The sequence below is a fragment of the Prionailurus bengalensis genome, chromosome D2, assembly GCF_016509475.1.
Source record: "Prionailurus bengalensis isolate Pbe53 chromosome D2, Fcat_Pben_1.1_paternal_pri, whole genome shotgun sequence".
NCBI classification, from domain to species: Eukaryota; Metazoa; Chordata; class Mammalia; order Carnivora; family Felidae; genus Prionailurus; species Prionailurus bengalensis.
The window spans coordinates 78083453-78225434 of NC_057351.1; the positions used below are offsets into that span (position 1 = coordinate 78083453).

General features: G+C 50.0%; 3 protein-coding genes across 3 annotated transcripts in view; 2 read left to right on the plus strand and 1 right to left on the minus strand.

Moving 5' to 3' along the window:
* The first annotated feature begins 7885 nt into the window (after positions 1–7885).
* Positions 7886–94776, plus strand: DMBT1 (deleted in malignant brain tumors 1). Its single transcript, XM_043597771.1, has 46 exons — positions 7886–7947; positions 17220–17276; positions 19214–19243; positions 24403–24432; positions 26556–26867; positions 28127–28174; positions 29915–29953; positions 32006–32035; positions 32879–32920; positions 33648–33971; positions 34778–34807; positions 35423–35449; positions 38062–38385; positions 40905–41228; positions 42052–42081; positions 42697–42723; positions 45336–45659; positions 48179–48502; positions 49332–49361; positions 49977–50003; positions 52618–52941; positions 55461–55784; positions 56614–56643; positions 57259–57285; positions 59900–60223; positions 62743–63066; positions 63896–63925; positions 64541–64567; positions 67181–67504; positions 70026–70349; positions 71179–71208; positions 71824–71850; positions 74465–74788; positions 77309–77632; positions 78526–78552; positions 79129–79161; positions 80670–80823; positions 81106–81308; positions 81714–82034; positions 82686–82706; positions 83799–83828; positions 84041–84191; positions 85463–85671; positions 86500–86684; positions 91150–91538; positions 94154–94776. Exons 1-46 carry the CDS (start codon positions 7887–7889, stop codon positions 94449–94451), a joined length of 7224 nt encoding a protein of 2407 aa, XP_043453706.1. The 5' UTR covers position 7886; the 3' UTR covers positions 94452–94776.
* Positions 94777–108305: 13529 nt separating this feature from the next.
* On the minus strand, positions 108306–110006 carry CD2H10orf120 (chromosome D2 C10orf120 homolog). Its single transcript, XM_043597775.1, has 3 exons — positions 109734–110006; positions 109468–109543; positions 108306–109078 (listed from the first exon to the last, which is right to left on the minus strand). Exons 1-3 carry the CDS (start codon positions 109916–109918, stop codon positions 108335–108337), a joined length of 1005 nt encoding a protein of 334 aa, XP_043453710.1. The 5' UTR covers positions 109919–110006; the 3' UTR covers positions 108306–108334.
* Positions 110007–140015: 30009 nt separating this feature from the next.
* LOC122492639 (putative DMBT1-like protein) overlaps positions 140016–141982 on the plus strand; it is a 6261-nt gene continuing 4294 nt past the window's right edge. Inside the window, exons 1-2 of the mRNA XM_043596122.1 lie at positions 140016–140066; positions 140187–140490. Of these exons, the coding sequence (XP_043452057.1) occupies positions 140016–140066; positions 140187–140490 (355 nt within the window). The remainder of the gene's footprint in view (positions 140067–140186; positions 140491–141982) is intronic.

The following is a 141982-nucleotide window of genomic DNA, read 5'->3' on the forward strand; positions in this document are numbered from 1 at the left end:
CAGGAAAACAAGGCCTCTTCTCGGGAAGGACCGTCCTTGAATCTGAGCTTCTGTCACTCTTGTCTCTTTGTGGTTAAATGTCCATTAGTTTATGAAATGGTGGTGATGAAAATTGGGCTTTAAAAACATTTTCATTTGCCAATAAAAGATGGCGGCATTGTGTTAGTCCCAAAATAAAATTTGTCTGAAAATGGACGGGCCCGTTACAGCGAAGGTTTGGAAACAACAGGCCCACCTCCTGCCTAAAGCGTGGCATCCGGCAGAGTCTCTCGGTTCTTGGACCCTCTTCCCAGTGACCTTTCTTTGTTCCCCACGGCCATGCCCTGGGCCTTAGAAACTTCCAGAACCTCAGCCTGTTGCTGCCAGACCCCAGTACTGGCATAGAGCCTTCACCTTCTCCTGTCCTTAGCTCCACACAGATGTGACAGACCCAGACCTCACCTCACTGGCACCCCTGTGCCCGCCCCGCCCCCCAAGTTCATTGGCTACCCCACCCCGGCTTCACTTCTTTCCTTTCATCCCACCCATGAGCTTCACCTTCCAGACCCCTGAAACCACCGGACAGTTTTCTCCACCCTCCCCTGGGCCTGGGCCCCTCTGATTTGTGGCTCAATCTCAGCCACACTGGCTACTTGTTAGACCTTCAGTGCATCTTTCCCAGGGCCCCTCCCCCATCCCCTACAGGCTTAAATCAACTGAATGTGCAGATTAGGCTTTTGCGCAGGTGGAGATGGCCAGCAGGTAGCAAAAGACAGGGGAAGCAGGGGCCAGGTAGAGAATCAGGGTCAAAGGTGCAAAGCCATGGGTGTAGATGGAGTCCATCAGGAGGCGGGAGAGCAGGGGGCTGAGGTAGAGCCCAGAAAAGCACCCATTGTCCCCAGTGCCCCCCTTCCTCCTGAGTTCCCTGTCTCAGGCAGTGGCTCCTTTACTTGGTGGCCCATTGACTCAAAGCAGAGCCGGACATTCTGGGCTCCCCCACCTCCTTTGCCTTATTCCCCCGGCATCCAGTAGACCCTGGCTTCAGTTCCTGTTCCCCCTGAAATCTTCCCCACTGCCACTGGCCCTGCCACATTCCTGTAGGGCAGGGCCATGCTTTACTCAAATGTGTGCCCCTGGTTGGGGATGCGAGCCAGGCATGTGAGGGTGCACCTTGAGGTTTGTTTTGTGCAGCTCGCCTGTGAGCGAGCTGGAGGGCTTGCTGAAGCACGGATTACTAGGACCTGCTCTGCAGCCTAAGATGTTGCAGTTCTGACCAGTCCTCAGGTGATGCTGATGTGGGTTCAGGAACCACGCTTTGAGAACCAGTGGTTCAGTGCATCAATGTCTGGAGTGTTCAAGGTATGTCCTGATCCATCTGGAGGGAACCGGGTCCTTCGTCCTTCAGGGCCCCAAGCAGCAACTAGGATGAACCTAGATGCCTTGCTTTCAGTGGTGCCTCATTCCACTGGATTCCTACTACCTTTCCAGTCCGTTCTAACACTGCAGTTATCCTTACAGATGCCTGGTGAAAATCCCGCCATCCAGGACTGGTGCAGTTGATTTTTAGACTCAAGGACAGGTCTGATTTGCGCTGCATTTAATCATGTTTAGCTTCACCAGCTGCTCAGTCTTTTTAGATTGTTGTGCATACCGGTGGTATCTTTGGTTTCTGTTCATCCCTCTTTATATGTCTTTTCCCAGCCACGGGTAGAGGTGTTGAAGGAGACGAGGATGAGGGACTATCTTATGGTGCAGGATGCCCTCTGGGTAGACATTGACCAATCATCAGCCCCTTTGGATCCCAAGACTTCTCCTAAAATAACTAAATCTCAGCCTTTTAATTTAGCAAAACGACCACCAATGCAACTTGGATTGAACACAAATAATGGCATGAACCAAATTGGCCGTGGCCCCAGTTCTCGCATGCTCCGGCTGGAGGTGGCCTACTGAAGAGTCTCCCGTATCTCTTCCATAGCAGGGGCTGCACGTTGGGGAATTGTGGACGCACTCCTAACCACAAGCATTTAGACGTGCCCAGAATAGTTCTTTGTGCAGAAACTTCCCAAGGACAATGACAGGTTCCATTATCTTGATAAGAGTTTCTTTTGGAGACCATCCAGTTTCCTTGTTCCCATTCTTTGCTCACCAAACAAACTCTTGGTATATAATTTGGTCTTTCAAGCAGACTGGTTCTTGAGCCAAAGTATACTCCTATTGTAAATGAACGAATTGGCCCCTGGCTTACCAATTAGTGTCTGGTGAGTATAATTAGTGTTACTGGATTTACTAGAATCTGATCGCCCTGGGGCGAATTGAACTTGAAAAGGCTAACACTCCATGATGCTGCCATCCCGTGTGAGGGTGCTCCCACTGTCCCCCAGGCTCCTTCCCCCTGCTTCCCTCACTTTGTACTTGGACTTTTGCCCTCAGGGGTTCCCTGTTCAGGCATAATAACCCCCTGGAGAGGCAGTGCACTGGGCTTCCCTAACCTGTGCCTCAGTGGGAAAGAGTTGGAAATAACTCTGGGGAAGATGGTGATAGTTGGTGAAGGAGAGATGGCTCCTGGGTGTCTAAGGGGAGGGAGAGAAAGGGAAAGACAGGTAGCAGAGAGGAACTGGGAAGCCACAGGTTTGGTTTCCTTTTATTTTCCCATTTTGTTGTGAGCCGACTCTGGACAGCAGCTGCCTATGAGGCTTCCAGTTGTGTTGGTCTAGATCTCATGTTGTCCTTAAAAATATTCTCCCTTCACTCTTTTGGGGACAGGCCACTTAGTGTCTTTCATAGGACCCGTGTCAAAAAATTCTGCACCTGTCCCGAGGACCTCAGAGCTTGTTTTTTTTCTCTACCCATTCCTTTGAATGTTTCCGAATATCAAGATGTCCTTTGGTGGATAGCACTCAAACCCAAGAGCCACCATTTGGTTGGAAATACAATCTCTTAGGGGTAGGTGGGGAGGGCTTTGGGGTTTAGTGGGAAAATACCAGGCCCCGGAGTCCCACTTTTGATTCAAGCTCCGGTTCTGCCATTTTCTAGCGGTGTGATTTGAGTAAGTTACCTAACCTCTCTGAGACTCAGATTCCTCTGAAGCAGTTACCAAGCTAGTGTGATATTTTGGGCACCTCATTCAAAGTAGTTCTTCCTACCACTGATACTCTATTCTATCGCCTTTTTCATTTCCTTCATAATTCTTATCACAATCTGAAATGCTTCTTTCTACTTATTCACTTCTTGTCTATTGTCTGTGTTGCTCTAGTTTGTAAAGCCCATGAGGGCAGGGATTATGTCTCCCTGGCTTTGGACTTTAGCCCCATTACCTAGAGCAGTGCCTGGCACATCGTAAGTACTCAGGACATATTTGCTAAGTAAGCAGATGAATAAACAGCATTATCTTTTACATGTACTCAATACCCAGTTAACGTAGAAGTCACTCTGTGTGAACAGTCCTGGTCTCCTTCCTTTCGATCTGCTCATGTCCATTCAGTCAATTCCATCTGCAAATATTTCTTGATATTTCTTGATACCTACTATGTGCTAAGCATTGGTCTAGATTCTGGGGATATAGCAGACACGAATCCTTGCCTTGTAGAGCTTGTATTGTAGTGGGAGCAGATAGGCAAAACAGTAAAGACATAAAATATAAGGAGGCCAGATGGTGAGAAGCACTGTGGAGAATGGTGAGCCAGGAAGGGGTTAGGGAGGCCTAAATAGGGGTGGTTAGGAAAGGCTGCAAGGGGGAAATACGTATCAGAAAAAATCTGAAGGATGGAAGGGAGTGAACTCACAGATTTGTGGGGGGAAATCTTCCAGGCAGAGAAAACAGCAAGTGCAAAGGCCCTGAGGCTGGACTATCACTGGAGTGTGCTGAGAGGAGAGGCTATGGGGGCTGGCTCTGTGGGGCTTATAAACCATGCCAGGGCTTGCAGCATTATTTTGAGAAACATGAGAGTAAGATGATCAGACTTCTATTTTTCAAGGGTCATTCGAGTGTTTCTTTCTGGAAGATTCTGCAGTTGGATTGTGTCCTGATGGACAGCAAGCTGTATCAATCCTCCTACGCTCCATTCTTCTGATGGGAGGCCATTTCTGTTGGGAGCTGTCCTGGACACCGGCCTGGCTCTGTGTGTCACTTCCCGTCTCTGGATCACAGAGTCCCCAGCTCGAGGCCGCATGTTGGTGACCCTGGAAAACAGGAGCGGGGACTGCTCTTGATAACCCACCTTCAACAGCCAATGCCTGCTGAGCACCTGCTGTGCTTGAGGCACCGTGATTACAGAGGAGCAGCAGGAAACCCTGAGGCAGCTTGCTCTTCAGATCGTGGTGGGGCTGGATGGGGCGGGGGGTCCCTTGTAGCCTGGTCAGGAAGACGGGCTTTCTGAGATCAAAGCTGACTGGTACCGTATGCATCATACACATTGTGCACGAAGGGTTATTACAACGGTAACAATGGCTAGCCGTTCTGCTGTGTTACTTAGCAAGGGCAAAATCAGATTTTGGAGGTCAGCCTGACACCCGAAGGTGAGCCGTGGTCACACAGACTTCTGGGACCCAGTGGCCAGAAACAAACAGCAATATCCGAAGACGCCCACCCCTTCCCACCCAGGCTCCCCAGCCTCCTGCTTGCACCCTTAGCTCAGCGACCCTGGTCCGTCCCAGTCACAGGGCCCCTGGGCTCAGAGATCAGACACCCTGCAGAGGCGATGGGAACCTGTGTTGCTTCCAGCCCCCCAGAGGGGCAGGCAGGGCACTTGCCTATGGGTGGAGCCAATCCTTGAAGAAAGCGTGGCTTAGGCCACGTAAGCTGAGGGCAGTTGCCTGCCCTGGGGAATCTGCCTGGAACCCCAGCTCAGCATCGGGGCACTGCCTCTGGCAATGCCCGGAGCCTCACTGGGCCTCTAGTTCTCCGTCCCGTAAAAGGAAGGGTAGAGCTCCCTCAAGGGATTCCCAGCTCTGCCCCAGGCTGCCTGAAGGAGGAAAGGGTGGTGGTGGGGGTGGTAAGCTGGAGGACGGTGAGCACAGGAAGGAGGAGGAGCTGTCTGAACTGGCACGGACCCCTCCTCCTCCGTTTTACATTTGGGGGCTTCCCACGAATTTCAATTTAGGAAAGGTTTCTAGTGCTGAAAAAAGTAAAAGCCATGTGCACGCCTCCAGGGTTCCAGTGAGGGCCATCCCTCTGGGACGGAGGTGGGGAGCTTGGTTCCACCTCCGGAGTCTGCAGGCAGGTGGCCATCAGTATGGGTTGCCTGGGGAAGGCCCTTCCCACGTGGGGCCTGCGTGCCGAGCCTCGGAGCTTTGATGAGCTGCTCTGTCCTGTTTTTCTTTTTTCAATTATTTATTTAGAGAGCGAGCGAGGAAGGGACAGAGAGACAGGGAGAGAGGATCCCAGGCAGGCTCCGCACTGATGTCACAGAGCCCGATGCATGAACTGGGCTCTACCCATGAACTGTGAGATGATGAGCCAAAATCAAGAGTTGGCTTAACCCCCCGAGCCAGCCAGGCGCCCCTGTTCTGTTGTTCTTAATGGCAGCTCCGTAGCTCCAGTCTTCCATCCGGATGTGCTGTTCACGCAGGTGCTTCTAAGCCAGTGGGCAGGGGAAAGGGAGAGGGAGCAGATGCTGCTGGAGGGCCGGGTTCCCCCAGAGCCCTCCTCTACACACAGGAAGGCCTCTCTGAACAGGGTCTTATAACCAACAAAGGGCCTCGGGACAAGGTGGGTTTCTGGTGATGAAGGACCTACCTGGTGGTGCCCTCAACCCCATTGTGTCCATCCCGCACGTTAGGGACGTCCACCTTCTTCCTGCTCCACTGACATTAGCCATTTTCCCACCTGGGACACATCCCCCAGTGGCTTTGAAATGACAGGTAGGTCCCCTCCACTTCCCTCTCCCTGGAGTCTTCTGGAAAAAAAAAAAAGCACACACGCCCTTGTTTTTTTTTGGCTCTTTACTACTGATCAAAGAGGAAGAAGAACAGAGTCACCAAAATAACGAAAATGGGGATACTGTGCCATTGGGAAAATCACACTAAGCTCTCGAGAAGGATGCTCCCGGTCTGGGCAGAGCCATCGATGAAGCTTGCTTCCCAGGCTCCTGGCAGGATACCCTCCTGCTTCCCTTCTCACACAGTCCAGAAAGTCATGCCTTGTTCTTCGCTGGGTCTTCCCACTGCTGGTCACTGGATGACCCTTGTTTATACTTCGGCGCTACGTTTAGGTGTCCCCTTTTCTGAGAAACTGCCTCTGCCATCTGGTTTAGATACATTTTCTGTATGTTCCCATCACAACTTGTATTAATACTTACTGCCCCCTGTTGTAATTGTCAGCATGTGCATCTGTCTCTACGACCAAGCAGTGTGCTTTGTTCGGTGAGGGAAAGATACATTTACCCTCTTTCTCCCTCACAGATATTTCTTACTCCGACCACCACTATTCTCTGCTGTGCTCAAGGCAGACATCACTAAGCTGTAAGAGCTCCCCTGTTTTGATGATCCCAGACCTGGCTTCATGACCATCCTCGGCCCAGCCCACCAGGATCCAAACTAGCATAACCCCTGGCAGAGGAATCCGATGTGCTGTCTGGTCTTAGGCATCCCTAGGAGATGTGTATCCCTGCCCTCTAGTCCCCTGAGACCTACCAATTCTTGGACTGACAGCAGGAGAATGAAAATCAATGAGGCTATCCTGCAGAAACGTGCCTACTTTCATCAAGAGGAGAAGCAGAACTTGGGAAGAGCTGTAGGCTTAAAAACAAAATCCCCGGGGTGAACGTATTTCTATCTGAATGAAGCGAAGTGTAGACGCCCAGCCTTGAATCCTGACTGGCGTGAGTTCATGGTATCCTTCTAGAATGACACACCAGGAGACCACAGGTTATCGGCTCATGGCAAGGAAACCAAGGTGTCATCTGATAGCCTCGGTGTCTCAGCTGAGAGGCAGGGCACTGCTCCTCCAGGTCAGCATGACAGGCAAGTCCTGCAAATGCTTCTACCAAGGGTTACCAACCACCAAGAGCACTTTGATCAAAATACGAGACAGGCAACCTTGGGGAGAGTGGGGGGTTTACCAAAGTCTGGTGATAAACACTGGGGGTCCCAAAGGGAAAAGTGATACCTCCATGACAAACCCAAGGAGAGGGACTGTTTGTAAGGTAGGAGGAGGTCAGGGGCAGGCTTTGTGGGGTTGCCAAGCTCCCAGAGTTACACAACGTGAACGTCAAGGGCCAAGAAATCAGAGCCTGTGAGATGGTCGGAGGGGGTTTGGTCTCAGGTTTGGTTTCTCAGCTCCCGTGCTATGGGATTAGTGTGAGAGCCAGAAGATGGTGGAAGCTAGGTCGAGCCCACAGAATCTATGAACTCACCCCTGGTACCTTCTACTTTCCAATCATGTTGTTCTCCAAAGCAAGGGGCCAACAAGGGCATGCACTGCCAGAACAAATCATCCCAAAGAGATGATTTCCCCTTGGCACCACGCTCTGTGTTTGCCCAGCAGCCCACATCCTGCTATGCCCCACTCTTGGGGCTGACTTCCCCAAAGTTTATTCAAATTCTCCAAGATGAAACTTAAGCCTGTATTCAGAGAGCACCTGAGAGTCTTACAGGTTCACCTAAAAGGAAGTTGGGAATTGTATCACTGTCAGTGTGTCTGCAGTTGGAGAATGGCCAGATCGTTCACAGAGCAATCAATCTAACACACCTAAGTTGTTCCCACAGATTAACCATCAACTGTTAGCAAAAGTCCTCACTTCCTTTACACTGATTTATGGCAATCGCTTCTCGGCCTTTTGGCTAAGATCAAGTGTACACTGATTTATGGCAGCAGTAGAAATATACCACCCTAGTGGGCACGCCTCCTTTCAGCTGGGAACCTATAAATGTCAAGGAATTTTTCTTCCAGTTGAGAAGAACCCAGCAAAATGGGGATCTCCACGGTCATCTTCCAAATATGTCTTTTACTGGGTCCAGTTCTATCTACAGGTATTATATCTAATTATTATATTCATTAATTTCGCTCCTGCAAATCCAAATCATAGCAAATTGTATCTACTTATTCTCTGGTGTTAGAATTTCCATCTCGAGGGGAGTTTTGTATCAAGGAGGAGGCAAGTCTTTGCTGATAATTGTCATTGCGAGTACTTAGAAGGAATGGCTCTTTTCTCCCCCCTTTTGTTGCTGGCTGAGAAATACAATAGTTGTACTTAGAAAAAGTCGATCATTATGTCAGTGTTTTCAGCGAGTAGCTCAACTAAGGAAATGATTGATTGGCCTTAGAAAAATCCCTGGTGTTACGGAAAAGTGTGTGTGTATTATTAAGAGGCCCGAAAATTTTGATCGTTGGTTGAGGACATGGTTTGTGTACTATAAAAACGGGCAGTAAGACTGCCCCTGGAAATGCTCATTACGTGACTTATTTCTGCAGGTATATCTGGCTTGGTAATATTTACAGGCCAAAGAGCTGAGCACAGACAAGATCATTAAGACTCGAAATTTGTGTCTGTCACTCACCGCTTTAGAAGCTCAACAACTCATGAATATCTTTGTGTTCTTAGAGTGTCAGGTGGTCAAACGGACACAAAAGAGCCACAGGCAAATCAGTGTGACTGTGGAATCTCGGTGTCCATGTATGAGATAGTACGTGAACAGGCCGGTTAGCCGGTCTGCCTGTTAGAGATCTCTCCATCTCTCTCCCTTTTCCCATTGTCTCTGTCTCTCCCTCAGTTCCTCCCTTCCGTTTTCCCTTGCTTCCCTTTCCTCCTTCCTTCCCTCCCTCCCTCCCTTCGTTTCTTCCTTCCTTTTTCTCGTCTATCTCCCTCCCCCTTTCTTTGGTGTCACCTTTTTGCTCCATTCGTGTATTTCAGAAGACGGGGCCCAAGAACCCTAATTCCCAGAGAACTTCTAGAACTCTCACGCCTACCCCCAGGCTTGGTAGGGGAAGCTCCCAAGCTAGAGGTTCATTTGGGAAACGGCCTTCGTGAAAGCAGCACCCCCGTGGTGAGGCGCTCGCCGCGCTGGTGATGGGGGGCGGGCCAGTTCTACGTCAACGGGGTGCTGACTACATGGTGACCGAGGGCGCCCACCTTCTTTTCTTGTCAGGAGGACGTCAGTGGCTACTGGCTCCGGGCAGTGGCTACTGGCTCTGGGCAGTCGGGGGGCTGGAAACTTCGTCTCCATCAAAATACTTGCAAATGGGGGGGGGGGGTGTTGTTAGCTCTGACTTTTATCTAGAGGACATTAATCCCTGGACTTGGACTGGCTGAGCAGGGACACGAGATCCGCGTCAGCCCCTGAGGGACAGGGTGCGAGTTCTCCCGTTGTTACCTGCACAGGGGCTTACGGCCGTAGGGATCTCAGATTGCGGTAACTCGTGGTTTTACCAGCGGGTGTTACAGGCATGCGCATGCGCAAACGCGTGTGCGCGCACGCACGCGCGCGCGCCGGTGCTTGCTGTTTAGACGTGGGGGATGACCCTCTGCAACGTGATCCCTCTGTACCAGGTGCTCGGGTGGAGAGTGTGCCTGTGTTTTCCGATCTAAACCTGCCAACAGCCCCACAGTTAAGCATCACCACTGCCGCACTGCAGACGAGGAAACTGAGGTTCAGAAAGGTTACGCGGTTTGGGCCGGGTCAGCAGCGGGTGAGCGGCTGGGCCGGGGTTTGAACCCTGGAGGCGGTCCGCTGGCATTCAGGGAGCCGTCTTGGCCCGACGACTCTTGCTGCTTCTCAAAAAGAGCCCAGGAGGGGCGCCTGGGTGGCGCAGTCGGTTAAGCGTCCGACTTCGGCCAGGTCACGATCTCGTGGTCCGGGAGTTCGAGCCCCGCGTCGGGCTCTGGGCTGATGGCTCGGAGCCTGGAGCCTGTTTCCGATTCTGTGTCTCCCTCTCTCTCTGCTCCTCCCCTGTTCATGCTCTGTCTCTCTCTGTCCCAAAAATAAATAAAAAAAAAAGTTGAAGAAAAAAAAAAAGAGGCCAGGAGACTAACTTCGGCATTTGGCTCGGGGCTGGAGCCCCCGTGGGGGAGCTGGGTGCCCGCCGGCCATGGCAGCGGGCACCGTCCTCAGCTTTGGTCCTCGCACAAACTCCTGAGAAAAATTCAGTGCCCCCAGGTTTGTGCGGGGCTGGAGGGGCCGTGGAACCCCTGCCTTTCCTAGCCACGTCTTTGGCGCTGCCGTTTGCCAGCTCTGGGGCCTCTGCAAGCCTCCCTTTACTGGTTTGTGATATGCGACCGTGTTCCAACCTCCTAGGGTCACATCGACGGGAAGTCACCGCCCAGTGTCCGGCCCATAGAGGGCACCTTGGAACTGCTCACTTTTAAGCCTCTAGACGCTGTCCTAACGTTTTATCCAAACCTAACTACCAAAGGGCCAGTGGTGTCTTGGATTGGATCCTGGGAGAGAAAAAGCAAAAGCAAGTGACATCCAAATAAACCCTGGAGTTTAGTGAGTGGGAACGTACCAGCACTGATTTGGTAGTCAGGACAAATGCACGCCAGTAGTTGTGGGTAGCATCAGAGGAGTTGGGTCAGGGTGTGTGGGATCTCCGTATTAGCCCTGCAGCTTTTTCTAGAACCCTACAGTTATTGCAAGAACATTTTTTTTTAATTTTTTTAAATGTTTTTATTTATTTTTGAGACAGAGAGAGACAGAGCATGAGCGGGGGAGGGGCAGAGAGAGAGGGAGACCCAGAATCTGAAGCAGGCTCCAGGTTCTGAGCTGTCAGCACAGAGCCCGAAGCGGGGCTGGAACTCACAGACCGTGAGATCATGACCTGAGCTGAAGTCGGATGCTTAACCAACTGAGCCACGCAGGTGCCCCTGCAAGAAAATTTTTAATGTAACTTCCTTTGGTCCCATTTCTTGAAGGCCAACGTTTTGCAAAACGAGGAAGTAATAACTGCTTACAAATGAATTCCAGCAGGTTGCTGAGCCTGTGTGTACCCTTTCCACAGCTTCGCAGGGGTTTTAGCAATGACTGATGCCTGAAATAAGGAGAAAACGAATGAAGGGGTTTTCAGACATTGTGAGAAGGTGTTTAATGTGGGTGACATCTGGACAGGGGGCGGGGCGGGGGGGGGGGTTGTGGGACACGGGGAGGCACTCCTGAATCACCATCCTGAGCAGTTCTCCTTTCTTCAGAGCACGATTGTTGCACAAACTCACCAGTGAAAGTTATGTGACTCAGTCTGGTTGAGGTGCCGAATGTTCTGGAACAAGGAGAAAGTCCGTGGCCACACTCCAGTAATGCTGTTTCTGCCATGTTGACAACACTCATGCTGTTCCCTTTATCTGGTTACAGTCTTCTTCCCCCTCTCCCTTGCCTTCACCTGGCTAAATCTAGCTGCTATTCTTATTTTATTTAAAAAAATTTCTTTTTAAATTTTTTTAATATTTATTTATTTTTGAAAGAGAGAGACACACACTGCGAGTAGGGGAGGGGCAGAGAGAGAGGGAGACACAGAATCGGAAGCAGGCTCCAGGCTCCGAGCTGTCAGCACAGAGCCCGACGCGGGGCTCAAACTCATGAACCGCGAGATCATGACCTGAGCCGAAGTCGGACACTGAACCGACTGAGCCACCCAGGCGCCCTGTGTTGAAAGTTTTTAATTCAAAATTCAATTTACTCAGTAGATACAGGACTGTTCACATTTTCTCTTTCTTCTGTCAGTTTTGGTAAATTACTTTTTCAAGTAATTTGTCCATTTCATCTCAATTTTATTTTATTTATTTATTTTTTAATGTTTATTCGTTTTTGAGAGAGAGAGAGAGAGAGACAGAGCATGAGCAGGGAAGGGGAGAAAGAGAGGGAGACACAGAACTCAAAGCAAGCTCCAGGCTCAGAGCTGTCAGCACAGAGCCCAAGGCGGGGCTCGAACTTGCAAACCCAAGATTGTGACCTGGGCTGAAGTCAGATGCTTAACCGACTGACCACCCAGGCACCCTTAGCTGCTATTTTTCAATACCGCAGACATACCTGTCCTGTCCAGGAATCTTTCCCTGACATATACTCTTAACACAAACACACACACACACACATACACACACACACACACACACACACACTCACAAACAGGCACGTATACAGATACACAGAGTGTATCATCCTTATGGTTATCACTCTTATTTTTCCATGGCATCTTGCACCAAATTATCTGTGGATTTTTCTAGGGATCCTGCTATGCTGGGAGGCACTGGAGGGCAGCGTCTTGCTCATTTAGGACCTGGCTCCACATCTTGCATTTCCAAGAGCCTGACAGAGTGCCTGGCTCATGCTGAACATAGTGATGCAGCCTGAATGCTCCAGTGCGGGGCCAGCTGGGCCAGAGCCATTGTGCCTGTGAGCCGTCCCCAAAGGCACGACCTCATGCCAGGTCCTGAGCAGGATTTCTGTTTCCTTGTATATATAGTTTCTGGGACGCTAAATTAAAAATGGATGAAAAGACCTAAATGCGAGATGGGAAGCCATCAAAATCATAGAGGAGAACACAGGCAGCAACCTTTTTGATATCGGCCTTGGCATTTTCTCACGAGACCCGCCCCCGGGCCAGAAGTGTGATAAGGAAACAACAGTATACGTTTGTTAAGATTTATGGGGTTTATTTCTTTTTATGTCTTATACATTCTTTCCTATGCAAAGGGTAAAAAACAGGATGGATACAGAAATGTGGATGCCATCAGCCCGACTGATGTTTGAAGGTGTGAGAATGTGTGAACCAGTGAAAGTGTCAGCTGAAATTTAAATCTCACAAATAAGCAGAAAATATAATTTCTGGCAGACTATATATATACATATATATATGTGTATACATATATATGTGTATACATATACACATATATATGTGTATATGTATGTATATATATATGTATATATACATATATATATACATACATATACATACATATATATACATACATATATATATACATATATGGTGTTCTTTGAACAGTATTGTTTAAGAATAAAATACTTTGCGGGGCGCCTGCGTGGTTCAGTCCGTTGAGCGTCTGACTCTTGATTTCAGCTCAGGCTGTGATCTCACGGTTCGTGAGTTGAAGCCCCACATCAGGCTCTGTGCTGAGAGCGCCGAGCCTTCTTGGGATTCTCTGTCTCCCTCTCTCTCAGCCCTTTTTACACCCCCCCTCAAAAATACACAAATAAACATTAAAAGGAAAGAATAAAATACTCTGCAATTTCTGTAAGTTGAAATTGATGGTATGAGGCAAGGAAGGGGAGCTATTAGCTGTGTGACTTTGGTAAATGACTTAACATCTCTGAACCTCGGTTTCCTAATCTATAAAATGAGGACGTGTATTTTGGAAATGGGAACTCAGAGAAAAGTCATTTTTTTCTTGTCCAACCCCAGGGTTTCTCCACCTCAGCAGTACTTACATTTCAGATCAGGTTGAAGTGTTGTTGTGGGGCTCTGGCCTGTGTATTTTAAGACGTTTAATAGCGTTTAAGATGTTTAACAGCGTATCTGGTCTCTAACGAGTTTCTTATTTTTGTGTGTTTAAATATCTAGTTCTTTCATTCTGAAAATTATGTTGCTTTCTGGTGCAAAGTCAGTATTTTATTTTAGAATAAGGGTTTTTTCCCCCTATATATTTAATTCGTATAGCTATATTTTGAATATAGCTAATATAGCTAATATTTTGAATATTTCAAAGCTAATTTTTTGAATGCCAGCTACATGACAGACACTATTTTAAACACTTGGTGTATTTTTTTTTTCTGGTTTTGTCTTCACAATAACCTAATGAAGGAGTTCGTGTAATTATCCTCATACAGATAAGGAGACGGAGAGTGAGGTTAATGATTGCTCACGTTTAGAGGGCAAAGGAGCAGCAGCACTAGAATTTAAACCTATGTTCCTGTGTCCCCCAAGCTCCTGGGTGTACAGGTCCCACTCTCAGCACCCCCACTTTGCCCCATCAGGATCTTTCCTTTTCAAGAACTTAGTTTTAGGCTGTTAATGTTTCCTAATGAACTTCAGAACCCTTTTTTATTTTTTTTTTATTTTTTTTCAACGTTTATTTTATTTTTGGGACAGAGAGAGACAGAGCATGAACGGGGGAGGGGCAGAGAGAGAGGGAGACACAGAATCGGAAACAGGCTCCAGGCTCCGAGCCATCAGCCCAGAGCCCGACGCGGGGCTCGAACTCACGGACCGCGAGATCGTGACCTGGCTGAAGTCGGACGCTTCACCGACTGCGCCCCCCAGGTGCCCCCAGAACCCTTTTTTGAAAGAACCTCTCAAAGAAGAATCTTTGGATGGGAATGACAGTAAACCCAAATTGGTCTACAGTGAATGACATTTCTGTATTCAGTCCTTCCATCCAGAAACCTAATTCGTCTATCTCTCCCTCTGCAGGAGACGGCCAAGAAGCTTTGCATAGAGCTTGTATTTTTTGTGTTGTTTTTTTTTTAATGTTTACTTATTCTATTTTTGAGAGAGAGAGAGAGAGAGAGAGAGAGAGAGAGAGTATGTGTGTGTAAGTGGGGGAGGGGCAGAAAGAGAGGGAGACAGAGAATCCCAAGCAGGCTCCACAGCTGTCAGCCCAGAGCCCAACGTGGGACTTGAACCCACGAACCGTGAGATCACGACCTGGGCCGAAACCAAGAGTTGGATGCTTAACCAACTGAGCCACCAAGGTGCCCCGAGAGTTTGTATTTTATTCTTATAAATACTGTTTTTTATTCTTATTCTTATAAGACTGTTTCGAAGGAGCCCTTTAGTTAGTGTAGAAGTAGTGTCCCTACCTCCTCAGAGCCCGTTTTGCCCCACGTCTTCCCCTCTGCCTGGCTCACCTCTGTTTGTACTTCCTGGAATTGTGCCGGGGAATCACATATGATCTCCGCTAGACTCCTGGACATCCCTCAGCTGGAGCCCTTAGTTTCCTGTTCACCAGTTGCTTACCTGGACGCCTCACCTGCTAGAGCAAATTTACAAAGGACAGTGGAGGCATCACGCAATGTCAATACATCCCCTGCCTGAGGGGTCCAGCGTCCTACAGGGGCTGCGTAAGTGGTTGTCTAAGGAAGTGTATCTCACCATACGGTTGAACTCGCTGTTACGTTTCCTTTACATATGCTGTTGCACAGTGGTTTTCCAATGTGTCAGAGTCACCTGGAGTGCTTAGTAAACACACATATTTGGGCACCACTTCCAGAACTCCTGATGCGTAGTTCTGGGGGAGCCCTAAGAATTTGCATTTTTAAAAAATTTTTTTTCCACGTTTTTTATTTATTTTTGGGACAGAGAGAGACAGAGCATGAACGGGGAGGGGCAGAGAGAGAGGGAGACACAGAATCGGAAACAGGCTCCAGGCTCCAAGCCATCAGCCCAGAGCCCGACGCGGGGCTCGAACTCACGGACCGTGAGATCGTGACCTGGCTGAAGTCAGACGCTTAACCGACTGCGCCACCCAGGCGCCCCGAATTTGCATTTTTAACACATTCCGGGTGCTGGCTGCTGCTGCTGACTCGTGGCCCCTGCTTGAAGAACCGTTGCTCCAAAAGAACTTGTTCTTATGGAGCTGGAACAGGGAGTTTGTTGATTACTCAAAAATGTTGTTTAAAATGGGGAACCATAAGCTAGGATACATATTTTAAGTGTTTCGCTTTAACTTAAGACACATAAATACACTTTGATTCACCAATTTGCTGCCTTAGGACTTTCTCCCAGTAGGGATCTTCGGTGGTTCTCCAATGTCTTTCTTGCATAAACCATACCAATTTTGCATATCTGTAATTTCTAGCCTTTTCTCTAAAGGGAAGTGTGAAATGAAAGACACTTGCAAAGCGGTATGAACACAGACATTCTCATGTGGTTGTACGTCTTTCCTGTGGTTGTACGTCTTTCGTATATTCTTCAGTGTCTCTCTCCCCTGGTTTCTTTTTAGTAACTTGATTTTATTTCCAAAGCATTCAGCCTCATTTTTATAGAAAGCCATTGTTTTTTTTTTTTACCCACATTTCATCGATGTACTTGATATTTAATTGAATTTAATCCAAGGACGACTGGCATAATCAAGGTTGAGGCTCATACCTGCCTCTAGCTGATTGTACAACTAAGCTGGTTAGGACGGAAGTTGCCAGGATGCTAGGAAACAGTGTACCAGCCCTAGTGATCGGTAGGTTTACAGGGAGGATGGAGGGCATCAGTTCACCTGGCGAGGGGGTTAAATGAAGGTCAGTGAAGGGGCGCCTGGGTGGGTCAGTCGGTTGAGCGGCCAACTTCAGCTCAGGTCATGATCTCGCGGTTTGTGAGTTCATGCCCCGTGTCGGGCTCTGTGCTGACGGCTCGGAGCCTGGAGCCTGCTTCGGATTCTGTGTCTCCTTCTCTTCCTGCCCATCCCCTGCTTGTGCTTGGTCTCTCTCTGTCTTGCAAAAATAAATAAATGTAAAAAATAAAAAAAATTAAAAAAAAAAAAAGGTCAGTGAAGAGAATGTGTTTACTGCCACCTACAGGATGCCTTTCCACCAGGGTATTCAGATACTGCAAATAAAAATACAATGCACCTAGTTAAATTTGAACTTCAGATTTATAAAAAAATATTTTTGGTTTGTGTGTGTGTGTGTGTGTGTGTGCGCGCGTGTGTGTCCCATGCAAATTTATTTGGGACATACTTACACTAAAGAAGTACCCATTGTTTATCTGAAATTCAAATAAAACTTTTTTTAAGATAATTTTTTGGTATAGTATGTCCCATACAGTGTTTGGGATATACTTGCATTGCGAAATATGCTTGTTTGTTTGAAATCCCAACTTAACTGGGACTCCTGTAATTTTTGTCTGGCAATCCTACTTCTGCTCCATATTTTCTTGACATTTGTTGCCTTTTTTTCAAGTCTAGATGAAATATCTGCTCCTCTCTGGAATTTTCCTGCCCTCCTTCTAAGCCCATAAATCGTTCACTTTGAGATTCCCACCCTGTGCTCTGTTTGCCTCTCAAGGGTAAGACTGGATTACTGGCTACCGAGACTGGATGCTGAGTCGTCTCTAAGCTCCAGAGAATGGAGTCTTGTCCTCTGTGATGGAGTCCTCCCTTCTCCCCGACTTTCAGTGCAGTGCCTCATGGGCAGTGAGAGATCAGTCCATGTTTGCTGAGTGAATTAATTAATGAGTGAGGCCCAGCTAACCCTCCAAAGTAAAGTGTGATGCCGCCCCCTCCTCTGCGTGAATTAGCAGGGAGGTGAGATTTAACGCTGGTTTTCAGAAGAGTTCTCATTTGGCATTTTTTCTTTGTATTTTTCAGAAAGATTAGTGACAGAATCAACCATAGAAGCCACTTCTGAAGAGACACAGACACCAGGTGGTAACTGAACTCTGGGATTGGGTGGTTGTGGGGCCCAACGCCACCCCCAAGGACTCAGGAGGGCCTGCTATGGAGATTCTTGCTGGGTTTTAGATGTAGGGCGAGGAAGGGCCTCTTCTGATGGGGTCTACCAGGGCCCGGGCCTCTTCCTCGTAAGGTTCCACACTGACCAGAAGATAGGTCCTGAGTCTTCATGCTGGCCTCTGCCCAGTGACACCCCTTTCCTAAGATCTCTCCCCCTCAGGGTGTTCCCTGGGGGTTGCAGCCACTCAGAGAGGCAGCAGAGGCAGGTGTGAACAGGAGGATCTAACTAAGACTCTGGATATACTCAGTTATGATTTCTCTTCTTTTCTAGAATTTTTATCAAGTGTTGGGAAAACAGTGAATACCTCTGCCTTGGTTGATGCTTTAAATAGTAACTTCTTCTGCTGTTTCTTTATCTTCTTCTAGCCCTGTGTGTGCATGGGTGTGCCTGCCTGTGCAAAAGTGCAGATCTTATGATTTGGGTCACATAGTTCAATGTTAAATATATAGATGCCAAGAGGCAAAACTGTGCCATGGGTAAGAGCAACTGGCCTGAGTACAAGTCCTGCCCTTTATTGCCTACCAGCCAGTTGGTCTTGGGTCACCTTCCAGAGCCTCCGTTTTTCCATGGGTTGTTTTGAGGACTAACCAGGATGATACATGGAAAGCTCTTGAATAGCATCTGAGCAACTGCGTGGTTTGGTCAGGGCTCAGCACAGGTTGTCCTGGACGATGTGTGCTGCTCAGGAAACAGATCCTACCTGTGGCACTGCCCCCACAACGCACATGACTGTGGCCATGGGGAAGACATGGGCCATCTGCTCAGGGGGGCCTCCAAGAGATAATGCATATTACATAGCTCAGGGCAGAATCATGATAGCAATGACCTCTCTTCCTCTCCAAACTGATTTGTCCATCAGGAAAGTGGAAACAATGGAGTGCTTTGACCAACTTATTTTACTGCTAAGTCAACTTCAGTTTACTTCTCTCTAAGAGGAGGAAATCCTACCATTATGGGTTGCCATGAGGGCCAAATGAGACAATGTGGGTGACGTACTTAAAGACAGTGAGTGTTGGAAATTGTAGAATTATCGTCATCATTGTAATTCTTCTTGCAACGGTGGCTGACATCCGTTGTGTGCCGACAACACGCCAGCCAGTCTGATACACATTCGATCTACGTCTCTCGTTTAATTCTCCCGATTAAATGAGAATTTAATCGAGGGCCAGTAAGTCTCAGTAAGTGACCACCTCTGTCATTTTACGAGAAAGGAAAGACATTTTCACCTCCCCACTGTCTTTGTCAACACAAAGCCACTTGACTGTTTTTTGGACCCAACAGTTGCCAATCTATGCTTTTAGTGATTTCAGCCAGTCAAGAACCGAGAAGCCAAAGCCCGCCTTCTCAGCTCCTCATGCCCATTCAGACGAACCGGCCAGGCTACGTTCCCTCAAAGAGATAAGAAAAGGAATGGGTCCCACATTTGTACGAAATTAGGTACAAGCCTAATTTGCTTTTCTCCAGAGATGAAACCTTCATTTCTATTTTAATGAAATACAGAAATATCTGCAGCAGGAAGTATGCAGAAACAAGAGCCCACATTATTAAAGAGTGTTACAGTGAATTTATTCTTCAGATGTAAAAAGCCATTTTTTTTAAGTCACCATGTTTCTTGGGACTAGCTTAGCATTTTGTTCTCCACGCACCAGAGACTCAAGAAGTCTTTATCAATTTGAATGAAGTTTCAAAGACAGATTACAGATCTGTTGACGTTGATCCACATGCAGTGGCTATAACTCTACTTCGGAGTCAACCAGAAGAAAACCAATGGTTCATATGTGGATTTCTTGGTCAGGATCCCTGTAGATGAAACACACTCATGTCTGATTTTTCTTTTATTCCTTTGTAGTTTCCCAATCAGATCTTCTCACAACACCTGGTGAGTACTTTCAAAACAATGTCTGAATTTGGTTTAGAATTTAATTATTATCCTATACAGTTATTTACATCTTAAGCACAAACACTGCCTTTAGTGAATGGTATGAGGTCTACACAAAAGCATGATTTGTGTCCTTTGTAGAAATACAAAGACAATAGAAGCTTCTTTCAGTTATAGAATAAATGGACCAAGTAGTTATACTGTTATGTTCTTCAATTTTATTTTGCCTTTGCCTCAAACTTTTATGTACATCAGAATCAATGAGGATATTTTTTGAATGCCAGTTCTTGGGATCTACCTTCCTTCCCTTCAGAGACCCTGATTTGGAGGGTCTGGTTTGAGGCTCAGGAATCTGAACTCTTACGTAACTGAAAATGAAGATGGTCCGTAGACCGCACTTTGAGCAACCATGCTGCATGGCCCAGTACTGAATTAAGTTTTTATGTTTGGAGTGTAATTCCAGAAGCATGACATTGCTAAGAATTTCCAAAGACAGTGGCAGAGATACGTATATATGTAATTTAAGTGCTATCTGTTTTTACTTATTTTTTTCTTAATGTCTGTATTTTGCTCAGTGTCAAGTACATTTAAGTTGGTAACATTTTCCCAAGTGGTTCATGGCTGCATCATAAGTCTGACTGATTGATATCAAGGCTTTTCAACAAGTGCATTGCTAACATTGAACGTTTACACCCCTTTCCAAATGGCCTCAATATCTTTGCTACCTCATTTGGCGAGAACCAGTCCTGCCATGGACCCTTCTATGCAGGAGAGACTACAGTGTGGGCTCCCTGTGTGGTGTTTCAGGGGAATGTGTCTCCCGATCTCAGGGACTTATGGTCTAATGGCAAGATAGACAGTAATCATACAGTTACAAGTACAGCTGTGGGAAATGCTGGAGCAAGAGGTACATGGCAAGAGAGATGTGATCAGGCTATGAGAAAGAGAACAGCTCCAAGATAGTCACAGGTGAACTCAGGTCTGGAGCTAGTGCAGGAATTCACCAGACAGAGCACAAAGGAAGAGTGGTTTTCTGTTCTTCACTGCATTTGCTGTCAGGAATGTGAAGGAACAGGTACAGACTCAGATGGACGATAGCCACCCTGTTTCTGCCATTAGATACTCCCCTCCTCCATGCTTAGCCATCTAGCCAGGGTACTGCCCTGATGGGAGGTTATCTCTAGGTTCCATTTTCCAAACTGCCCTTGACACATTTTCCAAAGCTCTAACTAAAAAAAAATTAAAAAAAAAAAAGAGACTTCCAGTTAATAGAGTTTTTGAAGTGTTGCCTGCCATTGGTGGTAGAATATCATTTGTCTTTTGGAGCAAATGGGTTAAGAGCCACAGCTGGACTTGATTCTTGTTTGCCTTCTAAATTCTTGTCTAAATATGGATGGAGTTGGTGGAAGGCAAAGCCAGAGATGCGTTCATGAGCAAATCCATGGGAAGCTCATCCTTCGATCATATCTTGAACTGACATATTAAAAATGAGCAATGTAGGACGATCTCTGCTTTGTGTCATCCTATCCCCCCTGTACCAACCCCTTAAGTCGGCCATTTTCTTGGAGATAGTGAGACTTAATGAAGAGGGCTTGCTTATACACAGCTTCCATCCACAACATCCTTAACTCCACTGAGATAGACGCAGACTATACGGCAGAGTAGATGGTACCCGAGAGGATGAACTAATCTGGGGGCTTGTGACAGATGTAAGATGAAAGCCTTCTTAAAGATGAAAACCACAATAATTGAAAGCACTCTTATCCTGGAGTGGTGCTACACAAAAACAATATGGAAATTTAGTCAAGGCTGCTGGGTGACTTCATATTGAAAACCTCATTTTGTTGAGTTTATGGAAAGTAGGTTGGCGTGGACCACTTTCCTTGCAAGAACCACAAGGAGTGGGTTGGTAGCAGGCAGTGGCTGTGACAAAAGTCAGTGCAGGATGATAGCTGAAAGCCTTGACAATAGAGGTGGAGTCTGTATGTCCTTGGACTCATTTGTTCAATGTTTGTGACTCCGTGTCCTTGTCTATAAGTGGGGATACTGGGTTGGGGTAAAGATGAACTGAGATAGTACATATAAATAGTAAAACATGGTGTTGTTCTCAACTATGAAGATGTAACACTTCTTCAGTAAATGTGTTTAAGGTCCAGAGCACTTTCCAGAGTGCTATTGCGGTCACCACACAGTCCCCTTAGGCTTCCCTTCTAGAATAACTGGAGTGGCCTAGCCAGTAGATATGGGCTGGTTTGATGACACCGGTTTGTTTTTATACTCAAGCTCTTCTTCAGGCCCTCCTCACCCCCACTAGAACAATAATGTATGCCATGTTCAAATGTACACAATAATCACTCCAGAAGATTTGGGGCAATGGTTGAGTCTAGATGGAAAGGGACCAGCTCCCTTGGAAAGTGACTAGGTCTTTGGGGGGAATATCTTTTGAGATCTCTTTGAAGCTTTTTCTGGTTGGTTCATTCTGATGGCTCAACTGCCTTGGACATGGTACCCAGCAGTAGAGACCAGACTATTTCTGTTCCTGGAAAACAAAGAAGTGGGAGCTGTTCTTTCCAAGTGATTTACCATCATTCCCCAAATGGCAGCTGACATCATCTACAGCTCTGTGGTTGATTGCTGGAAGAAAGCAAGTGGGTCTCAGTACATTTGTGGAAAAGTGTCTGTTCAGACTGTGCACAAATAGCCCAACCAGAGACAACCTTAGTGTTCTGTTTGGTGCTATGGCTGGATGTTGTCAGGACTCTGGATCTCAGAGCTTCTGAGCTGGATGTTTATTGACTGCCATGTGACTAAGCAAGATACCTGGAACAAGAAAATAGGAATTGTGTGGTGTCATCTGTACTGTGTTTAAATGTCAGAGTTTTCAACAGAGGACTCTCTCAGGCATGTCTGTCATCATGTCCTTGAGTGTGGGAGCGGGGGATGGCATGTCAGAAATGAGGTGGGGATGTTCTGGTGCAGACATTTCCTAGGTGTGTGGCCTCTGTTGAAAGAATGCTCTAGCTTCTTGTTTCCATTTTGGATTGCTTCTCCATGCTCAGGGGCGTGCAGCTACATGGCCTCACTGGCCCTGTTACTGGGTCATCAACAATATGAAGCAGGGCAGCTGGAGAAGTCCAATGTGGAACCCACATTCAAAGTGTTGAGACAAATGGGGTGGTTCTCTGGCATCCAGTCCCCTCCCTGGCCTGTTGGTTTTGCTAGAGAGAGACAGATCTCTGAACCCCTGAGTTCTGCTCCCAGCAGGACTCACATTTACAAAGAATCTGGAGAAGTTTGTCAAATGCCTTAACTTTCCCTGTACCAGGAAGTTAAGAAAAAAGAGATCGTGAAAGAAAATTTATTAAAATTTATAATAAGAATTTAAACATAACAGATCTCCTGTATGAAGTAGATTTCGGCACATTAGCATTAGAAAAAGTAAAAGTGTTACCATCACATGTCCTTTTAGCAAAATGAGATGGTCCAAGTTCTTGCTGAGAAATATCACTGATGAAATCCTTTCCACTGAAGTGAGTGAGCGCACTATATTTTGTTTTTGTACTTAGAATTATATTACTGACTCTTTGATTCTTGAATTTGAGGAAGTTCCTCTAGGTTATCATAATTTGAAGGCTCAGAGTCTGAGATTTCAATTGTACAAGCAATTTCACCATTACTGTTAGCATCTACAGGACTGCTATCTCTTTATGTTCCTCTTCTGACTCATCTAGTTATTGTGAAACATCTTCCTTTGTCAATTGTCTTCTCTTTATCATTGATAACAAGTAATGAAAGGTTCTGAATTCTTAATTTAATTCAATGAAAGCCAAAAGCATCCTACAAAGACAGTGTCTCCAGTCTTTAAAAAAATACCCTCTTGAAAGCTACGGTGATATTTGGGTCACTGAGAAATGGTGACCCATTCCATTTTTCTTCTAGATAAAGCCTACCATTCCATTTTTTTTTCTTCTAGATAATGCCACCATTCTCTCTTTGTTTTTATTATAGAACTCTTTTTTTTATGATAGTTAATAATTAATGAATAATGATGAACCAATTTCTCAAATGATGAAATAGCAAAATGTCTCAAGATATAGGAAAAAGGGGACCACTGAGAGCCCATAATGTATCTTGGACTTCTAAAAGGATCCAGTGAACCCATATAGTGACGATAAGAATGAGTTTTATTCTGTTTTCTTTTATTAAAGTTTTTTTTATAAGTTTATTTTTGAGAGAGAGAGAGAAAGAGCATGAGTGAGGAGGGGCAAAGAGAGAGGGAGACACAGAATCTGAAGCAGTCTCCAGCAGAATCCAAGCTGTCAGCACAGAGCCCGATACGGGGCTCGAACTCACGAACTGTGAGATCATGACCTGAGCCGAAGTCGGATGCTTAACCGACTGAGCCACCAGGCGCCCCTATCCTATTTTCTTTTAATGAATAAATATTCTTTTTGTCCTTTGGAAGACCTCTAAAAACATAGAAAGGTCACGACCTGTCAATCCTCACAAATAGAATGTGATTTGCTCAAAAAAAGAAACTCAAAAACTAAAATTAAGTCTGATGGCCCCTGAAGGTGCTCTTAGGGTTAATCTGAAGTCGAAGGGCACCGAGAGCTTTAGAGTGGCCTCACTGATGATAAAGATCCAGGGTTCTCTAGATGTCGGTTTTCTTCAAGATAGACTAGAAATTTCACAGGGTATGGATCAGAAGGAAGAGGTCATCTGCTGCCAGCATAAATACTTTTTTAGGGGGCCTCTGAGTGGCTATTCTGAGTGCTGACTCCACTCAAATTTCAGACTGGAAGGAGGATTCAACTGGCATCCAGAATCCTGGAAACCCGTCTACGCTGCCTTTTCTTGTCTAGCCCTTCTTTCTGCGAACAGATTACGCTATAAACTGTAGCGTAAGTGGCTACAGCGTAAAGAGGCATGTACTTCATTACATCTAAAATTATCAAACACTCCATATCTAGCCCACTTGTAATCTATTCTTGCAAAACCCCAAACACTGCAAGAACACTGTCGGCACAGAGACCCAAGAGTGAGCCACAGCGCCCCCTGGCATGGTTGTAAGGTAATGCTCAAGCCAATTTCTGTGACTGTACATCATTTATAAACAGCAGAACCTCTGTTTCAAGGTGAATTTTGTTTCTGTCTAGGTCTGTGGAACCCCTTGACTACAGACTATGGTAAGACATTTTTTCTTTACTTGTCTTCCTGGGGTTTTGCTCACTGGCTGAGCCAGCCAGTTCTGCTGCTGTTGCTGCTGCTGTTGGCTAGTTGAGGCTGAGTGCAGTCTTGGCCACAGGGCTAGCACCTGTCCTTTAGAACGCAGGGATGGAGAGGGAAGGATCAGTGGATGCTGAGACCCTAGGCGTGTCCCAGATCCGCACTCAGCCAGTCTCACTGTCATCCTCCTTCCTTCTCTCTGCTTCTCGCTCATTTGTTGCGTGAGATTAGCTTCAGCTTGGTGTCAGGAGAGATAGGTGAAAAAAAGCCAGTGCCTCTTCTTAGTGATAGTTATCTTGATGATAACTTACATCTCCAAAGCACTTTCTATGTACCTTGCACAAAATCAGTTTCATACACCAAATGAGTTAATGTATAAAAAAATCATTTAAAATACTGCTTGGCACGTAGTACGTGCTCAGCTAATGCACACAGTAAGTGCTGTTATCATGAAATCTTTCCAACACTTTGAGGTAAGTAGTATTATTACCCCCAAGTTGCAGTGAGGAAACTGGGGCACAGATTGGTCACTTGTCAATAGTTATATGTCTAAGGCCACAGGGTGGGGAAGTGTCTGGGCAGAAATTTGAACCCAGAACAGGTGCCTTTGCCTCTGTTCACTATTCTTACTAAATCTATCCATCTTTCCTCAACCTCTGAGCATCTGTGCACACTTTGCACTGAATTTAATATGTCAGAGTCCTTGATGTGACCACTTAGGACAGTGGATCCTACCATGGGGTTCTTGGCTCTGTTGAGACCAATCTCTGTCCTTTCAGAAGCTGCCCTGAGGGTCCAAAAGTGGCCTGGGAGGGGCTGGAGGGGAGTTTTTTGGTGATTGACCACCAGTAAAGGGCAGCTGAGGGCAGGGAGACTGAGAGATCTTCTGCAGGGACATTCACAGCAGTGAAGGGGCAGCAGGAAAGACTGAGGAGGCCTGGAACGCACCTCTAGAATACTCTAGAAACAGCCCGATTGGCATTTCCTCTCTCTTTCTCTGACTCCTTCCTTTATAAAGACCACGGCAACCACCCTTATCTTCCATCCCATCCCACCCTCTCTGGTCCCCCCCCCCCCATAAATTTCTCATAACCACAAACCAACCATTGAAAAGCACACCTTAGACCGAGCTCCTGCTGTCACAGTGTTGGGCTGGATTCCTCAGACCCTGCTGCTTGTTTGCCTCCCATAGCGCAGGTGGTTCAGCAGGATCATGTCAGGCAGGAGCAAGGTGCCCATGACAGTGGCACCCCGGCTCTGTCAGGAGGCTTGAAAGGTGACCTGAGGCCCACTCTTGGATGAATGCCATCCAAGACTTGACCCTGATCAAGTGGAGAACACAGTGAGGTGCTTTGAGCAGGAAAATGAGTTGAACATATTCACAATTTATGAAAACAAGACTTGGGACCTTCCAGGGGGAAACAGATCAATCCCATCAGCAGAGGAGGGGGCATAGAGTAAGCTCTCCGTAAATGCTTATGGAATCCATCAATGGGATGGATTCAAGAGAGAGGGGCAGAGGGCAGGAAAGTCCACTGACAGGGCCCTGGAGTAGGCCAGGTTCAGGAGAAGAAAGATCTAGCAAAATGGCAGTAAGAATAAAAGGAAAGACAACCCTGTTGATACATTGGATACAAGAGGTACAGAAGAGGGGGAATCCAATATAGCAACCAGATTTCCAACATTGCTCATGTGGAGCATGGTGACTCCATGATTGAAGTAGACAAAAGAGACTGTGTTGGGTACCAGACAGCAGGGCCCGGCTATCCAGAAGGTCACTGGGAATATTGGTCTAGAGCTTGGCTGGGCTTGTAGGGGTTGATCAGCACTGGAGAGGTGGCTTTGGGGGTCCCTCCTCCTGGAAAGCTCTCAGAGCACATGAGCTCATTCAGGGGGAAGATAGCATGAGAAGAGGGCTAAGACAGCGTGTGGCAGGGCAGCAATATGTAAGGTGCTGGGAGAGGAGAAACAGGGGTGAAGGAGATGGGGAAGTGGTCAGAAGGAGGAGGGGAACAGGGGGTACTGGTGAGTGAAAGCCAAGGGGGCAGAGAGAGGACGAGAGCTTTCCATTCTTTCAATGCAGGTTTGCCTCTGAGGCTGGTGAGCGGAGGTGACCGGTGTCAGGGCCGCGTGGAGGTCCTGTACCAAGGCTACTGGGGCACCGTGTGTGACGATGACTGGGACACCCAGGATGCAGATGTTGTCTGTCGGCAGCTCGGCTGTGGCCTTGCGGTGTTGGCCCCGGGCGGGGCCTACTTTGGTCAGGGCTCGGGGAACATTCTCTTGGGCTCCGTATACTGCTCAGGATGGGAGCCCTACCTGTCGAGCTGCTCCCACAGCGGGTGGTACAACCATGAATGTGGCCACAGGGAAGACGCTGGAGTTGTGTGCTCAGGTAGAGCTGACCTCGCCTTGTGTGGTCGCCTGTGCCCCTTGGCTGGCAGAGGCTCCTGCTGACCTCTACATCACGGTGCATGCCCACAGCACTTTGCAGTTTACCTGCTTTACTCTAAGCCATGTCTTATTTGATGTTATAGGGCAGGTTCCTTTTCACTCAGAAAGGGTGAGATCCCAGGCTCAGAGAAGGCAAGTGACTTGCCTGGAGTCCTAAAGCTGGGAAGCGGTGCAGGTGGGTTTCAATCACAGGCTCCTCCAGAGTTTGTCAATGCAACACCCAGTGGTATCGTTCTGATGATCCCTGGCCTGGGATGACCAAATGCCTTCCTATGTGGCCCTATCTCCTCCTTTTAAAGCCAGGAGAGAAGGACTAGGGACTTCTGGTCCTTAAAACTTAAATCTATACCAAAATCAAACACTGAAGTAACCAGTATATTCTCTTTACTGGGGATTAAATGACAAGCAAAAGATATTTACACTCACAGTGGAAGAGAGAACTTCTCCTTGGCTCAACCTAGCACACACCAATGCTGAGTTTCTCCTTGTTCACACAATGCTGGTGGGTGTTCAAGCACCAAGTGGTCTCTTAATCCACAAAGAAACCCTGAGGATAACACTCAATGTGTCCCCCAAAGGGGGGTTCCTAGATAAATTATCCATCTTTAGAGTGACCTCTGGCATTTGCTATGTGGACTGGTGTGTGCACATGCCCCCGTGCATGGGACGTGACCCAGATAATCCATCACTTGAGAATGGCTTCCCCCAGAAAGTGTGGGCCTCCAAGCAGTCACTTTGGAGTGGTTTATTTCAGCATTTGGGGATGCATCTTTGAAAAAACTGCCTTTATTCTTAGTTGGGGCCACCTCCTCAGGAATATCTCAGTGATGGTAGATACTTGTCATTTAAGGGTGTGGGTAAGGTATAGAAATAGGCCGTTTGTATTGGAAATGCGACCTTGTAAATCAGGTGGGGCTGTTAGTCAACTGGGTTATTTTTTGGATGGAGACAGTGGAGGCGGAGGTGGGGGTTGGTGGCAGGAACAAAGAAGATCTCTGGTGGCATTCCAGCATTGAATACGGGCTGATGAAATGACAGAGAGAGGAATTCTGTTTTGTAAGGAAGAAATGGAGCCTGTCAGCAGTGGGTGGGGTTTCTGGATCACTGCATACAGCCCTTACTTCAGAGCTAAGGAAACAGAAGTCCACCCCTTCTCAAATGAGAGCCAATACTGATTACCTCTTCCTTTCTCCACTCTAGCTTCTTTGTCTCCCACGGAGGCATCCCTGGCAACAGCTGCGGTAGAAGGTAACATTTGTTATATGGGATCACTATGGGCTCATTACCTCACTGTACTCACAGGGCCATCTCTGATCCAGAAGAGGTGCAAAAGGTGTAAGAGATAGGGGTGCTCAGCAACAAAGAGGGAACCTCTGAACAAGGCCTCAGGCCTCAATGGGACCATGTCCCTGAGATTGGGGAGGGATTGACCTGCACAGGCACTTCCAAGGAGTTCCAAGGTGGAGCTTGGCGTCTTGTCTCCAGGAAGGCCCTGTTGCTCATGCTCAGGGCCTACCCCTGTGGTCCTCACCACTGCACGTTGGTGCCTGGCCAGGCTGGGGTGCTGGGTCTCTGGCTGCAGGGCCTGGAGAGGCAAGTGCAAACCTGTTGGGGTAGCATCCTTGTGTGCTTGTGCATTTTCCTGAGCCCATATCAGACCAACTTGGTTCCTTCTCAGTATAAAGTAACCATGGTCCTTCAGCTTATGGGCGTCAGAGGTCCCGTGCACCCCCCTGGGGGCACCTCCAATGAAACAGCTGGGAGGTAGTCAATACAGCTCGAGTTTCTGGCAACCTGGGCTTTGGGAAGGAAAGTCACTGCCATATCACATGGGAAATGTTGACCTTAGGACAAAAGAAGGAGAGCCTTCACATGAAGGCCCCTGAGTAGGAGTCAGCATGGATCAGCTGGGAATCTTAATGGTACACATGTCCGGCATTTCTGTTCCTCAGGCATTATGCTTTCCTGTCCCTAAAGGCCATGGGGTGAAGTCTGACTTTACCTCTTTCTCTTCCCTATGATTAAGGACACAGATGTCACCAAAGATGAGGAGGACACTGGCTTTGTTAAATTTAGCCATGTCTTCCCAAGATTCTTACTTGTAGCAGGTGTAAGAGGAGAACCTGCTCCTCTCTAGAGTGGTTTCCTCTGACTATGTATTAGGAGTAACAGCTGGGCCTGACAAGTTCTTTGGTACAACTGGTCCACCCAGGGGTGCAGGTGAGGAACTCAGGGGCTTAAATATCTGACTATGACACTATCTGACTGCATATAGGACTTACATAGACCTACTCTTGTCAGGACCTCCAGTGTGGGGTAGATGTGGGAGTCAACTTTCTCTAGATCCAAAAAGACCTCAGGTAGAAGTCCAATAGGGAATTCAGAAACAAAATGAATGCTTTAGTGAGAGTGGGTTAAGAGGAGCAATCAGGTCATCTCTTCTTCAGGTCCCAGCACCAGGTAGGATCTTGCTGGGGCCTTGGACGAACACCACAGCTCCTTGAAACAATGTGGAAATCATAGGTTTAAAGCCATAATCTTACTTAATGGGTAAACATCAGAAGCATTTTCACTAGAGTAGAAAACAAGGCAAGATGGCCTTTGGGACCCCTGTCATTTAACACTGTGTAAGCGATACTAGCCAATGCAATTAGACAAGAGAAATCAGTTAGAAGCATAAGGATTAGAAAAGTTATTTTTACATCTGTCCCCTGGAGCCCTGCATAGGTCATGTGTGGGATGGTCAGAATCAAGGTCAGTAGGTTAATGAAGAGAGATTTCTTCCAAAATAGTCTTTTAGAATGAAAGAGCTTGAGGCTAGACAGGTTTGTTCCCTTTTCTAAAGTCACATAGCAAGATGAAATCCAGGTCAGAAATAATGTTTCCTTAGCAGGTTCTATTTTACTTCCAGTTATTGATTCTCCTCAGAAGGGACCTAATTTTACATTTTATGTTTTTCCCCCCTCCTTCTATAATCTATCTATGCAGATAGCACTACAGAGGATACTGGGACTACTGGTGCAATAGGTAATGATTAATTTTATTTGGCTCCTTTTTGGTGGGTAACGATGCCAAATATATACATGGGTGTCACTCTTATTCAGGAAGAATTCTAGGAACTGGGGTGAGAAAGAGTGTTTTATGCATATAACACAAAGGAAGGTCCCTTGTGACCCAGGGCCCGGCTTGAGTTGGAGCTTCCTTCATTGTCCATCCCTAGTGGGTGGGGAGGAATCAGTTGAAATATGGGATCTCTAGGAGCCTGGGTGCCTTGGGTCAGAGACCAGTGGAATCAGTCTCTAGACTACAGAGTTACCTGTTTCATCCCACAAATATGCACTGGTCCCAGCCATTCTAGCCCCAAAGACTTGACTATGGAGCCAGAAGGAGCATGTGAAAAATGTTTTCTAAGCCAACCTCAGAGCCCAAGATATGTATGAGAACTCACAAGACATCCTGGTGTCATTAGACAAGAATTCTCTTCAGCATGGGACAGTCATGGGTCGAGCTGTGTCCCTGTTTTGCTCAGACAAAAAACTTGTGGATAGTCTTTAAGCCCTCTCAAGGCTACAAACTAAGGTGCATTCACTTCCCCTTGAAGTTCTAGTGGCTTAGATTGGGGAGAGAAGTCACTGTCCTTTTAACCTTGAAGAATTCTAACTCATGATACTTTAAGAGTCCAGCCTAGTTAAAACTCTCAGTGACCTTCACCTACTGTGAAGCACTATGAATATGATAGAGTCCTAAGACTTTGTCATTTGTGGCAACATGTAAGAGAAATGTTATGCCTTCATTTAGGGACTGAATTTAGTTTGGTCCTGAGGCTGGTGAGTAGAGGTGACCGGTGTCAGGGCCACGTGGAGGTCCTGTACTGAGGCTCTTGGGGCACTGTGTGTGATGATGACTGGGACACCAATGATGCCAATATGGTCTGTAGGCAGCTGGGCTGTGGCTGGGCCATGTCAGCCCCAGGAAATTCCCAGTTTGGTCAAGGCTCAAGGCCAATTGTCTTGGACAGTGTGCACTGCTCAAGGCATGAGTCCTACCCGTGGAGCTGCCCCCACAATGGCTGAACTCACACAACTGTGGCCATGGGGAGGATGCCAGTGTCATCTGTTCAGGTGGGAAACAAATATTCCTGGCTCTCTCTTGAAGTGGTCTTTGATGGGAACAAACACACTGCATACTACAAGGCCCACATCCAACCCTCTCTGAGATATCCTGTGCCTCCTAAGGTTTCCTGGAGATAGCAGGCAACTGATATACAATAATAAAGAAAGGGTAGAGTATGTTCTCCTCCCCTATTAAGCTAACAGAGAAGGACCAATATGACTTTGCAGCAACAATGGCATGGTGGGTGAAAGGAACCATCCACTATTCAGTGGACAGAAAAATTGAGCCATTATTCCTTCTCAGTGGAATTATTACTCAGTACACCACCAATTTCCCAGGACGATCTTTCTCAAGGCACACATCTTGTGTGTGGTTGGAAAACGAACCACCTTCACCCCTTTGTGGTCAAATTATGTTGGGCCATCAGTGAGGCAAACTCAGAGAACAGGATTGCTGTTCAAACTGTGCATTTGGGCAGGCAGTGAATAGCAGTTGGAAGTGGGGAAGGTGCAGGGAATGACCGCTCAATAGTACATAGAATGCTGAAGAACCACATATGACTAAGGGACCTGAGCTTGACCTCTGCAGAAAGCCCAAGAGACCTTGTAAAGATTGAGAGCATTGCACCTGGACTGGTGGAATTGGAGTCTTCCTAGAATAACTGCCCAGACTCATTCTTGCTGTTCCCATGCTGAATGAACACAATGATATGGCAGCCTGTTGCAGGCAGGGTGGTGGCATTCTGCTTGCTGAAAAGTCAGCCCTCAGACCTAGCAAGGCAGGCAATGGCAATGGGACATAGGGTGGGGCTCCCAGAGGATGGAGAGATTCATGGAGGGCCCTGGCTCTGTCTAACTGAGGGAACGTGAAGTCATCAGCTCTGTATGCATAGTCTCATAATCTTCCAGCTTGATCCAGTTGGGGCACCGGTAGCTTTGTGTCTAACCTCAAGTTTCTTTCTCACAGCTACTCACACCCAGTCCACAAGCCAGCCAGGTGAGTCCTTATGACCGTACTTGGAATGTTCCTTTTCTTCATCCCCCCCCCCCCAATGCCTCTTCTACCCATTCTGGGAGAACCACTGTTCTTCAGAGAACCTATGTTTACGCTTTGTCCCCCACCCCCATCATAGAGTTCCCAACAGGTGGTTCTTAACCAGACCTGGGATTCTAAAGTCCCATCTGTCTATCAATCCATGATGTTTCATCCAGTCCTTTCAGGCTGTCCCAGGAAACAGCTGCCTGCAGGTTCAGGGAACTGGCCCTGCGTTACATGAATTTCAGCTGTAAGGCAATCTTGGCTGATATGATGAGTGGGAGAGTGGACACGGATGACGATTAACCTCCTCTGAAGGGACAGCAGGCTGGATTCTCTTCATCACTCACTGCTTTCAGCAACCTCAGATTCATCAGGGTCACGTATATCCAAAGTGGCAGGGACAGTGCCCAGGGGATAGGAGTGTAATAACTGATGGCAAGTTTCGGGTACCAAGATACCTGACTGGTTTCAAGTCAACCCACCATGCTCCTGACTCTTTTTGCCCAAGCTTCAGAGTGTGGGAAACTGCTCAGACTACATGCCTCAGAGCAGGGAGGTGGCAAAGGCTTTGTAAGGGAGAAAAGAACATGCTAGGCTTAGAGACTGATGTGGATGGACCAGGTTGTGCTCTTGCATGGCCTTGATCCCAAGAGAGCTGGCTGAGCAGGAGGCTTGTGTATCACAAATAGAAGCAAGGTGGCAGGCTGCAATGTGCATTGTCAGCTGCCTGCCAAAAACTATTTTAGAAGACTGCTTTCCATGATGTTTAACTCTGGCCTTTCCCTTTGTCATCACTTCCAGGCACCTGGCTCCCCAACTCCACACCTGTAACACCAAATATAGGTAAATGATCCCCTTGACTCATTCTTCTTCTAGATAAAGTTTGGGTTTGGAAGTGACAGGAGGAGTCGCAGGGTGTGCCCTTCATTATTTTTGTCCCTGTGTGTGTGTGTTTGGTGGTAGAAAGAGGTGTCTCTCACACCCTAGGTCTGATCTTAGGGGGCTGGCCACCTGAATCAGGGGAATCATGGGATGAAGTTCAGTGAAGAGTCTCCAGCAGGGAGTTAATGTAATACTTAGAGCCTTCACAAGTCCTGCTGTGACCTTGCTCATGGCTCCCACGCTATGGAGTGGGGCCTCAGGAAGAGGGGGGGCAACATGACGGTACTGCTCCTTTCGTGCCAAGTTGCCATCAAGTCCTGGGGCTTTTTCCAGAAAACATCAGGGCTCCTCAGAAGCCAAAAAGCTGCCCCACAGAGCAGTGGTCTTGGCTTGCAACCAGTAGTTATGGGGCTCGATCCTGAGCAGGCCCAGTGGGGTTTGGGGTTATCTTCCTACTCACCTCGATTGAATCATAAGGTGCTTCCCTGCATCAGAATATCCTAAGGCCTAGGATGTATAGGATGTTTCCACTATTTCCCTGTGAGGAAGATTAAACTCTAGGCATGTTCAAAGGTGAATGATGCCCAGGGCACTTTGGCCATGAGCAAGCCCCTGAGTCTGGAATATGCCTTACACCTATGACCAGAAGAGAGACATGGACAGTGGGTTTTGTTCTTTGTCTTGCTAGGGAGTGAGGCAGGTTTGGCCCTGAGGCTGGTGAATGGAGGTGACCGGTGTCAGGGCCGCGTGGAGGTCCTGTACCAAGGCTCCTGGGGCACCGTGTGTGATGATGATTGGGACACCAATGACGCCAACGTGGTGTGCAGGCAACTGGGCTGTGGCTGGGCCATGTCGGCCCCGGGAAGTGCCCGCTTTGGTCAGGGCTCAGGGCCCATTGTCCTGGACAACGTGCGCTGCTCTGGGCATGAGTCCGACCTGTGGCGCTGCCCCCACAACGGCTGGAACTCGCACAACTGTGGCCATAGTGAGGACGCCAGTGTCATCTGCTCAGGTGAGCCTCTCATCATTCGGTGTTTGTCTTTTGGGGGTAGGGGTAGGGAAGAGAGACCTCACATTCTGATCAGCTCATTGGAAGCTATTTATACCATCCTTGTCTTTCTCAAGTCTCCTGAACTCTCCACTGGAATCAGTATTAGCTGTTTCAGGCTGCCAGGTGTAGAGATGGTAAATTAGGAGAAGAACCAAACTGCAAGTCTCCATGAAACAATTACGGGCCTCCTGCAACGCTGCATCAGGCAGCGAAAGATCCTCCTGCAAAATGGAGGACTCTCATGGGGATCCCGGCTAGGATTACAGAGTTTGTATGTGTGTGCCTATGGTGGCCCTGGGCTTGGGGTCCTGAGTCCCTGACTGCATCTCCCACCCGAGAAATGTGATGCCTGGTCCGTGCACTGGATTGTGCTGCGAAGGACAGCTGCTTTTGCCATTCCTGCCAGGCAAACCTTGTCATGACTCCTGCTTAGGCCTAAAAGATCAGCCATTGCCTTTTGGTGGAAGCTGGGCTCCTTGCACTTGCCTCTGCAGCAGGCTGACAAAAGCTCTACAGAGATGATCTTTTTTGCTTCAATATGGTCATGACATGTAGACATGAAGCTAATCACCTTACTATTGGATATAATATTTGTGGTCTTCCTGGTCTTTTTACAAGGAGCATCCTTCTGGGGTGTGGGTGGATTATGCCCTGCTCTTCATGGCAGGGGACAAGTTTCAAAGGTTGTGACCTCCTCAGGTCCTCTACCTTTGTGTCCAGTCATATCAGTTCTGTGCACTGTGTCTCATGTACTTTTGTTTTCACAGCTGCCCAGTCTCAGCCGACGATCACACCAGGTGAGTTCTGCTGCCTCTTGTCTCCTGAGTATCTCAGTCAGGGTACTGGCTACCTGGGGATCCAGTCAGTAGTTTCAGTGGAGAACAGTGGACTGTTTCTGCTACCTGGGCCTTCCCTGACCATTCTCAATATGTGGACACTTAGAGTCGAGCCCACAACACATGGACCGTCCTTACTGGCTCAGTGAAATAAGAGTCCTCTGGGTTCACGGTCCTCACTAAGACTTTAGGTGACAGACAGGCTGTCTCGGGAACATTTCTGCTGGATTGCATTGTCTGGACCAAACGCTCCATGTGTTGGGAGACTAGAGATGTTTTCACGTCCTACTCCCCACGTGGAGCCTACGCGATGCATTTCCCAACAACAGTGTCATGATAGCACGGCAGTTACCATTGTACCTGGCACCACCTCGTTGCCGTTGTGGTGGACGTTCGACTGTGGGATTTTGGCTCTTGGCAGGCTCTTAGCAGAGACCCCTTTCTCCTCTATCCGGCAGAACTCCCCAGATATCACCACCATTGGTCCCACCTAATAGTCACTTGAGCCAACCTTGATTGACTCCACCTCCTTTCTAATTCTACTTTTTGTTTCTGTCTCTCTCTCTGTCTCTCCAGATTGGTGGTATACAAGTCCTTCCTACGGTAAGCATCCTTGATTTCCTGCCGAAATATTATCGTCAACACCATAACCAACTGGCGTGGGTAAAATTCCTAAATGTGGGTTCGGCTTCCGCCCTAACCACCGTAGTCAGTGTGGGGCGTTCTGTTTCCCCACAAGAATTATGATTTCCTGCCACCTTCCGGTTGTGGGATCTACTAGTCAGGATGCTTTTGTTCGCAAGTGACCGGAACCCAGCTCCACCTGTCTTATGCTAGGAGAGAGTCAGTGTCTCCCATAATGAGGACATTAGTGGTGGGTGGGTCTAGCTTCAGGAACAACGGGATGTACAAGTCCCAGGACCGGCTGCTCACAGTGTTTGTCTTAGCACCATTTTCTCTTATGTGCTCGGGCTCACTATGGCGGTGCTTTGTGCACATGAGGGGCCGATGCCAGCGCCAGGTCCCCATGCCACCAGGAGAAGGACTCTGTTTGTCACCCATTCTCTGGCTGACATGCGCTGGGAGGCCTCTGATACCTGCTTGGGAAGAGATGAGTCACCGGAACCATGTGCATGGGCTCTGATTCCCGGGTCAGGGTCCCCACGGCCACCGTCCTATTCCTCAGGAGACAGGGACAAGATGTGATACTAGGGCCTCCTTGACCCTCGTGGACAGGGGTCTTGGCCACTTGACTTCATAGGACCGATGGCGTCTGTACCTACAACTCAGGGCAAGCGGTTTCCGACCGAAAGAGGCTCTTCCCTGTCAGAGCTTTGTTCTGTCCCAAGTGCTCTCTGCTGAATGCTGCCCACATTTGCCCAGTCCAGGCACAGAGGCTTGCCTCTCCCAGGGGTGTCAGGCCATGTCGCGCTCTACTCTGGAGCTGTCCTCCGGTTTCGGGTCCAGTTCTGTGCTGACAGTGCAGTGTCCGTGGAGCAACTGAGAGGGCCTGGATTGCCCTCAGAGCCTGGTAGCTCGTCTTCCGTAGGGACCGTAGGGCTGTCTGCTCCTGCTTCTTTCAGTCCTACAGTAGGACGGGGATGATGGTCTGTGTGACTCGGGACTGTAGCAAATGGCCAAATAGTGCTTGCTTTCTGCTCTTTGGGTCTCTGGGCATAACCGCTACCCCACCTAGGACTCCAGCCTAAGGTCTAGAGTCCGGAGTTTTTAGGATAGTCGGAGCGGTGCCACCATCACAGTATCTACTTCCAGAATTGTTCATGCCCCTGATGAAGATTCCATGCCGTTACCATTCACACCCAATCCCATTTCTCTCTGGTCATCACCTGTCCGCCTTCTATCAATATGGATTTATTTACTCTGGCATTTTCGTATGAATGGATTCGTGCTTATGTGGCCTTTTGTGGCTGGCTTCTTTCAATGGCAGACTCTCTCAAGGTTCACCATGATGGCGCACGTGCACAGTGGCACCATGAATCCCTAGCCTTTTTTGTTTTTTTTTAAGCCATGCATCGGTTGAAGGCCATGTCGATTAATTTTATCGTTGACTCATTTGAATAGCCTTTCCATGACTGCTGTGTACAATTTTGATATTTGAACAGCCGTTTACAGATCTCCTGGGTATATACCTAGGGGTGGAACGTGGGGGTCAAGTGATGACGTTATGTTTCTTACTTGTGGAAGCACTGAACTGTTTGCCACAGTAGCCACGCCAACGTAGGGTGCCAGTAGCAGTGTCTGGAAGTTGTGCTTTCTCTACATCCTCAGCGACACGACTTCTTCTGTCGCTTTCATTGTAGTCATCTCTCTGTGGATAGGATTTGCCTTTTCCTAATGGCTGCGGAAGCGGTCGTCTTCTCATGGGTTTGTTGCGTGTGTCCATCTTCTTTGGAGACCAGAGGTCTCATTGAACACATGCCTGAAAGAATGAGAACCAGACAATGGTCATGCCCCAGCCCAGCTCACAGGGTGCAAAGGGCTGGTGAGCCCGATCACTCATGAGGTGTGCTGTCGTGCTGAACCTGGCAAATGACCTTCCTGCCGGCAGACCGAATGCTGCCATGTTGTGTTTCTTTTCTGCCACCCACAGGTCCGGGCTGCTGTAGGTGTGCACAGCTCAGAGTCAGTGATCGTTAGTCCTGCCCACTGGTATGATATTCAGAGGGCTCACGGACTGTTTCAGATTGAGTACAAGCTCGGGGCTTAAGAGCGACACGAGTCAGTGGTCAGCATGAAGGAACCTTCACAAGAACCCTCAGGCCCAGTCGTAGGGCGCACGATATAGGACGGTCAGGGGAAGGTGGAGTCTGCAAGCACTAGGTCTAGGACAGTTTCTTGATGGTGGCTGGGTAGGAACTGTGGGCTTGATGTAGGCGCTTGGGTTGGTCATCGAGGTAGGGAGGCAGGCGGCTGGCTTTCACCCTTCGCCCCTGCTTCCCATGACCAGTCAGCAATCCCAATGCTGACATTGTGGGCCACCAGACTGCGCACATGCGTAAACCGCATGACCCTCCAGGGTATCTGAATAGCCCCTCAATGATGAATAATGGCGAGCAAGCTTCAGAGAGTCCTGTGCTGGGCTACCTTAACCTGCATGCAGAAGTCATGGTCCCTGAAGTAATTCTTGTCCACTGAGACCCTGGGGCTTTTCCTGGAGGGAGGAAGAGAAAGATAATTTTCCTGTCTCCTGCTAGGGAACGAGACAGGTTTGTCCCTGAGGCTGGTGAATGGAAGTGACCAGTGTCAGGGCCGCGTGGAGGTCCTGTACCGAGGCTCCTGGGGCACCGTGTGTGACGACAGCTGGGACACCAATGACGCCGACGTGGTGTGCAGGCAGCTGAGCTGTGGCCGGGCCGTGTCGGCCCCGGGAAATGCCCGCTTTGGTGAGGGCTCAGGGCCCATTGTCCTGGACGACGTGCGCTGCTCCGGGCAAGAGTCCTACCTGTGGCGCTGCCCCCACAACGGCTGGAACTCGCACAACTGTCGCCATGGGGAGGACGCCAGTGTCATCTGCTCAGGTGAACTTCAAAACTCTCATGGCAAATACTGAGAACCGACACACTCCTTTCTCCAGGGTCCCCACCCGACCTCTCCTGGATATCTGTGTCTCTAGGTCTCCTGGGCGCAGCTGTCCCCTGGAGTGCCACAGAGGTGGACCACAGGGGCAGCTGCCCTCTTTCTGTGGACAGAAATTGCTTGGGATTATCAGTGACACTGTGGGTGACAAGGTGCATTCACCATTCGGTGGGCAGGCAAAATGACCCCCTGCTCGTCAGCTGGATCATCTGCTCAGTCCACACCTGATTTCCTAGGGCCCTGTTCTCAAGGTGCACCTTTTGGGAATGTGGTTGAAAGATGAGCCACCTTCACTCCTTTGTGGCCCCCTGCTTCTGGGTCCTCCATGAAGCCAACCTAGAGAGCCGGATTGCAGTCTAGATTGCGCATCTGGGGCGACAGTGATAGTAGTGGAGAAGGGGATCGATGTAGGGAATGGCTGGTGAGTGGTACATGGAACACTGATGAGCCACCTGGGACCCCGGGGCCTGAGCTTGGCCCCCTGCAGAAAGCCTGTGAAACCTTGTCAAGGCTGAGCGCATGGCACCTGGGGTGAGAGGCTTGGGATCTTCGTAGCATAACTGTCCAACCCATTCTAGCTGTGTCCACGTGGCGTGGATGCAGTGGTTCTGAGGGTGTTCGTGGGCCTGCTGGTGGCATTCCGTCTGCCGGAAAGCCAGTCCTCAGGCCCAGCAAGGCAAGCAATGGCAGTGGGACATAGGGTGGGGCTCCCAGAGGACTGAGAGATTCGTGGAGGGCCCTTGCTGTGTCTGCCCAAGGACACGTGGAGTCATCTGCTTGTGAGATTAGGCTGATTTCTTCAACCTTTGATCCAGTTGGAGCACCTGTGTGCTTTTGTGTCTGCCTTGAGGTTTTTTTCTACTACAGCTGTTCACCCCAGTCTACAGTTCGCCCGGGTGAGTCTCAGGTGACCCCACTGGGAATGTGTCTTTTCGTGGTTCCCATCCTTCTTCTCAGCGCTCAGGGAGAAGCACCGCTCTTGGTCGAAATTATGGGTATCCCGTGTTTCTGCTTGTCAGTTTGTCACCACGGTGGTTCTTAAAGAGACCTGGAGCTCTAAGAGGCCCGTCTGGCCATCAGCCCGGGAGGTTTCATCTAGTTGTTTCAGGCTGTCCCAGGAGACAGCTGCGTGCAGGTTCAGGGACCTGGCCTCTGTGTTTGGATGTCAGCTGTAATGCAATCTGGGCCGACACGTTGGGTGGAACAAGGGACACGGATGACCACTGCCCTTCTCCTGAAGGGGCCTCAGAGCATGCTGGATTCTCTCCATCGCTCGCTGTTTGGAACGCCCTCAGATTCATCTGTGTCCCGTGCATACATCCAAAGCAGATGGACAGTGCCCTGGGGGTGAAAGTGTAGCAAGTGATGGTGTGTTACAGGCACTAGGATATCTGACTCATTTCAGGTTGACCCAGCACCACTCAGGCATGCATACCTCAGGGTGGGTAGGATGCAAAGGCCCTCTGAGGGAGACAATGACATGCCAGGTTTCGAGATGGGTGTGGACGGACCAGGTGGTCCTCCTGCAGAGCCTTCATCCCAACAGGGCTGGCCGAGCAACAGGCCTGTGCAGCAAGGCGACAATTGCAGGTGTCAGTGGTCAAGAGGCCCGCCACACACTCTTTTTGAAGACTCCTTCCCGAGATGTCTACCTCTCGCTCTTCCCTCTGTCACGACTTCTGGGTACCTGCCCCCCCCCCCCCGTCTACCCACCTGTAAGACCAACAAGGAGTAAATATTCGTACCCAAGTCCCTGGCTCACTCTCCTTCTACATAAAGTTTGGTTATGGAAGTCACAGGAGGAGCCTCGGGGTGTGTCTTTGCTCTCTTTGCCCCTCTGTGTGTGTTGGGTAGCAGAAAGAGGTGACTCTCAGATCCCAGGTCTGACGCTCTGCGGATAGCCCCCTGACTCCAGTGGGATCGATGTTCAGTGCTGACCATTCTGCAGGAGGTTAATGGAATGCTTGGAGGTCTGTCCAATCTCCTGAGACCTCTCTCATGGCTCGCAGGCCGTGGAGCGTAGCCTTCGGAAGAAGGGGGCCCATGTGCTAGTGTTCCCACCTTTCTTGCCACGTTGCAAGCAGGTCCTGGGGCTCTGCCCGAACCCAGGCAGGACCCTACAGAAGCCAACAAGCTGCCCAAGAGGGCAGTGGTCTCAGCCTGACAGCGATGGCTGGAAGATGCCCTCGTGAGCATGCCCAACGTGGATGGGGGTTGTGTTCCTACTCACATGCATTGCGTCATAGCGTCCTTTGCCGCAACGTGGCATCCTTTGGACAGGTCTGTCTAGGTGTCTCAGCTCTCAGGGTGCATGGGCTGAAGATTAAGCTCTTGGCATGTTCGAAAGGGAACGGTGCCCGGGGAAGACTGGCCGTGAGCAAGCTTTTGAGTCTGGACCAAGCCTTAAGCCTTTGGCCAGAAGATAGACATGGACAGTGGGTTTTGTTCTTTGTCTTGCTAGGGAACGAGGCAGGTTTGTCCCTGAGGCTGGTGAATGGAGGTGACCGGTGTCAGGGCCGCGTGGAAGTCCTGTACCGAGGCTCCTGGGGCACCGTGTGTGACGACGACTGGGACATCAATGACGCCAACGTGGTGTGCAGGCAGCTGGGCTGTGGCTGGGCCGTGTCGGCCCCGGGAAGTGCCCGCTTTGGTCAGGGCTCAGGGCCCATTGTCCTGGACAACGTGCGCTGCTCCGGGCAAGAGTCCTACCTGTGGCGCTGCCCCCACAACGGCTGGAACTCGCACAACTGTGCCCATGGTGAGGACGCCAGTGTCATCTGTTCAGGTGAGCCTCTTGTCGTTGGGAGTTTCTCTTGCTGTTTGGTAGGGAAGAGAGACGTCATGTTCTGATCAGATCGTTGGAAGCTCTTTATACCATCCCTGTCTTCCTCACGTCTCCTCTACTCTCCTCCAGTGTCAGTGTCAGTGTCAGTGTCAGTTTTTGTCAGGCTGCCAGGTGTGGAGATGGCAAAGTAGGACACGTGCCAAACTGCCAGTCCCCGCGAAGCCGTTACTGGCCCTCCTGCAACATTGCAGGTGGCGGCGAGTGATCAGCCTGCTGAATGGGGGTCTCTCGCGGGGAGCCCAGGGCTAGGATCGCAGACCAACCTGTATGTGTGTGGCTACGGCCGCCGCGGGTTTGGGGTCCTGAGCCCCTGACTGCATGTCCCCCTCTGGAGGGGTGATGCCCGGCCCGTGCGGCGGGTCTGTGGTGCGATGGGCCAGCTGCTTCTGCAATGACTGCCAGACAAACCTTGTCATGAGCCCTGCCTAGGCCTGAAAGATCAGCCGTGGCATGTTGGTGGGAGCTGGACTCCTCGGTGTTGCTGCCATGGTGAGCAGCTGAAAGCTCAAGGCACACGTTGGGTTTGTGTCAACTCGCTCACCACTCGTAGCCATGGAGCCCATCAGCTTGACATGGGAAATCATGTTCTTGGTGTGCCTGGCCCTTTGAAGAGGGTCGTCCTTCCAGGGTGTGGATGTCACGGGCCCTACCCTCCGTGGCTGGGGACCAGCATCGAGGGCATCTGACCCGCTCAGATCCTTCCCCCTTGCGTCCGGTTGGGGCAGCTCTGTGCGGTGTCTCACGTGCTCTTGTCTCTTCACAGCTGCCCAGTCCCAGCCCACGACCACACCAGGTGAGTTCTGCTGCCTCTTGACTCCTGAGCATCTGTCTCCTCTTGTAAGCCAGCCCTGGCCCCAAACTTTACTTCTAAGGGGGACTCTGGAGCTTTTCTCTCTCCTGGGCCTTCCCTGGTCCCTCTCAGTTATGTAGACACTTCCAGTTGAGCTGACAACACACGGATTGTCCTTACTGGCTCAGTGAAATAAGAGTCCTCTGGGTACACAGTCCTCACTAAGACTTTAGGTGACAGACAGGCTGTCTCGGGAACATTTCTGCTGGATTGCATTGTCTGGACCAAACGCTCCATGTGTTGGGAGACTAGAGATGTTTTCACGTCCTACTCCCCACGTGGAGCCTACGCGATGCATTTCCCAACAACAGTGTCATGATAGCACGGCAGTTACCATTGTACCTGGCACCACCTCGTTGCCGTTGTGGTGGACGTTCGACTGTGGGATTTTGGCTCTTGGCAGGCTCTTAGCAGAGACCCCTTTCTCCTCTATCCGGCAGAACTCCCCAGATATCACCACCATTGGTCCCACCTAATAGTCACTTGAGCCAACCTTGATTGACTCCACCTCCTTTCTAATTCTACTTTTTGTTTCTGTCTCTCTCTCTGTCTCTCCAGATTGGTGGTATACAAGTCCTTCCTACGGTAAGCATCCTTGATTTCCTGCCGAAATATTATCGTCAACACCATAACCAACTGGCGTGGGTAAAATTCCTAAATGTGGGTTCGGCTTCCGCCCTAACCACCGTAGTCAGTGTGGGGCGTTCTGTTTCCCCACAAGAATTATGATTTCCTGCCACCTTCCGGTTGTGGGATCTACTAGTCAGGATGCTTTTGTTCGCAAGTGACCGGAACCCAGCTCCACCTGTCTTATGCTAGGAGAGAGTCAGTGTCTCCCATAATGAGGACATTAGTGGTGGGTGGGTCTAGCTTCAGGAACAACGGGATGTACAAGTCCCAGGACCGGCTGCTCACAGTGTTTGTCTTAGCACCATTTTCTCTTATGTGCTCGGGCTCACTATGGCGGTGCTTTGTGCACATGAGGGGCCGATGCCAGCGCCAGGTCCCCATGCCACCAGGAGAAGGACTCTGTTTGTCACCCATTCTCTGGCTGACATGCGCTGGGAGGCCTCTGATACCTGCTTGGGAAGAGATGAGTCACCGGAACCATGTGCATGGGCTCTGATTCCCGGGTCAGGGTCCCCACGGCCACCGTCCTATTCCTCAGGAGACAGGGACAAGATGTGATACTAGGGCCTCCTTGACCCTCGTGGACAGGGGTCTTGGCCACTTGACTTCATAGGACCGATGGCGTCTGTACCTACAACTCAGGGCAAGCGGTTTCCGACCGAAAGAGGCTCTTCCCTGTCAGAGCTTTGTTCTGTCCCAAGTGCTCTCTGCTGAATGCTGCCCACATTTGCCCAGTCCAGGCACAGAGGCTTGCCTCTCCCAGGGGTGTCAGGCCATGTCGCGCTCTACTCTGGAGCTGTCCTCTGGTTTCGGGTCCAGTTCTGTGCTGACAGTGCAGTGTCCGTGGAGCAACTGAGAGGGCCTGGATTGCCCTCAGAGCCTGGTAGCTCGTCTTCCGTAGGGACCGTAGGGCTGTCTGCTCCTGCTTCTTTCAGTCCTACAGTAGGACGGGGATGATGGTCTGTGTGACTCGGGACTGTAGCAAATGGCCAAATAGTGCTTGCTTTCTGCTCTTTGGGTCTCTGGGCATAACCGCTACCCCACCTAGGACTCCAGCCTAAGGTCTAGAGTCCGGAGTTTTTAGGATAGTCGGAGCGGTGCCACCATCACAGTATCTACTTCCAGAATTGTTCATGCCCCTGATGAAGATTCCATGCCGTTACCATTCACACCCAATCCCATTTCTCTCTGGTCATCACCTGTCCGCCTTCTATCAATATGGATTTATTTACTCTGGCATTTTCGTATGAATGGATTCGTGCTTATGTGGCCTTTTGTGGCTGGCTTCTTTCAATGGCAGACTCTCTCAAGGTTCACCATGATGGCGCACGTGCACAGTGGCACCATGAATCCCTAGCCTTTTTTGTTTTTTTTTAAGCCATGCATCGGTTGAAGGCCATGTCGATTAATTTTATCGTTGACTCATTTGAATAGCCTTTCCATGACTGCTGTGTACAATTTTGATATTTGAACAGCCGTTTACAGATCTCCTGGGTATATACCTAGGGGTGGAACGTGGGGGTCAAGTGATGACGTTATGTTTCTTACTTGTGGAAGCACTGAACTGTTTGCCACAGTAGCCACGCCAACGTAGGGTGCCAGTAGCAGTGTCTGGAAGTTGTGCTTTCTCTACATCCTCAGCGACACGACTTCTTCTGTCGCTTTCATTGTAGTCATCTCTCTGTGGATAGGATTTGCCTTTTCCTAATGGCTGCGGAAGCGGTCGTCTTCTCATGGGTTTGTTGCGTGTGTCCATCTTCTTTGGAGACCAGAGGTCTCATTGAACACATGCCTGAAAGAATGAGAACCAGACAATGGTCATGCCCCAGCCCAGCTCACAGGGTGCAAAGGGCTGGTGAGCCCGATCACTCATGAGGTGTGCTGTCGTGCTGAACCTGGCAAATGACCTTCCTGCCGGCAGACCGAATGCTGCCATGTTGTGTTTCTTTTCTGCCACCCACAGGTCCGGGCTGCTGTAGGTGTGCACAGCTCAGAGTCAGTGATCGTTAGTCCTGCCCACTGGTATGATATTCAGAGGGCTCACGGACTGTTTCAGATTGAGTACAAGCTCGGGGCTTAAGAGCGACACGAGTCAGTGGTCAGCATGAAGGAACCTTCACAAGAACCCTCAGGCCCAGTCGTAGGGCGCACGATATAGGACGGTCAGGGGAAGGTGGAGTCTGCAAGCACTAGGTCTAGGACAGTTTCTTGATGGTGGCTGGGTAGGAACTGTGGGCTTGATGTAGGCGCTTGGGTTGGTCATCGAGGTAGGGAGGCAGGCGGCTGGCTTTCACCCTTCGCCCCTGCTTCCCATGACCAGTCAGCAATCCCAATGCTGACATTGTGGGCCACCAGACTGCGCACATGCGTAAACCGCATGACCCTCCAGGGTATCTGAATAGCCCCTCAATGATGAATAATGGCGAGCAAGCTTCAGAGAGTCCTGTGCTGGGCTACCTTAACCTGCATGCAGAAGTCATGGTCCCTGAAGTAATTCTTGTCCACTGAGACCCTGGGGCTTTTCCTGGAGGGAGGAAGAGAAAGATAATTTTCCTGTCTCCTGCTAGGGAACGAGACAGGTTTGTCCCTGAGGCTGGTGAATGGAAGTGACCAGTGTCAGGGCCGCGTGGAGGTCCTGTACCGAGGCTCCTGGGGCACCGTGTGTGACGACAGCTGGGACACCAATGACGCCGACGTGGTGTGCAGGCAGCTGAGCTGTGGCCGGGCCGTGTCGGCCCCGGGAAATGCCCGCTTTGGTGAGGGCTCAGGGCCCATTGTCCTGGACGACGTGCGCTGCTCCGGGCAAGAGTCCTACCTGTGGCGCTGCCCCCACAACGGCTGGAACTCGCACAACTGTCGCCATGGGGAGGACGCCAGTGTCATCTGCTCAGGTGAACTTCAAAACTCTCATGGCAAATACTGAGAACCGACACACTCCTTTCTCCAGGGTCCCCACCCGACCTCTCCTGGATATCTGTGTCTCTAGGTCTCCTGGGCGCAGCTGTCCCCTGGAGTGCCACAGAGGTGGACCACAGGGGCAGCTGCCCTCTTTCTGTGGACAGAAATTGCTTGGGATTATCAGTGACACTGTGGGTGACAAGGTGCATTCACCATTCGGTGGGCAGGCAAAATGACCCCCTGCTCGTCAGCTGGATCATCTGCTCAGTCCACACCTGATTTCCTAGGGCCCTGTTCTCAAGGTGCACCTTTTGGGAATGTGGTTGAAAGATGAGCCACCTTCACTCCTTTGTGGCCCCCTGCTTCTGGGTCCTCCATGAAGCCAACCTAGAGAGCCGGATTGCAGTCTAGATTGCGCATCTGGGGCGACAGTGATAGTAGTGGAGAAGGGGATCGATGTAGGGAATGGCTGGTGAGTGGTACATGGAACACTGATGAGCCACCTGGGACCCCGGGGCCTGAGCTTGGCCCCCTGCAGAAAGCCTGTGAAACCTTGTCAAGGCTGAGCGCATGGCACCTGGGGTGAGAGGCTTGGGATCTTCGTAGCATAACTGTCCAACCCATTCTAGCTGTGTCCACGTGGCGTGGATGCAGTGGTTCTGAGGGTGTTCGTGGGCCTGCTGGTGGCATTCCGTCTGCCGGAAAGCCAGTCCTCAGGCCCAGCAAGGCAAGCAATGGCAGTGGGACATAGGGTGGGGCTCCCAGAGGACTGAGAGATTCGTGGAGGGCCCTTGCTGTGTCTGCCCAAGGACACGTGGAGTCATCTGCTTGTGAGATTAGGCTGATTTCTTCAACCTTTGATCCAGTTGGAGCACCTGTGTGCTTTTGTGTCTGCCTTGAGGTTTTTTTCTACTACAGCTGTTCACCCCAGTCTACAGTTCGCCCGGGTGAGTCTCAGGTGACCCCACTGGGAATGTGTCTTTTCGTGGTTCCCATCCTTCTTCTCAGCGCTCAGGGAGAAGCACCGCTCTTGGTCGAAATTATGGGTATCCCGTGTTTCTGCTTGTCAGTTTGTCACCACGGTGGTTCTTAAAGAGACCTGGAGCTCTAAGAGGCCCGTCTGGCCATCAGCCCGGGAGGTTTCATCTAGTTGTTTCAGGCTGTCCCAGGAGACAGCTGCGTGCAGGTTCAGGGACCTGGCCTCTGTGTTTGGATGTCAGCTGTAATGCAATCTGGGCCGACACGTTGGGTGGAACAAGGGACACGGATGACCACTGCCCTTCTCCTGAAGGGGCCTCAGAGCATGCTGGATTCTCTCCATCGCTCGCTGTTTGGAACGCCCTCAGATTCATCTGTGTCCCGTGCATACATCCAAAGCAGATGGACAGTGCCCTGGGGGTGAAAGTGTAGCAAGTGATGGTGTGTTACAGGCACTAGGATATCTGACTCATTTCAGGTTGACCCAGCACCACTCAGGCATGCATACCTCAGGGTGGGTAGGATGCAAAGGCCCTCTGAGGGAGACAATGACATGCCAGGTTTCGAGATGGGTGTGGACGGACCAGGTGGTCCTCCTGCAGAGCCTTCATCCCAACAGGGCTGGCCGAGCAACAGGCCTGTGCAGCAAGGCGACAATTGCAGGTGTCAGTGGTCAAGAGGCCCGCCACACACTCTTTTTGAAGACTCCTTCCCGAGATGTCTACCTCTCGCTCTTCCCTCTGTCACGACTTCTGGGTACCTGCCCCCCCCCCCCCGTCTACCCACCTGTAAGACCAACAAGGAGTAAATATTCGTACCCAAGTCCCTGGCTCACTCTCCTTCTACATAAAGTTTGGTTATGGAAGTCACAGGAGGAGCCTCGGGGTGTGTCTTTGCTCTCTTTGCCCCTCTGTGTGTGTTGGGTAGCAGAAAGAGGTGACTCTCAGATCCCAGGTCTGACGCTCTGCGGATAGCCCCCTGACTCCAGTGGGATCGATGTTCAGTGCTGACCATTCTGCAGGAGGTTAATGGAATGCTTGGAGGTCTGTCCAATCTCCTGAGACCTCTCTCATGGCTCGCAGGCCGTGGAGCGTAGCCTTCGGAAGAAGGGGGCCCATGTGCTAGTGTTCCCACCTTTCTTGCCACGTTGCAAGCAGGTCCTGGGGCTCTGCCCGAACCCAGGCAGGACCCTACAGAAGCCAACAAGCTGCCCAAGAGGGCAGTGGTCTCAGCCTGACAGCGATGGCTGGAAGATGCCCTCGTGAGCATGCCCAACGTGGATGGGGGTTGTGTTCCTACTCACATGCATTGCGTCATAGCGTCCTTTGCCGCAACGTGGCATCCTTTGGACAGGTCTGTCTAGGTGTCTCAGCTCTCAGGGTGCATGGGCTGAAGATTAAGCTCTTGGCATGTTCGAAAGGGAACGGTGCCCGGGGAAGACTGGCCGTGAGCAAGCTTTTGAGTCTGGACCAAGCCTTAAGCCTTTGGCCAGAAGATAGACATGGACAGTGGGTTTTGTTCTTTGTCTTGCTAGGGAACGAGGCAGGTTTGTCCCTGAGGCTGGTGAATGGAGGTGACCGGTGTCAGGGCCGCGTGGAAGTCCTGTACCGAGGCTCCTGGGGCACCGTGTGTGACGACGACTGGGACATCAATGACGCCAACGTGGTGTGCAGGCAGCTGGGCTGTGGCTGGGCCGTGTCGGCCCCGGGAAGTGCCCGCTTTGGTCAGGGCTCAGGGCCCATTGTCCTGGACAACGTGCGCTGCTCCGGGCAAGAGTCCTACCTGTGGCGCTGCCCCCACAACGGCTGGAACTCGCACAACTGTGCCCATGGTGAGGACGCCAGTGTCATCTGTTCAGGTGAGCCTCTTGTCGTTGGGAGTTTCTCTTGCTGTTTGGTAGGGAAGAGAGACGTCATGTTCTGATCAGATCGTTGGAAGCTCTTTATACCATCCCTGTCTTCCTCACGTCTCCTCTACTCTCCTCCAGTGTCAGTGTCAGTGTCAGTGTCAGTGTCAGTTTTTGTCAGGCTGCCAGGTGTGGAGATGGCAAAGTAGGACACGTGCCAAACTGCCAGTCCCCGCGAAGCCGTTACTGGCCCTCCTGCAACATTGCAGGTGGCGGCGAGTGATCAGCCTGCTGAATGGGGGTCTCTCGCGGGGAGCCCAGGGCTAGGATCGCAGACCAACCTGTATGTGTGTGGCTACGGCCGCCGCGGGTTTGGGGTCCTGAGCCCCTGACTGCATGTCCCCCTCTGGAGGGGTGATGCCCGGCCCGTGCGGCGGGTCTGTGGTGCGATGGGCCAGCTGCTTCTGCAATGACTGCCAGACAAACCTTGTCATGAGCCCTGCCTAGGCCTGAAAGATCAGCCGTGGCATGTTGGTGGGAGCTGGACTCCTCGGTGTTGCTGCCATGGTGAGCAGCTGAAAGCTCAAGGCACACGTTGGGTTTGTGTCAACTCGCTCACCACTCGTAGCCATGGAGCCCATCAGCTTGACATGGGAAATCATGTTCTTGGTGTGCCTGGCCCTTTGAAGAGGGTCGTCCTTCCAGGGTGTGGATGTCACGGGCCCTACCCTCCGTGGCTGGGGACCAGCATCGAGGGCATCTGACCCGCTCAGATCCTTCCCCCTTGCGTCCGGTTGGGGCAGCTCTGTGCGGTGTCTCACGTGCTCTTGTCTCTTCACAGCTGCCCAGTCCCAGCCCACGACCACACCAGGTGAGTTCTGCTGCCTCTTGACTCCTGAGCATCTGTCTCCTCTTGTAAGCCAGCCCTGGCCCCAAACTTTACTTCTAAGGGGGACTCTGGAGCTTTTCTCTCTCCTGGGCCTTCCCTGGTCCCTCTCAGTTATGTAGACACTTCCAGTTGAGCTGACAACACACGGACTGTCCTTACTGGCTCAGTGAAATAAGAGTCCTCTGGGTACACAGTCCTCACTAAGACTTTAGGTGACAGACAGGCTGTCTCGGGAACATTTCTGCTGGATTGCATTGTCTGGACCAAACGCTCCATGTGTTGGGAGACTAGAGATGTTTTCACGTCCTACTCCCCACGTGGAGCCTACGCGATGCATTTCCCAACAACAGTGTCATGATAGCACGGCAGTTACCATTGTACCTGGCACCACCTCGTTGCCGTTGTGGTGGACGTTCGACTGTGGGATTTTGGCTCTTGGCAGGCTCTTAGCAGAGACCCCTTTCTCCTCTATCCGGCAGAACTCCCCAGATATCACCACCATTGGTCCCACCTAATAGTCACTTGAGCCAACCTTGATTGACTCCACCTCCTTTCTAATTCTACTTTTTGTTTCTGTCTCTCTCTCTGTCTCTCCAGATTGGTGGTATACAAGTCCTTCCTACGGTAAGCATCCTTGATTTCCTGCCGAAATATTATCGTCAACACCATAACCAACTGGCGTGGGTAAAATTCCTAAATGTGGGTTCGGCTTCCGCCCTAACCACCGTAGTCAGTGTGGGGCGTTCTGTTTCCCCACAAGAATTATGATTTCCTGCCACCTTCCGGTTGTGGGATCTACTAGTCAGGATGCTTTTGTTCGCAAGTGACCGGAACCCAGCTCCACCTGTCTTATGCTAGGAGAGAGTCAGTGTCTCCCATAATGAGGACATTAGTGGTGGGTGGGTCTAGCTTCAGGAACAACGGGATGTACAAGTCCCAGGACCGGCTGCTCACAGTGTTTGTCTTAGCACCATTTTCTCTTATGTGCTCGGGCTCACTATGGCGGTGCTTTGTGCACATGAGGGGCCGATGCCAGCGCCAGGTCCCCATGCCACCAGGAGAAGGACTCTGTTTGTCACCCATTCTCTGGCTGACATGCGCTGGGAGGCCTCTGATACCTGCTTGGGAAGAGATGAGTCACCGGAACCATGTGCATGGGCTCTGATTCCCGGGTCAGGGTCCCCACGGCCACCGTCCTATTCCTCAGGAGACAGGGACAAGATGTGATACTAGGGCCTCCTTGACCCTCGTGGACAGGGGTCTTGGCCACTTGACTTCATAGGACCGATGGCGTCTGTACCTACAACTCAGGGCAAGCGGTTTCCGACCGAAAGAGGCTCTTCCCTGTCAGAGCTTTGTTCTGTCCCAAGTGCTCTCTGCTGAATGCTGCCCACATTTGCCCAGTCCAGGCACAGAGGCTTGCCTCTCCCAGGGGTGTCAGGCCATGTCGCGCTCTACTCTGGAGCTGTCCTCCGGTTTCGGGTCCAGTTCTGTGCTGACAGTGCAGTGTCCGTGGAGCAACTGAGAGGGCCTGGATTGCCCTCAGAGCCTGGTAGCTCGTCTTCCGTAGGGACCGTAGGGCTGTCTGCTCCTGCTTCTTTCAGTCCTACAGTAGGACGGGGATGATGGTCTGTGTGACTCGGGACTGTAGCAAATGGCCAAATAGTGCTTGCTTTCTGCTCTTTGGGTCTCTGGGCATAACCGCTACCCCACCTAGGACTCCAGCCTAAGGTCTAGAGTCCGGAGTTTTTAGGATAGTCGGAGCGGTGCCACCATCACAGTATCTACTTCCAGAATTGTTCATGCCCCTGATGAAGATTCCATGCCGTTACCATTCACACCCAATCCCATTTCTCTCTGGTCATCACCTGTCCGCCTTCTATCAATATGGATTTATTTACTCTGGCATTTTCGTATGAATGGATTCGTGCTTATGTGGCCTTTTGTGGCTGGCTTCTTTCAATGGCAGACTCTCTCAAGGTTCACCATGATGGCGCACGTGCACAGTGGCACCATGAATCCCTAGCCTTTTTTGTTTTTTTTTTTAAGCCATGCATCGGTTGAAGGCCATGTCGATTAATTTTATCGTTGACTCATTTGAATAGCCTTTCCATGACTGCTGTGTACAATTTTGATATTTGAACAGCCGTTTACAGATCTCCTGGGTATATACCTAGGGGTGGAACGTGGGGGTCAAGTGATGACGTTATGTTTCTTACTTGTGGAAGCACTGAACTGTTTGCCACAGTAGCCACGCCAACGTAGGGTGCCAGTAGCAGTGTCTGGAAGTTGTGCTTTCTCTACATCCTCAGAGACACGACTTCTTCTGTCGCTTTCATTGTAGTCATCTCTCTGTGGATAGGATTTGCCTTTTCCTAATGGCTGCGGAAGCGGTCGTCTTCTCATGGGTTTGTTGCGTGTGTCCATCTTCTTTGGAGACCAGAGGTCTCATTGAACACATGCCTGAAAGAATGAGAACCAGACAATGGTCATGCCCCAGCCCAGCTCACAGGGTGCAAAGGGCTGGTGAGCCCGATCACTCATGAGGTGTGCTGTCGTGCTGAACCTGGCAAATGACCTTCCTGCCGGCAGACCGAATGCTGCCATGTTGTGTTTCTTTTCTGCCACCCACAGGTCCGGGCTGCTGTAGGTGTGCACAGCTCAGAGTCAGTGATCGTTAGTCCTGCCCACTGGTATGATATTCAGAGGGCTCACGGACTGTTTCAGATTGAGTACAAGCTCGGGGCTTAAGAGCGACACGAGTCAGTGGTCAGCATGAAGGAACCTTCACAAGAACCCTCAGGCCCAGTCGTAGGGCGCACGATATAGGACGGTCAGGGGAAGGTGGAGTCTGCAAGCACTAGGTCTAGGACAGTTTCTTGATGGTGGCTGGGTAGGAACTGTGGGCTTGATGTAGGCGCTTGGGTTGGTCATCGAGGTAGGGAGGCAGGCGGCTGGCTTTCACCCTTCGCCCCTGCTTCCCATGACCAGTCAGCAATCCCAATGCTGACATTGTGGGCCACCAGACTGCGCACATGCGTAAACCGCATGACCCTCCAGGGTATCTGAATAGCCCCTCAATGATGAATAATGGCGAGCAAGCTTCAGAGAGTCCTGTGCTGGGCTACCTTAACCTGCATGCAGAAGTCATGGTCCCTGAAGTAATTCTTGTCCACTGAGACCCTGGGGCTTTTCCTGGAGGGAGGAAGAGAAAGATAATTTTCCTGTCTCCTGCTAGGGAACGAGACAGGTTTGTCCCTGAGGCTGGTGAATGGAAGTGACCAGTGTCAGGGCCGCGTGGAGGTCCTGTACCGAGGCTCCTGGGGCACCGTGTGTGACGACAGCTGGGACACCAATGACGCCGACGTGGTGTGCAGGCAGCTGAGCTGTGGCCGGGCCGTGTCGGCCCCGGGAAATGCCCGCTTTGGTGAGGGCTCAGGGCCCATTGTCCTGGACGACGTGCGCTGCTCCGGGCAAGAGTCCTACCTGTGGCGCTGCCCCCACAACGGCTGGAACTCGCACAACTGTCGCCATGGGGAGGACGCCAGTGTCATCTGCTCAGGTGAACTTCAAAACTCTCATGGCAAATACTGAGAACCGACACACTCCTTTCTCCAGGGTCCCCACCCGACCTCTCCTGGATATCTGTGTCTCTAGGTCTCCTGGGCGCAGCTGTCCCCTGGAGTGCCACAGAGGTGGACCACAGGGGCAGCTGCCCTCTTTCTGTGGACAGAAATTGCTTGGGATTATCAGTGACACTGTGGGTGACAAGGTGCATTCACCATTCGGTGGGCAGGCAAAATGACCCCCTGCTCGTCAGCTGGATCATCTGCTCAGTCCACACCTGATTTCCTAGGGCCCTGTTCTCAAGGTGCACCTTTTGGGAATGTGGTTGAAAGATGAGCCACCTTCACTCCTTTGTGGCCCCCTGCTTCTGGGTCCTCCATGAAGCCAACCTAGAGAGCCGGATTGCAGTCTAGATTGCGCATCTGGGGCGACAGTGATAGTAGTGGAGAAGGGGATCGATGTAGGGAATGGCTGGTGAGTGGTACATGGAACACTGATGAGCCACCTGGGACCCCGGGGCCTGAGCTTGGCCCCCTGCAGAAAGCCTGTGAAACCTTGTCAAGGCTGAGCGCATGGCACCTGGGGTGAGAGGCTTGGGATCTTCGTAGCATAACTGTCCAACCCATTCTAGCTGTGTCCACGTGGCGTGGATGCAGTGGTTCTGAGGGTGTTCGTGGGCCTGCTGGTGGCATTCCGTCTGCCGGAAAGCCAGTCCTCAGGCCCAGCAAGGCAAGCAATGGCAGTGGGACATAGGGTGGGGCTCCCAGAGGACTGAGAGATTCGTGGAGGGCCCTTGCTGTGTCTGCCCAAGGACACGTGGAGTCATCTGCTTGTGAGATTAGGCTGATTTCTTCAACCTTTGATCCAGTTGGAGCACCTGTGTGCTTTTGTGTCTGCCTTGAGGTTTTTTTCTACTACAGCTGTTCACCCCAGTCTACAGTTCGCCCGGGTGAGTCTCAGGTGACCCCACTGGGAATGTGTCTTTTCGTGGTTCCCATCCTTCTTCTCAGCGCTCAGGGAGAAGCACCGCTCTTGGTCGAAATTATGGGTATCCCGTGTTTCTGCTTGTCAGTTTGTCACCACGGTGGTTCTTAAAGAGACCTGGAGCTCTAAGAGGCCCGTCTGGCCATCAGCCCGGGAGGTTTCATCTAGTTGTTTCAGGCTGTCCCAGGAGACAGCTGCGTGCAGGTTCAGGGACCTGGCCTCTGTGTTTGGATGTCAGCTGTAATGCAATCTGGGCCGACACGTTGGGTGGAACAAGGGACACGGATGACCACTGCCCTTCTCCTGAAGGGGCCTCAGAGCATGCTGGATTCTCTCCATCGCTCGCTGTTTGGAACGCCCTCAGATTCATCTGTGTCCCGTGCATACATCCAAAGCAGATGGACAGTGCCCTGGGGGTGAAAGTGTAGCAAGTGATGGTGTGTTACAGGCACTAGGATATCTGACTCATTTCAGGTTGACCCAGCACCACTCAGGCATGCATACCTCAGGGTGGGTAGGATGCAAAGGCCCTCTGAGGGAGACAATGACATGCCAGGTTTCGAGATGGGTGTGGACGGACCAGGTGGTCCTCCTGCAGAGCCTTCATCCCAACAGGGCTGGCCGAGCAACAGGCCTGTGCAGCAAGGCGACAATTGCAGGTGTCAGTGGTCAAGAGGCCCGCCACACACTCTTTTTGAAGACTCCTTCCCGAGATGTCTACCTCTCGCTCTTCCCTCTGTCACGACTTCTGGGTACCTGCCCCCCCCCCCCCGTCTACCCACCTGTAAGACCAACAAGGAGTAAATATTCGTACCCAAGTCCCTGGCTCACTCTCCTTCTACATAAAGTTTGGTTATGGAAGTCACAGGAGGAGCCTCGGGGTGTGTCTTTGCTCTCTTTGCCCCTCTGTGTGTGTTGGGTAGCAGAAAGAGGTGACTCTCAGATCCCAGGTCTGACGCTCTGCGGATAGCCCCCTGACTCCAGTGGGATCGATGTTCAGTGCTGACCATTCTGCAGGAGGTTAATGGAATGCTTGGAGGTCTGTCCAATCTCCTGAGACCTCTCTCATGGCTCGCAGGCCGTGGAGCGTAGCCTTCGGAAGAAGGGGGCCCATGTGCTAGTGTTCCCACCTTTCTTGCCACGTTGCAAGCAGGTCCTGGGGCTCTGCCCGAACCCAGGCAGGACCCTACAGAAGCCAACAAGCTGCCCAAGAGGGCAGTGGTCTCAGCCTGACAGCGATGGCTGGAAGATGCCCTCGTGAGCATGCCCAACGTGGATGGGGGTTGTGTTCCTACTCACATGCATTGCGTCATAGCGTCCTTTGCCGCAACGTGGCATCCTTTGGACAGGTCTGTCTAGGTGTCTCAGCTCTCAGGGTGCATGGGCTGAAGATTAAGCTCTTGGCATGTTCGAAAGGGAACGGTGCCCGGGGAAGACTGGCCGTGAGCAAGCTTTTGAGTCTGGACCAAGCCTTAAGCCTTTGGCCAGAAGATAGACATGGACAGTGGGTTTTGTTCTTTGTCTTGCTAGGGAACGAGGCAGGTTTGTCCCTGAGGCTGGTGAATGGAGGTGACCGGTGTCAGGGCCGCGTGGAAGTCCTGTACCGAGGCTCCTGGGGCACCGTGTGTGACGACGACTGGGACATCAATGACGCCAACGTGGTGTGCAGGCAGCTGGGCTGTGGCTGGGCCGTGTCGGCCCCGGGAAGTGCCCGCTTTGGTCAGGGCTCAGGGCCCATTGTCCTGGACAACGTGCGCTGCTCCGGGCAAGAGTCCTACCTGTGGCGCTGCCCCCACAACGGCTGGAACTCGCACAACTGTGCCCATGGTGAGGACGCCAGTGTCATCTGTTCAGGTGAGCCTCTTGTCGTTGGGAGTTTCTCTTGCTGTTTGGTAGGGAAGAGAGACGTCATGTTCTGATCAGATCGTTGGAAGCTCTTTATACCATCCCTGTCTTCCTCACGTCTCCTCTACTCTCCTCCAGTGTCAGTGTCAGTGTCAGTGTCAGTGTCAGTTTTTGTCAGGCTGCCAGGTGTGGAGATGGCAAAGTAGGACACGTGCCAAACTGCCAGTCCCCGCGAAGCCGTTACTGGCCCTCCTGCAACATTGCAGGTGGCGGCGAGTGATCAGCCTGCTGAATGGGGGTCTCTCGCGGGGAGCCCAGGGCTAGGATCGCAGACCAACCTGTATGTGTGTGGCTACGGCCGCCGCGGGTTTGGGGTCCTGAGCCCCTGACTGCATGTCCCCCTCTGGAGGGGTGATGCCCGGCCCGTGCGGCGGGTCTGTGGTGCGATGGGCCAGCTGCTTCTGCAATGACTGCCAGACAAACCTTGTCATGAGCCCTGCCTAGGCCTGAAAGATCAGCCGTGGCATGTTGGTGGGAGCTGGACTCCTCGGTGTTGCTGCCATGGTGAGCAGCTGAAAGCTCAAGGCACACGTTGGGTTTGTGTCAACTCGCTCACCACTCGTAGCCATGGAGCCCATCAGCTTGACATGGGAAATCATGTTCTTGGTGTGCCTGGCCCTTTGAAGAGGGTCGTCCTTCCAGGGTGTGGATGTCACGGGCCCTACCCTCCGTGGCTGGGGACCAGCATCGAGGGCATCTGACCCGCTCAGATCCTTCCCCCTTGCGTCCGGTTGGGGCAGCTCTGTGCGGTGTCTCACGTGCTCTTGTCTCTTCACAGCTGCCCAGTCCCAGCCCACGACCACACCAGGTGAGTTCTGCTGCCTCTTGACTCCTGAGCATCTGTCTCCTCTTGTAAGCCAGCCCTGGCCCCAAACTTTACTTCTAAGGGGGACTCTGGAGCTTTTCTCTCTCCTGGGCCTTCCCTGGTCCCTCTCAGTTATGTAGACACTTCCAGTTGAGCTGACAACACACGGACTGTCCTTACTGGCTCAGTGAAATAAGAGTCCTCTGGGTACACAGTCCTCACTAAGACTTTAGGTGACAGACAGGCTGTCTCGGGAACATTTCTGCTGGATTGCATTGTCTGGACCAAACGCTCCATGTGTTGGGAGACTAGAGATGTTTTCACGTCCTACTCCCCACGTGGAGCCTACGCGATGCATTTCCCAACAACAGTGTCATGATAGCACGGCAGTTACCATTGTACCTGGCACCACCTCGTTGCCGTTGTGGTGGACGTTCGACTGTGGGATTTTGGCTCTTGGCAGGCTCTTAGCAGAGACCCCTTTCTCCTCTATCCGGCAGAACTCCCCAGATATCACCACCATTGGTCCCACCTAATAGTCACTTGAGCCAACCTTGATTGACTCCACCTCCTTTCTAATTCTACTTTTTGTTTCTGTCTCTCTCTCTGTCTCTCCAGATTGGTGGTATACAAGTCCTTCCTACGGTAAGCATCCTTGATTTCCTGCCGAAATATTATCGTCAACACCATAACCAACTGGCGTGGGTAAAATTCCTAAATGTGGGTTCGGCTTCCGCCCTAACCACCGTAGTCAGTGTGGGGCGTTCTGTTTCCCCACAAGAATTATGATTTCCTGCCACCTTCCGGTTGTGGGATCTACTAGTCAGGATGCTTTTGTTCGCAAGTGACCGGAACCCAGCTCCACCTGTCTTATGCTAGGAGAGAGTCAGTGTCTCCCATAATGAGGACATTAGTGGTGGGTGGGTCTAGCTTCAGGAACAACGGGATGTACAAGTCCCAGGACCGGCTGCTCACAGTGTTTGTCTTAGCACCATTTTCTCTTATGTGCTCGGGCTCACTATGGCGGTGCTTTGTGCACATGAGGGGCCGATGCCAGCGCCAGGTCCCCATGCCACCAGGAGAAGGACTCTGTTTGTCACCCATTCTCTGGCTGACATGCGCTGGGAGGCCTCTGATACCTGCTTGGGAAGAGATGAGTCACCGGAACCATGTGCATGGGCTCTGATTCCCGGGTCAGGGTCCCCACGGCCACCGTCCTATTCCTCAGGAGACAGGGACAAGATGTGATACTAGGGCCTCCTTGACCCTCGTGGACAGGGGTCTTGGCCACTTGACTTCATAGGACCGATGGCGTCTGTACCTACAACTCAGGGCAAGCGGTTTCCGACCGAAAGAGGCTCTTCCCTGTCAGAGCTTTGTTCTGTCCCAAGTGCTCTCTGCTGAATGCTGCCCACATTTGCCCAGTCCAGGCACAGAGGCTTGCCTCTCCCAGGGGTGTCAGGCCATGTCGCGCTCTACTCTGGAGCTGTCCTCCGGTTTCGGGTCCAGTTCTGTGCTGACAGTGCAGTGTCCGTGGAGCAACTGAGAGGGCCTGGATTGCCCTCAGAGCCTGGTAGCTCGTCTTCCGTAGGGACCGTAGGGCTGTCTGCTCCTGCTTCTTTCAGTCCTACAGTAGGACGGGGATGATGGTCTGTGTGACTCGGGACTGTAGCAAATGGCCAAATAGTGCTTGCTTTCTGCTCTTTGGGTCTCTGGGCATAACCGCTACCCCACCTAGGACTCCAGCCTAAGGTCTAGAGTCCGGAGTTTTTAGGATAGTCGGAGCGGTGCCACCATCACAGTATCTACTTCCAGAATTGTTCATGCCCCTGATGAAGATTCCATGCCGTTACCATTCACACCCAATCCCATTTCTCTCTGGTCATCACCTGTCCGCCTTCTATCAATATGGATTTATTTACTCTGGCATTTTCGTATGAATGGATTCGTGCTTATGTGGCCTTTTGTGGCTGGCTTCTTTCAATGGCAGACTCTCTCAAGGTTCACCATGATGGCGCACGTACACAGTGGCACCATGAATCCCTAGCCTTTTTTGTTTTTTTTTTTAAGCCATGCATCGGTTGAAGGCCATGTCGATTAATTTTATCGTTGACTCATTTGAATAGCCTTTCCATGACTGCTGTGTACAATTTTGATATTTGAACAGCCGTTTACAGATCTCCTGGGTATATACCTAGGGGTGGAACGTGGGGGTCAAGTGATGACGTTATGTTTCTTACTTGTGGAAGCACTGAACTGTTTGCCACAGTAGCCACGCCAACGTAGGGTGCCAGTAGCAGTGTCTGGAAGTTGTGCTTTCTCTACATCCTCAGAGACACGACTTCTTCTGTCGCTTTCATTGTAGTCATCTCTCTGTGGATAGGATTTGCCTTTTCCTAATGGCTGCGGAAGCGGTCGTCTTCTCATGGGTTTGTTGCGTGTGTCCATCTTCTTTGGAGACCAGAGGTCTCATTGAACACATGCCTGAAAGAATGAGAACCAGACAATGGTCATGCCCCAGCCCAGCTCACAGGGTGCAAAGGGCTGGTGAGCCCGATCACTCATGAGGTGTGCTGTCGTGCTGAACCTGGCAAATGACCTTCCTGCCGGCAGACCGAATGCTGCCATGTTGTGTTTCTTTTCTGCCACCCACAGGTCCGGGCTGCTGTAGGTGTGCACAGCTCAGAGTCAGTGATCGTTAGTCCTGCCCACTGGTATGATATTCAGAGGGCTCACGGACTGTTTCAGATTGAGTACAAGCTCGGGGCTTAAGAGCGACACGAGTCAGTGGTCAGCATGAAGGAACCTTCACAAGAACCCTCAGGCCCAGTCGTAGGGCGCACGATATAGGACGGTCAGGGGAAGGTGGAGTCTGCAAGCACTAGGTCTAGGACAGTTTCTTGATGGTGGCTGGGTAGGAACTGTGGGCTTGATGTAGGCGCTTGGGTTGGTCATCGAGGTAGGGAGGCAGGCGGCTGGCTTTCACCCTTCGCCCCTGCTTCCCATGACCAGTCAGCAATCCCAATGCTGACATTGTGGGCCACCAGACTGCGCACATGCGTAAACCGCATGACCCTCCAGGGTATCTGAATAGCCCCTCAATGATGAATAATGGCGAGCAAGCTTCAGAGAGTCCTGTGCTGGGCTACCTTAACCTGCATGCAGAAGTCATGGTCCCTGAAGTAATTCTTGTCCACTGAGACCCTGGGGCTTTTCCTGGAGGGAGGAAGAGAAAGATAATTTTCCTGTCTCCTGCTAGGGAACGAGACAGGTTTGTCCCTGAGGCTGGTGAATGGAAGTGACCAGTGTCAGGGCCGCGTGGAGGTCCTGTACCGAGGCTCCTGGGGCACCGTGTGTGACGACAGCTGGGACACCAATGACGCCGACGTGGTGTGCAGGCAGCTGAGCTGTGGCCGGGCCGTGTCGGCCCCGGGAAATGCCCGCTTTGGTGAGGGCTCAGGGCCCATTGTCCTGGACGACGTGCGCTGCTCCGGGCAAGAGTCCTACCTGTGGCGCTGCCCCCACAACGGCTGGAACTCGCACAACTGTCGCCATGGGGAGGACGCCAGTGTCATCTGCTCAGGTGAACTTCAAAACTCTCATGGCAAATACTGAGAACCGACACACTCCTTTCTCCAGGGTCCCCACCCGACCTCTCCTGGATATCTGTGTCTCTAGGTCTCCTGGGCGCAGCTGTCCCCTGGAGTGCCACAGAGGTGGACCACAGGGGCAGCTGCCCTCTTTCTGTGGACAGAAATTGCTTGGGATTATCAGTGACACTGTGGGTGACAAGGTGCATTCACCATTCGGTGGGCAGGCAAAATGACCCCCTGCTCGTCAGCTGGATCATCTGCTCAGTCCACACCTGATTTCCTAGGGCCCTGTTCTCAAGGTGCACCTTTTGGGAATGTGGTTGAAAGATGAGCCACCTTCACTCCTTTGTGGCCCCCTGCTTCTGGGTCCTCCATGAAGCCAACCTAGAGAGCCGGATTGCAGTCTAGATTGCGCATCTGGGGCGACAGTGATAGTAGTGGAGAAGGGGATCGATGTAGGGAATGGCTGGTGAGTGGTACATGGAACACTGATGAGCCACCTGGGACCCCGGGGCCTGAGCTTGGCCCCCTGCAGAAAGCCTGTGAAACCTTGTCAAGGCTGAGCGCATGGCACCTGGGGTGAGAGGCTTGGGATCTTCGTAGCATAACTGTCCAACCCATTCTAGCTGTGTCCACGTGGCGTGGATGCAGTGGTTCTGAGGGTGTTCGTGGGCCTGCTGGTGGCATTCCGTCTGCCGGAAAGCCAGTCCTCAGGCCCAGCAAGGCAAGCAATGGCAGTGGGACATAGGGTGGGGCTCCCAGAGGACTGAGAGATTCGTGGAGGGCCCTTGCTGTGTCTGCCCAAGGACACGTGGAGTCATCTGCTTGTGAGATTAGGCTGATTTCTTCAACCTTTGATCCAGTTGGAGCACCTGTGTGCTTTTGTGTCTGCCTTGAGGTTTTTTTCTACTACAGCTGTTCACCCCAGTCTACAGTTCGCCCGGGTGAGTCTCAGGTGACCCCACTGGGAATGTGTCTTTTCGTGGTTCCCATCCTTCTTCTCAGCGCTCAGGGAGAAGCACCGCTCTTGGTCGAAATTATGGGTATCCCGTGTTTCTGCTTGTCAGTTTGTCACCACGGTGGTTCTTAAAGAGACCTGGAGCTCTAAGAGGCCCGTCTGGCCATCAGCCCGGGAGGTTTCATCTAGTTGTTTCAGGCTGTCCCAGGAGACAGCTGCGTGCAGGTTCAGGGACCTGGCCTCTGTGTTTGGATGTCAGCTGTAATGCAATCTGGGCCGACACGTTGGGTGGAACAAGGGACACGGATGACCACTGCCCTTCTCCTGAAGGGGCCTCAGAGCATGCTGGATTCTCTCCATCGCTCGCTGTTTGGAACGCCCTCAGATTCATCTGTGTCCCGTGCATACATCCAAAGCAGATGGACAGTGCCCTGGGGGTGAAAGTGTAGCAAGTGATGGTGTGTTACAGGCACTAGGATATCTGACTCATTTCAGGTTGACCCAGCACCACTCAGGCATGCATACCTCAGGGTGGGTAGGATGCAAAGGCCCTCTGAGGGAGACAATGACATGCCAGGTTTCGAGATGGGTGTGGACGGACCAGGTGGTCCTCCTGCAGAGCCTTCATCCCAACAGGGCTGGCCGAGCAACAGGCCTGTGCAGCAAGGCGACAATTGCAGGTGTCAGTGGTCAAGAGGCCCGCCACACACTCTTTTTGAAGACTCCTTCCCGAGATGTCTACCTCTCGCTCTTCCCTCTGTCACGACTTCTGGGTACCTGCCCCCCCCCCCCCGTCTACCCACCTGTAAGACCAACAAGGAGTAAATATTCGTACCCAAGTCCCTGGCTCACTCTCCTTCTACATAAAGTTTGGTTATGGAAGTCACAGGAGGAGCCTCGGGGTGTGTCTTTGCTCTCTTTGCCCCTCTGTGTGTGTTGGGTAGCAGAAAGAGGTGACTCTCAGATCCCAGGTCTGACGCTCTGCGGATAGCCCCCTGACTCCAGTGGGATCGATGTTCAGTGCTGACCATTCTGCAGGAGGTTAATGGAATGCTTGGAGGTCTGTCCAATCTCCTGAGACCTCTCTCATGGCTCGCAGGCCGTGGAGCGTAGCCTTCGGAAGAAGGGGGCCCATGTGCTAGTGTTCCCACCTTTCTTGCCACGTTGCAAGCAGGTCCTGGGGCTCTGCCCGAACCCAGGCAGGACCCTACAGAAGCCAACAAGCTGCCCAAGAGGGCAGTGGTCTCAGCCTGACAGCGATGGCTGGAAGATGCCCTCGTGAGCATGCCCAACGTGGATGGGGGTTGTGTTCCTACTCACATGCATTGCGTCATAGCGTCCTTTGCCGCAACGTGGCATCCTTTGGACAGGTCTGTCTAGGTGTCTCAGCTCTCAGGGTGCATGGGCTGAAGATTAAGCTCTTGGCATGTTCGAAAGGGAACGGTGCCCGGGGAAGACTGGCCGTGAGCAAGCTTTTGAGTCTGGACCAAGCCTTAAGCCTTTGGCCAGAAGATAGACATGGACAGTGGGTTTTGTTCTTTGTCTTGCTAGGGAACGAGGCAGGTTTGTCCCTGAGGCTGGTGAATGGAGGTGACCGGTGTCAGGGCCGCGTGGAAGTCCTGTACCGAGGCTCCTGGGGCACCGTGTGTGACGACGACTGGGACATCAATGACGCCAACGTGGTGTGCAGGCAGCTGGGCTGTGGCTGGGCCGTGTCGGCCCCGGGAAGTGCCCGCTTTGGTCAGGGCTCAGGGCCCATTGTCCTGGACAACGTGCGCTGCTCCGGGCAAGAGTCCTACCTGTGGCGCTGCCCCCACAACGGCTGGAACTCGCACAACTGTGCCCATGGTGAGGACGCCAGTGTCATCTGTTCAGGTGAGCCTCTTGTCGTTGGGAGTTTCTCTTGCTGTTTGGTAGGGAAGAGAGACGTCATGTTCTGATCAGATCGTTGGAAGCTCTTTATACCATCCCTGTCTTCCTCACGTCTCCTCTACTCTCCTCCAGTGTCAGTGTCAGTGTCAGTGTCAGTGTCAGTTTTTGTCAGGCTGCCAGGTGTGGAGATGGCAAAGTAGGACACGTGCCAAACTGCCAGTCCCCGCGAAGCCGTTACTGGCCCTCCTGCAACATTGCAGGTGGCGGCGAGTGATCAGCCTGCTGAATGGGGGTCTCTCGCGGGGAGCCCAGGGCTAGGATCGCAGACCAACCTGTATGTGTGTGGCTACGGCCGCCGCGGGTTTGGGGTCCTGAGCCCCTGACTGCATGTCCCCCTCTGGAGGGGTGATGCCCGGCCCGTGCGGCGGGTCTGTGGTGCGATGGGCCAGCTGCTTCTGCAATGACTGCCAGACAAACCTTGTCATGAGCCCTGCCTAGGCCTGAAAGATCAGCCGTGGCATGTTGGTGGGAGCTGGACTCCTCGGTGTTGCTGCCATGGTGAGCAGCTGAAAGCTCAAGGCACACGTTGGGTTTGTGTCAACTCGCTCACCACTCGTAGCCATGGAGCCCATCAGCTTGACATGGGAAATCATGTTCTTGGTGTGCCTGGCCCTTTGAAGAGGGTCGTCCTTCCAGGGTGTGGATGTCACGGGCCCTACCCTCCGTGGCTGGGGACCAGCATCGAGGGCATCTGACCCGCTCAGATCCTTCCCCCTTGCGTCCGGTTGGGGCAGCTCTGTGCGGTGTCTCACGTGCTCTTGTCTCTTCACAGCTGCCCAGTCCCAGCCCACGACCACACCAGGTGAGTTCTGCTGCCTCTTGACTCCTGAGCATCTGTCTCCTCTTGTAAGCCAGCCCTGGCCCCAAACTTTACTTCTAAGGGGGACTCTGGAGCTTTTCTCTCTCCTGGGCCTTCCCTGGTCCCTCTCAGTTATGTAGACACTTCCAGTTGAGCTGACAACACACGGACTGTCCTTACTGGCTCAGTGAAATAAGAGTCCTCTGGGTACACAGTCCTCACTAAGACTTTAGGTGACAGACAGGCTGTCTCGGGAACATTTCTGCTGGATTGCATTGTCTGGACCAAACGCTCCATGTGTTGGGAGACTAGAGATGTTTTCACGTCCTACTCCCCACGTGGAGCCTACGCGATGCATTTCCCAACAACAGTGTCATGATAGCACGGCAGTTACCATTGTACCTGGCACCACCTCGTTGCCGTTGTGGTGGACGTTCGACTGTGGGATTTTGGCTCTTGGCAGGCTCTTAGCAGAGACCCCTTTCTCCTCTATCCGGCAGAACTCCCCAGATATCACCACCATTGGTCCCACCTAATAGTCACTTGAGCCAACCTTGATTGACTCCACCTCCTTTCTAATTCTACTTTTTGTTTCTGTCTCTCTCTCTGTCTCTCCAGATTGGTGGTATACAAGTCCTTCCTACGGTAAGCATCCTTGATTTCCTGCCGAAATATTATCGTCAACACCATAACCAACTGGCGTGGGTAAAATTCCTAAATGTGGGTTCGGCTTCCGCCCTAACCACCGTAGTCAGTGTGGGGCGTTCTGTTTCCCCACAAGAATTATGATTTCCTGCCACCTTCCGGTTGTGGGATCTACTAGTCAGGATGCTTTTGTTCGCAAGTGACCGGAACCCAGCTCCACCTGTCTTATGCTAGGAGAGAGTCAGTGTCTCCCATAATGAGGACATTAGTGGTGGGTGGGTCTAGCTTCAGGAACAACGGGATGTACAAGTCCCAGGACCGGCTGCTCACAGTGTTTGTCTTAGCACCATTTTCTCTTATGTGCTCGGGCTCACTATGGCGGTGCTTTGTGCACATGAGGGGCCGATGCCAGCGCCAGGTCCCCATGCCACCAGGAGAAGGACTCTGTTTGTCACCCATTCTCTGGCTGACATGCGCTGGGAGGCCTCTGATACCTGCTTGGGAAGAGATGAGTCACCGGAACCATGTGCATGGGCTCTGATTCCCGGGTCAGGGTCCCCACGGCCACCGTCCTATTCCTCAGGAGACAGGGACAAGATGTGATACTAGGGCCTCCTTGACCCTCGTGGACAGGGGTCTTGGCCACTTGACTTCATAGGACCGATGGCGTCTGTACCTACAACTCAGGGCAAGCGGTTTCCGACCGAAAGAGGCTCTTCCCTGTCAGAGCTTTGTTCTGTCCCAAGTGCTCTCTGCTGAATGCTGCCCACATTTGCCCAGTCCAGGCACAGAGGCTTGCCTCTCCCAGGGGTGTCAGGCCATGTCGCGCTCTACTCTGGAGCTGTCCTCCGGTTTCGGGTCCAGTTCTGTGCTGACAGTGCAGTGTCCGTGGAGCAACTGAGAGGGCCTGGATTGCCCTCAGAGCCTGGTAGCTCGTCTTCCGTAGGGACCGTAGGGCTGTCTGCTCCTGCTTCTTTCAGTCCTACAGTAGGACGGGGATGATGGTCTGTGTGACTCGGGACTGTAGCAAATGGCCAAATAGTGCTTGCTTTCTGCTCTTTGGGTCTCTGGGCATAACCGCTACCCCACCTAGGACTCCAGCCTAAGGTCTAGAGTCCGGAGTTTTTAGGATAGTCGGAGCGGTGCCACCATCACAGTATCTACTTCCAGAATTGTTCATGCCCCTGATGAAGATTCCATGCCGTTACCATTCACACCCAATCCCATTTCTCTCTGGTCATCACCTGTCCGCCTTCTATCAATATGGATTTATTTACTCTGGCATTTTCGTATGAATGGATTCGTGCTTATGTGGCCTTTTGTGGCTGGCTTCTTTCAATGGCAGACTCTCTCAAGGTTCACCATGATGGCGCACGTGCACAGTGGCACCATGAATCCCTAGCCTTTTTTGTTTTTTTTTTAAGCCATGCATCGGTTGAAGGCCATGTCGATTAATTTTATCGTTGACTCATTTGAATAGCCTTTCCATGACTGCTGTGTACAATTTTGATATTTGAACAGCCGTTTACAGATCTCCTGGGTATATACCTAGGGGTGGAACGTGGGGGTCAAGTGATGACGTTATGTTTCTTACTTGTGGAAGCACTGAACTGTTTGCCACAGTAGCCACGCCAACGTAGGGTGCCAGTAGCAGTGTCTGGAAGTTGTGCTTTCTCTACATCCTCAGCGACACGACTTCTTCTGTCGCTTTCATTGTAGTCATCTCTCTGTGGATAGGATTTGCCTTTTCCTAATGGCTGCGGAAGCGGTCGTCTTCTCATGGGTTTGTTGCGTGTGTCCATCTTCTTTGGAGACCAGAGGTCTCATTGAACACATGCCTGAAAGAATGAGAACCAGACAATGGTCATGCCCCAGCCCAGCTCACAGGGTGCAAAGGGCTGGTGAGCCCGATCACTCATGAGGTGTGCTGTCGTGCTGAACCTGGCAAATGACCTTCCTGCCGGCAGACCGAATGCTGCCATGTTGTGTTTCTTTTCTGCCACCCACAGGTCCGGGCTGCTGTAGGTGTGCACAGCTCAGAGTCAGTGATCGTTAGTCCTGCCCACTGGTATGATATTCAGAGGGCTCACGGACTGTTTCAGATTGAGTACAAGCTCGGGGCTTAAGAGCGACACGAGTCAGTGGTCAGCATGAAGGAACCTTCACAAGAACCCTCAGGCCCAGTCGTAGGGCGCACGATATAGGACGGTCAGGGGAAGGTGGAGTCTGCAAGCACTAGGTCTAGGACAGTTTCTTGATGGTGGCTGGGTAGGAACTGTGGGCTTGATGTAGGCGCTTGGGTTGGTCATCGAGGTAGGGAGGCAGGCGGCTGGCTTTCACCCTTCGCCCCTGCTTCCCATGACCAGTCAGCAATCCCAATGCTGACATTGTGGGCCACCAGACTGCGCACATGCGTAAACCGCATGACCCTCCAGGGTATCTGAATAGCCCCTCAATGATGAATAATGGCGAGCAAGCTTCAGAGAGTCCTGTGCTGGGCTACCTTAACCTGCATGCAGAAGTCATGGTCCCTGAAGTAATTCTTGTCCACTGAGACCCTGGGGCTTTTCCTGGAGGGAGGAAGAGAAAGATAATTTTCCTGTCTCCTGCTAGGGAACGAGACAGGTTTGTCCCTGAGGCTGGTGAATGGAAGTGACCAGTGTCAGGGCCGCGTGGAGGTCCTGTACCGAGGCTCCTGGGGCACCGTGTGTGACGACAGCTGGGACACCAATGACGCCGACGTGGTGTGCAGGCAGCTGAGCTGTGGCCGGGCCGTGTCGGCCCCGGGAAATGCCCGCTTTGGTGAGGGCTCAGGGCCCATTGTCCTGGACGACGTGCGCTGCTCCGGGCAAGAGTCCTACCTGTGGCGCTGCCCCCACAACGGCTGGAACTCGCACAACTGTCGCCATGGGGAGGACGCCAGTGTCATCTGCTCAGGTGAACTTCAAAACTCTCATGGCAAATACTGAGAACCGACACACTCCTTTCTCCAGGGTCCCCACCCGACCTCTCCTGGATATCTGTGTCTCTAGGTCTCCTGGGCGCAGCTGTCCCCTGGAGTGCCACAGAGGTGGACCACAGGGGCAGCTGCCCTCTTTCTGTGGACAGAAATTGCTTGGGATTATCAGTGACACTGTGGGTGACAAGGTGCATTCACCATTCGGTGGGCAGGCAAAATGACCCCCTGCTCGTCAGCTGGATCATCTGCTCAGTCCACACCTGATTTCCTAGGGCCCTGTTCTCAAGGTGCACCTTTTGGGAATGTGGTTGAAAGATGAGCCACCTTCACTCCTTTGTGGCCCCCTGCTTCTGGGTCCTCCATGAAGCCAACCTAGAGAGCCGGATTGCAGTCTAGATTGCGCATCTGGGGCGACAGTGATAGTAGTGGAGAAGGGGATCGATGTAGGGAATGGCTGGTGAGTGGTACATGGAACACTGATGAGCCACCTGGGACCCCGGGGCCTGAGCTTGGCCCCCTGCAGAAAGCCTGTGAAACCTTGTCAAGGCTGAGCGCATGGCACCTGGGGTGAGAGGCTTGGGATCTTCGTAGCATAACTGTCCAACCCATTCTAGCTGTGTCCACGTGGCGTGGATGCAGTGGTTCTGAGGGTGTTCGTGGGCCTGCTGGTGGCATTCCGTCTGCCGGAAAGCCAGTCCTCAGGCCCAGCAAGGCAAGCAATGGCAGTGGGACATAGGGTGGGGCTCCCAGAGGACTGAGAGATTCGTGGAGGGCCCTTGCTGTGTCTGCCCAAGGACACGTGGAGTCATCTGCTTGTGAGATTAGGCTGATTTCTTCAACCTTTGATCCAGTTGGAGCACCTGTGTGCTTTTGTGTCTGCCTTGAGGTTTTTTTCTACTACAGCTGTTCACCCCAGTCTACAGTTCGCCCGGGTGAGTCTCAGGTGACCCCACTGGGAATGTGTCTTTTCGTGGTTCCCATCCTTCTTCTCAGCGCTCAGGGAGAAGCACCGCTCTTGGTCGAAATTATGGGTATCCCGTGTTTCTGCTTGTCAGTTTGTCACCACGGTGGTTCTTAAAGAGACCTGGAGCTCTAAGAGGCCCGTCTGGCCATCAGCCCGGGAGGTTTCATCTAGTTGTTTCAGGCTGTCCCAGGAGACAGCTGCGTGCAGGTTCAGGGACCTGGCCTCTGTGTTTGGATGTCAGCTGTAATGCAATCTGGGCCGACACGTTGGGTGGAACAAGGGACACGGATGACCACTGCCCTTCTCCTGAAGGGGCCTCAGAGCATGCTGGATTCTCTCCATCGCTCGCTGTTTGGAACGCCCTCAGATTCATCTGTGTCCCGTGCATACATCCAAAGCAGATGGACAGTGCCCTGGGGGTGAAAGTGTAGCAAGTGATGGTGTGTTACAGGCACTAGGATATCTGACTCATTTCAGGTTGACCCAGCACCACTCAGGCATGCATACCTCAGGGTGGGTAGGATGCAAAGGCCCTCTGAGGGAGACAATGACATGCCAGGTTTCGAGATGGGTGTGGACGGACCAGGTGGTCCTCCTGCAGAGCCTTCATCCCAACAGGGCTGGCCGAGCAACAGGCCTGTGCAGCAAGGCGACAATTGCAGGTGTCAGTGGTCAAGAGGCCCGCCACACACTCTTTTTGAAGACTCCTTCCCGAGATGTCTACCTCTCGCTCTTCCCTCTGTCACGACTTCTGGGTACCTGCCCCCCCCCCCCCCCGTCTACCCACCTGTAAGACCAACAAGGAGTAAATATTCGTACCCAAGTCCCTGGCTCACTCTCCTTCTACATAAAGTTTGGTTATGGAAGTCACAGGAGGAGCCTCGGGGTGTGTCTTTGCTCTCTTTGCCCCTCTGTGTGTGTTGGGTAGCAGAAAGAGGTGACTCTCAGATCCCAGGTCTGACGCTCTGCGGATAGCCCCCTGACTCCAGTGGGATCGATGTTCAGTGCTGACCATTCTGCAGGAGGTTAATGGAATGCTTGGAGGTCTGTCCAATCTCCTGAGACCTCTCTCATGGCTCGCAGGCCGTGGAGCGTAGCCTTCGGAAGAAGGGGGCCCATGTGCTAGTGTTCCCACCTTTCTTGCCACGTTGCAAGCAGGTCCTGGGGCTCTGCCCGAACCCAGGCAGGACCCTACAGAAGCCAACAAGCTGCCCAAGAGGGCAGTGGTCTCAGCCTGACAGCGATGGCTGGAAGATGCCCTCGTGAGCATGCCCAACGTGGATGGGGGTTGTGTTCCTACTCACATGCATTGCGTCATAGCGTCCTTTGCCGCAACGTGGCATCCTTTGGACAGGTCTGTCTAGGTGTCTCAGCTCTCAGGGTGCATGGGCTGAAGATTAAGCTCTTGGCATGTTCGAAAGGGAACGGTGCCCGGGGAAGACTGGCCGTGAGCAAGCTTTTGAGTCTGGACCAAGCCTTAAGCCTTTGGCCAGAAGATAGACATGGACAGTGGGTTTTGTTCTTTGTCTTGCTAGGGAACGAGGCAGGTTTGTCCCTGAGGCTGGTGAATGGAGGTGACCGGTGTCAGGGCCGCGTGGAAGTCCTGTACCGAGGCTCCTGGGGCACCGTGTGTGACGACGACTGGGACATCAATGACGCCAACGTGGTGTGCAGGCAGCTGGGCTGTGGCTGGGCCGTGTCGGCCCCGGGAAGTGCCCGCTTTGGTCAGGGCTCAGGGCCCATTGTCCTGGACAACGTGCGCTGCTCCGGGCAAGAGTCCTACCTGTGGCGCTGCCCCCACAACGGCTGGAACTCGCACAACTGTGCCCATGGTGAGGACGCCAGTGTCATCTGTTCAGGTGAGCCTCTTGTCGTTGGGAGTTTCTCTTGCTGTTTGGTAGGGAAGAGAGACGTCATGTTCTGATCAGATCGTTGGAAGCTCTTTATACCATCCCTGTCTTCCTCACGTCTCCTCTACTCTCCTCCAGTGTCAGTGTCAGTGTCAGTGTCAGTGTCAGTTTTTGTCAGGCTGCCAGGTGTGGAGATGGCAAAGTAGGACACGTGCCAAACTGCCAGTCCCCGCGAAGCCGTTACTGGCCCTCCTGCAACATTGCAGGTGGCGGCGAGTGATCAGCCTGCTGAATGGGGGTCTCTCGCGGGGAGCCCAGGGCTAGGATCGCAGACCAACCTGTATGTGTGTGGCTACGGCCGCCGCGGGTTTGGGGTCCTGAGCCCCTGACTGCATGTCCCCCTCTGGAGGGGTGATGCCCGGCCCGTGCGGCGGGTCTGTGGTGCGATGGGCCAGCTGCTTCTGCAATGACTGCCAGACAAACCTTGTCATGAGCCCTGCCTAGGCCTGAAAGATCAGCCGTGGCATGTTGGTGGGAGCTGGACTCCTCGGTGTTGCTGCCATGGTGAGCAGCTGAAAGCTCAAGGCACACGTTGGGTTTGTGTCAACTCGCTCACCACTCGTAGCCATGGAGCCCATCAGCTTGACATGGGAAATCATGTTCTTGGTGTGCCTGGCCCTTTGAAGAGGGTCGTCCTTCCAGGGTGTGGATGTCACGGGCCCTACCCTCCGTGGCTGGGGACCAGCATCGAGGGCATCTGACCCGCTCAGATCCTTCCCCCTTGCGTCCGGTTGGGGCAGCTCTGTGCGGTGTCTCACGTGCTCTTGTCTCTTCACAGCTGCCCAGTCCCAGCCCACGACCACACCAGGTGAGTTCTGCTGCCTCTTGACTCCTGAGCATCTGTCTCCTCTTGTAAGCCAGCCCTGGCCCCAAACTTTACTTCTAAGGGGGACTCTGGAGCTTTTCTCTCTCCTGGGCCTTCCCTGGTCCCTCTCAGTTATGTAGACACTTCCAGTTGAGCTGACAACACACGGACTGTCCTTACTGGCTCAGTGAAATAAGAGTCCTCTGGGTACACAGTCCTCACTAAGACTTTAGGTGACAGACAGGCTGTCTCGGGAACATTTCTGCTGGATTGCATTGTCTGGACCAAACGCTCCATGTGTTGGGAGACTAGAGATGTTTTCACGTCCTACTCCCCACGTGGAGCCTACGCGATGCATTTCCCAACAACAGTGTCATGATAGCACGGCAGTTACCATTGTACCTGGCACCACCTCGTTGCCGTTGTGGTGGACGTTCGACTGTGGGATTTTGGCTCTTGGCAGGCTCTTAGCAGAGACCCCTTTCTCCTCTATCCGGCAGAACTCCCCAGATATCACCACCATTGGTCCCACCTAATAGTCACTTGAGCCAACCTTGATTGACTCCACCTCCTTTCTAATTCTACTTTTTGTTTCTGTCTCTCTCTCTGTCTCTCCAGATTGGTGGTATACAAGTCCTTCCTACGGTAAGCATCCTTGATTTCCTGCCGAAATATTATCGTCAACACCATAACCAACTGGCGTGGGTAAAATTCCTAAATGTGGGTTCGGCTTCCGCCCTAACCACCGTAGTCAGTGTGGGGCGTTCTGTTTCCCCACAAGAATTATGATTTCCTGCCACCTTCCGGTTGTGGGATCTACTAGTCAGGATGCTTTTGTTCGCAAGTGACCGGAACCCAGCTCCACCTGTCTTATGCTAGGAGAGAGTCAGTGTCTCCCATAATGAGGACATTAGTGGTGGGTGGGTCTAGCTTCAGGAACAACGGGATGTACAAGTCCCAGGACCGGCTGCTCACAGTGTTTGTCTTAGCACCATTTTCTCTTATGTGCTCGGGCTCACTATGGCGGTGCTTTGTGCACATGAGGGGCCGATGCCAGCGCCAGGTCCCCATGCCACCAGGAGAAGGACTCTGTTTGTCACCCATTCTCTGGCTGACATGCGCTGGGAGGCCTCTGATACCTGCTTGGGAAGAGATGAGTCACCGGAACCATGTGCATGGGCTCTGATTCCCGGGTCAGGGTCCCCACGGCCACCGTCCTATTCCTCAGGAGACAGGGACAAGATGTGATACTAGGGCCTCCTTGACCCTCGTGGACAGGGGTCTTGGCCACTTGACTTCATAGGACCGATGGCGTCTGTACCTACAACTCAGGGCAAGCGGTTTCCGACCGAAAGAGGCTCTTCCCTGTCAGAGCTTTGTTCTGTCCCAAGTGCTCTCTGCTGAATGCTGCCCACATTTGCCCAGTCCAGGCACAGAGGCTTGCCTCTCCCAGGGGTGTCAGGCCATGTCGCGCTCTACTCTGGAGCTGTCCTCCGGTTTCGGGTCCAGTTCTGTGCTGACAGTGCAGTGTCCGTGGAGCAACTGAGAGGGCCTGGATTGCCCTCAGAGCCTGGTAGCTCGTCTTCCGTAGGGACCGTAGGGCTGTCTGCTCCTGCTTCTTTCAGTCCTACAGTAGGACGGGGATGATGGTCTGTGTGACTCGGGACTGTAGCAAATGGCCAAATAGTGCTTGCTTTCTGCTCTTTGGGTCTCTGGGCATAACCGCTACCCCACCTAGGACTCCAGCCTAAGGTCTAGAGTCCGGAGTTTTTAGGATAGTCGGAGCGGTGCCACCATCACAGTATCTACTTCCAGAATTGTTCATGCCCCTGATGAAGATTCCATGCCGTTACCATTCACACCCAATCCCATTTCTCTCTGGTCATCACCTGTCCGCCTTCTATCAATATGGATTTATTTACTCTGGCATTTTCGTATGAATGGATTCGTGCTTATGTGGCCTTTTGTGGCTGGCTTCTTTCAATGGCAGACTCTCTCAAGGTTCACCATGATGGCGCACGTGCACAGTGGCACCATGAATCCCTAGCCTTTTTTGTTTTTTTTTTTAAGCCATGCATCGGTTGAAGGCCATGTCGATTAATTTTATCGTTGACTCATTTGAATAGCCTTTCCATGACTGCTGTGTACAATTTTGATATTTGAACAGCCGTTTACAGATCTCCTGGGTATATACCTAGGGGTGGAACGTGGGGGTCAAGTGATGACGTTATGTTTCTTACTTGTGGAAGCACTGAACTGTTTGCCACAGTAGCCACGCCAACGTAGGGTGCCAGTAGCAGTGTCTGGAAGTTGTGCTTTCTCTACATCCTCAGAGACACGACTTCTTCTGTCGCTTTCATTGTAGTCATCTCTCTGTGGATAGGATTTGCCTTTTCCTAATGGCTGCGGAAGCGGTCGTCTTCTCATGGGTTTGTTGCGTGTGTCCATCTTCTTTGGAGACCAGAGGTCTCATTGAACACATGCCTGAAAGAATGAGAACCAGACAATGGTCATGCCCCAGCCCAGCTCACAGGGTGCAAAGGGCTGGTGAGCCCGATCACTCATGAGGTGTGCTGTCGTGCTGAACCTGGCAAATGACCTTCCTGCCGGCAGACCGAATGCTGCCATGTTGTGTTTCTTTTCTGCCACCCACAGGTCCGGGCTGCTGTAGGTGTGCACAGCTCAGAGTCAGTGATCGTTAGTCCTGCCCACTGGTATGATATTCAGAGGGCTCACGGACTGTTTCAGATTGAGTACAAGCTCGGGGCTTAAGAGCGACACGAGTCAGTGGTCAGCATGAAGGAACCTTCACAAGAACCCTCAGGCCCAGTCGTAGGGCGCACGATATAGGACGGTCAGGGGAAGGTGGAGTCTGCAAGCACTAGGTCTAGGACAGTTTCTTGATGGTGGCTGGGTAGGAACTGTGGGCTTGATGTAGGCGCTTGGGTTGGTCATCGAGGTAGGGAGGCAGGCGGCTGGCTTTCACCCTTCGCCCCTGCTTCCCATGACCAGTCAGCAATCCCAATGCTGACATTGTGGGCCACCAGACTGCGCACATGCGTAAACCGCATGACCCTCCAGGGTATCTGAATAGCCCCTCAATGATGAATAATGGCGAGCAAGCTTCAGAGAGTCCTGTGCTGGGCTACCTTAACCTGCATGCAGAAGTCATGGTCCCTGAAGTAATTCTTGTCCACTGAGACCCTGGGGCTTTTCCTGGAGGGAGGAAGAGAAAGATAATTTTCCTGTCTCCTGCTAGGGAACGAGACAGGTTTGTCCCTGAGGCTGGTGAATGGAAGTGACCAGTGTCAGGGCCGCGTGGAGGTCCTGTACCGAGGCTCCTGGGGCACCGTGTGTGACGACAGCTGGGACACCAATGACGCCGACGTGGTGTGCAGGCAGCTGAGCTGTGGCCGGGCCGTGTCGGCCCCGGGAAATGCCCGCTTTGGTGAGGGCTCAGGGCCCATTGTCCTGGACGACGTGCGCTGCTCCGGGCAAGAGTCCTACCTGTGGCGCTGCCCCCACAACGGCTGGAACTCGCACAACTGTCGCCATGGGGAGGACGCCAGTGTCATCTGCTCAGGTGAACTTCAAAACTCTCATGGCAAATACTGAGAACCGACACACTCCTTTCTCCAGGGTCCCCACCCGACCTCTCCTGGATATCTGTGTCTCTAGGTCTCCTGGGCGCAGCTGTCCCCTGGAGTGCCACAGAGGTGGACCACAGGGGCAGCTGCCCTCTTTCTGTGGACAGAAATTGCTTGGGATTATCAGTGACACTGTGGGTGACAAGGTGCATTCACCATTCGGTGGGCAGGCAAAATGACCCCCTGCTCGTCAGCTGGATCATCTGCTCAGTCCACACCTGATTTCCTAGGGCCCTGTTCTCAAGGTGCACCTTTTGGGAATGTGGTTGAAAGATGAGCCACCTTCACTCCTTTGTGGCCCCCTGCTTCTGGGTCCTCCATGAAGCCAACCTAGAGAGCCGGATTGCAGTCTAGATTGCGCATCTGGGGCGACAGTGATAGTAGTGGAGAAGGGGATCGATGTAGGGAATGGCTGGTGAGTGGTACATGGAACACTGATGAGCCACCTGGGACCCCGGGGCCTGAGCTTGGCCCCCTGCAGAAAGCCTGTGAAACCTTGTCAAGGCTGAGCGCATGGCACCTGGGGTGAGAGGCTTGGGATCTTCGTAGCATAACTGTCCAACCCATTCTAGCTGTGTCCACGTGGCGTGGATGCAGTGGTTCTGAGGGTGTTCGTGGGCCTGCTGGTGGCATTCCGTCTGCCGGAAAGCCAGTCCTCAGGCCCAGCAAGGCAAGCAATGGCAGTGGGACATAGGGTGGGGCTCCCAGAGGACTGAGAGATTCGTGGAGGGCCCTTGCTGTGTCTGCCCAAGGACACGTGGAGTCATCTGCTTGTGAGATTAGGCTGATTTCTTCAACCTTTGATCCAGTTGGAGCACCTGTGTGCTTTTGTGTCTGCCTTGAGGTTTTTTTCTACTACAGCTGTTCACCCCAGTCTACAGTTCGCCCGGGTGAGTCTCAGGTGACCCCACTGGGAATGTGTCTTTTCGTGGTTCCCATCCTTCTTCTCAGCGCTCAGGGAGAAGCACCGCTCTTGGTCGAAATTATGGGTATCCCGTGTTTCTGCTTGTCAGTTTGTCACCACGGTGGTTCTTAAAGAGACCTGGAGCTCTAAGAGGCCCGTCTGGCCATCAGCCCGGGAGGTTTCATCTAGTTGTTTCAGGCTGTCCCAGGAGACAGCTGCGTGCAGGTTCAGGGACCTGGCCTCTGTGTTTGGATGTCAGCTGTAATGCAATCTGGGCCGACACGTTGGGTGGAACAAGGGACACGGATGACCACTGCCCTTCTCCTGAAGGGGCCTCAGAGCATGCTGGATTCTCTCCATCGCTCGCTGTTTGGAATGCCCTCAGATTCATCTGTGTCCCGTGCATACATCCAAAGCAGATGGACAGTGCCCTGGGGGTGAAAGTGTAGCAAGTGATGGTGTGTTACAGGCACTAGGATATCTGACTCATTTCAGGTTGACCCAGCACCACTCAGGCATGCATACCTCAGGGTGGGTAGGATGCAAAGGCCCTCTGAGGGAGACAATGACATGCCAGGTTTCGAGATGGGTGTGGACGGACCAGGTGGTCCTCCTGCAGAGCCTTCATCCCAACAGGGCTGGCCGAGCAACAGGCCTGTGCAGCAAGGCGACAATTGCAGGTGTCAGTGGTCAAGAGGCCCGCCACACACTCTTTTTGAAGACTCCTTCCCGAGATGTCTACCTCTCGCTCTTCCCTCTGTCACGACTTCTGGGTACCTGCCCCCCCCCCCCCCGTCTACCCACCTGTAAGACCAACAAGGAGTAAATATTCGTACCCAAGTCCCTGGCTCACTCTCCTTCTACATAAAGTTTGGTTATGGAAGTCACAGGAGGAGCCTCGGGGTGTGTCTTTGCTCTCTTTGCCCCTCTGTGTGTGTTGGGTAGCAGAAAGAGGTGACTCTCAGATCCCAGGTCTGACGCTCTGCGGATAGCCCCCTGACTCCAGTGGGATCGATGTTCAGTGCTGACCATTCTGCAGGAGGTTAATGGAATGCTTGGAGGTCTGTCCAATCTCCTGAGACCTCTCTCATGGCTCGCAGGCCGTGGAGCGTAGCCTTCGGAAGAAGGGGGCCCATGTGCTAGTGTTCCCACCTTTCTTGCCACGTTGCAAGCAGGTCCTGGGGCTCTGCCCGAACCCAGGCAGGACCCTACAGAAGCCAACAAGCTGCCCAAGAGGGCAGTGGTCTCAGCCTGACAGCGATGGCTGGAAGATGCCCTCGTGAGCATGCCCAACGTGGATGGGGGTTGTGTTCCTACTCACATGCATTGCGTCATAGCGTCCTTTGCCGCAACGTGGCATCCTTTGGACAGGTCTGTCTAGGTGTCTCAGCTCTCAGGGTGCATGGGCTGAAGATTAAGCTCTTGGCATGTTCGAAAGGGAACGGTGCCCGGGGAAGACTGGCCGTGAGCAAGCTTTTGAGTCTGGACCAAGCCTTAAGCCTTTGGCCAGAAGATAGACATGGACAGTGGGTTTTGTTCTTTGTCTTGCTAGGGAACGAGGCAGGTTTGTCCCTGAGGCTGGTGAATGGAGGTGACCGGTGTCAGGGCCGCGTGGAAGTCCTGTACCGAGGCTCCTGGGGCACCGTGTGTGACGACGACTGGGACATCAATGACGCCAACGTGGTGTGCAGGCAGCTGGGCTGTGGCTGGGCCGTGTCGGCCCCGGGAAGTGCCCGCTTTGGTCAGGGCTCAGGGCCCATTGTCCTGGACAACGTGCGCTGCTCCGGGCAAGAGTCCTACCTGTGGCGCTGCCCCCACAACGGCTGGAACTCGCACAACTGTGGCCATAGTGAGGACGCCAGTGTCATCTGTTCAGGTGAGCCTCTTGTCGTTGGGAGTTTCTTTTGTGTTGGGTAGGGAAGAGAGACCTCCTGTCCTGAGCAGATCGTTGGAGGCTACTTATACCCTCCCTGTCTTCCTCATGTCTCCTCAACTCTCCTCCACGGTCAGTATCAGTTTTTGTCAGGCTGCCATTTGTCTAGATGATAAATTAGGACAAGTGCCTAACCCCAAGTCCCCGTGATGCCATTCATTCCCTCCTGCAGCACTGTAGCTGGCGGCGAAAGACCCGCCTGCTTGAGGTCTCTCATGGGCCTCCTATTATCAGGATTGCAGACCAGTATATGTGTTCCGACTGCTGCTCTAGGTTTGGGGTCCTTAGTTCCAGTATATGTCCCCCTCGAGAATTGTGATTCCAGATATACCTTGTCATCACCGCTGTTTAAGCCTGAATGATTGACATGCATTTTGGTGTTGTTGTATTCCTCTGTCTTGCTGCCATCGTGAGCCACTCAAAACTCAAGGCAGTTGATTGGTTTTGTGTCAACTTTGTCACCGCTTGTATACATGGAGCCAAGCACCTTGATCTGGGAAATCATGTTCTGTGTCTGCCTGGCCCTGTGACCAATCATCCCTGGTGTCCTTGAATTTTATGGGAGGACTGGAACATCTTCTCTAGCTGGGGCCATAGAGCAGAGCCACATATTAATGTGCATAAAGGTTGTAAGAACAAATTCTTGCAACACTTTTTTTGTGGAGACCTGCCTCGAAGCTTTTCATTTACCATTCAGCTCCTCTGCACCACTCCTAGAAAGTCTTTCTTAGTGATAAACGGGACAGGCACTCAGCAATTCTGTTTCTCAGAATCCTGAGTGGCTTCCTCCAGAATGTCCTTCACAGAGACTGATAAGGTATTTTCTTTTCTCACAGCCTCCCAGAGCACCTCTACTACCCCAGGTGAGTAGGCGCATCTCTGCACAGTGTGGGCCCCTCTCCTGAATTCTGCTCTAATATTTCTAGAAATAGGAGGAGAAGACCAGACTCTTCTCTCTGAGGACTCTGGGATATGTTGCAGTGACCAGCTGAGTCCCCAGGACCTTAGTTCTTACTTAGCTTAGCCTGAGGGCCCTTCTGGGGCCCCTGCCACTCTCTGCGGCTAGCGCTTGTTCAGAGAGGCTGCTGTGGAAGAGGTTTGGGACCCTCTGGTCATTTCAGATGAAATAATTGTTCGAGTCAGAACCTTGATCATTTGAGAAACACGACCCAGTACAACTTGTACAAGTGCTTGTCTGTTTCAAGAATCCCTTCACATCGAGAGAGCAATCTCCAAAGTGTGCCTTGCCCTACTGCAAAAATATTTGGTGCCATGTGTGTGGGGAAGTGTTACACACACTAGCCCACCCCAACCATTCCCAGTGTAAATGAGAAATGTCTGGGCTCTGAGAAGCCCTTTATTAAGCAAAAGAATTGAGCTTTCTCTACCAAATGAATGACCGTGGAATTTAAACCTAAAAGCATTTCATTTCTTTCTATATTGGTGGTACCCACATACTACAACCACTGGGAGTAAGTATCACGTTCTTCCACCTGAGGGCATGGGGTTCTCATCCCCAGGCTTGGCTGTCCAGGCAGGAGATGCCTGTAAATGAACAGCCCAGTTCAACGTGCACACATAGCCTCCCTAGGTCTGCCCCACTGCACACCGCATCCAAACTACACACACAGCCTGCATCTACCTTCCACACCCTCAGCCCTTACGTCCCCCCTGCCAGGTAGATGATTTTTGTTTTCATAAGGAGATCTATTTCCCCTTCCTTTAAGGAAATGAAATAAGTGATTCTTCAAGGAATAGACTTAAAGGCTTTTATTTCTTGGAGGCTCTCCAAAGCTTTGAGAGAAGGGAGATGATAAATGGGTAATTTCACAAATAACCATGTTTTTACCAGTTTTCCCTTGTGATATGGCTATTGTTCAGTAGCTTTCCATCACTCTTGAGAAATTATATGGCCACTTGTTTATGTCATCGAATATTCTCTTTCCATCGTTTTAATGCCTGCATTGTATTTCATTACACAGTTATGATCACGAATTATTTAACTAATCCCCAATTGCTATTTATATTTCTTCATTATTATGAATGATCCTTGATGAAGAATATATATTTTTTTGAGAGAGAGAGTGCACAAGCAGGAAAGGAACAGAGAGAGAGCGAGAATCCCAAGTGGGCTCTACACTGTCAGTGCAGTCCCAAATGTGTGACTTGATCCCACAAACTGTGAGATCAAGACCTGAGCCGGAATCTAGAGTCAGACACTTAACTGACTGAGCCACCCAGGCACCTGAGTATCTAAATATTTTTAAATGGCCTATTAGACTGGCCAACGAAAGTTTGAATGCTAAATACTATTTGTCATTCTCTGCTAAGTAGTAATAGCTAATACTGTTGGGTGCTTCTTATGTGCCAGGAAATGCTCTGAGAGTTTTCACGTATTGTCTCATTTAATACTCCTAAGAATCTGATGACACAGATGTTACGATCACTCCCAGTTTTCAGATAAGGAAGCTGAGGCAGAGAGGTTAAGTGACTTGCTCAAGATCACGGAGCTGATAACAACAGAGTCAAGCTGCAAGCTCGGGCCTTCTGTGGCAGAAACCCTACTTTCGACCCCACTTTACACTGCTTCTTGTCAACTGGCAGGAGACCCTAGGGAATAAGTTCCTTTACACAGCGCTCCCCATGGGCCAACACTCCCACTCAGCCAGCGTTATCCTTGTAATCCCCTGAACAATGACAATCATCACTTTGTTGCTTTCTTGGCATTTTTGCTTCAAGGTGACTCATGCTCTCTCTGAAGCTTGGGTCACCTCTGGACAGAGAGTCACTTTTCTAGGCCCTTTGGGGGAGGTAGATCCTCAGATCAAGGTCCCTAATGTGAGGCAGCCCAGGACCAGGCCCAAGAGAGGAAAAACTGAGTCATGTTCTAAGGTCAGAGGACTCGTACCCAAAAGACAATTACTTGTTGTAACACACCTGAAACCTGCCATGTTGGTGTGTCCCTCTCTCTCCTCTATAGGACCCTCTTCAAATTGTGGTGGCTTCTTATTCAATGCCAGCGGGACATTTTTCAGCCCATCTTACCCTGGATACTACCCCAACAATGCTGAGTGTGTCTGGGAAATAGAAGTGAACCCCGGCTATCGCATAAATCTGGGATTCAACAGTCTGCAGTGAGTAACAGCCAGGTCATCTGGCGAAGGATGGTCCTCCACGGTTTGGGCTGTGTGCGGGGCTGAGATGCTTTACACTCTCGGATGCCATGGACCACATGTCACATTGCTCTGATCCTACCATGAAGCATCCGGCAACATTGGGAATTCCTTTAATCTGATTGAGGAACAGCTCAAAGAATATTTTAGATTCAGTAACGTTGCCCATGAAAGTCCAAACTATCTGTAAAAACAGGAGCGATAGAGATTTCAATGTTGACATGAATCCACTTTTTCATACAGGCTGGAGGTGAACAGCAATTGCAATTTCGATTATGTCGAAATCTCTGATGGACCGCTGAACAGCAGTAACTTGCTGGGGAAAATTTGTAATGGCACCAGGCAAATATTCACCTCTTCTTACAACCGAATGACCGTTCGATTTCGAAGTGACATCAGTATCCAAAGCACCGGCTTTTCTGCTTGGTATAACTCCTTTCCTCAAGGTGCGTTCGCACTAAACCCGATCGACCTGACCTTGGAGGCTCAGTGTGTTTATGTGGACCCTGCTTCTGGGTATCGTGGTTCCCACATGAAATCAAACATCCCTCCTCCTTGTCTCACAGTTGACTGGTAAACGAAGGCTAAGAGATGTAGGGAATGGGGGACACAGCCTGGTCTTGGGTTTGCCACGAAGTTCCCTGGAGACCTGGTGACTGACCTTACTGTGAACCAACATGTTCCCATCTGGAGGGTGAGGGGGTCTGAGCCCCTTCCAGCTTGATCTTGGAGACGTCTGTACCCTGATCAGCCGCCTGGTGACTTTAGGAGTGAGAAAGGCCCATGGGTTATTTGGCCTGTGTGGTCTGTTGTGGGAGTGGCCATCATTTCTTATGCCGTGTATCTTTCAGATGCCAGCCTGAGATTAGTCAGTTCAAATTCCTCCTATGGTGCCTGTGCCGGGCGTGTGGAAATTTACCACAATGGCGTATGGGGGACGATTTGTGATGACTCCTGGGACATTCAGGATGCCCAAGTGGTCTGCAGACAGCTGCGGTGTGGATATGCAGTGTCAGCCCTGGGAAATGCCCATTTTGGGCCCGGCTCTGGTCCCATCACCCTGGACGATGTGGTGTGCTCCGGGACAGAATCTACTCTCTGGCAGTGCCGGAACCGAGGCTGGTTCTCCCATGACTGTGCCCACCGGGAAGATGCCGGAGTCATTTGCTCAGGTACCGCATGACATCATTCATGGAAGGCCCCTTTCACCTCTGACCTGCTACAGAGTGACAGCTAAGGGCTGGTGGCTGATGGTATTTGTGGCCCAGTTCTGGAAGTGGAGGCAGACCAGAGCTTGTCAACTTATGCCCTTGGCCTTCCCACTCCAGGAGACCATGCAGGGGCCACTGTGTCTCCGGTGGGTTTCTGGGCCCCAGAGCCATCACGCTGAACACACAGCTGGCGTGCAGTGTGTTCTCACCCTTCTATCTGCCCTGTGACCTTTAGCAATGAGGTCATGTCTGTAGGCCTCAGTCTCGTCGTGTATGGAGAGGAGATGGTCACAATAAGCCTGCTTCCAAGGGCGATTAGAGAACTAAGTGGCTCATGCACGTGAACCCTTAGAACGGTTCCAGACAAGTAGGAAATGAGGAATGAGTGATGGTGTGACTTTGGCTGTGGCACTGACGACCCCCAGGTAATGATGGGGCTGGGGGAGCAGCTGGGGAGATGTGTGCAGGCCTCCCCCTGCTAACACAGGCCTCCACAGCACAATGCGCTCACTGAAGAGGTCAGACTGTGTCACTTGGGTGTGCCCTCCCACATTCTGGCCCCTCCTCCAGACACACTTCAGTGACTGATGCTTTTTTTCTATCCCTTTACAGGAAGCTACCCAACAACACAGGGTAAGTACCAGTGATTCCTGCCCGCTGCCTGGCCGGTCCTCTCCACTGCTGGTGCAAGATGTCCCATTCGGTTTCGCAAGAGTTGTCCCCAAGGCCTTCCCCAGCACTAGGGGCAACCCTGCAACTAATGTCCCTACCTGAGGAGGGCTGGGCCTCTCTCTCGGATCCCTTTGTTCATCAGTAGCCTGGCCAGCCTGAGATTCAGCTCTCTGGTCAGTCCCTAGGAGAGGCCAGCCACCCGTGTAGGTCCTGCCTATCCCTAGGACACCAGACCCTGCTCAGTGCAGGCCAGTGGGTCCTGTTTCATCACTGAACTCCATGCAGGGCCAGTAGAAGCTCCTGATTGCTCCGGAGCTGTGGCCAAAATTGCCCTAAGCATTTCCAACACACCCCTGGCTCCCGAGATCTTTCCCCTCTGTCCCCACCCCTCCCCTCCTCACCACCTGCTTCCTGCAGCAGCGACCCCTCAGCCTCCCTGCCTTCATTCTTCACACAGCAGCTGGGCATCCTTATGAAATGCAGGTGTTGGTCCCAGCCTCCACACCCTTGCACCCTTCATGTGACTCCCCAGGGTCATCTGGCCACAGATCCCCACTGCTTGGGAGAGTCTCTAGAGCTCTCCATGATCCACTTCCTTTGTCTGTTTCATTTCCTCCCCACCCCCTCCTTGCTCCATCCACACTGATGTTCCCTAAATGTGCAACGTACTCTCAGACCTGGGTCCCTTTGCACATTCTGTTCCCTCTGCCTGGAATGCCCCTGTACTTTTTTGCCTGATTCCATCCCCCCAACCCCGACCCCCCCTCACCCCCAGCAAATTACCTGCCTTCTTTCCTCTGCTTAGTCTGGGCCAGGAGCCAATGCTCTGGGCTCCCACCATGTCCTGGGCTTACCCTGATCACAGCCCCATCCTGCTATGCTGGGATTTGCTCCTTCCCATCCATCCCTCTGGGCTGTGAGCTCCCTGAGGGCAAGTATCCAGCATTTGGCTTTGAACCCAGGGTCGGCACATTTCCTCACAGCACAAGCGAGGACAACAACTGTGTCCACGATGCCGGGAAACTGATTATTATCTTTTCTCTTTATCAACAGCTCCTGTTTACAACGTCACCTACCCGAACAGTAAGTTCTGGGCTCTCTGAGAAATCCCCTTCTTCTTCCCCAGTGACGGTGCCACCAGGTGGGGCGGCGGGGGTTAGGGGAGCCTCTCTGGACAGTCTGGGTCTAGGACACCTCCTGCTGGGTTTCTGTCTAGGGAGTCGTTTAAAAATTTCCCCCAGGTGACTGTGCCTTGGGCTCTGGGGGTCCTCAACATTTTTGTTTCATCCCGACAGCAAATTACTCCTGTGGAGGCTTCCTGTCCCAACCATCAGGGCACTTTTCCAGCCCGTTCTATCCTGGGAACTATGCAAACAATGCCAAATGCCTGTGGGACATCGAGGTCCGAAACAACTACCGTGTGACTGTTGTCTTCAGAGATGTCCAGTAAGTGTGTGGGGCTGCCTCACGGATATTTCAGAACAGAGCAAATGGCACCTAGCCCTTCAAGAATGATGTTTGCCCAGTTGACATGTTCTCTTATGGGTTCAGTTTGCTTATCAAGCGCAGAGGCAGCCCGTGGAGGTGCAGCCAGGACAAGAGCCTTGGTTTAAAGTCCCAAGTCTGTCACTAATTTGCTACGTGACCACAGGAAGTCACTTAATTTTCCTGAACCTGAGTCAAAGCAAGAGAATAAAATACCTGCTTCCCTCTCCTCTCTGGCTACTGGGAAGGTCACACGAGAGAAACATGTGAAAATACTTGGAAAATATTATCCAATAGGAGGGATGATTGTTGGAGTAATAGTAACACAGAGAATCCTTTTAACCACCCCGGTTGTGTTTTTTTGTTTGTTTGTTTGCTTGTTTTGTTTTGTTTTTTTTTAAACAATTTTCTCTCCACTCCTTCCTTTTTTGGGATGAGTTCTTGGGGTCAAGCAGAGGTGGAGAAGTCACTACTGCAGAGGTTAGTTTATCTGTTCCTCATTCAATGAAGAGTGGGAATCACTGTTTTAAGCAGAAGAGACAACATCAAAGCCACATTAATATAATATTGGTCCAAGGAAGGGAGTGACCATGCAGAGGTATTTTAGAGTCCAGGAAGGAGGGTACCATTATTTTTTCTGTAATAGCCATTCTTGAACAGAATGGTTTTCTCTCTTGCTTTTTGGTTGCGGTGCCCTTGCGAATCTCTGCCTTGGAAATTCATTTGGAGTCTTGTAAAAGATAAAATATTATTTTAATTTCCTCATCATTATAATTCAATTTGGATTTCGGAGACTGTACTTAAAGCCCATTCAATCCTCTGGAGGAAGGTTGACCACCTAACCTTCAGAGAGGTTATTTGACTTGCCCAATATTTCTTAGTTCAGTTACCTATTTCTATCACTATGAATTCATGAATATTTATATTATTCTATGGGAAACCAAGGTCTGTTTGATTGAAGAAACAGTCTAAGGCAGGCTGTGATCCCTTCCTTTCATGGTGCAGAGGGGTGTCAGGAGAGGGGCTGTAGATTCATATGTGTGACCCCAAAAGGCAGGACTAAGATCCATGGAGGTCACCGGAAGGTGAATGTCACTATATTATCTTCAGCTATTATTTTCAGAAAGTCGCCATTTCTGGCACAAAGGTGTGGCCCCCGTCACTGAAGTCTGACCCCCTACATTAAATCCTGGCTGAAATCGAAGCCAAAACTCTGTGTTCTGTCCCTGCAGGCTTGAAGGAGGCTGTAACTACGACTATATCGAAGTGTTTGACGGCCCCTCCCACAGCTCCCCTCTGATTGCCCGCGTTTGTGATGGAGCCAGGGGCTCCTTCACTTCATCATCGAACTTCATGTCCATTCGCTTCGTCAGCGATGGCAGCATCACAAAGAGGGGCTTCCAGGTCGACTACTATTCCCGTCCTTCCAATGACAGCACCCGTAAGTCCCCTCGTGAGGGCTCATTGTCAAGGGCACCTCTCAGAGGCTTCTGCTGCCCAACCCTTCTGTGGTTGTGAAGTAAGAAACTAGGGCAACCTTGTCAGGTCACCGAGGCTTATCTGGTGCTGGGAGGGACCAAGAGCAGTGGTCCTGGACTCTGGCTGCCCAGAAATGAGGTCAAGGGCCAGAACTGGCCGATGGGCAGTGTGGTGGCCTTACTGTGGTCATCAGAGACTAAATGTGAGGTCATACTTTCAGCACATGGTGAGATGTCCGCGCCAGGGGACACAGGTGACCTTGGGGCCACTGAGACTGTGTCCTGAGACAGCACGTTTGGCTGTGATCTCAAGATGGACTGAACCATTCACTCAGCTGCTTCCAGCTAATGGCCACGATTTGAGCTGTTAAATGGACTGATTTACAGATTGGCTTAGGGACCGGGCAAGGTGATATTCAAGCTCTCTTTTGCAGTCAGGATTTTAAGCATTGACTTGTTCCATAGCTAAAGGACTTTATTTTACAATTTCCCAACCCTTCAACCGGAGCATTACTTTATGGATAAATGGCAGGTTGGCAAAACATTTTACCCATTTCGTGTCCTGCCTCCATTTCTCCATCAGGGGCATCCTAAGTTCCTGTGCCCTCAAAGGGGTCTTGTGAGAATGACACTGACCCGAGCCAGGGGGCAGCTGGGGGGTTGGGATGAAGCCTGTTCCGATGTGGACTGTCTTCATCCGCCATCTTGGTCTCTGCACCTTTCTACGGGAGGGGTGCCTGGCGGGCTCGCTGGGGTGCTGACTGCCGGTGTTGTTTTCCCTTGGCCACCAGAGCTGCTTTGTCTGCCAAATCACATGCAAGCCAGCGTGAGCAGGAGCTACCTCCAATCCTTGGGCTACTCTGCCCGGGACCTTTTCATTCCCAGCTGGAATGAAAGCTACCGGTGTCAGCCCCAGATAACGGCCAGCCAGGTGACATTCACAATTCCATACTCAGGCTGTGGCACCATCAAGCAGGTAAGCCTAAGGCTTTCTACTCTCTCTCCTACTGAGTGATCTTTCTTAAAGTGATATATGCTGTGTTTCTTGAAGTCATGATGCTACAGTCAGTGTAATCAGGGTGAAGATGTCATTATGTCCCTTGGTGCTATGATGTAGCTACAGCCACTTCCAAATGTAAGGATGAGGAAGGAGGCTGCCTTCCGCACCCAGTTTTCCCCACCCTGTCGGGCATAGAGGGTGCAGGGCAGGCTGCCACTCACATCGGCAATGACCGTAGCGTCTCCCAGGGGCAGCTACAGGTTTTATAGGGCCTGAAGCTTATAGAGTTTGGGATTAGGGTTGGTGAGGCGGCGGGGGGGGGGGGGGGGGGGGGGGGAGGTGTGCCTCATTAAAGAGAACAATGCGACCTTTTATAAATCTCATAAAAATATATGGCTGTGCCAGCACACCGCTAGGCCTTGGACAAAACCATGCATGTGGGAAGCCCTGAGGCTTAAGTTTCATTAGCTTCACAGAAAGTCAGCCTCTGCAGCTACCATTTGCTGAGCTGTCACCATCTAGGGTGACCGACTGTCTTGGCTTGCCTGGGACTTTGCAGATTTCAGCATGGAAGAGTCCCATATCCCACAAAACTCCTCGATCCTGAGCAAACTGGACGGTTGCTCATCCTACCGGGGACCAGACACTGGGATTAGCCGGTGTCACGCTCCCCAAATCCCCATCAAGTGTTCTCTCATCATCAACCCACTTTAAAAATAGGGAGGTTGGGCTTCGAAGGGTCAAGCAGGTTGCCCAACACCACTTGGCCAAGAAACAGTAGGGCAAATGCCAGACTCTGGGAATCCCAAAAGCCTTCCCCGGAGTGAAAGAAGCCAGCCACACAGGAGTACTTACTCTTCGATTCCCTGTGTGTAAAATTCAGACACGGAGAACAAGTGAGTGATGGCAAGCCAACCTGGTCGGAGGGGATTGCCTGCAAAAGGGCAGGAAGGAGCTGTTTTGGTTCGTGGAAGTGTTCCGTCTCTTGTGGTAGTGCTGATTGTCAAACCTCGCTGAGTGGCATCCTTACAATGGTGGCATTTAATTTTATGTAAACTCACTTTAAATTATCTATTCTAAGTTCTGAACGTTTGGCTGACACCTAAGTAATCATTTCAAGATTTCGTCTTCAGGGAACAGGCGCGGTGCAAATGTTTTTACGTGGCTTAGGACTGCAGTAAACACACAACATGAAATGCTCGAACATATATAATGTGTGCAGCACACACACACGTTCAGAGGGTGTCAACTCACCAAAGACGTACTGAGCATTTGCCGTGACCCAGCACTGGGTCAGGTGCCGAGAAGATGCTGTTCATTACCTGGCAAGGTCATTCCTGATCCTTTGACACATAAGAAACAATGGAGACGAAGGGGATGGTCATTTAGCCAAACAGATTGGCCTGTCGGCCATGAGTGGACGCCTAGGCCTGAGGGTCTAAATTGCCACTGTGGCCATTTCCTCAGTCCCTACAGACACTGGCTCCTTTTCCTCAGTCCCTACAGACACCAGCTCTCCTTCTGAGATGAACTGAGTGGGTCAGGGAGACCTACACGCAGAGAAGGGAGCGTATCACTCACACCATGCAAACATTTTAGTCAATCTGGTTTTTTTATATTTTGCCCTATAATTTAATTCTGTTGGATTCTGGTTTGCCATGAGTTTAGTCAGTGGGAGTCAGTGCACCAAAGGTGATTATCCCTCCTGGTTCCAAACGTGCAGCCTGGAGACTCTGACATCTGGGTCACCTCATCGATGTTCCTTCGTCTCCATTAGGAGCCAGCAAAGCAACGTGCCAGTGCTGGTTCTTCTAACTTGGCTGATGCTGGGCAACACATGCTACATTGTCCTTCCTCCATTTATTTAAATGGCTGCGTCCCCTACCGGGCTGAGGGTCTCAGGGCAGAGCCAACATCTTACTCGTCTTTGCAGCTCCCAGTGGTGCCCAACCCTTTATAATCATATTATTAACCACTAATCTGTATGCCAGCAACTGAACTAAGTTCTACATGACTTCCGAAGTTCTCGGGGCAACTTTTATTCCCATGTAATCGTGAGGAAGCGCAGGCTTGCGGAGGTTAAGCCACTTGCCTGAGGCCACCTGGTCATGAACTGCAGAGCCAGGATTCAAAGGCTGGACGGCACGCAGCATCTGACAGGTGTTGGCTGGTGTGTCTGAATAGGTGAGGTCCCCCCACCACAGGGGAGGGACGCCAAGTGGAATCCTGAGTCTGAGACTTCATGAGAATAGCAGTTGACTTATGTGCCAAGACTCCCCGTTACATAGTGAGTTCCTTCCAGACTGAGCAGACATCTGATAATGAATTGTAATATAAAATCAGAACTGCTTTTTATGATCAACAAATAAACCTTCACGCCACATTCATTGCTTGGAGTGGATTCAGAATTTAGCTTGACCACAGAAGTCAGGGACAAATGTGAATTCTAAGAAAACTTTGGTTTCAGTATCTGGAGTGACATTGAAGGCACCTCAGCTGGTCTCTGAAGGAGTAACCAAGTGACATCTATATGGTTGCCTTTGACAACCACTTTCACTCAAACATAAAGCAATTCTTTTTTCTTTAATTCGTTTTAGAAAATATAGTGTATTTTCGATGCATGGATGGTGGGCATAGAAGAGATAAGGTCTCCCAACCCCACCAGAAGGATGCCTTCCCCAGACCTGAGTCCAGAAGGTTCTGGTACTCCCCTGCTGTCTGGGGCTGCAGAGACCTCCCCAGCCGCCCAGTGGAGAAAAGGAAAAGGAGGGGAAGGAAGGGTCATAGGGCTGGCAAAAACACTTGAAATTACTTGTTAAAATGTTCTCCTTCCACGTGTTTTTCTGGAAGGGACAAATTCAGTTGAGTTCTGCAACTGCAGGCAGGAAGTGAAAGCCTTTCGAACAACTGTTTTTAATTTTGGGGAGAGAGAGAGCGAGTGAGCACAAGTGGTGGAGGGGCAGAGAGAGAGGGAGAGACAGAATCCCAAGCAGGCTCCCCAGTGTCAGCACAGAACCTGATGTGGGGCTCGAACTCACAAAGCCTGAGATCATGACCTGAGCCAAAGTCAGGAGTCGGGCACTTAACCAACTGAGCCACCAGCTGGCCCCCAACACACTCTGTTCTGAAGAACAGTGGTATTTGGGTGTACATACAGGTGCTGGCTGCAGCAGAGAACTTGTCTAGACTCCCAAATAGCCAGGAACTGGGTTTTGTTCTGGATAGGGCACACAACGAAATGTGACGACATGGCAAACCGCTTTTTTTTTTTTTTTAAAGAGTAATTTAGCTTCACATTTTAGGACACCACCGTGGTGTTATTTTCGTTCTTGTTCTTGCAAAAGCACCAGTTGCTTGTGAGAATTCATACTTGGCTAGCAAAAAGAAGTTTGCTTCTGGCCATCGTAACACTGGGAGGGGGAGTGTTACCCCTGCCTCTGCCTGGCAATCACTGGCTTGGGCTCACCTCGCTTGGGGCCAGGTGATCATGACCATGAAGCTGCCAGAGGGCCGCATTTATCTGTGTCTTCTTGGCCATCTGGGCCCCATTTTTCATTCATGACAGTACTTTTGCTGAGCCCTGTCCCCTGTGGCTTTCATTCATTCCACGGTTTTGATTGATGCTGATAGAACTGTTGACACCATGCCAAGTCCTGATGACATCATTTTTTCCTTGAGATGCTCACAGACCATGGAGCGCAAGGCTCTCATCCCCAGAAGGTCACTCTTAGGCACATCGAACAGCATGAGAGATCAACATTCCTATGAATTTGCTGTAAAAGGCACAGTAGGAAGCGGTCCCGTGGTAGGGGGAGTGGAAAAGCAGAGTGTGACGGGAAGGACGCCAGCATTGTTGCAGCCCATTCAATTGCCCACCTGAGCCTCTGGGGGAGCCCCCACCCCTGAGGTCGCTTCCCGTCCCGGCAGCCTCAGACACCAAGCTGCAATAGCCACTGAGCCATCCGAACAGCACAGTGACAACTGATCCCACCAGCCTCTCCCCCAAATACGTCAAATATATAGCCACCTCCCTTGGTTTATCCCAGCCATGGTGAGAAGGAGGCAAAGCCAGCACAGAAGGCCCTGAGCCACGGAGTCCGGGCAGCTTAGTTGTGCAGCACGGCAAGGGGTCATCCAGACACGCCCGTCTTCCCAAGAGGAGCGGCTCCCAGGAAACCCTAACACCTGGCCCACACTGTGGTCCCCATCACATGGTAGAGGAAGGGAGTTGTGTGAAAGGAAGGAGTCCTGCTGGTGTAGCAGCATGCCCAGCCCAAGTCGTGGGAGCCATGGTAGCGGCCGCGTGCCTTCTCTGTGTGGTCCTGGGAGGGTTTTGAAGTCTGGCTGAGTCACTTTCCCCTCGTTGTCACCCAAATCAGCAATGAGCTTCCCTCAGCAGGTGACAGTTGCCTGACTTTGCTCTCCCGCCTTCCTCTCCCAGGCCAATAATGATACCATCATCTATTCCAACTTCCTCGAAGCAGCTGCTTCAAATGCCATCATCAAGAGGCATAAGGACTTCCGCATTCATATCAGCTGCAGGATGCTCCAGAACACCTGGATTGACACCATGTACATTGCTAATGACACCGTCGACATCAAGGAAGTGCAGTATAGCAGTTTCAACGTGAACCTTTCCTTTTATACATCATCTTCATTTTTGTATCGTGTGACCAGCAGCCCGTACTATGTGGACCTGAACCAGAACTTGTACCTTCAAGCGGAGATCCTCCATTCTGATGCCTCCTTGGCCTTGTTTGTGGATACCTGTGTGGCGTCCCCATATTCCAATGACTTTACATCTTTGACTTACGATCTTATCCGGAGTGGGTAAGGAGTGTCTTCGTGGAGTGAATGTTAGCCTTCACCTGACAATTCAAACCCAAGTAGCCCAAAGTCTCAAGGAATGCAGATTTGGGTTCTAGTGTTTCCAATGTAACCGTTCAGGTTGTCATTCCTGGTTCACATATAGGGAGACAGATGTGTGGAGATGGTGGAGACGTGAATGAGTCACCAGCAGTCACCAAGCAGGTTAGCTGTAACTGGGATCTGACCCAGGTGACCAAACTCCATAAGAAGACATATGTGTGGTGGGGAAAGCCTTGGTTCTGCAGCAGATAGAGGTTGAGATGCCAGCTCTGCCATGGACCAGCTGCATTGCTGTGGGCGGGCAAGGGCATCTATCCTGAGCCAGTCTCCCCACCCATCAGATGCTCATAGTGATGCCCACATCACAGGCTGTTGGGAGGATGAGATGGGAGGGAGTAGATGCGGCCCTGGGCAAAGAGCAGGCACAGAAGGTGGGCCACAAGGAAGGTTGTGGGTGAGTAGCAGGGGTCAGCAAGGGTCCCTTAACCTAGAAGCTGAGAATTGTCGTTCCAACCAAGCCAGTTGGTGGCCAGTGGTGGCCAGACTGCGGTTACTGGTACCCAGGTTGCGCTTCTCTACTACTGTCCTGCTTCCCTGGATTATTTATTTCTGAGAGAGAGAGAGAAAGAGAGAGAGAGAGAGAGAGAGAGAGAGAGAGAGAGAGAGACAGCATGAGTAGGGGAGGGTAGGAGAGACAGGGAGTCACAGAACCTGAAGCAGGTTCCAAGCTCCGAGCTGCCAGCACAGAGCCCAACACGGGGCTTGAACCCACAAACCACGAGATCATGACCTAAACCAAAGTTGGACGCTCAACCGACTGAGCCACCCAGGCGCCCCTTGGCACCTCAGTAACAATCACATAGAAGCACAATTTAGAGGTTGTGCTGATAGGCTAAGGGGCTCTGTTATGAATCAGGGTTGGAAGGTTAAATCTTACACCTCCCTGAGATACTAAAAACAGCATCTCTTTCCAGGCACAGTTTGAGTATGTGTCAATTTGGTAAATAGGTGTTAAGGCCTGTCTCGTTCCATCTATGCAGTTGGCTCCGTTCACGGCAGCCCCCCCCCCCCCTCGCACCCTCTTGGCAGCAAAGATGGGAGAGAAGCTTACCCAAATTCTCTTTCTACAAACAGTAACACGGTGACATTGGAATTTATGTCAAACGATTGAGATTAACACAAATGAGTGATTTGGCTCTTCTCTGCTAAAAGATTCTTTTTGGCCGAATTCTGGCATATATGTATATAAGATAATGCAGTGTCCTCAGGAAAGGGGGATGTGCATGTGGGGGTAAATGTGGGCCCAGCTGTCCCTGGAGTACAGGGATGCATCGGTACATCTCGCCATCAACCAGGTCGCCCACCTGGGAGCCCTTCAGAGTAATCTGGAGCTTTAAACACACCCATGCCCAGGCGCCACCTGCACATTCTCTTTATTTTGGTCTGTGGTGGGGTTTGGGGATCCATATTTTTAAAATTTCCCCCAGTGATTCTGAAGTGCAGTCTGGGTTCTGGAGCTCTGGCCTACACAGACCGCCATGACTAGTGTGGTTTTTTGGGGAATGCGATCATTTCCCGGCAGCCCCTGAGCTACCCTGACCTCATTTACAACTGTCCTACTTCTGACGAGGCCCTGGTACTTTCCTTCTCACCTTTGCGGCTAAAGTGACCCCCGTGGGAAAAAAGAACGTGGTATTTGAGAGGATGTGTGTTGAACGTGGAGGAAGGAGCCTCTGGAAGGCAGAAGGAAGACAGTGAGTAGACCCCGGGTCACGTTTCGCAGGCAGAGTCAGGGCCGCCCTGGTGACAGCTCCCGTCCACCACAAAAAATCTCCGCCTAAAACCCCACGGGCCAGTTTCTTTGCTCTCCTCTTCGCTACGTCATGCCAAATCCTACCGTAGGAGACACTCACGGGCTAGGCCAGCTCCTTCCTCAGCTCGGGGTGGAGCTGGGAGATACTCCTCATCCATATCTTAGTACGGTTTCTTTCAGGGGATTCTGGTCATGTTCCTTCTAACACAGTGGAGATGAGGCGACTGAGGGAAGAAGGAGGTGGTTGATATTGGAGTAGGGGACGCCGAGGGTAGTCAGGCTCGTGTGGAAAGTACAGCCACCCGGGCCAGGTCAGCAGACACAGCCCCGGAGAGAGGGCGGCACCAGAGACACTGGAGAGTAGCCGAGTGTCGTCTTGCCTGGCCCTGAGACCAGGAAAGGAAAGGAAATGCCATCTTCTTGCCTGCCTGCCCTCTCTCTGGGCCCCGCGACCTCCCCGAATCACCTGGATTGCCAGGGCCGCCGAGCACATGGTCACTGGGCACCCGTTGTGCAATCCGGGGCCTGCTTGTCCGTGCGGCAACCCTGGGCTGATTTCCCGCTTTAAGATGCTGCTGAGGTACCAGAGCCAGGATTTCCCTGGAGGCTACCAGGCCATGTGTGAACCACACGTACTGAGGGAAGGAAGGTGCAGCCGGGAACGCAGGCCTAGAGGAGGCCGTGGGGCTCCACGCCCGGCCCAGGCGTGTCCTGAGAAAGGCAGCGCACCCGGGGCTGACAGGCTGCTTCTCTCCTCTTCCAGGTGCGCCAAGGACAGAACCTACCAATCTTACTCTCCGCCCTCGCCTCGCATTGCCCGCTTCAAATTCAGTTCCTTCTACTTCCTGAAGCGCTTCCCCTCCGTGTACCTGCGGTGTAAAATGGTGGTGTGCCGGGCAGACGACTACTTCTCCCGCTGCCGCAGAGGCTGCATCGTGAGGTCCAAGAGGGACGTGGGCTCCTACCAGGAGAAGGTGGACGTCGTCCTGGGACCCATTCAGCTGCAGGCCCCGCAGGCTGTGGAGAGGAGCCTGGCCAGGTGGCCGCCCTCCCGCCCCTAGGCCTGTGGCCCGCGGGGACCCGGGATGATTCTGTCGGTGTCATGGTCCACCTCAAATCAGGCACCCACCGTGTGCCAGGCCTGCCGTGCCACACCGGGTGATGCGGAGTTCGCTAGATCTGCTTCCCGCCTTCTTCCATGGGCTCCCGGTCTACGGGGGACCATGTGTAGTGCTTGGGCAAGAGAGTTCTCCCCCGTGACACTGATACCTTTGTCCTCTGGGATCTGAACTCCCAGAACCTCATACTCCTCAGCTGTAACACAAAAATGCTAATACTTCCCTATTAGGACTGTTGAGGAGCTACAATAAAATAATGTTAAACTGCCTTGGCCTCTACCTGGTTTAAGTTCTTGGGGGTGATGAATGGTGGCTTTTGTTACTATGGTCATGGTCACCAATATCAACAACACAACATTAATGATAACGTTATGACGCATGACAGTAATAACAACAGGGGCCCGTGTCCCCGGGCACGGCGGAATCGGGGTCTAGGCCGTGGGGATGCAGGCAGGATCGGTTTATTCCCGCTGCTCACAAAGCTGATGTCTCCTCGGGGGTCAGCCATCCCACTTTCCTCCTCTTCTAGAACAGGGATCGCATTTCCTGCTCTGCTGTTTTGTTGGCGGTGTGGATGACGACATATCAGCAGACTGATTCCCAGGTTTCCTGGTCCAGGCTGAGACAGGTCAACAGCTGTGGTAGCACCTGTGACAGGGACAGGTGTGGGGTAGTGGTAGTCATCACAAACCCTCCTCTGGGTTCTTGGGTTCCACCCCACGCGGCATCTTTGGCGGCTCTGTCTCCTCGTGTCATGTGTCCTGGTGCGCCCGTGTCCAGCTGATTCTAGGCTCTTACCTCACATAAGCACTCGTTCCGTGACCATTCATTGAAGGACTCTTATGTGCCAGGAGACAAACAGCGATCAAAGTCCTGCCCCCTGCCCCCTGCCCCCTGCCCCCGTGGAGCTTACATTCCATGGGAAGGGGATGGATGCTATTCAGAGGTAAGTTGAGTGCATGGTACTTCCAGTGGGATGGGAGCTATGGAGAGGACACAAGACAGGGTGACTGGTGACGGGGGGCCAACAGGGACGCCGTGGGCACTGCCATCTCTGCTGGAGTCTTCCTGGCTGTGGCAGTCTTCACCCTAGGGCCTCATGGCACCCTCATGGCCAGTGGTTGGCCTTGGAGCCCTAGGATGTGAAACCAGGAGGACTAATGTGGTGCTCAAACATTGGCCCCACCAGCTCTGGAACTCATGTGAGAAAGGAAGAAAAGGGACCCCAGAGTTTGGCACCCAGCAGCCCCCCAACTCTATTTACCTTGTCACAGGCACAAGGTGAAGGGCGAGTGCAGACAGGTAGTGGCCAGTTTTCCTGGAAACACAGGCTTGATGCTGGGACAAAATGTCAGGCGAGCAGATGCCAATTATCTTCAAATCCTGCAGGCAGCTCTGAGCCAACAGAGAACAAAAAAAGCAGGAGAGCTCTTTCTAGATAGAATCTCTCTCTCTCTTTTACTTATCATAAGCTAGGTTCTTTGGATGTGGTATACTTCTTAGCCTTTACTTATGATAGAAAAGCTGAATAAAGATCTTTTTTCAAAGCAAGTGTTGGTTTGTTCAGTGTTTCTAGTGGCTCATCTAAGCACTGGATCCTTTCGAATTCAGGAAACAGGGTGGGCTGTCAAAAGGAATGACAAAGGCCACAGGCTCTGCCTTGTGGCTTCCACAATTCTAAGGAATAGATAAGGTATCTTCCTTTGTCCTTGACATGTTTTGGTTCTGCCCAAAGGCATAAATTCAGGGTAAAGGCTCGAGAAAGATCAGAATGCTAATGCAGCATCACATTTAGTGCCTGAGACTTAAAAGTAAAACATTGTTGCTTCAATTTTCCGGGGATCTGCATCTTCTAGCTTTTGACCGGACATCCAGTACAGTGAGTGGGGCAGAAGGTGCGGGAGGGGACGGAGATTAGGGAAGAGAGCAAACTCCTCAGGGCCCCTAGATTTCTGGGACCTGTTTGCATTGTGATCTCCAAGGAAAAAATTGATTGACAGGTGGCCCTAGGATGTCAGAAGAAACAAAAGGATGGGAGGCTTTCCAAGGAGGCAGTAAATTTGACGGAAACTGGGAGAGCAAACATACCCTGGGCACCTCGATCACGCTTAGTAAGAATGGGAGCCTTCGCATATTGCCTTGGCAAGGCCAATGTTTGTCTTTCTGAGCCAGGCCGAGGACCCTGGCCCTGAGAGGGGACTGCTAGGGGAAGCCTACCTCCAAGCATGTGACTTGAGCAGGGTGAGAACCACAAGGGCAGCGGCTGTAGGCATTCAGGACGAGGGTAGGAGAATTTCAAGAGTTGTGGCCACAGCCACCAGTGGATTCGGGCTGACGGAGAGGTGGGGGCAGCCGCAGGGAGAAATCTTCAGTTCCCATGGGATGCAGGTGACCCTCCCCCCCCCCCCCCACCTCTCCTCTCCGTGAGCTCTGCCAGGGGGCATCAGAGCATCCCATCAGAGGAGCAAAGCAACAGGCGGGACGTCTAAGAACTGCTGAAAGGATCAGAGCCTGGGAAGCAGCACAGATCATTCGTTCATTCCATGGGACACCAGCCCCAAGCCAAGCTCTATGCTTGGCCCTGGAGATACGGAGAGGGGTTAGAAATGGTCCTTTGTAAAGCGGAAACATGCTACACCAGACTCCTCTTGGATTCTTCTCTCTCACTGAGAATATCCCCTCCCACTCAGGAACGAGCCATCCTTCCTGGATGACCATGTCCAGACTTACTCCTGGCCATGGGCTCTTAGCAGCCATCCAGGGAAGAGGAAATGGCCCTTTCCTCAGCACAAGGTTGAGCTCTGTATATTTCAGCGAAGTTGTGTGGATGTGGCTAGTGGGGAGCAAGTCTCTCCTCTGGAGCTGGGGCTCTGGCCGTGTAGAGCTGGGGCAGAGAGAGCACAGAACCCCTGCATCTCCAGCGAGGAGCATATAGCCAAATTTTATGGCAGCTATATAGGTGGGTAGGTGACAGCTTAACAGATACCAGTGAACGGCTAATGTGGACAGAGGAGTGTGGGAACAAGAGACAGGTCGAGGGACAGAGAGGCAGAAGGTATGGCTGTTGGTGACGGGGACATCGAGCCAGTCCCCAGGCTCTGGACAGAGGCTGTAGGAGAGGCCAGAGCCCGCCAGCCAGTCTGTCGGGCAGTCAGGCACCCCGTGTCTGCGCCACCGCTGGGGCAGAGTGGAAGTGACATGAGCTGCTGTGTTTTCCGGCAACCCAGACTGGTTTCGGGCAGGGTGCTCACTCCAGGCTGAACATGAGGATTATTCCCGGGCGCTCAAGCTTCTACTGCCAACGTGCACCCAGACCCGTTAGATCAGAATTCCGCGGGGTGGGCCTGATGTTGGTGGTTTCAAATATCCAGGGAGTTCCTAACCAGTAACATCGAGAAGAACTGTGTAGAAGTCCTTAAGTGCCTCTGAAGGGGCCAGCTGGGGCCCTGCTACTGAGGAGGTAGAAAGGTCCTTGGTGTCCACATGGGGGTAATCTGGAGGCTGGGCCTAAAGCCTTGCCCTAACTACTCCCAGATGCCTTTTGACTAGATACCTACTCAATTTGTTCTTTTTCAATTTTTTTTTTAACATTTATTTATTTTTGAGACAGAGAGAGACAGAGCATGAACGGGGGAGGGTCAGAGAGAGAGGGAGACACAGAATCTGAAACAGGCTCCAGGCTCTGAGCTGTCGGCAAAGACCCCGACACGGGGCTCGAACCCACGGACCGTGAGATCATGCCCTGAGCCGAAGTCGGACGCTTAACCGACCAAGCCACCCAGGCGCCCCGCTACTCAACTTGTTCTAAAGAGAACATCTGAAACGGCGTTTTCCAGAAGTGCCTCATGTTGCCTCAGCCTATCCGCTTAATAAAAAACCTATGTGGAGATGTTAGTTCCGCATCTCTCACCGGCGCTGACTTTGGACGTGGAGTGAAACGCAATCCCCCTGACAGCTGTGCGGGTCAGCTATCCTGGCAGGGAGGGACACCACGGCTCAGAGAGGTGACAGCACAGAATCCAGGCAAGACAGGGCCAGGGCTTTCCAGATTGGCTGCAGAGCCCTGTCCCCGGACTAGTAGTCTCAGGTGCTCCTCCTTGTGTCCTCAGCCCCAGGGGGACAGGCCTCAAAAGGGTTTGCATCTTCTGCTGCAAAGATGCAAAGGGCTGTGGGGTGGACCCAGGATCTTTAAGGAAACAGGTGCAGCCTGAGGGTTTTTCAGAGGTTATGGACAACCGCAGTCCAGCTGGGTGAGGTAAGATGTCACCCTGTGCCAGGGGGTGTCATTCCTCCAGGCTCCCTCACCTTCAGGACTGGCTCAGAGCCCACTGCCTTCCCCTCAGCTGCACCCGCAGCAGAATGACTGGCACCCACACTCCGCCCCAGTGACCAGAACAGCAAGGCAAGCTCCCCTGTCCTGAGTTGTCTCCTCCCCCATCTGCACACACAGCCCGCCTGCCAGCCCCTCCCAGACAGCAGCCTCTCCTGGCTCACACTCCTGCCATGCCTCCTGGGAACACGAGAGGGCGACACAGCTGTGCCCTGGGCCTTCTGCTTCTAGGGAACTTGTTACTTTGTTCCCTTTGGGTGCCTGTGATGGTCCCTCACAGGAGGCTGTTCCACAGTGTTTTGCTCTAATAAAGAGCCCGGTAAAGAGCGGCCTCTGCCTCCTCTCCCCACCTTTATGAAAACGGAGTCCTTCTGTGATCTCAGCAACAGCGGGGTTGATATTTCCCATTTCACCCTGATTCTCATGGCGGAGTGGGGAGGCTGCCCAGTGGCTCCCTGCGTACTGCTCCCCAGACCTGTTCCTGGTTCAAGGACCCCTGGAATGAGCAGCACAGATTCTGCCCCAGGTGGGGACGCGTTTCCAGACACGTGTGACCAGGGGAGCTTCCACGTGAGCCCCTCGGGGACGGCCTCAGCTCAGAGCCGCTGCAGGGGCCATGGATGGACGTGATTTTCCCGTTGATTACTCTGATGGCTGGGACACAGGGTACCAAGTCACAGGTAGCCTTGCTACGTGCCAACTGGGCTGTAGATGGGTGTGGGCACCACAACAATCTAGGAAAGTGATGAAAGATCATATCCCATCCCTCTCAAACTGTGCTGAAATTGGTTATGTCCAGATACTACAAAATAAAACTAAAAAGTCTTCGATAATCTTTATCTTTTTTTTGAAAATTTTTATGGATTCTTATTTTTTTATATGAAATTTATTGTCAAATTGGTTTCCATACAACACCCAGGGCTCATCCCAACAGGTGCCCTCCTCAATGCCCATCACCCACCCCCCATCAACCCTCAGTTCATTCAAAAATTTTTTTTTAACGTTTACTTATTTTTGAGACAGAGAGAGACAGAGCATGAACGGGGGAGGGTCAGAGAAAGAGGGAGACACAGAATCTGAAACAGGCTCCAGGCTCTGAGCTGTCAGCACAGAACCCAACGCAGGGCTCGAACTCACAGACCGCGAGATCGTGACCTGAGCCGAAGTCAGACGCTCAACTGACTGAGCCACCCAGGCGCCCCTCAAAATTTTTAAGAGTCTCTTATGGTTTGGCTCTCTCCCTCTCTTTTTTTTTCTTTCCCTCCCCCTTGGTCTTCTATTAAGTTTCTCAGGATCCACATAAGAATGAAAACATATGAAACATATGGTATCTTTCTCTGCATGACTTATTTCACTTAGTATAACGGTCTCCAGTTCCATCCATGTTGCTACAAAAGGCCATATTTCATTCTTTCTCATTGCCACGTAGTACTCCATTGTGTATATAAACCACAATTTCTTTATCCATTCATCAGTTGATGGACATTTAGGCTCTTTCCATAATTTGGCTATTGTTGAGAGTGCTGCTATAAACATTGGGGTACAAGTGCCCTATGCATCAGCACTCCTGTATCCCTTGGGTCAATTCCTAGAAGTGCTATTGCGGGGTCATAGGGTAGGTCTATTTTTAATTTTCTGAGGAACCTCCACACTGTTTTCCAGAGTGGCTGCACCAGTCTGCCTTCCCACCAACAGTACAAAAGGGTTCTCATTTCTCCACATCCTCTCCAGCGTCTATAGTCTCCTGATTTGTTCATTTTAGCCACTCTGACTGGCGTAAGGTCTTATCTCAGTGTGGTTTTGATTTGTATTTCCCTGATGAGGAGTGACATTGAGCATCTTTTCATGTGTCTGTTGGCCATCTGGATGTCTTCTTTAGAGAAGTGTCTATTCATGTCTTCTAACCACTTCTTCACTGGATTATTTGTTTCTTGGTGTGGAGTTTGATAAGTTCTTTGTAGATTTTGGATACTAACCCTTTATCTGATATGTCGTTTGCAAATATCTTCTCACATTCCATCAGTTGCCTTTTAGTTTTGCTTTGCAGTGCAGAAGCTTTTTATCTTCATGAGGTCCCAATAGTTCATTTTTGCTTTAATTCCCTTGCCTTTGGGGATGTGTCAAGTAAGACATTGCTGTGGCTGAGGTCAGAGAGGTCTTTTCCTGCTTTCTCCTCTAGGGTTTTGATGGTTTCCTGTCTCACATTCAGGTCCTTTATCCATTTTGAGTTTGTCTTGTGAATGGTGTAAGCAAGTGGTCTCGTTTCATTCTTCTGCATGTTGCTGTCCGGTTCTCCCAGCACCATTTGTTAAAGAGACTGTCTTTGTTCCATTGGATATTCTTTCCTGCTTTGTCAAAGCCTCTACTACAAAGCTGTAATCATCAAGACAGCATGATTTTGGCACAAAAACAGACACATAGAGCAATGGAATAGAATAGAGACTCCAGAATTGGACGCACAAAAGTATGGCCAACTAATCTTTGTCAATAATCTTTATCTTATTTAGAGTTTCTTAGGGGCGCCTGGGTGGCTCAGTTTACCGTCTGACTTTGGCTCAGGTCACGATCTTGCAGTTTGTGAGTTTGGGCCCCACATCAGGCTTTCTGCTGTCAGCACAGAGCCCACTTCAGATCCTCTGTCTCCCTCTGTCTCTACCCCTCCCACCTTCTCAAAAATAAACACTAGCAAAAAATAAAGTATCTTACAGAAGGTGAAAGGCTCTTCAATTTATTTTATCAACTTGCAATAATATAATTATCATTTCATGTGAGTGACGGGCTAGAACAGTACAGGCAGGAAACTGTGCAATCTGATTTTGAGCATAGACGCCACCGTGAGAGAAAACAAAATAGAATGGGATAGATTTTTAGGAAATAGAATCTAGCAGCATAAAAAAAATAGTCATCAAAAATAGGATTTATTCAAGGATGCAAAGATAACTCAAAATCAGAAGACCTATTAAGGGGAACAGAATATCACCATCACAAAATATGCCTCTTTGGTGTAAGGATTATTTGGAACTGATTACTTTTGAGAAAGCGCAAATGCAGGAGAAGATGTGAAACGGAGGTTACCAGTCTGTAAGGGTACCATATTCGTAAAGGAAATTTCTGTTAGAAAGTGTACCTGTACCAGGAAGGGAGCTACATCCAGAGATCACCTTCATGTTTCACCTGAGAGACTTACCTGCATCACAAGTCAACCTTTGTTTCTTATATTTTTCTTCCTGTCACTTCCCCTTAAACCGTGACCCCCCCTCCTCTAGAAGCCCCAAACTCCCATCCCTTTTTTTTTTCTCTCAAGATAGTATGTCTGTCTCAATCATCTGGCTGTCTTTCAAGTTTCATACCTTTGGGGGGCTCTATAAGTACATACATAATCAAATTTTCCCCCCTCGTTAATCTGTCCTATGTCAATTTAATTCTTGGAACAGCCATACAGCCCAGAAAAGAAAAAAGGGATACCCTCCCTCCCGCACACTATGGGCACAGCCAGCCAGGACGCAGGGACAATGTGGACAACATGTTTGTCCCGCCTTTTTTTCCTTCAGCTACTGGAGGAATCAGGTTCTAAGGTTATAATGTTTACCTTTGGATGGTTATGAACCCGGTACTCATTAGGATGAAAATAAAATCGGTCAACATTTTCTCCCCCCAGAGTATAAGCCCTTCAGTGCCACCATGGTTTTGAAACCCGAAATGCCTTATAAATCATGAAAAGGTTTCTGTGTGTTTCAGGTTTCAATGGAAAACATTCCCCTCTAAGCAGAAAAGAATGTCCTCTACACTCTTTTTCCAAATGACCGGGACACCCCTGACATGGGAGAATGAGTTGAGTCGTCAGAAGCTGTGATTGAACACATTTCAAGACAACGGCCGGCCTTAGATGCTAAAAGCTATCCGCCTTGCCAGAAAGAGCGTTTGCCAAATGGGGAGTGATGAGTCTAACTGGCAGGGAGTGAACATCCAGTGATGCTTGGGGGTACTTTTGTGGACTTTACATCGCCTGTGCTTACTCACTCAGGTGGCAATTACCACAGAATACAACAGAAAAAGAGACGTGCAAGCGGGTGATTATTTAATCTATATAGCAATTTAGATAATGTCCCTGAAAATGAAGTTTTCCGAATGTTCTGGATCTGTTTCATATGAAGAATTCTGAGTGTGTACCAAAGACGAGTGATAATTGTTCAAACAGAGTGAGGTTCTTTTTTGTTTGTTTTTTTTTTTGTTTGTTTGTTTTTGTTGTTTTTGTTTTTTTGCAGGGTGGATGTGAAATTGTAGCCGGAAGCAGCAATATATGCACCATTGTTCTAGTGAGGGTCACAGTTTCCATGATGCAATTTTTCAAAGTCTAGCCAATAAAGTTTAAGGTTACATAAGTCAGTAAGAATCTTTTTTTATGTAAACCTTGAGGATGGGTGTTTTCCGAGCGTTATATTTAGTATACTTCCCTCTTGGTATTCTTGGTATTTATCAGGTTCTATGCCCTGACTGCCTTTGGAAATGGACAAAACACTAAGGGAGGGTGACCGTCATGCATGTGGTAAGCAGGGAAACTTCTCCAACCTTCTTAGGATACCTGCGTGGTCCAAAAATTAAACTGACAAAGACAGGCTAATAGGAGAAAAGGAGTCAAATTTTGCTAAGTTGTTACATGTACATGGGAACCTTCCCAAGAGAACAAAGACCCGAAGTTACCAGAAGTTACCAGAGCAGGAAGTTTTTACACTTTTTAGGCAAACAGTAGATTTGTGAAGATCTGACAAGACAAAGGGGTTTGGGGGGGGGGAGTAGTAAATGGTGAAGAAGTAACTAGGAAGATAAGGATGATCTTAATGGGTTTCGTTTGTATAGATACCTTGGCCCCAAGTTTCTTACTTCTGGTGATAAGGATACTTCCTTCCTTCTGGCACAGGGGAGGTCCCTTTCACATGGGAGTTTTATGACCAGTTTCAGAGAGGAAGGGCAAGGAAAAACATCATCAGGTGTTCTGGGTGAACTTCCTGAGTGGCCCACACAGCAACAGATGTAAAAATTGTCTAAACATGAGCCACGGTGGCATTTCTCTGAAGTTTCTATCACGTTGTCCTGCTGTAACTGGAGTGTCTTCAGGAAAAGAGCAGTTTTCGTGCTGAATGATTCCACGTCAGGAGGATGGGAGAATAATTGGAAACATTAATTTGGGGAGTTGTAGCCAGATATCAGAAGAGGCTAAAAGGATTCAGGGTTAAGTCCAGTTTACAGGTAGGTAACAAAACCTCAAAGCCAATGAACAAGGCTGAATCTATCACCCATATGGGTATGCTATAGTTTTCTAGTAAGATACAATTATCCCTCCAGTGTCACCCCCATGTCTCTCAGAGATAATCAAAACAAGGTTTGCAATATAAGTCTAGTCTCATTGAATATGGGCTGATTACTTATGTAAATGCAGCAAGAATAGTGGGGACCGTATAAGTTCTTTTTAATCTGCTTTGCTAGAACTTTTCATGAAATTGGATTTTTTTAATGCCTCTCAAGGCTAAGAAGCTAAGCCAAGGACTCATGATCAGATTTTGCATATGATACCTATAGATTTGGATCAGTTCCACTCTTCTTGAGGTCCCCAAGATATCCTGGGTTTCCTGGGCCTCCCAGGAAGTGACCTTCCTTAGTCAGATGGCCAGGCTTCCAGGAACACTGTAAGCAAGGTACCAGCCCAGTTTTTTTTTTTTTTTAAGGGGCTTTTCTGGCTCCGTAAAGTCAACCTTAGTTTTAAAGTTGTCTGGTCACATCTGATTCATGTCAAAAATGGCCTTTCAGTCATACCCTTGGTAACATACCAATGTTTCAAATTGTGTCCTGTTATAAGGAGATAAATCAGGTTCTTATTGAACTTCTGCAAATAACTATATTGCCATGAAAATAAGAATACTCAGTAACAATTCCCAAATTCTGGAGGGAAAAAAAGTAATTGTTTCATTTTCGTTCACAAAGGTAGACTTTACCAAATTGCTACAAGTCATAAAGAACTTAAGAGAAAAGAGAAAAACATGTCTTCTTAAATCTGGAAAATCAAAACATTAAGAAACTAGTGATTTTTTTTAAGGTTTATTTATTTTTGAGAGAGGGAGAGAGAGAGAGTGAGCAGGGGAGGGGCAGAGAGAGAGGGAGACACAGAATCCGAAGCAGGCTCCATGCTGACAGCAGTGAGCCCAATGCAGGGCTCGAACTCATGAACTGTGAGATCATGACCTGAGTCAAGTTGGACGCTCAACTGGCTGAACCACCCAGGTAGCCCAAAACTAGTGATGTTTTAAAGCAAAAGTCATAATCACCCTCAGGAGTTTATTCAGCCCCACGCAATTAATTCTTGTTGATTTTGATCTTTTGTTAGTGATTTTATGAACCCAGGTTTTTCACTAGAATTCTGGAATTTCTCACCCAGATCAGTGGTATGATCTTAAAGTTATCAGAAACCTCCCCTTGTCATGTTCCTTCCACGAATCTTTTGGACAATGGAGCTTTTTTGCAAAAGCACCAGAGTAAAAGAATAATGTTCTGTAAAACACAAAAGCCTCAAAAATGGCCATGGTTAAAGATCCGATGAGAGTTCATCGCAATGCAACAGACAAGGAGATTTCATTATTTCTGTGACACACAACATTTTAAGTTAACAACTAGAATTAATGACTGATAACATTATGCCAGGATAGATTTCAAGGGATGTCATACAGTTTCTAGAAAACTTATATTAACAGTTTGTACCCATCCCAATATAACCTAAAGGGGTCAGACATCACTTCTTATCAGACAATGTTTCCATGTAATTTAACATGTCCGATAGACATGTTAAAAAGAAACATGTCTTTCTTTTATAAGGAGAGAGAACAAATGCTTTGGAGTTTTTCCAGGAGCCCTCTAGAAAAGTCCAAGTTAGTTCAAGGTCAAAAAGACTTCCCTGTCAAGGAACAAGGAAATCGGCTTAGTTCATCAGATATTCTGCTTTGGGGGGACACTGTGCTGAAAGATCGTTATAACTATCTTTTTCTACTTCCTCCTCACCAGCGGGTGTTGGGGTGGGGAAGCTTAGGGCGGACGACTTGTTTCATCTTGTCGATGAAGCCGAGATATATGAAGCACTTGGTGACCTTTGTCTCTGTGGAGGTGATGTTTAGGCTGAGACAAGGAATAGTGTAGAGAGCAAGATGGAGTCACTCATGTCAAGCAGTGATGTAAAGAGCCAAAGAGCAGTAACTGAGAATAGGTATCGCTAAAACCAGAGTGTACTCGAGGTACGAGAACTGATAATCAGCAAGGCCAAGAGAGCCTGAAAGAACCCGGAACTAATAATCAGTAGAACCAGAAGACGTTTCTGAAGGATTAAGCTTTTCAAAGGCAGGGCTTTTAGGGACACCTGGGTGGCTCAGTCAGGTAAGCATCCGACTCTTGATTCCGGCTCAGGTCATGATCTTAGGGATCGTGGCTCTGAGCCCCGCTCTGGGCTCCGTGCTGACAATGCAGAGCCTGCTTGGGATTCTCTCTCTCTCTCCTTCTCTATCTGCCCCTCACTTGCTCGTGCATGCTCTCTCTCAAAATGAATGAACATAATGAATTATTATTATTAACTAATAATTAATTTTAAAAGGGGAGGACTTTGGCAGGAAACTGTCAGACTCCCCAGACCTCGACTCCACGTCTGACCGCATAAGAAGGGCAACTGCCCCCGAGGTTTCTGCCCGACTGCTGTCTGAACACTGGGATCTTCCACTGCTTGAACATAAAAAGCAGAGAATGCCAAGGGCTGGCCAGGACCAGACTGAGTCCACAGACCAACGGCGTGCTCACGGACACGTTACCTTCCTCCCTCGTTGTTTATGGCCTGATGTATGACTTGTTTTGTCTCGTGCGACGTGTATGAAGCCAAGTTAAATGCCTCGCGGAACGTCATTGAGGTTGGAATGTTAACAACCTTGCTTTATGACTGAATAAAGCTGACATCGTGAAAAGACACAGCTGGTGTGTGCACCTTGCTCACGTGATTTCGACACCCTGAATCGTGAGCCACAGCATCTACCTACACAATGCTCAAGTGAAGTAGGTTAAGTTGGCCCCTGTGACCAACAGAGTTATCCTGGAAGCTGGGAGAGAGAGAAACCCCCTTCCTGCCCATGGCTCAGCCTCTGCGGAGCGGGCAGCAGGGGTTCTGAAGGAGCTGACGTGAGAACCCCATGCCCAACCCCAGAAGAGGGAGCCAGAGAGAAATCTGGCCTTGTCCCAGGAAGCTGCGGGCCATGGGTGCAGGTTCGGCATCTTTCCAACTGTGCGCAGATTGCTGAGGACAGAGTGTAATTCACTGAAAGCCCTTTCTGTGCTTCAGATGCAGATATGAAATGAGTGCGTCCTGTTTCTCAGGTGCCAAACGTGCTGCCCCGGGTGCTGCCTCCTGGATCTGCCACCTCGGGGGCACAGGCAGGGCCTTAATGGGAGCAGCAAGAGCTGACCTCAGGGACCCTGGACCCACCTGCAGACATGCCCAGAGGACTGTGCACACGGCATCCGTGCATGCCCTGTGCCTGCACTTGGCTTGAGAAGGAAGGTGGAAGTCCCTTGGCTAGATTCAAGAGCAGGGCGGCCAGGAGCAGGTGGGCTTTACCTTCATAGGTAGGAGCTGCTTCCCTAAGTAAGAAGTGGGAAGCATGGAACTGACCTCTAGACTTTCTGGCTGGGCAACCTTCTCCTTGAGTAACATTCTTTTCCCCATCTGGGCTATAGGTTGGTCCCAGCTCCAGGGACTCAGTGGTGGAGTGATTGCAGTCATGGTCCCGGCCGTACCTGCTTCCCTGTGTTCGTGCCCTTTGCAGTATGACCCTCCTCCTCTTCCTATCCAGAGATGAAGTCCACTTGCCCACCCTCGTATCTTGCTGTGGCCAACAGAATGTGACAAAGGGATGGTGTGCCAGTTCTGAGTCTTGGCTTTCAGGGGCTTTGCAAACATCCACTTACTCTCTTGGATCCTGCAGTGGCCCTGTGAACGGGCCTGGGCCAGCCTGCTGCGGCAAGGAAGCATGTGGCCCAGTCACTTCCACTGACCCAGCTGATAGCTGTCAACCCTCAGGAGAGTCACCTAACTGACCCGTGGTTGACTGTGGACACATGAGGAACCCAACTGAGCCCAGCCTAAATTGCTGACCCACAGGATTTCAAGCTAAATTAACGATTGCAGTTTTAAGCCACTGGATTTGAGGGTGATTCGTTTCACAGGAGTGGGCAACTGACATAGGACCCCTGGAAATAAGGCAAAGCAGAGGGGCCTGCATGCTGGAAAGGCCTGGGCTGTGGGATGACGGTGCCAGCTGAGAGCCAAGAGCGAAGAGATGCCTGAAACCAGGAAGCCTCTGCTGTTAGGTGTTACCCAGAGAAGTCTGGAGACCCCAGGACCCCGGGGGCAGAGCTGCAGGAGTGAAAAGGACCAGGGTCTTTGGTTACCATGGCAATAAGTAAGACTTTAATACTAAAGAGCTTTGTGCACGTACCCTTTCCAGACGCTGTCTTCCCCCAGGAGGCTGGCCTTTGTCATATCAGCGGGGTGGACCCCCCGGGAAATAAAATCCTGACTCATCAGCATTAGGTCACCAGGGAACTCAGCTAAGCGGAAAAGATTTCGGTTGGTTAGGCCAGTGATGGACCGTTCCGCTTTCTTGGTGGGGAAGAACGGTTTCTGATCATTTGGATGGCATGTGACACATTGTTTCGGTTCTTCTGACTTGAAGATGACGTTCATTTTTATTTCTCGTCTGCTTGTGGCTTTGTTCTCTGCCTCGCCTCTCTCCTCTTGCTTGGCAGAGTCGTAGAAAGCCACGACCTCGCTGTCCTCGTCTTCCCTGGTCTTGTCTTTTGCCGTTGGGCCCAGGCCCCCTCCCGACAGAAACGAAGAGCCCCTGAGCCTCTCGATGTAGGGCAGCAGCTGCTTATTCCGTAGGGCTCGAGCAAGCTGCATCCGCTCTACGTGCCTGACGACAGTGAGCTTCTCGCGCTGGGGCATTCTGAACTCCTCTGGGGGCACGATCACCTTGGCCGTCCATAGTTTTTCCAGGGGCCTGCAGGCGGCACAGGGACGGGGATGCTGTGTTCCGAGCTCCAGCGCCCGTTTGTAGTCCGGAGACAGCGACTGGAGCTCCTTGAGCATTTGCCACTCCTCCTCTTGCTTGCGGGTCAGAAATCTCCTTGCCGCCGTGGTGTGGACGCCACCCAGCCGCTGACAACGTGAAGGGGACGATCAAAAATCTCAACGGGGCAGCAGCAGGGGGTGCCCCCAGAAAGAATCGCCTGGTGGCCCCTGTCCCCACCTGCCGCTGAGTGTCTGGGCCCCTCTGCGGTGGGGGCTTCGGGCTCGGACAGGCCGGAGTTCAAATCCTGACTCTCCTTACCTACAAGCCAGCAGCCCTCACAGTGCTATTCCTAATCAGAACTTTGAAACAAGATAGTATTTGCAGTGCAAGTGTGGGAAGCCTCGAGCGGACTCGAGGCCGCTGGGAACCTTGTATGTCCGTTGCTGGTGGGTTTTGAACCTCTGGCTCCACCCCTCCCAGCCTGGCTGCCTGGCTCCAGCGGGGCCTCCCTGCGAATCAGCTTCAGGACACTTACTAGGATCTCTTTTTCCAAGGGGGAGTATTTTCCGAGGGCGATGCGTGGATCTGATTTGTAGGATTTGGTCCATATCCTGAAAGGCAAAGAGTCAGGTGTAGGAGAAACCCAGGAAGGGTGTCCCAACTTTTAGTTTTGGGGTGGGAAGCGTCACAAAGGGCGGCCCTGCCTTAGGCGAGGGCCAGGGTGACCGGGGTGGGGTCCTCCCCTTGGCTCGTTCTGGGAGGGGTGGGAAGGACAGGACCCGAAGCCCAGGCTCCACTCACCCCAACGGTGAAGTAGAACTCAGACCCTGCTGACAGCACAGGGGGGCTTTATCCCAGAAGGAATCGCTTGTGTTAGACATTCTGACTGGCGCCCCACTCATCCTCCACCTGCCCTCTGCAGCCTTCCTTTCTTGGGGCCTCTGTTTCCCAGTCTTCTGGAAGCCATTCTCCCATTCCCTGATCATACTCTGGCAATACGCGAGGACGGGAGGTGTTAATGCCTGGAGTTTCTTTCTAGGACATTTTAGCGGGAACCCAAGAGATAGTTACGAACTCTTCCTGCATCATAACTGGCCTACTTGGGGCCTATTGTGAGGTCTGAGTTTAGGTATCAGATGATGCCCTGGGGTGAAATGGACACACACGACCATGTGCCCGGAGGGGTGGAATCCAGGGGACCAGAGTGGGCAGAGCACGTGGCAGGGGGACATTCTAACCACGTGGCTGCTGCTTACAAGCCCACAAAGACTGCTCAGTGCCTTCAGGGTGAAGACTCAGCCTCTCTCAGGTCCTTGCTTGCCTCTGCAATCTTAATTCCTCAAGCTCCATCAAAGCGCTCGATCCGTGGCCCTTGAAATGAGCTTCTCAGCTACTCTTCATTCCCCCCCCCACCGCCACCCCTCTCCCCCATATCTCAGACAGCTCTCTCCTCCCTTGGCAACTTGCTTTCAGGGCCTGGCTCACCTGTGCCTCCCCTGAAGATTTCCTTGCGGGATAAATCACTCCTTTGTCCGCGTTCTCACAGTCCTGGTGCCATGCTCCAGCACGTTATCACAAATTGACTTGGTTGTCCACTAAGTCTGTCTCTCCCTCTGCTCAAAAGGAAGTCCCAGAGGCATCTTATTCGTGTGTTGCTGTTGTTTAGCACGGGGCCTCGTGTAGAGCAGACGCTCGGCTTGCCGACTCAGTAAGAAATTATCTTGGGTCAAAAGCGTTCCTGGTGAGAATGCACATTAGCACAACCCCTACTAAAGGTAATTTGGCAACATAAACGTTCCGAATGCATTTACCCTTTGACCCAGCAGTATGTGTATATGATAAAATATGCTCAAGGTTAGTCAACACAGCCTGCTTGGGACCACAAACCTAATGACAAACTCAGGGGTACCTGCGTGGTTCAGTCAGTTAAGCGTCCGACTTTGGCTCAGATCATGATCTTGCGGTCCATGAGTTTGAGCTCCGTGTCGGGGCTCTGTGTTGACAGCTCAGAGCTGGGAGCTTGCTTTGGATTCTGTGCTCTGTCCCTCCCCTGCTCATGCTCTGTCTCTCTCTCTCTCTCTCTCTCAAAAATAAATAAAGATTTTTAAAAATTAAAAAAAAAACCTAATGACAAACTCAAATGTCCATTAATAAGGATCAGTTAGAGTTATGGCCAACCATACACTGGAATACTATGCGGGAGTAATAAAGATCAAGGAAGGAAGGTCTGTATTTATATGGAAATATCTCCAAGAAATATGATTAAATGCAAAAAGCAACGTGCAAAAGTATGTAAGTTGTAGACTGCCTTTTAAGTTGGAAAGGAAAAAAAATAAGCATGTGCATTCATATTTGCATGAAGAAAATCTAGATTAATACACACAAAAAATTAATAAAAATGGTTACCTGAGGTGGGTGTCCGGCAGATGAGGAAGTAGTGAAATGAGCCTTTTCATTGTGCACATTATTCTGTCTTGAATTCAGAACCACATGAGTGCATTACCCATTGAAAAAATGGAAAACAGAAGCTCATGGAAGAGTTGGTCTCTGACAAGCATCGGTCCTAAAACTTGCCTTTGGCTCCGCCAGGAAATTCGGAGTGGGGAGATTTAGAACGTGGGCTGGTGCTCATACCCATGGGTGCCATCTAAGATACAGTGATGCTCCTCCTGTTCGCACAGGCAAGTTCAGTTACCTGGAGCTGCTCCAAACCCAGGAATCAGCAACGAGCCCCTCTTAGCAGTAATGCAAATACCTCCTGCAGTGCATTCAGTGACTCAGCCATTTGCTCCACACTAGCTGCGGATGAACAGTGGCTTTGCACAAGCCACACGACAACCTGACACCTTATACGCACTCAACAAATATTTGCGAAACAACCAATGAGTGATATATGCTGGAATATTACGTAGCTATCAAAAAGCAAGTCTTTGACAAAATTTCCAATAATGTACTTCTGATGCAATGTGATCTTTAAAAAAAAGCATAGGGGCGCCTGGGTGGGTGGCTCAGTCGGTTGAGCGTCCGACTTCGGCTCAGGTCATGATCTCACAGTCTGTGAGTTCGAGCCCCGTATCGGGCTCTGTGCTGATGGCTCAGAGCCTGGAGCCTGCTTCCGATTCTGTGTCTCCCTCTCTCTCTGCCCCTTCCCTGCTCATGGTCTGTCTCTCTCTGTCTCAAAAATAAATAAAAACATTAAGAAAAAAAATTTAAAAAAAAAGCATAATACAAAATGTACATAGAATAGGATATGGCTACTATAAATGTACAAATAAACAACAGGGAAAAGGACTAGCAGGAAATACGCAGAGACATCAGCAGGGGTTACTCTGGGCTGTGGGCTGATGGGGGATACGCTAGGTCTGCCCCTGTGCCAGCAGCCTGGTCGGACAGGAAAGGGTATCACGGCCAGGATCCAGCTTCTCCAGACATCAGGACCCTGCCACTCAGCCTGGGAGGGTGTCACCATGGCAACAGGTCTTGACGCTGGGACACTGATTCTTCCTGCACTCAGTTCCACTAACTGGCTTTTAGTCCACTTCCTTCTCCCCACCCCCTCTCTCATTGCCATTCCCAAGCTTTTCTTTTCTTTTTGAAGATATTTCTCCATGATCAGTTTTACATTAGGTTGCATTCCTGTTACCTTGGTACCTGCTTTTGTGCTTGCTTTTTTGTTTTTATTAATTTTTTTTAACATTTATTCATTTTTGAGAGACAGAGTATGAGCAGGGGAGGGGCAGAGAGAGAGGGAGACACAGAATCGGAAGCAGGCTCCAGGCGTCCGACTTTAGCTCAGGTCATGATCTCGCGGTCTGTGAGTTCGAGCCCCGCGTCGGGCTCTGGGCTGACGGCTCAGAGCCTGGAGCCTGCTTCCGATTCTGTGTCTCCCTCTCTCTCTGCCCCTCCCCCGTTCATGCTCTGTCTCTCTCTGTCTTAAAAATAAATAAACGTTAAAAAAAAAAAAAAGATGAGATTTGGGCGCCTGGGTGCCTCAGTCGGTTAAGCGCCCAAATTCGGCTCAGGTCATGATCTCGCAGTTTGTGAGTTCGAGCCCTGCGTTGGGCTCTGTGCTGACAGCCTGCTTCAGATTCTGTGTCTCCCTCTCTCTCTCTCTCTCTCTGCCCCTCCCGCACTGTGCTCTGTCTCTCAAAAATAAGCACTAAAAACAGATGAGTTTGAGTGGTTTTTAGAGCGTGTTAATAGGTTTTCCATTATTATGCATAATTGTACCCATTTTTGAACTGTGTAGCAAAAGACTCATACAGTATGTATTCCCTTGCGTCTGCTCTTTTCCCTCAGCATTATGTTTTTCAGACTCTTACTGTTATGTTTGACTTTAGCTCATTTTCGTTGTTGCTTAGCGTGATTTTGTTACGATTTATCAAGCCGCCTTCTGCTTCTGATTTGGGGAGCAATCTCATACATGCCTCTTTGGGTTATGGGCATGCTTTTCTGTTGGGTGCAAATCTAGGGGTGCAAGGTGCTGGGTCCTGAGGTATGTGTAGCTTCCATTTCCTGGAAAATTCTCAGCTCCATTCCAAAGTTTCCACCATCATAGACTCCCAACAATAATCCCCCCTTGTCAACACCGGTGGGTATGCTGTGGTATCTCACAGTGGCTTTAATTTGCATTTTTCCAGGTGCAAATGATGCCGAACACCTTTTCTATTGGCCATTGAACTTACCCTTTGTGAAATGTCTGTTCAAGTCTTTTGGCCATTTTTTCTAACAAGCTTTTGTTTTCTTGTTGGTATGTGGGACTTGGTTACGTATTCTTGACGCAAGCCCTACGTTGGTTCAATATGTGGCAAGTACCTATTTCTACGTTGACTTGGCCTTCTCCTTTTTTTTTTTTAAGTATTTATTTATTGAGAGAGAGAGACAGAGAGACAGAGAGAGGGAGAGGGAGGGAGCTCCAGCAGGCTCCACACTACACAGTGCACAGCCTGAACCCACAAACCGTGAGATCTTGACCTGAGCCAAAATCAAGAGTCAGACGCTTAACTCACTGAGCCACCCAGGCACCCCGGCCCTCTCCTTTCTCAAAGGTATTACTTGTCCTAGCTGCACTCCAACTTATCAGTCTTTCCCTGGTTGGTTAGTGCTTCCCATGCCTTGTTTAAGAAATCATTTCCTACCCCAGGGGGATATGATGCTCTCCTAGATTATGTGGCTTGTATGTTCATAATCACATTCTCCTATATTCTCTAAACCTCGGGGCTTTTTCTTTTAACTTTCTTCCTACTCTCAGTTTTTTAGCTATAATGCTCAATTATTTCCCACCTTTTTTTCTTTAAGTATATTACATGGCTACCAAGAAGTCCGTGCCTGTGTACGCACTGAGCGCCCTCTCAAGAAACACACACAAAAACCTAGAGGACTTTCCTCCTCCTCCCCACATCCTTGCCAGCAGTCACCATGTGGGCTTTGGCTCCCTCTGATGGATCTCGCCACCCGTTGCAAGGTGGCTTTCCAAAGACCTTCAGCCATCTCCTCTCTCCAGCGCTAAGATTTTCTATGTAGATAGCCAGCCCCCTCATTTATGGGAATGGTGCTCCTTTTTAACAATGCATAGGATACAGTCTTTATATAAGCTGAGTGCTTTAAAATCATGGTGTCCTGATGAGCTCTAGGCAGATCAGAGCCCTGGGAAGTTCTTCTCCAACGTCAATGTGCAAGTAAATCTCCTGGATATTTTGCTAAAATGCAATCTTATTTGGTAGATCTGGGGAGGGACTCAAAAATCTGCACCCCCCCCCCAACGAGTTCCCAGGTGACGCCAATGCTGCTGGTTTAAAGAGACACAAAGTAGTGACTCAACGTGGACCACTCAACATGAGGTGCTACTCAAAGTGTGGTCCGTGGACCGGCAGCCATGCTATCACCTGGGAGCGTGTTAGAAATGCAGAATTTCAGGCGCTGCTCCAGATTTATTGAATCCCAGTCTGCATTTCAGCAAGTTCCCCCAGTGATTCACATGCACGGTTAAGTGAAAAAGGAAGCTGGTTGGCACCTGTGAGGAATCAGATGCTGTACAACCTCCACGCTGTCACTGGTGGGGTTCGCCCAGAGGGCTTGTGGCCAGGACTCACACTGCTACACACCCCCCTGCTTCTAAAATCCAGCCCCCCGCTTCTCCAGTCTCCTTCTGGCATAAGGACTGGGGAGACGGTGGCTCAAGCAGAAATGTTACAGTTTCTTAGGAATGGAGTCAGCTGTGGCCCTTTTGGAGGCTTTTTGGGAAGTCCACCCAGAATGGTGGAGCCGAAGGGTAAGGGGAGGACTGTTTCACCTTTAGACCTTTGGGAAATGGTTGGGCCTCTGGAAACATGTCAGAAGCAGAGTTGCTGGGGAGCCTGGGTGGCTCAGTTGGTTAAGTGGCCAACTTCGGCTCAGGTCACGATCTCACAGTTTGTGGGTCTGAGACCCACATAAGGCTCTGTGCTGACAACTCAGAACCTGGAGCCTTCTTCAGATTCCGTGTCTCCCTCTCTCTCTGCCTCTTCCCCACTTATGCTCTGTCTCTGTCTCTCAAAAATGAATAAACATTAAAAAAATTAAAAAAAAGAAGCAGAGTTGCTGATTCTTTGTCTGGAGGGCAATAGATTATTATCAGTAGAAGTTAAAGTCCCACACATGCACCCCCACGTTTATAGCAGCACTATTGACAATAGCCAAAGTATGGAAAGAGCCCAAATGTCCATCGATGGATGAATGGATAAAGAAGATGTGGTGTATATATATATATATATATATAATGGAGTATTACTCGGCAATCAAAAAGAATGAAATCTTGCCATTTGCAGCTACGTGGATGGAACTGGAGGGTATTATGCTAAGTGAAATTAGTCAGAGAAAGACAAAAATCATAGGACTTCACTCATATGAGGACTTTAAGAAACAAGACAGATGAACATAACGGGAAGGAAACAAAAGTAATATAAAAACAGGGAGGGGGGACAAAACAGAAGAGACTCATAAATATGGAGAACAAACAGAGGGTTACTGGAGGGAGTGTGGGAGGGGGGATGGGCTAAATAGGTAAGGGACATTAAGGAATCTACTCCTGAAATCACTGTTGCACTATATGCTAATTCCAATGTAAATTTAAAAAAATAAAAAATTAAATTAAATTTAAAAAAAAAGTTAAAGTCCCAGAAGGGTGTTTTAATCCATCTTGAGAATCTAGGCCAAGGTTTTTTGTTGTTGTTGTTTTTAGTTTTCTCCACCAGAATTTCTGCTGAGTTCTTTGCAGACTCACCTAGGAGGATTCCCCATCTTTGATAGAATCTGTCCCATTGGAGGACAAGAGGATCAAACTGACACCAGGGTCCAAGAAGGGGGACCAGTGCTAACCCTTTAATAGAGACCATTGTCCACACCACATTCTGGTTCTGAAAAGAGAGCTTGAGAATCCCCCTGTGGTTCCCTGTATTGCTATTAATACTCACCACAGGGCATGAGAAATTCTTTTCTGAAGTATAGGAAAGCCTGGGTTCTTGGCTCTGGAGAGGTCACATGGCAAGCATTCATCTTCAAGGAAATCTCAAGGGATGTTTATGCTAAGAACAAACAAATAGACTCCCAAAAAGATGGCTCTACAAGACAGAGATTTCTCTTTAAGAATGTGGCCAGTTGAGGTCATAGAAGCAAAGACCCTAATGCGTTGGTTAACTGTTCTGATGGGTTTTGATAAAATGTTCACGATAAAGATGTGCTCGAGTATAGTGGTCAAGAGTATGGTTGTGGGTATGCCAGAAATTTTAATAACTGGCTCCAGGGCGGGGGCAGTGGGAAGTTCCCAGATTTAACAAATAAAAATACGGGAAACCCATTAAATGCGAATTTCAGATATGTTCCGCCTACTTATACGAGAATTATTGGTTTCCAATTGAAAACTCAAATTTAACTAGGTGTCCTGTATATTATCTGGCAACCCTATCTCTGGGGAAAAAAATAAAAGCCTCGATATGAAGCATTTACCAATTTCCTTGGTGTTAAAACACCCACCATGGCTGATTTCAAGCTGCCAATGTGAAGTCACTGAATATGGAATTGAGAAGAGATCCCCAGATTTTGGTGCTCATTCTCATTATGTCTGTCAGGTTTCTGCCCTGGAAAGTAACTGTTTTACCCAGGTTACTCTTTGGCAGGACATCGCTTTGTGCAACATGCACGTAAAACAGTCAATGCGCCTCCTTCCTTGAAGGGGAGCTGAGAGCACTGTGGGTTTGTAGGAGCAGAGCGGGTGTGGGGATGTGGTGGGGAAAAGGCCAGAAAAAGAGACAGCTACAATGGGAAGAGCCCGTTAGGCCACACTGAAAAGTTGGCACTTTTCCCTCAGAAGAGTGAGACATGCATCACAACTTTCTCTGAAGGAGGTGGCTTACTCACCTGTTAATTTTGTTTTTTTTTTTAAGTAGACTCTACGCCCAGTGTGGGGCTTGAACTCACAACCCGGAGATCAAGAGTCACACGCTCTATTGACTGAGCCAGCCAGGCACCCCAAAACAGTTTAATTTTTTAAAAACAACTTTATTGAGGTAAACTTTACTTACTATGGGGGCACCTGGGTGGCTCAGTCGGTTGGGCGTCCGACTTTGGCTCAGATCACGATCTCCCAGTCTGTGAGTCCGAGCCCAGCGTCGGGCCCTGTGCTGACAGCTCAGAGCCTGGAGCCTGCTTTGGATTCTGTGCCTCCCTCTCTCTCTGCCCCTCCCTCGCTCATGCTCTGCCTCTCTTTGTTTCAAAAATAAATAAAAACATTAAAAAACACCCAAACAAAGGTGTTTGGGAAACATCCAAACAAAGCTTTGCTCATCAGGGGCGCCTGGGAGGGCTCAGTCAGTTAAGCGTCTGACTTCGGCTGAGGTCATGATCTTGTGGTTTCTGAGTTCGAACCCTGCATCGGGCTCTGTGCTGACAGCTCAGAGCCTGGAGCCTGCTTTGGATTCTGTGTTTCCCTCTCTCTCTCTGCCCCTCCCCTGCTCATGCTCTGTCTCTCAAAAGTGAATAAACAGTAACAAATTTTTTTAAAACTTTACTTACTATGAAATTCACCTGTTTTCGATACCATACTTCAATGATTTGTAGTAACTTTACTGAGCTGTGTGCAACTCTTTCTACAATTCAGTTTTGGAATGTTTCTAACACCCTAAACAGATCCCTTGTGCCCATTTACAGTTAATCTCCTGGCAAGTACCAGGAGACTCTAGTCAACGAGTCTCCTTTCTGTCTCTATAGATTTGCCTTCAAGTGTTCTTATTTTAAATCAGCTCCTTCCTTTCTAGCTTTAAATGACCCTCTCTTCCTTGGCGCTCTGCTGTGGAGTGAGTGGGCATTTTGTTGTTCCTTTGTCACAGCAGAGGCACCACTGGGTCCATGCTCATGAACCCTGCCCTCTTCTTATGAAGCCAGAAGCTTGTAGCTTCCTGAGCTCGTAGCTGGGATAATGGCTGGGCTCTCTTGGCTTAATGGCTTCCCCAAAGAGTAGAGCTGGAGACCTGCTTAATTTTCCATAGGCTGACACAGAAATGACTTTGCAGTTCCGAGATTCCATCAGATTATAGAGGGAGGGTGTTAACTGTGGTTTCCCTTATCTCTAAATAACAACTGCCTGTGTTAGTCTGGCATGAAAATGGCGCCAGGCAAACCCAACCGTGATTCTGCTGGGCCCGCTACAACCAGACAAGGCAGGAGACAGGGGATGGGCAAATTTCCCATATTCGGAATGTTCCTTCCTGCCTGTCGGTCCCTGTGACATCTGAACACAAACAAAACAGGAGAAAAGACCCTTCCCCCTGAAGCCATCTCAAGTTAAGATAGAAGGGTTGTGGTGTCACTTGCCTTCCCCTGATGGGGAAAGTTAGGCAGGGTTTGGATTCCATTCTTGTCTCGTTGTGCCCCATGCCCCCCTGACCTCTGATTCAGCTCTGTCCCCTATCTGGGCTGCTATAAGCCCCCTCTGAGAAGTAAACCACCAAAAAGAATGTGGGAGGTAGAGAACTGGCCAACTCTGGGAGGCACACCCAGAAGCTTCAGTGGACAAGAGAAGCAGGTTGAAGGCATTTTCCAAGCAGGATACGTCTCTGCTTGGCTGCCGAGGGATATGCCAGGGAGGGCTGGTCACACATGCCCCTCCTACAGTGGAACAAAGGCAGGACTGGGATTTGCCAACAGGAGAAAGAAAGTAAAATCTGCCATTGTCCCATGAAAGTTTCCTTCAAAGAGACATTTGAAAGTTGTCTTTGACTTAAGTGAAGGGCAAGGGTCCAGCAGGCCTGGGATATTAGACGATGAAGGTGGGACAAACTATCAGCTCCTCTCAATGCAAACATCACTACCATCCTTTCCTGGCAGGACTTTGTCCTGTGTTCTTTGTCCCTGTGGCTCAAGATGGTGGGTGGTATCTAGAAATAGGTCTGTCATGTAGACAAAACTCGGATGGCATCTTTCAAGGCGGCACACACAAAAATGTGACACGGCAGAGAAATGGCAAATAGAAACAGGCATTTAAAAAAGTATACACGCCCATGGGGCGCCAGTAGGTTAAGCTCCGGAATTCGGCTCAGGTCATGATCTCACAGTTCGTGGGTTCGAGCCCCGCGTCGGGGTCTGTGCTGACAGCTCAGAGCCTGCTTCAGATTCTGTGTCTCCCTCTCTCTCTGCCCCGCCCCTGCTCACGCTCTCTCTTTCAAAAATAAATAAACATTAAAAAATTTTTTTAAAGTATACACTCACCCATCAGGCACATAATTTATGTGAATTCAGATTTTGACACTCAGTGAAAAGAGATAACAACAACAGTCATTTAAATGGCACAAGGGGCGCCTGGGTGGCTCAGTCGGTTAAGCCTCCGACTTCAGCTCAGGTCATGATCTCACAGTTCATGAGCTGGAGCCCCGTATCCAGCTCTCCACTGACCATGCAGAGCCTGCTTCGGATCCTCTCTCCCCCTCTCTCTCTGCACACCCCCCTGCAAAATAAATAAACATTAAATTAAGAAATAATAATAAATGCACAAAAATTCCACCTGGGTCTGTGATCCACTTCAAGTTAATTTTGGATGTGGTGGGTAAGGGTTGAGCTATTTTTGTTATTTGCACTTTGGTGTTTGTTTTAGCACCAGGTTTTGAATTACCTTGGTGCCTTTGCCAAAATTCCAATGGCTGTGTGTGCAAGAATCTATTTGGGGACTTTATTCCATTGATCTATACGTCTTGTTTACATCCATATCGCACGGCTGTGACTATTTAGCTCTAAATAAAGTCTTTTTCAGAAATGCTTTGGCTATTCTAGGCCCTTTGCTTTTCTGTATTCACTTTAAAATCAAATTGTCAATTTTACAAAAGGCCTGCAGGAATTTTCTTAATGTATTGCATTGAGACTATAGATCACTTTAAGGAAGAATTGATACCTTAATAATACTGAGTTGTCCAATTGGTGAGCATGGTGTGTCTCTCCATTTTAGACCTTTAATTTCTTTCAGCAGCGTTTTACGGTTTGTCATGTGTAGTTCTTGTACGTGTTATGTTAAACTTACCATTATGAATTTTATGGGCTCTCAATGCTATTTTTTTTTAATTTTTTTAACCTTTATTTATTTTTGAGACCTAGAGAGACAGAGCATGAACGGGGGAGGGGCAGAGAGAGAGGGGGAGACACAGAATCGGAAGCAGGCTCCAGGCTCTGAGCCATCAGCCCAGAGCCCGACGCAGGGCTCGAACCCACGTACCGCGAGATCATGACCTGAGCTGAAGTCGGACGCTTAACCGACTGAGCCACCCAGGCGCCCCTCTCAATGCTATTTTAAATGGTAACTGTTTTTCTCAACATTTTTTTTATTTTTTTATTTTTTTTTGGGACAGAGAGAGACAGAGCATGAACGGGGGAGGGGCAGAGAGAGAGGGAGACACAGAATCGGAAACAGGCTCCAGGCTCCGAGCCATCAGCCCAGAGCCTGACGCGGGGCTCGAACTCACGGACCGCGAGATCGTGACCTGGCTGAAGTCGGACGCTTAACCGACTGCGCCACCCAGGCGCCCCAAATGGTAACTGTTTTTCATTTTCCAATTACTATTGCTAATAAATATATATACAATTGATTTTTTTTTAATTTCCCTTATTTCTTGGGGTGCCCAGGTGGCTCAGGTGGTTAAGTGTCTGATTTTTGACTTTGGCTCAGGTCATGACCCCAGGGTGGTGGGATCGAGCCCCGTGCTGGGCTCTGTGCTGAACATGAAGCCTGCTTGGGATTCTCAGTCTCTCGCACTCTCTCTCCTTCTGCCCCTCTCCCTTTTTCACTCTCTTTCTGTAAATCTAAAAAAAAAAAAAAAAAAAAGAATAGACATAGAAGGACACAGAAAAGACTGTTCTCTATATGCCAAGAAAAATATATAGATGGTGTTCTCCAAACTTTCACAATTTGTACAAATTTTTGTCTTGGGAGGGTTAGTAAATTCCTTCCCAGATATTTAAAAGATCAGCTATAGTTTAAAGGGTATCAGTATTAGGCAAATTAAAGCAATATAGGTTTTTTTCAAGTACATGGAAAAACCGAACAGTAACTTTACCTACTCTGCGTTTCTAGCTAGACTTGAAATATTTCATGTACAAGTTTTGGTTCAGATTCCACGCACAGAAAAGTAGCACTAATCACTGCACTTTCGCGGCTCTTGGGGCCACGGCTCCTCGTTTGTTCTATAACGTCGGTTGATCTGATTCTGCAATACTTCCGAGAGAGCTTCTGCAACTCCAAGGGGTCTTTTTAATTCTTGATTTTTGAATAAATCTTAAAACACCCAAATACCAGTATCGTAAAGTGATATGGAACGTGTTTGCCAAATCTGAATGGAGTCAGGGAAGACAGAAGTCAATCTGAGGGTGAGCCAATGTAAATTGCTAGAAGGACACTTGGGATATAGACTTTTGTCCTTGTCTACCAAGACTTGCTACATTATGCTTCGGAATAAAGCGCTCTTGTAATTCCTCAAGATCCATACATATTTCTCTCTAACGTCTAATTAAAATATAGTATTCCAGGAAGTGAGAACAAAAGATAATCTGTTTTACAGACTAAACCCAAAGACACAAACCAGTTTTTTAAAACAAATAAATAAAGGTGATTAACTCTAAGTGCAAATAAGGAAGACAAACATTTTAGTCCCCTAACTAGAGGCTGTTCACGCTGGCAGCAGGAACTCTGTGTTGCTGATGGGACCAAGACTCTTGACAAGTCAGCTCAGAGCCCTGGTCACACCAACAGTGATCCATACAAATGACACACAGCGAGGAAGTAGGAAGAGGAAGAGCCCACCCAGGCATTTTCATTTTGAGAAGAGGTGTATCGCCTCTCGGTGAAGGGGTTTGTCCTGGATTCCAGTCTCAGCTCTGCCATTCCAGATCTGTGGGAGCTTAGCCAAGGTCAAAGCGATGCAGCAGGAAATTAATGAATGGGGAGACTGTACTGGAATCAAATTACAGGGAAGAGAGACGCCCAAAAGCAAGAACAACTCCCACCACCTCCCTCGCACAGAAGTCGCAAATGAGAGAGATTTTGCATTTGGAAGGTCTTTGCTTCCAGGAGGTTCCATGTGTGAATCTGCAAAAGGCAGAAGTTGCCTTTCACCGGGTAACCTGTGCGAAGGGCAGGCCACAGCTCCAGGTCATGGGCCGCTAGCACTGTCCCTCCCAACAGGACCCACTGCTGCCAGGACACGGGTCTCTCTGGGCCCTCCTAGTCATTCTCCCTCCGGAGGTCTATTTACAGAGCGGTTGCAGACAAAGAAGCCAGTGTACTGCAGGAAAGTTTCAATGATTTGCCCAAGGTCACACTATTTATAAATAGAAAAAGCCAAACAAAACCAAAAACCGCCAATCCCAATGTAATCTGAGGTTAGATTCCCCAGGAAATGGTGTGGTGACTGAACAATGCAAATCGGTCTGATAAGGAGATGGAAACTCAATATGGGGTGGGGAAATTCACACAGGAAAACACGGAGCGACAAGGCTTAGCGGCGCCCACTGTCACCACCCTCAAATAACAGGTTTGGTGTGAAATGAGAATGCCACCAAAATTAACATTAAAATGTAATATTCATTGAACATTTGTTATGAGCAGGCACCAGTCTATGAGGTATCCATGCCTGAACTCATTTGAATATACATATATATTCAAGTTAATATTAACAAAAGTTCTAGAAGGCATCTGCTTCCAAAACAAACCAGATTAACTGCCTTAATAATCTGATGTGATAGGCAGGTGGCATTAGAAATATCGGAGCCCCAGCACCGGGCACATCACGGGGTGATGATCAGACTTAGTGCTGTGTTTATACTTTATGTTGAGGAGGTCTGAGTTGAGGAAAGAGGCTGGGGCTCCACGTAGTTATAGGGGGCACTCAGGAGGCTCACTGACCACCAGTAAGAAAGACCTGTAATTTTTTACAATTGTGCAACCACAGCCACCTGTACTGGTTGAATACCAGCACTCCTGGCAAGTGTCAATCCTGAATCACCTTCAGTTTTTCAGGAAACTTTAGCAGGTATCACCTTTACCTTGTGGTGGAATCTCCCATATGTTTCATAAAATGTGGAGAGTACCCCTCCCCAGCAACTATCTCTTCCTACCTGGAAATGTGATGTGTTCTTATCGGGAAGCATGCCTGCTGCATGCTTTTCTTGGGTTTGCAATTATCTGTACGAAACCCTGTCCTTTTCCACAAACTGAGGAGTTTAAGAGTGTTTTTGAGGACTTGGGCTGCCCTTCATATCATGAGACGATAATGTAGAGAGCTGTCTGTCTCTGAACTTCCCCTGTAGACCCCTTGCCCCAACTGGGACTCACCTGGGGTGGAGTTGTGTTCTTTGGAGAAGGCCAAACCCAATTGAGCATACATAAAAAGATCTTGTGAGTTACGATATGCAAACATGAAACCACCTTATCTTAAAACCTTAGTTGGCAAAGCATTTCCTACAGGTACTAGAACTCCATGGGGTAAGAGGGAGGGAGTTACAGTATATCTTATTTGGGATCTAACCCCAAGGAGAGTGTATTTTCATGATCTTTCAACTGTGTGCCTTGGAACAGAGTCCTGGGAAGAGACCTGAGTGGCCATCGTTGAAAAACTCAAAATGGCAGGCTGAGCACAACTTGGTTGTGCCACGCTTTGCCTGCTTTTTGTTCAAGAGTCCATTGGTTCTATAAATGGGAAATCAATTGCTAATATTTTTAATAGCGCTGTTCAAAACAAAAATGGCAGCCTGTGGAACTTTCCAGTGGCTGCTGGGTTCACCATGTACTGCTGCTCTGTATCTCCCACCCTTTCAGTCACAAGCAAGGCTGGAGGTTCTCATAGCTGTATGGCCTCAGCCACAAGCACCCATCGTGGTCCCCCCGAGGCAGCGACCACCACGACCGTCACCCTCGTCTCAGCTCCATCTCCTTGGTCGACTGTGGTCTTCTCAGCAGCAGGCACTGTTGTGTCCATCGTCTTTGCTGTCCTGCATCCCACTGTGGGTGGACAATGGAGGCATCAGGCACTCTTTCAGCATGTCCGATGTGGTGTGAAGGAAGTGGACACATTTGTCCAGGGAGGTCCACTATTTGTGAAGCGTGAAGGACAATAGAGGAGAGCATTGAGAGCAGCAATGTCAAGGGACACAAGTCGATGCTGAAGCAGCTGAGTGCACTCATGACCTAGATGATCCCAAGAAAGCCAAACACGTCTCGGGAGGAGGGATGAGGGGATGGGATGGCAGAAATGGGGATGAAGAATCTAGAACACAGTGGTGAGGAGGCACATGACTCAGAGCTCTCCGTTGGTGCCTTTGACGGCTTTCTCTCTGGAACTGAGGATTTTGAGTTTGCGACCGTGCGTGCCGACTTTGCTGATGGAGAGAAAGACGTCAGCCTTGCCTGTGGTGGCTGAACATCCAGTTAGTGCCATAGGTTATGAGCTGGATTGTGTCTCCCCAAATTCACACGTTGACGTCCTAACCCCCTAGTACCTCAGAAAGTGACCTTTCTTGGAGATAGGATCTTCATAGAGGTCATTGGGTTACAATAAGGTTATGAGGGCGGGTCCTAACCCAACATGAACAGTGTCCTTATGAAAAGGGGAAATTTGGGGACAGACAGGCACACAGGGAAAACACCAAGTGAGGCTGAAGGCAGAGATGGAAGTCGCGCTTCCATGGAATGGATTCTTCCTTGCAGTCTTCAGAAAAAAAAACAACCCGCCAACAGCTTAATCTCAGACATCTGGCCTATAGAAGGGTGAGGCACTAGATGTCTGAAGTTTAAACCCCTCCATTACAGAAACCCTAACAAACTGATAACAGCGTGAAAATTCCAGAAGGAAGTGCCCAGGTAAAACCCACGTTCTAGAGGGAAACTGTTGATCTTGACAAACGAGCGTGCTTGTCTCTATCGACCTCTGTTAGATAGGCCCTCAGTGTCGCATAAGAGCCTGCAGAAGGTGGGTTAAAAAGAATCTAAGAGTTGAGGAGGGAGCAGTTTGAGGGGGTGAAAGAGAACGCAAAGCTTGGGCAGCAATTGTCCCTCCCCTAGACTTACAGACCTGAAGTTGAACTAATCCCAGATATCAGAATAGAATGCTCACATGCCTTAAAGACAGAGTCCTCGCCCGTCTCGTGTGACTCTCCGGGGGCACAGAGACAGAGAACCTAAGAAGAAGCCTGACCTCCCTTCCCCCTTCCCACACTTCATTCTCTCACCGGCTCACCACCGGCCTGACAGTCCTTTCTCTGAGTCTCAGTCTCAAATGGACACAAGACAATTTGCTCTGCTTACTCACAGAGCCACTAGAAGAATCACGGTGACATGAACCAGAAACTGAGCGATAAACAAGAACCAGACAAATAGCCGGAGGTTCATGACCAGATGTCACTGTATTCTAGCAAATGCCATTTTCAAACTCACTTTGATACTTTTAGTCAATTTTCCTGCTTCCAACACTGCTCTTGATATTGATTTGTTTTTCCTACTCTTATTTTTATTTTCTCCCAGCTTCCTCACTCCATTTGTTTATTTGTTTGAATTTTATCTTTTTAGATTGTATGCATTTTTATAACTGCCTTGAACTCTTCTTCTGGAAGGAGGTGACACACACACGAATAAATACTAGCCCCAGCGCCTTCAGGTTAAAGATGTGTTCTCCGTGTCCAAATATGTTAGCCCTGACCAGTCTCTGGGGTGCATATTTTTAAAAATTTTTTAAATGTTTATTTTTGAAAGAGAGACACACAGAGCATGAGTGGAAGAGGGGTAGAGAGAGAGGGAGACGCAGAATCCGAAGCAGGCTCCAGGCTCTGAGCTGTCAGCACAAAGCCGGTCGTGGGTCTTGAACTCATGAACCATGAGATCATGACCTGAGCCAAAGTTGGATGCTTAACCCAACTGAGCCACCCAGGTTCCCTTAGGCACATATATTTTTTTTAATGTTTACTTATTTTTGAGAGAGAGAGAGAGCATGAGCAGGGGAGGAGCAGAGAGAAAGGGAGAGAGAGGATCTGAAGCAGGTTCTGCATTGTCAGCATAGAGCCGGACATTGGGCTCAAACTCACGAATCCTGAGATCATGAACTGAGCCAAAGTTGGACGCTTAACCAACTGAACCACCAGGTGCCCTGGGGTGCATATTGTCTTCCAGATGCAGGCTGCAGCTTGTGCTGATGCAGCCAAACAAATCCAAGATCGCTGGATGAAAATCTTGTCTACACCTCTAGCTAGTGCTGTGACCTTCCACAAACGCACTTCATTTTTAAAATAAGCCTTAACTGAGTCTTACTGATCCAGGCACCTCGGAGACAGTAACGAACAGGCGATCCGTAACATGGGTGATATACCGTGTCTACCCTCCCCCGTGGGCTGGGAAGGTTGAGTGGCATGCACATAAAACAAGGCTCAGTGTGAGGACGGAGGGAGCATTCGGCACATGTCAGCTGTTCCAGGTGAGCCCCTCAGGAGGCTCGGGCCTCCTCAGGCAACTGGAGACTCAGGAACCAAGAGGCTGGCCATTCCCGTAGGATTTCATCCATGATCTCTGCTTCTCCCTGGGTCTAACTTTCTGAAAGTTCGGTGATATTTGCAAGGTGGGCACAAACTTAGTGGGGTAAATGTGGCTTTGGTCTGAAATAGGAACCAATTGAACACCTATGAAACACAGGAAATCTCAATTTCTTCAACTGTCTGCATAATGCAACCTGGCTGCGTTTTATTCCAAGGAGAGAATTTATTGCTTTTGTACACGGTGAACACAACATAATAGGAGTTTCTGTTAATTCTTGCCACTTTTCAAGGAGCAACTCTTCCGCCGGTGACCCTTCCCCCTTCCCCACGTCAGTGATGAATGCACCCCGCTCCTTGGAGCCCCAGCCCCAGCCCTAGCCAAGACAGGTGGAGAAGACCCACGAGGCCCAGGGAGAAGCCAGAGTGAGATGGGGGGCGGAGGGGCAGTTGCCCAGGATCCAGTGCAGGGCAGAGGGTGGGGCAGGGGCCATTTGAAGACAACCTGCTGATCTGAGACAGACTTAGGCTTCAAATGCTTCCAAATGCATCTAGTTTAGCCAAATATAGGAAATGATGCCAGTTGCCAACAATAAAAGGTGAATGGAATAAACTATGGGGTATTCTCTGAATGAAATCTTACACAGCTATTCAGAATCATGTTTTCAAAACTAGAAATTTCTCATGGTACAATGGGAGGGGTTTTTTTTAAAGCAATATATGAAACGATACCTCCATATATAGCGTGTGAACACAAAACTGGTGACGTTTGTTGTGTTTAATAAAAACAGCACAACAAAAGGCTTATTATACACCCTAAAAAGCTTTAGGGGTGAATATTCTAACACACTGACAATGTGTAGCTCAGTGGGGTGATTTTATTTTCTCCTGCAAGCTTTCAGGTACTTTACACACTTTTCCTTTAAAGAACATGTGTTAACCTTCTTTGTGCCAACAAATGAAAGTTATAACACACATACCAGCTTTTGACTGAATTCAACCCTGATTCAGTTCCACAACCTTCCACAAACTGCTGAACACAAGGTCCGGGTTTAGTCCTGGAGAAGTTCTCCAGTGTCATATACTTGGATGGCTTCCTGAATCAGGCAGGTGCAACATTTTTATCCCTCTTCTACAGAAGGAGCAACTAATAAGTGAGATTAAGGCACTGGCTCAAGGTCATGTGGGTCATTAGCAGCAGAAGGGCAGATTAGAACTCAGATATTCTTATTGTGAGAATCCTATTATGTCAGTACTCCCCAAAGTTTATGAAACCTAGAATTTATATTCTCCCTGGGATAACGCAGTATCTAAAAGGAGCAAATTGGAAGGCTTTCATTATCTCATTTGAATTTGTCATTTTTGTGTATATCCTGGCGTTGTCAATATCGCAAAGAACACTGGAGCTCTGCCCTTCCAGGCCATGGAGGCCTCTTGGGGCCTTAGTCTTCCTTGCCCCATGTCATGTCCTGATCCGCGACCTGACCTGGCCCCATGGATGCCTGTAGAGCCCTGGCACCAGGGAGGTCCAGAATCGATCTGCCTGGATGCATGGTCTCCCCCCAGGCAGAGAAGGCCAATCATCTGCCCCATCCAGCTGTCCCTGATCACATGTTAGCTTCTCAACCAAGCCTCCCCTGACCATCCTGCTTTCATTGGCTCCCTCCTCTCCCCCAATGCTGCCTCTCCCTGCCCTGATTTATTGTTCCCCAAAGAGCTTACCCAATGACCCAACCTTAGTTGGTCAGCATCGTCCGTCTTACCCTAGAACCTGGGGCTCACAACACAGGGGGTGTTGTCTGTTTTGTTGGCTGATGGGGTCTGGTTACAGCTCAGTAGCTAGGTGCCCCGTAGGTATTTATTAGAAGGAAGAAGGAAAGGGGCAAAGAAGGGAAGGAGAAAGAAAGGGGAGGGGAAGAGGGAAAGAGGGGAGGTGGGGTAGGATCTTCCCCGTTTCCAACGCGGTAAATAGCCGCACGCCTCCCTGCTTACTTGAGGATGGCTGTCCTCTTAGAGCCACTTCCAGACACTGTGGAGCCTTGCCCTGGCCCTGAGGGTGTATTCTCCCCTCACTTCTCTGACCTGGTGCTTTTCCAGATTCATCAAGTTCTGAGGAACCAGGCCCACCCAGCATGTGACAGCACAGAGGCCACGTGGGCCTGCAGAGCCCCGGGCAGAGGGCCACTGCGGCCCCCCAGAGAGTTTCTGAAGGGAAGATTCCAGGCCCTCCACAGCGGCTTGGTTGCAACCAGATCGCAAGTGATCAGACGACTCATCACAGTATGTGAATACGCGGTGTGGCGGATCGCCACCTCTGGTAAACTTTTTAAAAATTGCCCCAACTCTGAGGTATAAATGACATACAACAGTGTGTAAGTGTAAGGTGTGCAATGTGATGATTTGATACACGTATGCATTATGAAATGATTACCACAATAAGTTCGTTAACACGTGCATCGCCTCGCACAGCTACCTTTTATGTGTCTGCGGCGAGGACGTTGAAGATCTCTTCTCCTAGCAACTCTCAAGTATGGTCCTGTGAGCTCTGGTCTCCATGCCGCTATGTTGGATCCCCAGAACTGACTCTCCTTACAAGCGGGAGTTTCTCCTCACAAACTTTTTGCTTTGTCCGATTTATCCAAATCTCTCAATTCACGGTTGGAATGTCAAAAACTCAGGTCAGTTTGTTACTTGTAAATGCAATTGCTCAACGCTTACTGTAATACAGATAGTTCAGATCTCTTCCACATGTATCAGGTCAAGTAGTTTTATATCACCTGCATGGGTGGGGCGCCTGGTGGCTCCAGTCGGTCGAGCGTCCGACTTCGGCTCAGGTCCTAATCTCACGGTTCGTGAGTTCGAGCCCCGCGTTGGGCTCTGTGCTGACAGCTCGGAGCCTGGAGCCTGCTTCCGATTCTGTGTCTCCTCTTCTCTCTGCCCCTCCCCTGCTCATGCTCTGTCCCTCTCTGTCTCTCCGTAATAAAGAAACGTTAAAAAAAATTTATATCAACTGCATGGGTAGGGAGGGCAATCGTTCTTAATAGCAATTAGAAACAGCTACCGTTTGTGTGCTAGGCCTTCTACTGGTGTTCTCCATACACATTCTTGATTATTTACAACGACCCTGCGAGGTACATGTCGTTATTTCTATGTGAGAGAACAGAGGTGCAGAGAGCTGAACAGTAACGGCTGGGGTAGGGGGCGTTGGGCTGCAATCAGACCTGGACTCTGGTGTCTCAGCCTCACTCCGTTTCGCCAGCAGGATGGTTTCCAGGTGGAACGCCTATTTCACTTTACGATGAGACAATGTCATGAAGTACTCACCTACCGTCTCTCACACCCCTCACTTTGCCTTCTATGCAGGGCAGTGGCACTAGAAAGGAAAAACATGTTACTGACTTTTTCTTCGAGATGTAAGATAAGAAATATTTGGAGGAAGACCCATCGGGGTAAAAGCCCTCTGAAGTGTTAAGAGTACAGAAGTGAAAAAGGAGGTTGATGCTGATGGGTCCCTGATGCCCATGAGATGAGACTCCCCAGACAGTTTGGGAGATTTTAGGGTCTGAGAGAGTAGGGACTTCTGTCTCTCCCACCATCTGGAAACTTGGGTGGCAGGACCCGTGTTGAAGTTCTCCCACTGGGAAGACTCCTCTTGATAAGAGGAGAGAGAGCTGCGTGGTTAGCCAAAGGCAAAGAGGGTTGAGGTGGCTCTGAAATGGTTCACATCCCTGTAGAAGTTAGAAGAGGGAGAGAGAACACAGTATGAGTGAAGGAGCTGGGTCGTGGTCATGGTCATGATGGGAGACTGGGGAGAACAGTGAGGACCCTACAACCTGGGACCAGATAGGACATGGACATCGTATTGACCACCACTGTGGAGGGACACAATAGATGCTGATATGGATAAAAGCCAACATCCAGGAACCAGGGATGCCCCACTGGAGGCCTGACCTGAGGTAGGTCTCCACGGACTTAGAAAGAGGGGAGGAAAAACGATAGACTTACTAAAAATAAACCTGAAATGACAGAGCTTATTTGAACTTAGTTTAACTAAATTCTATAGTTTACCTTAGATAGAATGGGGGTTCCAAAGAGAGGTGAGTTGTGGGAGAACAAACAGAGATTCACTTTTGGCCTGGGAAGTATTATACCAGCTCCAGTTACTATCATTTATGTAACACACACTCTCTCTCTACACCTCTGCTTTTCCCTGCCTTGCTAAATTTGACCAAATTTATTCTATGGTTTAATGGTATTGAGACTGTCAGAAAAACTCAGTCTCTGTTATGAGGACTTCTATTGAGAAAGAGTAATCTTGCTTGTAAAATGTACAAATTTCCTATATACACCTAATTTTATCAAATCCTCCCAATCGCCCTCTAAAGTAAGCAGGACAGATAGTATTATCTCACTTTTTAAGACGAGGGAAAGAAGGCTCAGTGAAGCTAGGTGCATTACCTGAAATCACAATGGAGGGAACAAGGCTCAGAGCAGAGAGTTCTTTGTGATTATGGGGCAATTTGCTACCACAAGCCAATGATCTAAGTTGAGGAAAAGTATCCATTAGGGAAACAATCATTTGAAAAGCATCAGATGTCAGTGAGTCCTTCAAAGTCCAATTCAACAAATATTTAAATACAAGGCATCATCTAAGTATATTATAAGTAAGCAATGTTATCAATAGGACTATAAATGCTATAGAGAAGCCCTTCCCTCAAAGAGTTTACAAGCTAATGGAGAAATAAGACTAGAACTCCAATAGCTAAAAGCATGGCAGAATGTATTGAGTGTTATAAGAGGGGTACCACGCAGGTGCTGTAGGAATCAGAGAACATACTTGGGGAATAAGAAAAATAAGAGGGGAGGAGAGGCAGGTGTGGGCATTGAAGAATGAGTAGATGTCAGCAGCTTCTTCCTCTAGGAAGTGCTCACACTAAGGGAAATGATGCCTTTAGTGAAATCTAGGGCTCCTGGTGGCCTTTCTCTCCCCCTAAGGAGCTAGAGGGTCCCACCTGCCTAGCCAGGTACCAGCACACAATTTGTCCCTTCTCTCTGACGTCACCTTCCGACTACTCCATGGAAGGCTTCTAACAAGCACTCTTACCCTTTCCCAGTAGCAAATATTACACAAAATGCCAAAGCAAATGAGCTGTCCCCTGCTCTGAATGCCTGCCAAGCCCAGCCTGAATACAGCATCAGGTTGCACGGGCCCCGCCCCCACAGGGGACCCTGGAGAGCATATAAAGTGGGGAAACCCATGTATCCCTGTAGCTGGAAGCCGTCCCGCCATGGGCTGCTCAGGCCTCCTCCTTTGGCTGCTGCTCTCCCACGCGACTATTCTACATAAAGCAGGTACCACAGCTGACATCCCAGCACCATTTTGCTTATGCCTTGTTCCAAGCTTCAAAGGGAAAGATGAATGTTTGCACATAGTCCACCAGCTCACTCTTGGAAAGCTTAAGATTAAATCCAGACGAATGGAGTTTTTACTGTGTTTAATGCAACCCAACCACTGACGAGGTGTTGCTCGGATAATCACCGAATGCCTGATCATGATCAATTTAGGGGAGCTGGGTCAAATACTTTCCGTGAGACTTATTATCTGAGAACAAGGCATTAGCCAGTTTATTGCTCTTTCAAAACATGGCTCTGTTTTTAGGATTGTGGAGAGAGATGGCTAAAGAATGAACATTTGGCTGTAGGATAATTAAATAAGAGTTTTGAAAATGCTCTTTGGCTTAAATATCGATATTTAGCACTAGAGGTATTGACCCACTGACATGATTTCTTCACTGTTGCTGAACAGAGTTTGTAAAATGCACAGTAAGAGAATATCTTAGCCTGAAATATTTGGCATATCATACAATTATCTAGACTTGATTCATGAAGTCTTTTAATCTGAAAATCCATACCTTTCCATTAAAAAAGGTATCAGTTTGATAGTTTAGTCTTCATCTGGAGACCTTTTAAGGAAATCTTAATTTAATTTGAAACTAAACTAACTGAAATATCTACACAATTTCAATTATTTCTGTCATTATTTTGTCGCTTCAGAGAAAACTGGTAAAGTCTTTTGTTACATAGCTTTCCCACTTATACTGACAAATGAAAATTTGGAAATACTCTTAGCCAACAAATAGTCTGACTATAATTTTTATTAGCAATCAAGAAAAACTTAACTCACCAACCACAGAACAATGTTCAGTTATAAATTTATACTCAAACTCTTTCTTTCATTCTGTAATTGTATAGATATGTTTATGTCAGTTACTCAAACATATTAAACATATGCTTTATTAAAACATAGTAAGGTGTTAAGAAGGGTTTAAATGACTTCTTCAATCTTTGGGTTCTGCCCCTTGTTTCTCATCTGTATGTCTGATGAGATATGAGCTTGGGAATATGGCTTTAGCTCCAGAAACGTCTGCATAAAGCTGGTCCTAACTCCACGCCTTCTGGCCATGTGGGCCTGGGCAAGTGTTTTCATCTCTGCATGCTGCTGTTTCCTTTCACATAACAGGGGATAATTCATTGGATTGTTGGGAGATTTAATGAAATCATGTTTGTACAGTACTTGGAAGAGTACCTTAGGCATAGAAAATGCTCATTCAATGTCAACTGTTATTATACATGTTGTAAATTTCCAACTGTGTATTTTTAACTGAGAAGAAATGAAAATACAGTTATCAGATTCAGATTATAACATCTTATCATGATGTTTCCATTCCCCAAGAAACCAAGATATTTTTCAATACTTCAGTAGGAGTTTTCAAGTAATAGACTTAATATTTTTAACGTGTGTAACAGGGAAGTTCTCTTCTTCCAGCCTATCGATACTATGCAGATGGGTACTCTGGAGATTTATGAATTATACTGAATGTATGTAGGAAATTGATGCGGCTTTCTGAAACATAACATTTTGGAGATTTCCAAGAGAATTCAAAATTCAAATTTTGTCATGTTTGTTCCCATTGTGGCAGAGATGCTGCTGACTGGATGTTGAAAGCCACCAGTAGCAAATGGGCTTTAGGCGTGGTTGAAAGTGACCCCTGGAACAATCTGGAGGGAATCGTAATGAGCCCTGCCCCCGGCTCTATTTGAAGTGTACTGCTACTCTTGCAAAGTGAAAATGGCCTTATGAATTCACCTGTTTGGAATTAGGTTTTCAAAGGATTTGGGACAGATGTGAGGGGAGAAAATGAAGACAAACTTCAGTCTGGGATAAATGAGTTTCATGATTTCTGGGAAATGGGGGAAGGGGGAGCTTAGCGATTCTCCTAGGACTACACAGTGATAACTATTTGATAATACGTTGGAGACAGCATGTTCCTGATAACAAAGACCAACCTCAATTCTGGACTCACCCCCTCTTCTCATCACACTGAAAAACCGAGTCCCAGTGAAGAAAATCAGAGAAAATAAGGGCTATTTATCACATTGTTGATCCAGTTACACCAATATTCAACGCTCTTCTTCCTCTGCCTTATCCTGCTTTCCTTGAAAAATGTAAAATTACTGGCAAATCCCAGCACTATTTGCCCACCAAAGGCACACCGTGTAAGACCTAGGGACCTATTTTCTTTGCATAGTTCCTGGCCCAATAGAGGGCCCTTTATAAATAGTCTGAATCAGAGAGTGAAAAATCAAGGAGCAGGAATATCACACCATTGACTGATGAATGCTTACTGGATCCTCTCAAAATAAAGACAATAGGATTATAGGGTTATATCTCCTGATTGCTTAAATCTAAGGATATTTGAAAGGCTCAGTAGATCTTACAGACGTGATTTTCTTCTTTTTTTTTTTTAATACAATTTATTTTCAAATTGGCTAACATATAGCATATACAGTGTGCTCTTGGTTTTGGGGGTAGATTCCCGTGATTCATCACTTACATACAACACCCACTGCTCATCCCAACATGATTTTCAAATATCATTTATCACTGGGCCATTTTCTCCCTGACCCTTTGGCTCCTCCTTTTCTTTGCCCCCTTCTGCAATCCTCTTGTCTAGACTTCATACTGCCACCTCCCCTGTCCCCCGAGATGAGTGTGTCACCCCACAGTTTCTAGGGGAGTGTTTCTGAGCTTCCAGGAGTGTGTGGATTAGGGATACAGTCTGGCCCGTTAGCTTTGTTAGTCTCCTCATGCTGATTGCACAAGAGCCTTACAGACAATGAGGCCAGTGAGACCTCCTGGGAACGAGCACCCAGAAATGCGGCCACAGTTCAGTGAGGTCTCCTGGGCATCAGCAGGGATTTGGGGAACCTGCGGGCCACTGGAGCTCAGCTGATATTAGGGCAACTCACACGGAAAATGTGAGGACAAAGGACAGTTTGTTGACAACCAAAGAAAAGGAAGACTATTGCTAAAACTGTGGTTGTTCCCTGGTGTTGAATTTATCTGATCAACACAATCCAAGTTCAATAGTTAAAATAGTCTCTGAAACCACATTCTGATCAAGTTACCATCCGTTCAGCTGTGGTGCTGGGCCTGCAGGCCGGACACCCCGACCACAACCTTCTCTCCTGCCCTCACACCTCAGCCCCTGCATCACATGGTCTTGCTCTGCCTTTCCCAGGCCCCCGAGCTCCAACCCCAGCACCATAGTGGGTGGGCGACCCGCGATGTCCCATCTCAGCAGAGCCCCACAGCCACCAGGGCTGCCCTGTTGTCTGGGGTCAGACCCTCAGCAGATATCACATCACCTGATGCTGCTCGCAGGTCTTACGGCTCTGAGGACCAGCCTCCCCTCCCCCACACACATGTGCTCACACACATGCTCTTTCTCTCACACACACTCTTGTGCACACACTCTCACACATACTGATACACACTCACACACTCGCACACTCTTGTGCACAAAGTCTCTCACACACACTTACAAACCCACCCTCATGCACACAACTTTTACACAAACACACATACTCTCTAGCACAAACTCACACACATGCACACACACACACAAATGCACTCTCGCACATATACACACTCAACACCCTCTTATGCACACAGACTCACGTACACTCACACACAAACACTCTCACACACACACACTCTCATACACATGAGCTCTCTCACACAGTCATGCACACTGATACACACATGTGCACCCACAACCTCTCACTCTCAGGACCAGCCTATTCCCCCACTCTTCCTTCCTTGTTTCCAGCCCAAAGGACACCTGTCCACTCATATGCCCTGTCCCCAAGTGCCCTGCCCCCGCTCACAAAGGCATCCACTATGTCCCTACTCTAGTGTTAAGTCTTCCTGTCATTGGGGCTCCTTATGTCACCCATACTCCCCTATACACTTGGGCAATTCTGATGAAACCAGCTGGGAGACCAACCTTGAGAAACATCATCCAACATTTTATTTCCCCCCTTCTGTGTGCCTGGAGCTGCCATCACAGGCCAAGCACACGGCATCTTTTGGCTTCTTCCCTGCAGTCGTCTGCACCCCAGTTCCCTCCCTACCTTCAATTTGTACTCATTTCCAGCTCTGCCTGTGCTGGGCTGTCTGTCATGTCCCTTCTCTGAGCAAGAACCCCAAATGGCACCTCCACTGTCACGTGAAAAGCCTAGGCCTCTCTTCCTAGCATCCCTAAAAAAAAACCTTTCCTGTCAATTCATCTTTATAACTCTTCCTCCAGCACAGAGCTGCTGTTGTAGTCCAGATGGCCCCCTTACCAAGGCCTCCAAGAAACGGGCTCATTCCTATTTATTTATCCATTTCCTCTAAATGTAGCCCACCCATTCTTCAAGGCCTATCTGATACCCACAGCATTAATTCATTTTTCCTGTCATTTACTGAGTGCCCGGCAGATTCCAGGCACCGTGCAGGGAACATTGTCCCTTCCATTCAGATCTTTCAGTCTGACTGGGGGGACAAGACATGAACAGGTAGCCTGAGCCAGTAAATATCCAATGAGCTATTGAGACACTATCATTTGCCATTGGATTCCCAGTGCTCAGCACATAGTGGGTGTTCAGTGATGTTCTTTGAACTTGAATGAACTGAACATAAAGACTTCAGGCTCCCAGTTGTGGGGGGCAGGGGGAACTACAAAAGTTTCCAGTGGGGAATTGGTCTTGCCTGGGTGCCTAAGATACCATGTTGCATAGCCAAGGGGTTATGACATCCCAGGAATTTTAAGAACTCAAGAAAAGCCCACAGAGTCATGGGAAAGTCTGAAGCTTCCTTCTGGCGGAGGAAAGCCAGCTGCCCATGGGAGAGGAGCCTGTGACTCTGATGAAGGAGGGTTTTGAAATTCACCTCAAGAACTTGGGCCTTTAGCCAATAGATGATGAAGAGCCATAGTAGGCAGGGGGATGACATCCACAGTGGTTTTTCACCTGAGTGGTCAGGCGACGTGCACTAAAGTGAGGAAAGGTTGAGTTAGAGAAGGTTGATTTTAAAAAAAAGACAAGACAAGAAAAGGTCATGGTAGTCCACACACAAAGTAAACAAAACAAACAAACCTAGTTTAGGGTGCTCCTGGTCCCAGTGGATTTGGACGACAGCCATAGAGATTTTACTCAATGGGCCTGAGCAGCACACATCACAGGGCTTCTCAGATAATCTAATGAGCTGATGGCTGTGAGCCTGCTTGTAAGAGTGTAGAGCTGGGTATGTAGGCATCAGAATTGTTGTTCATGGGCAGAAATGGCGTCGTAAGTGGAAGAGTTCAGCCACATGGTGGGAGGATGTGGGAGGTATGGGAGGACAAAAAAAAGGAGCAGGAGTGAGTGGCCAAATGTTCAGACTCTGGAACCAAATCCCAGAATGGCCTCTTATGAGCTGTGCGGTCTGGGAAAGTTACTTGTCTTCCCTGTGCCTTGACTTCCTGATCTGTTAAAATACGAATGGAAACAACAATAGTCTTTTCTGGTCAAGTAAATTGTTGCAAGTCAGTTCGATCTGTGATAGGCCCACAGAAGGTGCAGAATAAAGGTCAGCTATTATTATTAACAACGCCAACTTAGTTGACTTCTAGAAGTCTCCCTCTACCCAGGGGGACCTCTCCTCCATCTTGCAGCCCAGATCACGCATATAGTTGCTGGATTACATCCTGTCTGGTCTAATGTTCAATCTGTGTGCTGGGCGAAGATTTTTTTTTTCCAGCCACAAGTACCAGGCTCTGGGTGTCTCTGCTAGGTCCCCAAGGCCTTATCCAATGACAAGGAACATCAGGCCCTCCCAACAGTGCCAGGTGTAAATGGACTATTGCAAATCTACTCAACAGCTTCATGGCCCATGTTCTTGGAGGATTTGTCTACTAAGCATGGCTCCACTTTATAATGGCTGAAAGAAGGTGCGACCTGAAGGGTACAGAGGTTCACAGTGTAAAATCTACCACAGGGGTTGCTTTGGAGGATATCACTTATTTGTTTTCTCAAAGACAATGCTTAGATCAAAGTTATCACACCTAGCCAGAAAGACTTGGGACCCAGGAAATAAAGGACGGCTGTGGGCAGCCATTGAGAGGCACCCAAACATCTCATCCCTCAGGAAAGCTAACTTTTTTTTTTAATGTTTATTTATTTTGAGAGAGAGAGAGAGAGACAGAAAGAGAGAGAGAGAGAGCATGCACGCAACAGGGGCAGGGGCAGAGGGGAAGAGAGAGAATCCCAAGCAGGCTCTGCACTGTTAGTGTGGAGCCCAATTTGGGGCTCGATCTCACAAACCATGAGATCACAACCTGAGCTGAAATCAAGAGTTGGTTGCTTAACCGACTGAGATACCCAGGCGCCCTGAGCAAAGCTATCTTTAAACAACAAATCCAAACAGGTAAAATTAATTACCTAGTATTCATTAAATAACCTTCCAAAGGTAAAAACAGTAATGAAAAAACAGAAAAACAAATAAAAGACAAACAAGGGAATTTGTTTTAAAAAGACAAATTCAGGAGATACTGGAAAATACCACATTAAAACTAAAAAAGCATTTACGTGTATTTGAATTTACGTGTAAACTATAGTTTAATTTAAAGAAAATGCTTCAAGATCAGCTCTAGATTGCCGAAGGTGCCTGATAAAATATACTGGCTGAAAATAGTAAGAATAACCAGTATAAACATTTATCTGATTAAAAGGAAGTTATAACATTCACTATGCCTCAAAGCAAGAGTTTAGGGGAAAGTGATTCCAGAACATGGGTTCTCAAACCTGGCGGCACAACAGAATCGTTTGGATTACACATTCAGACTCCCAGATTCTCTCTGCTGAGCCTGAGTCAGTGGGCTTGGAGGGGGGCCGTGGAAGCCACTGTCTGGGGCTGGGCCCTGTTGGGTAGCCACACTGGGGAGGACACTTTCTCTCCCTCTGTTCTGAACACCTGGCTTCTGGGGCACCTGGGTGGTTCAGCTGGCTAAGCGTCTGACTTCAGCTCAGGTCGTGATCTCACAGTTTGTGCGTTCGAGCCCCGCGTGGGGGTCTGTGCTGACAGCTCAGAGCCTGGAGCCTGCTTCGGCTTCTGGGTCTCCCTCGCTCTCTGCCCCTCCCCCATTCACGCTCTGTCTGTCTCTCACTCTCTCTCAAGAAGAAATAAACGCTTAAAAAGAATTTTTCAAAAAATGAACACCCAGCTTCTAACATGGCCGTACGTCTCAGTTTGCTCCAGGAGGGATGTCAGAGGACCCAGGGAAAGGCTGTGGAAGGCACATTCTAAGAGAAGCACCGTGCAAGGCTCACCCGGGAAGCAGCCGGATGGTGAGTCAGAGCCTGACCATCCCCTTGGGCTGGAGGAGGTGGAGCTGAGGGCAGAGTCACCTGCAGGCACCTGAGGCGGCACCTGCAGGGCTGAGGATGTGGAGAAGCTGTGAACGCCCCTTGGCGTGGATGAGTCATTCACCTTTGGAAATAAAGACACCCCGTTTTCATTTCTATTTAACAAGACGGGGATCCTTATCTAATTTCCTGGTTCTTACACATGAAGGACTGACTTAAGGGCCCCTATGTCAGGTGCTCTTAAGTGTTGGGGGACATGGTAATCACCTGGGTGCTCCAGGCAGCCTGGGACTTTGGAAGGAGGACTCTGCCAGTCTCTTAGGCAGCATGTCCCTGGGCCCAGCACCTTGGAGGGAGGGAGAGGCTGAGAAGAGTCCGGTTAGCACATTATTATAGAAATCTGACTTCAGGGAAATTTTAAAACACTTTTTAAGTATAGTTTTAAACAACTGTTCTCAACTGGGATGCCTTTCTCCCGAAGACTGGCTCCCTGTGCAGCTCGTGGGAGGTTCTGGCAGGTGTTCTGGCCGCGTCGAGGTGTACTTCGAAGGCATGTGGTGCACGGTGTGTGACGACCTTTGGGACGAGAAGGAAGCACAGGCAGTGTGCCGGCAGCTGGGCTGCGGGTCAGCCGTGTCCGCCCCCGGAGAGGCCCACTTCGGCCAGGGCTCCGGCCCCATCCTTCTGGACGACGTGCAGTGTTCTGGGACCGAGGCCTACCTGGGACAGTGCTCCCACGCCGGCTGGTTCACCCACAACTGCGGGCATGGGGAAGATGCTGGTGTCACCTGCTCGGGTAAATGTCTTGCTCGCTTCTCTGGGACTTGAGTTTCCTTCCCCCCACCCCGAGTTGTGTCCTCAGTTTCTCCCCAGCACAGCTGGACACCCTAAATCTAACCCCCGTCTGCTTGTGTCCATTCGAGAAGCCAAAGGTCATCATATCACAAAGAATGCTAGGCTTGAAGCAAAAAGGCTTCGTCTGGTCCCAGGATGGGCTACATTACGGTAGGTCCTGGTGCAAAATGACAATGTGGGTCTCCTCTTCCAGAAATTATTAAGAATTTCAAGACCTGTGAAAGAAGAGCGTTAGAGCTCTGAGCGGGGGCCCTGAGTGGGGCAGGAGCATCTGGCCTCCGTGACCGATGCGCACCCCCCCCTTCCTCTTCATGTGGCTTTTTGTACATTAGTTCACTTTTTTAAAATTTGTTTTTAGTTGTTTTTAATGTCTATGTATTTTGAGAGAGAGGCAGACAGACAGAGCATGGGCAGGGGAGGGGCAGAGAGAGGGAGACACAGAATCCCAAGCAGGCTCCAGGCTCCGAGCTGTCAGCATAGAGCCCGACGCAGGGCTCAAACCCACAAACCGTGAGATCATGACCTGAGCCGAAGTCGGACGCTCAATGTATTGAGCCACCCAGGTGCCCCATAGTTCACCTTTATCGAACACAATGGAAATAATAATGATAGCAACCAAAACAATGGCTTTCCTCCCTCTCTCCCTGCTGTGAGGGGAGACACCTGATCATTATTATCCTTAACATGTCATTTCATAGCCAACGATGCTGTGCCTGATATTTCTGCTTGTTGAGGACATCTACCTCCTAGAGACCAAGTAGCCATGTGTCCAATAAACCATCTCTGGCTGAAGGGGCAAGTTCTGGAGTCAGAGGCCAGAGGCAGCCCCCTCCTTGATCCTCAGCTGCTGGCTACGGCAGAGTCAGAGGAGATCTGACACAGATCATTCCTCCCAAATCTGACACGCCAGGAAGCAGGATCTAACATTATCAGCTAGCCAAGAGCCAAGCACTCATTCATTCAGAAAATATTATTGAGGAAGGCTTGGAGATCCAGCAGTGAAAGTGAACACAGTGTCCCTTTCCCATTGGATTGACTACTAAACTATTTCACATACCAGCTTCTGCCACAAAGCAGCAGACTCGTCTCTCTTGGTGATGGTGGGGACCAGAGCCTGCCCTGCTGGGACCTTTCCCACTGCAGGCGGCTCTATCTCGAGAGCTGGCTAAAGGGCTGAAGGAGAGTTTCGGTCCATTAAATCACATTCCCAAGCCCTCTCACTGGCTTGCAGGGGAAAGGCGGCCCCAGCCCCCCTGACTTCCTGAACGCCTGGAACCCACCTGTGGTTGAACCATTCCAGATGCTTTTCAAATTGCTTCCTGTGAGTCCCCAGGACAGATGGGATTGGGCAGAAGTCATCTTTGCTTTACCTGGGTGCTCCAGGCAGCCTGGGACTTTGGAAGGAGGACGCAGCCAGTCTCAGGTCGCACGTCCTTTGG

What these genes read in the sequence shown, in the direction of transcription:
- DMBT1 (XM_043597771.1), top strand. Translation starts at nt 7,887, where the DNA reads ATGGGGATCTCCACGGTCATCTTCCAAATATGTCTTTTACTGGGTCCA. An exon ending in CCAGCCCACGACCACACCAG is followed by an intron (nt 63,926 to 64,540) that starts GTGAGTTCTGCT and finishes CTGTCTCTCCAG; the next exon opens with ATTGGTGGTATACAAGTCCT. An exon ending in AAGCTACCCAACAACACAGG is followed by an intron (nt 82,707 to 83,798) that starts GTAAGTACCAGT and finishes CTTTATCAACAG; the next exon opens with CTCCTGTTTACAACGTCACC.
- CD2H10orf120 (XM_043597775.1), bottom strand. Translation starts at nt 109,918, where the DNA reads ATGATCAGGGAATGGGAGAATGGCTTCCAGAAGACTGGGAAACAGAGG. An exon ending in AGTTCTACTTCACCGTTGGG is followed by an intron (nt 109,544 to 109,733) that starts GTGAGTGGAGCC and finishes TTTGCCTTTCAG; the next exon opens with GATATGGACCAAATCCTACA. An exon ending in CCTTGGAAAAAGAGATCCTA is followed by an intron (nt 109,079 to 109,467) that starts GTAAGTGTCCTG and finishes TCACGTTGTCAG; the next exon opens with CGGCTGGGTGGCGTCCACAC.